Below are 140,879 nucleotides of genomic sequence, written 5' to 3' on the forward strand. Positions count from 1 at the left end.
AGTTCCCTGTTTTATTTCTTTAAGTAAGCTTTTCCATGACAGCCGATAAAGCTACATACTTCGTTATCTGATGATTCAAGATGCCGTAAGAAATTTTCAAAATAATCATAGAAGTGGATTTGAGCAAGCTAAAAGTCCCCTGTCTCTGAACGCGATTTTCATTACAGAAAGCTTTTAATGAGGTGATGACTCTTACGGCTAACGGTTAAATTTCTGGCTAATTTACGGTAACGTTTCATTTTTCTCCGTTATGATTGAATGAAAAAATCTTACAGTTACCTTTTTCACGACCAACGGTTTTAATTTGTCAGTTTTACGTCTAAAGACCAAATTTTCTTCGCCGTTTTAAAGCTAACGGTCTCTCCCACTGAGACTCTCTTGCAGGATTCTAAAAATTGATATTCCGGTTTAGTACGTGCAGTTCGTATGTAAGAATTGTTGGAGAAAATAACTACTGGCTGTTGAAAAAAGGGAAACCGTCATTGGACCTAACGAAAAGAAGATAAATTAGCCGTATAAAGTTTGTCCATGATTAGGTGTCTCAAAATTACGAGCCAGGATAGTTTTATAAGTTATACATTTTGTTAGGACTGGTAGTTAATCTTTAAAAGACTCTTTTCATCTCTCCGACCGAGCTAAACGACCCCCAAGGCAGTTTATGTTTTCTTGTGGTGAACAGGAGAAGCAGGTGATGGTATCATAATAGAGGGATGATCTTCACTCAGAAAGCTTAAGGGCGAAGATAGTCTCTTCGCTGTTCCATCTGCGAGAACTGAGGCAAATATTTTGCAAAAAAAAGTGGGTACAAAAATATTTCTCGCTTTTAAGATGAAAAGAAAAAAAACTGTTTTTGGATGCCATTAAATGTTCGCTGCGTTTTGACAAGTTCCTGTCCCTATTTATGTTAATTGAAAATCGCCGCCAGCTGTGTGCATTGTAATATAGTATTTCATTAGAATGACGGAAACTAACTTCTCTAGAACTTTTCTATCAGGAATTAGCGTTCGTTCTTAACTATGTCAAATTTAATAATTTTAAACCAAAAAAAATGCTTATAGGGAATCAATTAAAGGCACCCTTAAACGGAAAAAATTGAAAAAGGGAGGGGGATTCCAAAACCTAACCACTAAAAGAAAATATTTTCGTCTCTTTCTCCTTAAGAAAATAAATTTCATGAAAGGGTGACCTACTTAACGTAACTTCGCTGGAATTGGCTGGAAAGCGGCCGATACCTGCGAAAACATATTTTAAGCCCCTGTTTCATTTTGCTTTGGTTGTAAAGTTAAGGCCTCTTTTGTAGAAGGAAATATTACAACTGAAATACCAAACCTTACGAGGATGTAGGAAAAAGAAATAAAAAGGTACGCCCTCTCCAGAAAATCAGCGACACCTTTCTGAGGGTTATAGTCGGAAAATATCTCCAAAATTAATTTCATCAGTATTTGAAATGCGCAAACAAACCAGTTTTAAGCGAATAAATGATTCTGGCTTTTTCTTAACATATCACCTCATAAGCTGTTTAGGAAATTGCAAAGGTAATGTCTATGACTATAAAACTTTAACAAATACGATGGGTCAGGCGCGCACATGTGAGTGCGTTTTCTAAATGGCTATTGCTCCATCCAACCACTCCTTTACTTTGTGTGTTCAAGAGGTTTTCAATTTAAAAAAAGATTCTCTTCTCGTAACCGGTCGTAATCTCAAACAAAGTGATAGCTTGCCTTTGTCATTTTAAGGGTAGCGAGTGGAACCTCACAATGACTCCAAAGTTGTCGCTGATAATCATGTTTCTGATGTCCCGGATTGGTATCCTCAACGCCAGTAGCCAATGTCATACAGGGGAACACTCTATTGGTGGGATGTTCCTCAGAGGTCATACATTTAAGACGTATCGGGTTGGTTTGCCTGAAATGTGTTATTTACGGTGTGAGGAAGAAGTCACGTGTCAGAGCTACAATTTCGTGATTGCTCAAAAGATCTGTGAACTGAACAATCGTACAAAGGAAGCAACACCGGAAGATTTTATGCCAGATCAGAGGAGATTTTATATGAAACGCTCCCAAAATAGAGGTACCCCCTTTACTGTTCTGCAGTGGTTTTAGCCTACCCTCTTCTCAGTATGGAAGGATTTTAATCTGTCATATTTCAATCACAATTGCAGAAAACTCAGATTTCAGGCATATACAGAATTTAAGATACATATTTCTATGACTGGCCTTTGGAAGGTGTTAATTCATTGATTGCTTCATCGTTAGAAAAGGTTTTTGCATAACCAACTCCAAGCCATTGTCAAGTTAAGTTGTGAAAAGTATGTAAACTCAGGAACGAAGTCAAAAAACATTTCCCTTAGTAACCTTGACAATGGTGTCGTAATGAAATTGAAAAGGTGGTTAGTTTCTCTCTTTCATTGTTGTTTCCTTTCATCTTATTTCTACTTCATAATCAAATAGAATTACTGAAGCACAGTTTTCATTTCTTCCTGCTTTTACATGGTCAGGAAAGGGGGGAAGCTTTCTTCTTTACCTTGTTATTTCCATGCCTAAAAAAATCAGATGCCCAAGTCATATCAGGAGGTATCGAATTGCATGATGGTGTAAACTACCTATTTGTAATTCGTTTTTACTGACGCAGTTCCCCTCGGATCCATCAAAGAACTTCCAGCGGATACCTGCGGTGAGATCAAAGCGAGTGAAGGCGACGAGATGGTCGACGGGATGTACTGGATTTACTCTGAAGAGAATGGCGAGGTCATCAAGGCTTATTGTAAAGGTAAATTGTTTTACTACATTGGTGGACTCAATCATCCTTCCACTGCCTCCTTAAATTCACCTTTTGGGCTTTATATTTCGCGTGTAGTATCACGTGACTTTTGATGTCAACAAACCCCGAAAGTTCAGACATTGAGTCGAGCTTGCAGCACATGTGTCCAAACTTCGGCTTTGGAAATTTTTCTTGAGGTATCGTGAATCGTTTTTCAGGTGCCATAAGCTCATCTCTTTGTCGTAACCATTATGTTTAGGTATACATTTACTAAACAACTGCAATCGTACACGTTCATAGAGTTGAAATCGGTTTTATTTTTGGGAATGAAGGCTTCCTCACGTCCTACAGCGATTCGTGGGCACTAATTTCCTGTCGGACGGGGATTTATCTGACAATCTACGCACTAAACACCCTGAAAATACCTGATCAGATACATCACTGTACGCAGAACTAGTTCGATTATTCCATGCCGCAACGCTTCCTGTAACATTCTTCGCATCTGCTTCAACGGCAGCGAAATGACAACTTGCTTAATAAACGATCAAATAAATGCCAAAAGAAAGATGTCAATTTTGAGCGAAGAGACGCTTCTTGAAAGTGGGAAGTTATTTAAGAAAAATTTCCAAGGCCGAAGTTTGCACACAGGTGCTGCGAGCTCGACTCAATGTCCGAACTTTCGGGGTTTGTTTACTAATCTAAAGCCCAAAAGGTGAATTGATGTGTTGTTACATTCCGACATAGGTATTTTTTAAAATATTAATCTCGCCGCGGTGTTCTGCAAAAAGAGTTAGGAACAATGATAATAGCTTTGTTTTGGTGATAACGCTGAAAGATAAACAAACCCGGAGAAGGATGAATGAATTAGACATGAATTATTCTCTCCCTCACACGAAATTGTTTTGATCGTTCAATGAGTTGGACAATCACTGAATTAATTATTCAGTTACCCCTTTTATCACTGCAACATATCTTGCAAATGACTTTTAGTTACCATTAACAACATAATAAAACTATCAAGATTCACTAAAAAATTATTAGTGTATTACATTATTTCAGAGGGCTGGCAAAAAATAAATGGTGAAGTGCCTGTCTGCTTTGGAGCCAAAGATAACGAGTATGGCGCCTTCAACATGACAAAAAGTGGACGAGTGAAGACAATGAAGCTTGTTCACAGGTCAGGATCGGTGCACTGCAACCCTACGACTGGTGCATCCTACTGGGGTTGCACTCGTTCACGATACCAAGGAGACTTGATGACAATCATCACGGATGCCGATAAGAAACCTGTCTTGCCGCCTGCTTACGACCTGAAGGATTTCGGAGGACAAGATGAAAAACCCCACTTTTACAGTCTTCCTGGATATCATCATAATTCAACTGAGCTCGTTTTTCGTACCCTCTTCAATCCACTGTCTGTTTCGAACAATCAAGAGATGCAGATTTGGTACGGACCGGATATGGTGGATCGTTACGAAGGGGACAACAGTGGGAAAACTTGTGTTGATGTATATGCATTTTATGTGTGAGTTTGCCCATTGAAGACCTTGCCTTCGTTGATTTCAAAACTGACTTAAAAAGAGAAATTAGATTATGAACCAACGCTTGTCATGTATACTAACACAGTAAACAGTTACATTTTAAGAAAGAAAACTTACGATTTAAACAAGACGGAGAGAAAATCAAGAAATTAGTTTTAAGACCTTTTCATCTTTTGTTTCAATATTTGAGGACTGCTATATCTTTGTTCTAGACCCGACAAAATTAATTCAAATAAGTGCTTATTTATCGTGGGTTTTTGAACTGAACCTCGATTAAAAAATAAAAGAAAAAGAAGAAGAAAGCGAAACAAAACAGGGAAGTCATGAACAATTAAGAGAAAACAAAGAACAAGACAAACAGCCTCCAAAAAACATTCTTCTCACTCCCATGAACCAATAAAACCTCAAAACCCATTGATCAACAACTTCCTAAAAACTGTCCTATCGGTGCTCGAGTTGGACTTTTGAGGAATTCCTCAAATTTGTTACAGTTTTGATTACAGACAGAACGATACAACAAAGAACGGGATGACACAGAACGGTACAACAAAGAACGGGATGACACAGAACGATACAACAAAGAACGGGATGACACAGAACGGTACAACAAAGAACCGGATGACACAGAACGGTACAACAAAGAACGGGATGACACAGAACGGTACAACAAAGAACGGGATGACACAGAACGATACAACAAAGAACGGGATGACACAGAACGATACAACAAAGAACGGGATGACACAGAACGATACAAAAAAGAACGGGATGACACAGAACGGTACAACAAAGAACGGGATGACACAGAACGATACAACAAAGAACGGGATGACACAGAACGATACAACAAAGAACGGGATGACACAGAACGATACAAAAAAAAACGGGATGACACAGAACGGTACAACAAAGAACGGGATGACACAGAACGGGACAATTCCGTAACCTGTTACCGCCAACTCGGCTAAATATGAAACAAAGAATCAACGTCATGAAAAAATCAATGGATTCTAAAATTATTTTACCATTGGCTCGAACCCTAAGAATCTAAACCATTTTTGGACCAAATTGTAGCCGCTTGAAGTGTAACAACCACAGCTAAATAATATTATTTCGGCCTTTACAATACGCTGATTACCACGCGCTTGATGATTGGTCTTACTCCTGATCCATATGCAATTAAGGGCATAGAGTCAAATAAACAAGGTATTTCACGATGAATATTATCACCACTTAATGGCCTTTTAAGGCCACTTAATACTGTTATTCCGCATGGATATTCGTAACTAGGAATTCCTTTTGTTTTCTTTTGGGAAACTAAAATAAAAAAATAAACTACTAGTAAATTAATAAACCACTGAACTTAACCAATTATCTCCCTCGCAAACATCTAATAATAAAGAACTGAAGTCGCGTATTTTTTTTAGGGAGTTATTAGAACGAAAAAATTTTTTTTGAAGCTTTTGTTTTCTTTCCCTGCTCTTCACAAAACCCTAATTTGTGCCTCTCACTCTCAAAATTATTTTACGACTTTCCCCGTCAAGATACCACATGACATAGCCTGATGACGTTCGCTGTAAACAGAGCACCGAGATAAAATCTGATGACATGTCCACAAACCAGCGGTATTTTGCGATGGATTCGCACGCAGTCTCAGACCAGTTGTTTAACCATACTTAAGCCGTCTGAAGCGTCAAAATCATGGTTTAGTTCTATTTCTACTTGCTACCATACAATTAGCTGGATACCACGGAACTCTTTGTGGCTGGAAGTTGGGCAATAAATGTTGGAAAACTACAGACAATTTTCTCGTATTATATCTATGTAAATATTTTGAGTTTTAGTCAGTTTCTCATTAGCATTTTCACAATTGATTATGTAAGAGCATGAAAAAAATTTTATACTTCAACTTGAACATGTCGGTTGATAAGTCGAAACGTCGTTGCTTTTTAACGTTAATTTTTATGGTAAAATCCGTTTTTAAAAATTTGTTGGTATTCGAAAACTACAGAGGTTTTAGTAACTTAGCCCGATGGGATTAACTGAAATAAGGAATGTAGTCGTAACACATCCGTGAAACACAAACTGAATGTAAACGATAACAAACGTCATTTTGTAACAGCGTCAAGCGCTTTTTCCTTGTAGAAATCTGGAAAAAGAACTTCCTTTGTTTCCTTTAAAATCAAGTTCCTTTCTAAACTATCTTTTAAGAAATGAATAAAACCCAGTCTAGAAAACCTTATGATGAAATTACTGATGTTGCAAACTACGGGAATTTATTTCGTAGCCCGCTTGGTCTACTCCTCCTGGACTTCATCATACGTATATGATTTAAAAGCAAATTCAATGGCTGATGATGCCTATTATATTTATTGCTATTTTGCTGAAAGAGCACAAATTTCCGGTAGATAAAAGTCACGCAATGAAGAGAGCGTTGAGGTGTCTTATTTTGTTTTGCTGAAAGGCATAACTAGGATATAATTAAACTCATTGTTATTTGGGGTAAATGGAACATAAATTAGTGATCCCTGAACAAACAGAAGTTTGTCTTCCTCCCTCTAAGAAATTAGAGAGCCAGTTATATATTGCATCGGTGAAGTCCATTTGTTGTTATATAAAACTAACTGCTCATGTGCACAGTCTTGAACAAGAAGAGTGAAGAAGTTACTTCAAAATCTACACTCATATTTTTTCTTAAATTCAGCTTATGTCTACCTGCTCTTCTCCTTGTTATGATTTAAATGTCAGAACAGGGGTTTGCCTCAGTTATTTCAAAGAAAATGTTATAGATATTTAATCGTTTGTGTTGAATTTATGTTGCCTTACTTTCGAGAAACAGAAATTTATGTAAGAGTAATTCTAAAAACAGTTATCTTACTTGGAAGTCCGAGTTTTACGCTGATGAGCAAGTTTTAATGCAAAGGAACAGTGTTGAATTTCCTCTAATCGCTTAAAAAATAATCCTCGAAATTTGAGTCGAATAGATTTTGAAAATGAAACGTACATAAGGCGATCGAAGAGCTGAGAATCACAGTGAAAAATTCCGTCTCTAAAGCTTTTTTGGATCAAGGAGAGCTCTTGCAGACTCTTCTTTTGAATCGTGTTAAGGTAGGTAAATTTATTTTGGCATTTTCTTCCAGAAAAAGTCTTATGTTTCAATAACCGGTTGTAAAGTTTGAAAAATGTTGGAGCGTTAATACCTCCCAAGAAGTAGAAGATAGGATAGCCGTAGACACAGATAAATATAGTTAGAAAAAAAAACAACTTGTAAGTGGTCGAGATGTTTAATCTTTTTGGGTATGATCTCTTTTGCCTTGACATCGTTTTTGATATCATTAATGTTACTCGTGCCCATCGTTAAACGCGAGTCCTCTGGTGAACAAAATGATGTCTCACTGAAACAATCGAAAATCTCAGAGCAGACATCGGATACTCAGAGATATCTCGCTTCTGACTGATTAAGGACTAATGCATAAATGGGTCATAGAACAGGGGATTTCCGTATTATACTCTCTCAAAATTAGGTAACTTATAAAATATTTGAAAGATTTTTAATTTGTTATTTCTAGTCTGTTGCGGTTAATCAGTTGAATAACCAATTGAGAGAAAACACAATCATTTTTAAACTCGTTGGAAAAAAAAAACATCATTCCCGCCAATAAATCACTGGAAAGGAATTCGCGTTCATGAAATTGGCTATACAGCATGAAACTGGCTTCAAGTATAGCTTGCTCAATATGCAGCTTTTTTAAAAGTAATCGTGGGTAAACGCCAAGGAAGCGCAAGGAGCGAAAAACGTGCGAGAGAAGGAACGCGGGAAAAAAAATAAAGCACCGTAGTACGTGCTGTTCCGCATCCAAAAACGACCCCTTGTCTCAACACACCTATTACATCCAATCACAGTGTTTAACACTGTTTACGTTACTTCTGAGAGTATTCATCAAAGAACTGGTGTACCAAAATAGAATAACCTACGTGAGCAACCCAAAATTTTTGTTTTCTTTCGTTTAGATACCGACCACATTCGCCCTTTTCTTACTTTTCATCCAAACGGTAAGGATTACACCATTTCCGCCGTTTTGATGGCCCAGTTCAACAGAAAGAAGATTTCGTCTATCGTGACCGTGACCAGGTCGGTGGCGGCTTTGAAGAAAGTAAAGCGTTACTTCGTGACATCAGCCCAAACGATCATCGTGACGGAAGCGGGAAGAACAGCTTGAATCGATTCCACCACCGTGTCATTCGCGATACCCATTCGTGCGTACATGTTACGGGATGCAGATGTCAATAATGAAGGTTATCGGTGAGAGTTTTGAAAAATGATATTTGTTTACAAAAGAACTCACCCTCATCCTTTTAAACTTCATAAGTAATCAAAGTTGTGTGTATTTCTTAGCAGTGCCGTAAGACATGTAACATGATGATAAAAGCTGACTCACCGTAGTGATACGTTTTGTACAGAGATTCCAGATGAAAGCAGAAATGCTCTTTGGCTTGTACAGATTAACATCGATGTTGATTTTTAATCGTACACATATAAAAATGTTTTTCTTAGTTTGTTTAGTGACGAGATGATTATCATTCTTCTTGTAACTTTTATTCTAAAATCAGCCGTCTATTCTCCTCAATTACCCAAAGGAGAGAGATTGAAGCAAAGAATGAATTCAAACAATCTCTTACCCCATGCGGTGTACAACATTAGAAAACTTCTTCCATAGAATCTTATACACCCCAAAATATCTCCTGTTGGCTTCAAAGATCCCGAAAAAATATAACTCCCTTGTGGCTTGACTAAAGCTCTCTGCCAAAGCTAGCCTTTCCGCTTTAAATGACCCTCGTACGCTGTGAGGGCACTGAGTTCTGCGATGTCTTACTCCTGATAAACTGGATTTCCTTAGTCAAAGCCGGTTTGGAAAACAACGTCCATGGTGATCATGAAGTAATACAAATGTACTATATTCGCGGTTTTGCGGGAAACTCTAATGGTTTTCGGTGAAACGATTCAACAGGAAGTCTACCTACCTATTAAGCCGGATTTTAATCTTAAAGAGGGCAGATATGCTTAAAATTAGGCAACAATAAAGAATTTGCACTTTTGTTGACGTTACGGTTCTGATGACTAAAAATCAGCTGGCTTATCAACAAGGCCTAAGATGGCGATATGTTATCTGTATTCAGCTCATTCATCGATCTCTATTTAATTCGTGGAGGAATTTATTTTTCGAGTTTACATGGTCTCATATGAACACTTGCGGAAAATCTGTGTACCTTTCAAGTTGTGATATGGAGAACATGAACAGTTGGTCTTCGCTATTTCTGACCTTGGCTTAAATTTTGGTCTTTACGCCTCCCTTAATACATTGCAGAGACCAAAAGCCGTTGAAAACCGGTTAATACATAAAAATGATGCACCAGTGCCAGAGGGAACCCAGAGGATAAAAAAGAGGAGTAAACAGAAAGTAAATTGCGAAATTAAAAATGAATCAATCACTGTTCTGATAATATTGAAAGATATCAGGCCATCAACTTAAACGCTCAAAGGATCCTCTTTAAATTTATGAAAACTTAAAATGAATGGTAGTATTTATTTGGGGTAACGTACAACTAACAACTCTAAATGAACTAGAGAGAAACAAAGATGATTAATTATGGCGAGGATCAGAATAGAATCAAAGAAATGTCGATTTTTCCAAGATGCAAAACCCGTAGCCGGTAGACCGGAAATTTCTGGCGGTCATCTCGTAAACAAATAACTGTAACTTAAACCATTGAAAGATAAACAATGGGTGACGTTACTATTCACCCCCATTACTATACCTAATGTTTTTAAGGTGCTAACTCTCCACGAATGCTGCACTTCGAAATAAGCTTGTTATCGTTCATTTGAAATCTCGACAAACTTGGAAGTACATCTGAAAAGATCAAGTTTATTGCGTAGTCTGATCATCAGGGCGAGGGTTGTCCTGGTAGATGGATTGCTGTAGGTGACAAAGTTAGACGTTTTTTAACATCCTTAGCGGAAGTTAGAAGTCATGACTCTGTTTATCACTTCCTCCCAAGTTTTCGAAACAGTCAGCATCACCATTCCTTTTCAGGAGCACACTATGCCGGTCGAGGCGATCACGATCTACAATGGCTGTTGTTTACGATTAAGATATAATTTATTTGATTCGTTCAAAAGGTAAATCAGCATAACTTATGTCTATAACGACTACATATATCACATACTCAATAGTAACGATGGGCGAGCTCAGAAACGGCCCTGTGCAATGGTTTCAAAAATTGCGTCACGCAGCACAAGTGCAATTCGAAGCCATTGTACAAGAACCACTTGCACCAAAAACGATTTTGAAATTTTTCTTGCATTTCGGTGGAATATTGCCTGGTGAGTAACAACTAACACTATGCTTCTTGCAATGAACCTCAATGATATATCTTTCAAGACAATGATTCCACTTTCGGACTCTCTTTTCCTCGCAGGGGTTCAGTGAGCGAGAAACTCGTGAGAGGAGAGGATGGTTTTCTGTACTGCTCCTTTGCCTATCTTCTTCGTGCAGTTCAAGTAAAGAAGACAGTTTATCGGACAGCGCACCTGTAGATTCACTGCCATTCTTTAGATCTGCTAAAGCCTGGTTTTCTGGAAACTCAGGGACTCTAACAGGACTTGAACATACTTTGTAGAGAAGGAAACTTTGTACCAATTGATAGGCTGCGATGGACTGAGGTAAAGAAGGAAAATTTTGATCTACAAGTATGAAAGCAATTTTATCAACATTCCTTTTCTGCAAAATTGTACCGAAAATGAAAAGCTTCATTTAAGTACTAATGTCAGTGCGTTCAGAAAACAAAGGACTCATTCCACAATTTATTCAGTGATTCAACGAAAATGGTCAGAACATACCTGGTTGGATCCACCGTTCAATTCTTAAGGACTCTTTTCGTTTGTCTATTTTCAAATTGCAAGAGATAAAAGAGTGGTACTACTCATAAGAAAAAAAACACTTGCTTGTATATGATGTTAAACATATGAATACCAGGAAAGGAAACATTTCAAGCCGAGAGCTTATCTCTTGTTCAAGCACACCGGCCAAAATCACTCGACCACGTTCCCTAAACAAAATTGTCTAGCTTCAAATGAGCCATAAACCGACATTTCTTGTAACTAAAATGAATTTAGCTATAAGTATAGTTTGAACAATTGGAAAACCCACCATAAAGATAGTTTTAAAATCCATTCTTCTCTCCTCTTCGTCGACGTGAAGGTGTTCTGTTCTTCTATTAGTCCTCTGAAACTTGCTAGTCTCCAGGCTTTTATACTTGGTGTAAATTGTCGGAACCTGTTTGGTTATTGAATTTTTCTCGCCTGCTCTGCCTTCGATGCCGGTTGGTATGGAGATCGTTAACAGTGATCGTAATGTGTTCGCACGAATTCGGTTGAATGATCCGATGGTAATTTCTGAGGTGGGAACTTGAAACTGAACCGTACCGTCGATGTGATTAGGCTGCACGCTCGTTTTGTTTAGCAGTGTTGGCTGCAAAAATACGGCTTATATAGATTCAGAACAGCACAGGAAGACTATTTTAGCAATCATGGAGATGTAAATGATAACTCAAAGAATCTCAGTTTACCATCGGCCTAACAGCCGTGCTAGCACTGGGCGAGGCGGAACCAGATCGGCTCACGCCTAGAGGAGCTTTTAAAAAGTGACCCACAGAAAGAGGGCCAAGAGGACCCGGTGCAATTTGTTTGCATCGCGTACGGGTTTTACATGGTGCATTCTCAGAGATAAATGTCAATAGATGCTGATATTGATGTACAGGCAGTGTTCCCCCACTTGACGTATTTTTCAACAAATGTGTGCAAGTTACTAATGTTTCTTTCAACATGATGTTCACCAACAAGTACAAATGTTACAGCAAAAAAAAATTGTACACACTTGGTTCAATTTCATTTAATTAAAAGAAGAAAGATCTCGAAATTCTCAGTTGGAAGCCACTGAGACAGAAACCTAAGTTTTTGCAGTACAAACAGTTTCCATTGATGGCCTCAAGCGTTAATGTTTCTGAAAATCTCTGTCTAATTCCCATGGACATGTGGTTTATGATCAGGTTTGACGTTTCCGTACGTCTTCTGCCCTCTATATTGCTGAGGCAATCCTAAGTGCACGTCTCCTTGCAAAGGACAACTGACGTGGTTCCGGTTGCTTTATTCAAACTCTCCCAAACTGCGGAAAACTAACTGTGGAAGAAAGCAATCTACTTCTTTCCTGGCTCGTGGCATAGTTTTTGTTAGCCACCTCTGCAACCGCAATTATCGAAAAAAACCAAGGAATATTTATCCCTAAAGCTTCCTCTGTGGCCACACAAGAGCAAATAAGACATTTCACTTTTCATGTTGTACTCGGGTGACTTTCGAATCAAAGACAAAACGACTCGATTCCACCAGAAAAAAATATTACCGAAATTAAAAACTTGAAGTTATAATATCTCACTCTCAATATTCTTTATTATCTTTTTCTGTCTGTAATGTAAAATTGTAGCTGTCTGTTAGCATGAAATGGAAGCGCCTCAAATAGCATCAATGGACCGTGGCTTATTTGTTAAATTTATGTCCCGTTTCTCATCAATCCGGACAACAGCTTTCATGATTCACTTGACCCGAAACCCGAAACCGTAGATATTTCTTCTTTCAGCTCTACTGACACACGAAAGAGTTCGCCGTGAAGGAGGCTCTTTTTTCGATCATTGTATTAATAATTAATACTTTTTGCTTGAAGCAGATCGTCTTTGTTTGACGCTATTTGTGATGCGCATGGGAATGTGTAGGAAAAATTCACCAGAGTTCCGTTTAGCTGTAGTGTTAGCCTATTCACATGATTCTTTGCATAACGGATAGTTTTAGTGAAGTGACTTTCTAGAGGAAACTTACTGACTTGGAAATTGAAAGGGTCATACGAAGTGAAATCCCATTTTTGTTGACATTAAGACTAACACTCAAAAATAATCAGCTGGTGGAAGTGTCCAGAAGATCGTTACAGCCTTCGTCTACGCTTACCAACCTTCAGGTTGGTCTAGGTAATCACTAAATTAATACATGATACTTGGACTTCTCCTGCAAAGTTTGGAAGACAACTCGTTGCCTTCAGCCTTCTAGCCAATGATTGTTGACCCAAGGAATGCAGCCATGTCGAAACTTTATCCTCCATTGACAAAACGACCCCCAAAGCGTGTTCTGATCTATTTAAACATACGACTTTGCGACAACGCTCATCCTAGCGGTATGCAGGAAGTTTGTTACTAAAGAGCCCTTAGGGTTGAAATCTTCGAGGGAGATTCTATTTTTATCTTAGTCTCGCATTAGTGTCAAATGAAAAGCATTTGTTATTCAGAACTACTTTGTTTATTTGTTTCTCTAGTTCTGTTACTGCTGAACAGTTGCACCTACGACACAGTTGTTGGTCCCTGCAGGTTAAATGACAACCTTTATTTCATTGCCTCGGTTCCCAAAAATCGACCACAAAATACTCTCGGCACGATCAAAAACGTGATAAATTTTCCAAGGTATGTCGAGATTCAAGTTGCTTTTGCTTTAAGTTAGGCAGTTGGAGTAACCCAGCCGTTAAAAGCCTCGCACATTGACCAGGTAAGTTCGTTTAATTTAGTTAAAAGTAAATATCGGTCTAAACAAGGTTCCGCCACAGTTCTAATTTGTAGCATCACTCTCAAGCGAGCAAAATAACGAGTAGTTTCTTTTCTCACTTCCACATATTGTTGCACCTCAACAAACACTTCCTTTGTGATACAACATAAGGCGTTAGTTTGTCATGATTATCCGTAGTTCCTTACATTGCGCCCACTCGACGTTTGCGTGTTTTGAACTTTGCGTGGGTGACACGGAACTGCGGGACGTGATATAAATTTGGCTTATGATCAGGCACCATAGCAACCAGATTGTAAACAAAGGGAAGAAGGGAAAGTTTACCACAAAAAGGGAAGTTTACCACGTAGTGGTAAACTTTTTTTTTCTGCTTGCTGCTTGTAGGAATTTTTCCTATGACCAATCATTTCTGCCATATAATGAAACTGGAAATGAAAAAGGCAGAACCCGAAATTGTGGTTATACGGCTTCAATGTGGCGTTGTCAAAACCTTACCGTATGAAGCTACGTTTGGAATTGTCCTGAGTTGACCTTCAATATTTTTGCTTCAGTATGTCAAAGATGATCGATTTTTTCTTTACAGGAAGACCATAAAGACTACTTAGTCAATTTGGAGGCCATACAAGTTGACAACATTCGAGGAAAACTGTACGCAGGCCATACATCCTTCTCAGAGGTGCGTAATCAAGCCTATATGCACAGCAGTAGGCAAGGAAAATGTTTACACTTTTGCCGACAATTGCCTTAATAGGATAAAACATAGATCACACAGTTGGACATGAAAGACATCAGCCAAAAACCTGAGTGGAACTGTTACATAATAGGAGCAAATATAAATCTGTTCATGCCAGTGTCACAATGTTGCTTCACAAGCTGAAATCGAGAGCTTGCATTCAAGTTTCTAAAAATATTGCAAGGATACTACCTACTACCGATTCAGTAATAATGATCACACAGCAAAACATTGTACCATAAAAGATTAATGTTGGGATATTTCTAAGCAGACGAAACATATTTCATCTTGGGTTACAATTTGGATTTTAAACCTAGAATTGACGTAAATGGAATTGCCAGATTGCATGTATATTTTGGCTAACTTAAAAATGGTTTTAATTTCAACGTGTGATTTTATTGTCAGTTTCGAGCCCTTTCCAATCTATTGGAATAGTGCAGTTTATCATGAATTGATAGAAAATGCTTGAAGTATTTAGAATTGTATAATCAACTAATGGGAACACAAGGACAGCATTGAATTGTTGCCTGATAGGAACAGTTTTTATAAAAACGCAATTGCTTTTTAGTTTTGCTTGGGATTTACCCTGATAAGTTTGGGTTCTCAAGCTCCCAATCAGTACAATGTAGATTTGAATACAAAAGTGCGGTTTTTTTCTCAGAGAAATCATGGCTAGAAATCGAGGTCAGTCAGCGGCTGATGTCGCGGACGCAACACGAGCTGCGTTTCACCTTACTGCGTCTGCGCATCCCAGTAAAATCAAACATCAAAAGATGTCGGAAATTACCTTTTACAAAGCGCTCGATAAGCTTAGCACAGCCGATTTTTTTTCCGAGATATTGCTTGGGAAGCTGTTAAAATCTTGTCCAAGTAAGAAGCTTACTATTTTGTTTTTCAAGTCAAATTATTTTCGCGCCAATGCTGCAATCTATGTCAATCTTTGAGCCTTCAGCAGCTGCCCTGTAGCGGTATTGTCCATAACAGGCTAGGTTACTATGTTTTTACAAAATGGCGATCGAAGAGTTCTTTGATATGTTTTCAGATCATATAATTTTAGTTTTTGAGTCAACGTCTCGACTGGGAACAAGACCCATAAGAAAAAAAAATTTTTTGGACTTTTGGAAGTCGTTTGGCAGCGTGGATTCACACTTTTATGACTTCAAATAGCCTTCAAGTAGAAGGTTGGCTTTCGAAGAGATCGAACAGACGTGGGCAATTGATAAAACAACCCTTGTTGTGGCTGCAGGAGAAGCTTTAGCTGACCAACATAAGCCATTTTAAGACACTTAGCGCACCAAAAAGGTTTAAAGTTTCCTCAACTGGGGCAGATCGTAGCGAAATCGTAAGAGTTTGAGAACGGAGGTGAGTGATCTGGACACTCTTCTAATACATTTCAGACGAGGGCATTTTTAGTACACGCTTCCAGAAAATTACTGTATCTGATTTTCAAAATTTTCCCACAGAAAGCCTTATGCAGCCGCCACATTTAAACTCCGTAATTTGTCTTTTCGATTTCTAGCCATGTCTATTCCAGAATTTTTCAATATTATGATGAGGACATCAAGATTAAGTTATCAAATTATTGATTTATTATGAGCTTCTTCTACAGGATATAAAAGCATAATTTCGAGTAGAGCCGGCGAAATCGGGTGGTAGTTCCATTATTAATAAAGACTTTTTAGAATAATATAACACCACTTTAGAACAGCGCTGCTGATCTGTAAGAAAGTTTTCGTTTTTATCATTGCAAAGGATCATGCATGATTTCAAACATTACCACATGTGTATTTTTAGCTCTTTCCAATCGTTGCAGATATAATTAAGATTTCATCTCTTTAGTTAAATACACATTTCGAGTGGTTGAGCACAAAATGAGAACATTAGAATAAAATGTAAATTTAATATCATGAGAAACATTGTCCATTCTTAGGAACAGAGCAAAGAATTTTCGACTTGTAGATTGGATAATTAATTTGTGGTGGTCTTCATCCAATCCATAATAAATAAAGATTTTGAACGTGAAACAGTGAAACAATGAAATTCAGTGCTAGCAAAAATGTTAGAAATATTCTGAATAAAAATTAGACGCCATGAATAATGATATCGTAGGGATGATTCCATTTAAAGATTTTGATTGTAAACCATTCGGTATATTTCTTTGATAAGCGCAACGTTACTACCTCGTTCAAGAGTGAAATTCAAACAAATATCCTGTGTAAGATTATTGTCCGTTGCCTTCCTTATGAATGAGGAATGGTTAAGTCGTTAAACAATATAAGTCCACCCTACACTTAGGATCTTTCGTGTCTTAAACAAGCCTCTAATTATGCTCTTCGCTTTTCAACACAATCTCTTCTGTTCGCTCCAACAGTCAACTGCTTTACGCTTGGAGATCGCGTCTTCGCACATGTTGCTCGTGTCCTATAGAACCCGTAGCAATTATCGATTAGACAACTTAAAACGTTTCTTTTTAAGAAAGCTTTGAGCTCAGAAATTTGAAGTAAAAAGCGCTTTTGAATGTGCACATAGTATAAGTGCTACACGTGCATCTTACGTATACCAATGTGAGTAAGGGATATTCAAACTTTGCGTGGTTGCTCCTGGTGGAAATATGCTGTTTAAGAACATATACGACATTTTTTAAAGACATGTTTCGACAGTTCTTCTGCCATCTTCAGTTCTGAATTATACAAAGCACAAAGTTGAGTTGAAAGTGTATAACCAAATGCTCATGGGACAAAACAGACAATAGAATTATGTTAGCTGTTTAAGGGAAGTTGTTGCAAGCATAACATTTAAACTGTTTTTAGTTCCTTCCTTTAGACCACTGGGCATGTTTTGAAAATGAGTGGACAATTTTTGCTAAACGAAAAAGGGAGTAAAATAATAATGCAACCGGAAACACAGTCGGGTACGGTGTTAAGGAGAAACGTCATGCTAGATAGATATTTTATCACTGCAAGGGAGAAAATTTCTTTTTTTATCTATGGTAAACAAATTAAAGGGAGCGACAAAGGCAAACATCTGGCAGGAAAGAATAAATGAGAAATGTAGTATAATAATAAAACTATCAAAGAACGTGACTAACAGAGTGAATCAACTGGCATTTAAATTATCCGACGGCAAGCTTGAAAGGTCCAGGCGAAATTTTTCTAAACTCTACAAACCGTGCAGCAGCAAGATAGCTCTTTCCTCGCAGTTTTTAAATCATCTACTGAGATGAGTTGGGGTTGCTTTTGTTGGGGAGTTAGTGCCAGTTTTTAAATAGCTGGACGACTCTTCTTATTTTGCCTCGATTAGCCAAAGTTTCATTAATCTCTGCGCGTGTTGACTGGAGCTATGAAGCAAATCGATTTATCTAGTAGCGTCAGCTAGGAAACCAATTCACACAAACCTGACGACTGCAAGTTGATAGATCGATTGCCACGTGAAAATATCTGAAAATAGTAACAGTATGTGTAGATGACGCGGGAATCGTCAAAACTTAAGAAGTATTTCGCGAAAAGGAAGGGCCACCAAAGTGATGGCAAAGATTTAGAGAACCTGGAAGTAGGGTTGATACTGTGTTAACATCTTCGTATATAAATTACATGCGCTCATTTTCGTAACGATTATAACATAAATAAAATGCGCGTAAATCTCAGTTATGCGAATTCGTCAAGTAATCCGAGTGTGCTCGAATCCGTTTAGAACTATCCTCGCGTCAGTGACTCACGATGATGAATGCACCGAAAATTGCACGAAGTTCCGTCGATTTACTTGGCCTAGTGTGATAGTCAGGACAAGCAGTTGTACTCGTCGGGGTTTAAACATGAAAATAACGCAATGGCAAATAACTTCGAAACCTCGTCATAGAACAAAATATTCCAATGCAAAAACGTTTTTAACTAAAAGTTATCTGAAGCAAGATCTTGCGCAAGCATTGAAACTAGAAAATATTCAGCATAAACAATGCATCTCAGAGTCTTAATGGTCTCACCTTGGAGTTTGGCAATTATTGCTATCAATGTAATTGGTAGAGTCAGGTGAATTAATTTATTTCAAAAGTTTTTTTTTCCCACATTTACAACCGACAGTGATTATCTCTCCACATTGTGTAGTCCTCATCTCTGGAACACAAAACCGGGCTTGATTTTCGTGACAAGCTGCCTGACCGGATGAGAAGCAATCGAATACAAGTTTTAACTCGTTGCATACAACCTTCTGTCGCATAGAGCTGACACAAGACCGACGTCTTTTAAACAACTCGCTAAGTTGAATATACTTTGAAATCTCTGGCTCTTTATTTCCCGTTCCCTCGCTGGGAAGATCCTTGTCCACTTGCTCGTCACCTAAGGCGTCAGCAGGCACACCGGTTAACAGTAACTCGTCGTTACTTATATCTCCCATTGCCATGGTAACTTGAAGAACAAAGGAAATCAGAACCACCTGTCGTTGGTGAAGGTAAGTGTGCTTTAGTGAGCATGCGCTTATAAGAATTCAAAATTGTGAAGGAAAATTTATTGCATAAGTTTGATTGTTGTTGTAATTTGTTTTCAACCGAAAATATGTACAGAAGTCAACAATAGTTTCAGGACATTTATGATTAGGCTTTTTGGCAACGTGTAAAACGAATTTCGTCCATAGATTTAGCCTAGCATTTTTAGTGCCTAACAATCTAAAAATTGGCATTAATTAACATAAAATATGTGTAGCGAAAAGACTGGTCCATCTTTATCTTTAAACGTTGTCAGTTTGACTACCTTCAGAAAGCTTAAAAAAAATTTCTTGAATTCATCCAAATTAACAAAGCCATAGAATTTGGCGGTCTACCTCGTAACTAAGGAAATTACTGTAATAAAATCTAAACTTACAACAAGAATAAGAGGGATTCGTTTTTTGTTCACTGAAATTGTTGCGAAGCCCCAAAAAACTGTGTAACGAAAAAGTTTCTTTTTTTTCGCCTTCGTATAAGTGCCCCTGACATTGAACGATTTCCCTATAAAATGACGACCGAAAAACCAACCGAAAGTAAAATTAACAAGTAGAGGGCAAATCGCTGATACTTACGTGAGCTAAGAAGCGAAGCATTTCGATATTACGTTTCCTCACAGTTGTCTTTTCCGTCGGCCGAAAGACACTGGCGTTCAGTTGCGTTCAGCTCCTTTTAATATTTGTTTGGAGTAAAACCAGGTGGTTCTTAAGAGCTTTTGTTCTCACTTTCTGGAGAAGTTTTTCAGAGAGCAACTCTTCAGGGTTACTTAGGATTGCGAAAGCGTGATCTACATATCACAGATGATGATATCTTGGCCTTTCATAGCTTAAATTTAGCTTTTTTAAAAGCTGAAAGTTTTCCTTGTCGATTTAAGGAAGTTAAGGAAGTGCTAAATTAACTAGTGAGGACAGATGGTTAAGGGTGACATACTTGATTCAACTATTGGTAAATATGACAATAACTAAACTATATCAGTAGTAAAAATTTGCCATGTAATTCTAGTAATTTTGTGCCTTACTAAAACATTTTCTCGATTCCAATTCATCGCTACTTCCTTTCCAGGTCGGTCGATTTGCTTTTTTTTCTGTTTCTAAACTTAGTGGAAGCCATAATGCATTAGTTCCCACATTTGTGGGTAATTTACACGCTTAAAGGATCCTATTTAAAATGTCATGGTAGCCACGTCAGCCGCACGAAAGATGTTAAACCTCTTTTTTTTTTTTAATCAAATTTTTTTCAATGAGGTAAAAAGTGCTAGTCTCCTGCCGTGCACATTCAAGAGGTTTCCATATTTATTCTAAATATAACTTCGGAAGTTTCTGTGTGCGTAAACTCATATTTAATCTAAACAGTATGAGTAGAAAGTTTTCCAATGATCGGTACCTTTCTTTCGAAGTGTCTATCTTAGTGAAAGATGATACTGCATTTGTGTATTCTAATGTGGCTGATGGATATTGAATAAACTTATGAAATATTATGAAATAAAATTAGTTCATGACATTCTGACGTGCGCTATCCCTTTCAGGTTTTTGAGGAAGTTGTATTTCCTTTATCAAATTTTCCGCAACAGAGAAATAGTACACAGTTTTTACTCCGCAGTGTTACAATATCGGATTAAAAACTGGATTTAAAATTGTCAAAAGTCATCAGAAAGAACGAGAAAAAAACCAAACTGAATTAAACATGAGGCGGCAATTTAAACTCCGTTTGCGTCGTTGTTAAGTTCAAATAAAATGTCAATACTTGGGAAGTTTAAAATTAGCTTGCTCAAGCATCTTAGTGGTGTTAGCTTTGAAAGGGGCAAATCCCTGATAATTGCTTTGTTCAAAGACTGCTTTTAGCCAAACTCTCCAAGCATCGATTATTGAAAATTCGACCACCTTTCAAAAACTGAGTTACATTCCGTAAAATTACCGATCAAATAAGCATTCGCATGTTTAGAAAATGGTCTGAAAATTTAGTATTTTAGTTCAAAAATTTGCACTGATATAGAAAGTTGTTGCAATCGGATGATATACAATTTGCTCGTGTTGATCAACTTATTTGCTTTTCGAACTAATTTGCTAATTTGGGAATATTTAGGCATTTTAATGAGATACTAATGTACATCTCACTATAAGTTCCATTCATCAGCTTGATGTCAAACATAGTAGATTCATTTGACGATACAGCCTGCATGTGTCCAGAATAAATGAATAGATAATTTAGTTTTTCAAAAGTAAATAAATTGACCTATGAACCTTCCTGTTTTTAGTCTAAGATTCAAGTTAGAAAAATTTTCATATACTTGTGAAATATCAGTTTGGGGTTGGTATGGCACCAAATTCTGAATTTAGAACGGTGTCTGCCGCGACACAAAGCCTAGACGAAACGCCTCTGAATAACATCCGCGGACGTTGCTTTTATTTTTCAAGGGCTCTAAGATGCATGTGAATTAAACACCAGCAAATTGAAGACTAATGTGTTTAGAGCTTGAAAAAAGATCTCTCCACCTGTTTCCCGTGGTTGCAGATGCATTATATATAAGCTTAACATAAATTTAAAATACCCAATACTCATTCATTTATGATGATAAAATTAGGGCTGAATTGCGGTTGATATTGTGGAAAGTGTACGGTTGGGATCGTCCTCACAAGTGAAGAGAAAAAAAAAGGAATAACCGAGTAACCGAGTAACCGAGGAATTCAGAATTGCACATAACATCATTAAAAAGATAAACATGATTAAATTATTCAGAGAACGTTTTTTTGAAAGAAATTTAATTAGAAATTAATTGAAATTCGAAAAAAAAAATTTCTACCAGACATATATCATATTTCCTTTTTATAAGTGATCCATCCATCTTTCCTATCCTGTGAGTGTCACATTCGGGCCAGAAGTTGAAGATGGTTTTTACACAAACGGGTTGCGAAATCGCTCTCATACCATCGCCAGCCTGTCTCAGTGTGTGTTGTCGCCCACACGTTGCTACTTAACCCATATTACATCCTAATTTCTCATGCTTATCTTCAAACTGTTCTCTATGTATTTCCTTTGATACTGGTAAGGTGAACTATTTTAATAACGAGAGTTTCTTTAATCGGTGATCATTTCCTTTACTCTCATTATCTTAATGTTTAATTCAAGGGCGATTCTGAAAGGCGAAAATAGATGCTAGTCACTCTTAGGCCGCGGGCTAGAGGGTTTATCCTCATCGTCCCCTTTACAACCTAACACAAGTGACAAAAGCATGTTTAACTTTAAAGACTGCAAGTATTAATCACTAGTCGTAAACTGAGCACCATGGAGTAGTAAAGGCGACAACGGTATAACAGAATGAAAAACTCAAAGACAAAGAGCAACTGTAGACAGCTGTTTCTACAGGGCTAGATCGCGTAAGCACGACGAAGCAGCAGGAAACACAGTAACCAGCGCGTGGGCTAATCTCAATTCCTGCATATATCGTCAGTTGTATCGTTTGAAAGAAACTACACACAGGGGAAGTTACATTTCAGTCCAAACCAGTCTTAAAGAGATCATATACCGTTCTTCGTCAAAGCCTAGCCTCCCTACCCCTATCCCCCACCCCAGTCAATCTTAGGAAGTCGTAGTTCGTACCACTTTAGCACCTGCTCACCTGAATGCATCATTGCTTCTGAACGTTTTATTAGAGCAAATCAGTATCGAAGCATTTTTAAGTCAGTTCCAAATCATTATAATCATAAAAAATAACGCAGTACACGCTTGTTTGCCTATGCATTCTTATGTTGTTACTTGAGGCAAAATTTGATTGGCTGAAGGGCTGAAGGTGATGTTGCGCTTGGACAGGAAGAGTTTTAAAGACGGGTACTTATACCAATAAACTTAAATCCTTTCCACTTTCTTTTCTAAACTCTCAGTGTTGATGGTTTAGAGATTCCGATAAAATGAAAAATGAAATAAAATTTTTACTCTGTTACCGAGGCGTTTGTACGCACATGGCGGCAGTCAAAATATCAACACATAGCCATTATTGGATTCTGAAGACATTGAAGTTAACTCAAAACCAGACTCTTTTGGTCAGTGAGTAGTAACTCTACCAGTTCCTTGTATGAAGTTGGGCTTCAGATATAACATTCATATCCCATCTTATGGGGAGTTCTTGGTGCCTTTTTTGATCTAGAATTTCTAACTAGTGCGCGTTACATTTTGATGCTTTGAGTTCTTAACGATCCAAATAAAAGAATAAAATTGTTATTGCTTGGCTAAACACGTAGGGTAAGTCGTTACCAGACTATTACCAGTCGCCAATATGTATCATGTATTGATTACTTCCTGTTCCAACACAACAGACTTATAACCTCACGTATATGCACTTAAAACACCAATTACGAAGTGCAAAATCAGGCCAACTTACGTTGTTTTACCAGAATTAGGGTTGTAAAATAAAAATGGAATTTACATCACAACATTTTACGAATTGGAACATTTCTTGCCAATTTCATACCTAGAGGCTTTTTATTGAGAACAGGTAACCAATATAAAACGTCGAGAGAGAAAATGTTTCGGTTGGATACGTTAAAATTCGGCTTAAAAAAAGGTTTAAAAACCTGCAGGCCCAAAATTGGCAGGAGAAACATTGGCTGTGCATATATTTACTCAATCAAATCTCTCCTGCTTTTCACTGTTCTCTATTGGTGGCAATCTAATCGTAAGATTGCTCAACTTAATTTTGTCGAAATCTTCACTTCCTATACCCTTTAAATTTCTATTACTCTTGACATGATCTGAACGCTCTGCCCAATGCCTTTTTGCTTTGTGTCTTTCGAGCTTAGGTAGTCTTACGTCGTTGTTCTTAACAGGCCTACACTGTCTTTCAAATTTCTCCTCTAAATCGGATTTGCGTAATGGAGGAAAATTTTTCCTTTTTTCCTGCTGTCCTTCTGTTTGCCTCAATTCCATCTCCAAAGCTTTAACATCAGAGCTCACCAGGCGAAAATTTCGTTCCATTTCTTGACTCCAAATGTGAACTCGTTTCTCAAAACTTCTAGTAAGACCACGGTTTTTTATTTTGGCGAACTTGGCGGCAAAAACAATATGCCGATTTGGTCTCATCGACAAAATGTATTGATCCCTTTGGAGAGCTTCTTGTCGAAGTCTTTCGTGCTTTTCCTGTTTTGTTTCGTTTCCTTCGTCCAAAATAGTTGGAGAAATATTCAACGTAATTCTATCTACTTGCGCCCTCAATCTCTCCAATATCCTTTCAAAGTCGGCTTGTGTTGGCTTATAGAAAGTCCGAGCAGCTTCATTTTCCAAATTTTGCTCCATTTTGAGTTTAACAGTCGCCATTGAAACTCGCGAATATTTTGCGTGTATGTTTTTTTTCTCACGGTCGTCGTGTTCTAGCGAAGAGTGAGGATCATCGTTACGTTCATCGAACGCCGCGATCTTCTAAAATTCATTTTGGAGAGATAAAAGATCGGACGAAACGAACCTCGCTGACTCTGTTTACGTTAACTTCTCTCACCAGAATATAAGGGTTGACACGGCAACGCTAAAAAATCGGCAGGTGGATGCAAAGTTTTCAAACAATTTCAAAGTTCCTACGTTGAATAATTCAAAAACTGTTTGTTGAATGGTTGTTCTAAATAGTTACTTCATCCTAAATAGGCTACATCTATTGAAAAAAAGGACTTTGGAGCGAAACAATCCAAACTGAAGGGGAAATAATTGAAGTTGAAATGATCTCAGTGTGTATGAAAGTGAGACAATTTTCAAATTTACATACATCAGACTTAGTGAAGAAGCGACTCAAGTAAATTGGTTTTGGTTCTAGAATTGTCATTATCAATAATTGAAAGCAAACAAAAGAACTCTAACAGACAAAAGATAATGAAAAACAAGCGACACACATTGTATGCTATTCTTTTCCCGACAGATTTTCTATGAAATATTATCAAAATATTAAGCTAAATCTATCTGCACGATGTCTAAGTTTTCATGAAGTCATTTGATTCGTCCAGCTCTAATATTGGTTTTCTTAATGGTCATTGTATTTTAATACAAGATGGAAGCGCTGTTAAAACAACACTTCCATCTTCTAGTTAATTATCGAGCTTGAGACAAGAGCTTATTAATAATAGAAAAGGATAAATGGCTTTATTTAAAGGCGATAACCAACTTCGTTTGCATGTTGTGTGATAAATTTCCTCGTCAATAAATGAACGTCACCAACTGATTCGTTGGTTGAAACTTAATTGCCATGAAACAGAATCTGTCGCAAGAGGGGTTTTTAAGCAGTTGGCAAGAATCCATGATTTTGTCATTGAAAGGAGAAGATAGTCTCTCAGCAATTAGCATGGTTAACAAGGATTCATTTTGCCACCGATCAAAGATGTTATCCGGCTTCTCAGGAGGAAGTTTTATATAATGAGTCGTTTATCCAAACTTTGTCATGTTTTGTTAAGTTATTTTATCGCTGAATAAGAATTATATAAAATTAAATCAAATTATAACTCATCTGCAGCACTCTCCTCACGGGTCGCGAATCCCCAATAGGAGTCAGATGGTATCCAAGGTTTGAAAAAAAAAATACGAAAGAAGCGGGACGAGAGAGTGGGGGGGGGGGGGGGGAACCGTCCATCCGAAAGCTGACGGCGGAGGAGCATAGAGAGCTGAAGAGAACGCTAACTCTCGATGATAAGCAGGCTGAAAGATGAGTACGCCATGAATCGAAACGATCAGCCGGCGCGTAAAAGGAGTGATGTATTTCGAAGATTTTGAATGAAACTAAATTTACTACAGGCAGGAGCCCATTACTTGTGATAGGCTCCTGCTGCAGGTCAGTAGGAGCCAATTTTGAACTGAGGAGACACTATAGATAGCACAGATGTAGGTGTTTAATGATGGGCCGAGGGAGCATTCTTAAATAACCTTAATAATTCCTAACTGGTAAGTCTTGCTTTAATAATTTTTTTTTTTCAAAAAAGTGGAGAGGGGGGCTTCCCCCTTCTTCTACGGCCCTGTACTGAATCGTAGCAGGAGTGAATTGCGAGCGACATCAATTCAAAATACCTCACAAATAATCACTAAGTCAGACCTATTCATAATCGCACCTATATAGGCAGAGCAACACGAACTCTCGCTTTGATTGATATCCTAGTAAAATTAATGAATGAAATTTTAAAAATTGTTAAACACACATTCTTACTTGGAGCCATTAGTTTCATATCAACTTTATACAGAGTATTTATTAACCTCCTTTCAGGAACCACGTCGCGTGGTGAATGGTTTTGACATAAACACAAAAATATCTTGTCTCAATTCAAAATAAATTGTAAGCTTTCATACAAAAATATTAAAGAAAATCAGTTTTGTCTCATCAACTGTTAACTTCTTGACCGCAGCTTGCGATCCATAGAGTCAAATTCAAATCATGATAAATCTGCTTCTCACTATAGTTTATCATTTCCAAAACATGACAAAAGCATTGAAACTGACATTTCCTAGAATAGCTAGTACGAAACATTGTATGGCTTCTCTAAGTTTTGTATATCAAATAGACATCTTCAAAAATTGCGGGCCCTATTGCCATTTTTTTCACATTCACATAAACTAGCCTTTCTGGTATCGGCAACATGTTTAAAAACAGTATAATGTATTCTCAAAAGCGAGGCAAAGATAGCTTATTTGCATGTAAATTTAAGAGTAAAATTCATGCCCACCATTATGAAAGACGTATGAAAAATAGAAATTGTTGTTATCAAGTTGGTGTTGTTCTATTTTGGGGGTGGGGGTCAGTCGGGAGGGGGGAGGAGGGTGATTCGGTGATATCTGAGTCAGTGATTCTATTTGTGTTGCTCATGATTGACAGTTCAACCCAGCGGCTCCTAAACAAAAAGCTTCTGAAAATTTCCGTATATTTGCTAGTAAAAAAGGGATGAGAATACACCCTTTGTAGGGTGTTTGCTCGATATAACACCACATTCTCTCGAAAATCTAAACAGGAAATCATAGCGGTCATCAGATCGCAAGAGGTGTTCAATGAGATGATTCGACAACACTTCCCTCCGTCTCTTTGAATCAGAACGACTCATTACGTAAGTTAAGGGTCAGTTAACTCTCAGAATAGCGTAAAACTCTCTGAAAAACTTGCATTTAAAGTTCCGTGAGGCGAACGATTCATGCTCCCTGCTAAACTCTCTGCGTCGATGGACGCTGTGTCATAGTCTGAGGTCTCTAAACTTGTACTCGACAGGAGTCTGCCTGTCCTCGTTCTGGTATGACTCGGCTCAGTCTCCTCTATGATCAGCTCATTACCGTCAGGGTCAGTCACAATCCACCACCCATTTTCTTTTTGTACATGAGGCTGCTCGCCCAGATAAGGTAACACTGTATCAATGTCTTTAATTTTAAACTTTAACCGCACAAATTCCGACGGTTTGGGGCATATCTGCTGCAACTGTTTTAGGGAAAGCTGAACGTCAAAGCCGCTTTGAGAATAAATGGTAAAGAAACAAAATCCAGGCGATCCGCTGATGGCTTTTTTCCCGGTTAAAATCTCATAGAACGATCTCATCTGCATAAAGTTCCGCGTAAATATATGAAAACGCAAGTGTTCGTTCCCATAATGCACCGGGCAAACAGACCAGAGCGGAAGCCCGGGAAATGTCTGGTAAAAGTCTTGAAGCGCAGTAACTCGAGGTTTTGCGTCCGCAGGCAACTCTACCCTGTGGTGGAATTTCCAAGGAGGAAAATTGAGTCTGTTTTGGACATCAATGGCTGATAAGCGACCAAACGTCTCGTAAAGAAATAGAACAATGCTTATTGCCTGGCATTGTAAAATGCTGGAATCATTACTTTCATCTGTCCAGGAGTCCAATGTGGCATTGACATCGTTACTTTCATTGATTGAAATGAATTGAAATGTAGGGTCCATTCCTTCGAGAAACGGCAAATAAAGCCTTTTAAGGGAGTTGGCCTCCCCCCTTTTGACGTGTATTTGTAGAGTGCAATTATAAGGGTCAGGAGCCACTTGGAAATTCTCATCCTCTAAAATGTTTTCGTCGAAGCCCTCGTCGTTCGAGGCAAATCCCTCCTCCATATTGATCCAGTCTTTTCTTTTTATTGATGTTGTCTATTTCCCACGCCAACTTGAAACATGCCTCATTTGATAATTCTCCCGAGTAATCTGAAATTTAAAGAGAGCAATGGCATCAGAACACTTCTTCAAGAGAACTGATGTAGTTATCTGCATGTCCTTGGTAATAAGAAAAACCCAAAGTGCGACTAGAGCCAGCTGAAGTTACCAAAGTGAGCCAAAAATCAGTTGAAATACTTTGAAATTATGATCGTAATAACAGTGAAGTAGTTGTAATACATTACGCTTTGGTTTTCCCTTACTGTGCTTACGTCAAAGGAGAAAACTATTCGTTTTCGATCTCAACGATGTAACTGGCAGATTTCATTGTTAGGACAACTAAATTGGTGAAATAGCTGTAAAAGTTGAAGCAAAGATCCACTCTTAGAGTGTTATGCAATCGGCTTTCACATGATGCGACTAAAAATTATCGTTCTCACGTATCAGTTTACTTTATTAACTTTTATAGACAGGCACAATTGTTACCCACCCGTTTAAGGATCGTCCAAGTACTTTCAAAAGGGTAAGAAACAGCTCTTAATTATAAAATTGAGGGCTTGTGATACATGCGTTGTGAAATTTCAAAGCGAGCATTCTGTCTGGATACATTAATCCATTACAACTTATCCACCATGGTTACCGCTTCATGCACGCGTTCATTCAGTCGTTTTGGATGCGGACAGTAGTCGTGTAAAACTACTCTCTCTGTCTACAATACGTGTATTATGACGTTTCTATCGGAGGGTTAAAGCACTTTGGCTTGCTTTATTTTGGAATCATCACTGAACATGATTTAGTAATAAAAAGTTTTCTACATAACTAAAACAATGCATCGTCTCTTTTGACGTAAAGATTTAAAATAGATTGGAATAGTACATTTAAGGCCGGGTTTCATATACAGTTATTTCGCGACATGAAGAGCTTAAAACTACTTATCTAAGAGTCTCAGAATCTAAAACGGCCTTGGTTAATCAATTGTACTCTTTTCTAATATGTTTAAATGAATACAGGAACTGTTAATTACATTCTCCTTAATTCACACGTACAATTATCGGATTATTTGCGTTTGGCGTAGAATTCTATTGTGATAACGCATGTTCATTGTTTACAATGAACTGGTTCAATGAGTTTCGTCATGTCGTCCTTGAAACTCCAGTCTCTGATAAAAGCATTATTTCAAAATATTGGAATAGAGTTTCTTTTAAGTAGCTCAGTAAAATAATGATCGAGACTTACTTGAGTTCTTTGAGTGGCTACCTAAATCTTCGGAACTACTACGTAGTCATTGCTAAGAACCTCCTACACATCATCAAACGTAAAACAAGCTTTGCAAAACTCCTCAAATTCGGTCATAAGTGAGAGATTTACTTTAAAAAGCTTAAAGGTATTGCAATGCGAATGTCGCCGGTTGTATGATGATAAAGACATGAAGCTCAACAAAGTGACTTTCTTTGCATTTACGGAACGAGGAATTGGGAGCACAATTACCCCCAAAACCACAATTTTCAATTCGCACTCGGAGGATCTTATCAGTTTTCAGACGAATCGCAGCTTTGTTTCAGGAATAACTTGTTCTGATATCCGACGAAAAAATATGAAACTCAAGTCCAATGTGTGGTGAAGACCGAGATATGTCCAGATCGCAAAAAAGATAACTGCATTTGGTAACGACAACCGTCGAAATAAAGACTCGAGCGCTTTACCCCCGAAATGCTAAATGCACTTGATAGATTTTCACACTGTCTTATTGTTTACTACCTTACGACTACAATTTTTTATCAGTACCGATTTATCAGGAAATGGAGTTAAAAAAATATTTCCCTGCGTAGCAAGTTATATCACGCAATTCATAAAGTAACAAAAATCTGATGAAAATAAATGTGCCCTCTTTCGTTTGTTAGATTTCAGATCGATTTACAGCTGTGAGGCTTTCAGATATCTACTAAAAGCAGGTAACATCTTAATTCTTACAAAATTCTTAAATGCCGATTTAGTTGGTAAAGCAAATCTTAAAAGTAATTCCCGAAAAGCTTCTGCATAAAGGGCCGACGCAATAATTTATTCAGTTACATTTTAAACTGCGCTGAAAAAATCTGAAACTAGATGAGATGTTAAGATGAAAAAGCTAGAAAATCATATTCAAAACAGATTCTGCCTAACAGCTGTCACCTCACAGCACGTGGGAACGCCAACGAAATACTGTTTAGACTTGAGTGAAAAAAATAAATATAAAAACTGACAATACTTTGGTGAGTTTATGCCTTAAAAGACGACATAGCCACGACAATAAGGGTTGGCTAAAAATCAAAGCTTCAATGCTCTCAGTAAAGAGAGAAGAAAAACGCGATCTGAAAAAAAAATCGACATAGGGTATGGTTTCCTCTCAACGAAACCGCTATACACATCTTCGAGAATTGTAATCGCTTTGCAAAATTTATCAACATAAAAGGAGTTCAGTACATGGGTAAGTACATTCTAAAACAAATGAAGTACCTTGGTGCTTAAGATAAACTTGTAATTTTGTGTACTAGATCTAAACACGAGCGTACGAATAATTTCAAAGAAAACCATGTCTGTAGACGTTTGCCGCGAGACTAATTTAGTTTCGTGCGATTTATTTTGCCAATTTCCCCTTTCCTTGTGGATCACATCACAATCAACTCTAACACTTACCATGGTGTTGAAATATGGCAAGCAAAATCCTCAGTTCCTCTGAATGCTGATCAAGTTTTCGAACGTGGTTCCTGAATTTGACTTTACGCGAGTAGCGAAACGAAACGTTGCCAACTTTTGTACAATCGGCGTTATGCATTAATTAAAAAGAACGCCATTGCCTTAAATAGCCGATGAGAGATGTATTGTGATTATTATATTGTCTCTTCACTCGAAAACAATGCTCATTAAACTCCCTTTAAGTTTTTCCGTGCTGCATGATAAAAGCTTTTCAAGAACGAACAACCAATGAAATGCATAAATATATTTTAATCCTTATGGTAATGTAAAACATTGCAAACAAAGAATTGTTCAGCAGAAGGCATTCCCGCTGAATTAATAGCTAAGGGATTAAAAAAACATACTTTACATATGGACAACAAAGAAATTTTGAAAAGCTACGCAGGATATAAAATAAGTGTGTTTTTTCTTTTATCTTGAAAGTTCTTGATCGACGTCGGAAACCAATCAAACACCGCAAACGAAATGCAACTAAAAAAATTAATTCAAAATTATAAAGATTGTCAATCTTGAAAATGACATCTATTGGCATTAAACCGCTACAAGGTGCCTCTCCAGATTTACCATTTGAATAAAATTATTTGTTCGTCTATGAGTTCTTTTAATCTTTTCGGCGGAACTGGGCGCTGAAGCGTCAGAAGCCACCGGATTGTATCTTTGTAAGAAAAATTCACTCATACTATCAAACAAAAACATTCTTCAAGTTCATTTTGTTCGCCTTTCTATGACCGGAGGAAAGTTGCTATAAAAGTCTAATTGACACAGGAAGATTCCTAAATTAAGTTTTTTTTCAGTGTCTTCAGTACGAGTCCGCTAATATTCGAAATGAGGTATACGAGCATTTACGAAATGAAAAAGCTACTGAAATCGAAAGGGGTAACTGTTTGATGTAAAACTTTAGTTTTCAGTTTCGATCTTCGGTGACAACAAAGAATTTATTAAAATAAACTCACCGAATGTTTCTTGCGTCTTGTGCCAGAACTGGGTCCAAAACTGCGGTTTAGCTAGTCAACGGGTAATAAAGAAAGAAAAGGAAATTCGTGTTCCCATACAGAAGTATATACACGGGAAAAGTGTGACCACGCAATTGCGTCACCAAAAGATATATTGTACCACCTGTTGACGGCGGCAGTTGATGTTCAAGTGTTTATTTCCTGTAAACACAGACTTAAAACAGGTCGAAAGGCCGAGTGGGGGAAGAATCTAATTTTTTAGAATTAGCAATTTCTCTCAGTAAAGTTTGAGTTAAGGAACGATTGTACATTAGACAGGTTTGAGGTCTCCCGCCCTCGGGAACGGAAAGTTATATTGAAAACAGATAAATTAACGGAAAGTTAACCGAGACGCTGTTTAAGAGGCGTGTCGAGCACTCAAAATATCGAAAAATAAATATCGGAACCGCAAAGTAATCAATTAATATTTAAAATACTCTATGATTCAATTAGACAAATAAATTTGAACAATTTTGCAATTACTTAGTATAAAGGAGTGTTTAATAAACGAATATATTATGATACAATAAACAGGTACATTGGTTTTGTTTGGGCGTAGTTCAAAATCATTGTTCTGAGGAAAGAGGGATTTAATTTCAAAATGCTCGAAAAGGACATTGCAAAATTCTCTGGAATGCGTTCTCACAACAGAAAGTAAAGTTCTTCCGCTTTTAAAGAGAAATAATATCAGAAACAAAGTTCATATCGAAATCAGAAATAAAATTGTGTCATTGACGTGAAGACGACGCAAGAAATCGAGAGTTGTCATCGTGATTAAAACGAAATCACCTAAATTAATGTTCAAACTGTTTTATTATCAAAAAGAATGAAAAAAATTTCCGACAAGTGTTCGATTACGTGATAACTTTGTTAAATGAACAATTAGAAATCTGCCCGCCCGTGGGAATTCGTCAGCAATATTCTTTTGCATTTGTTCTAGATTGTACAGCACACCTCTGCGAAAGTGATACCTATATCAAGCTCTTTCCAAAACAAATGTACTACATACGCCTATACGTATATCTAAATATGACTAAACATTTCTTTCCCTGAGAAGCATTCCTAAAATTTCCGCTTTCTTTGATCATTTCTTTGATCTCCCAACCCCCTTGAGTGACGTAGCAGTTTTCTTCATGTTTGTCACTCTCCCGTGTTCCTCCTCCGCTATTTCCTTCCAAAATAAAAGTACTGGGCCGAGTTGCTTGAAGCACAATTATCTGCGGCTAATCCTGGATTAACCGCCATGGCATTTGGGTTTTTCAAGCAGTTATCCCAAGATCAAAGTTTTATCGCGTTTGGAACAACTCAGTCGGTCTTCTGGTTCGCAGATAACCCTGGTTGTGAGGTATATGAATTTAATGTCCAGAAAAGAAGGCAGAATAAAGAAAATTTGACTATATGAAAATATTTTTTTGACGTTTTTAGTATCAAAAAGGCTGGTATTCTAAATTCAGCTCTAAAAAGTTCTTACATAAGCCGTACGTAGCAGTGACTGCTAATTCTGGCTGGAAAATAAAAATTTTAAGGAGAATGGAGTTAATACCCTGTGTCAGTATCACCAGTTTGTTTTGATCGGAGCTAGAATTTTGTCCAGGTTAAATTTTTTTGAACAGGTGGCGTCGAACTCCCTACAAATAAGTGTGAAAACTCCTGGTAAGGATTCTCAAAAACACGCGCCATTTTAATGTAGTTTTGCAGAGGGCGGCAAGGACGTTGTGTGACAAATTTTTAGATGTTTTAGTTACCTTTCCGTATAGTATTGTCTCTTCCATCTCAATATGTGGTAATTCCGGCGTTTCAATTCATTGATGCATGAATAATCATGAGGAACAGAAATGTTGCCGTTCGAGACTGTTTTGACATACTTTCAAACTCAATTGACTTTCATTTACTGTAAGTTTAGATAAAAATGGTCACTTTTTTCAAAGAGGTGCCATATCGAAAACTAAGGTTTTGGAAGACTTCGAGTTTGATAACAATTTACATTCCCTAACATTGAAAACAAGGTTTACGATGTCAATCGGTCAACCTCAGAGTGTAAGGACCGTATTCCGTTCAGCAAATTCAGTTCTACCAATTAAAAACTTTTTCTGGGGTGAATTACAAACCCGCCTACAAAAAGTGTGTAAACAAGGTTGCGTGAGCAATCAAACTCATTTCAGCTGTTTAAGTGATTTAGATTTAATTGAAATATTTGTGTCTTGTTAAGACAAGGAATCTTTTTTCACCGTCTAACATATGTAAAGTAGTTTTTCACAGATGTCAGTTATCATGAAAAATTTTCAATGAATAGATGAATTTCCACAACGAGTTGTGACTTAGGGAAAGCGCTGCCTTCATCAAGAAAAAAACATGAGTCATGCGTATATTCTTACAATGTCCTGGCAACAGAACCATTTGAGAACGAAGTGCTTGAAAGCTAATTAAGACCGAAGGAAATCGTGCAGTAGATCAGGCATACCTGATTGAACATGTCAGTCGCTTTTTAGTTCGCCAAGTTTTCTCATTCAAGAAAATAAGACCTCTTCTCAGGTAATAGTAACAATAATAATAAAACTTATAATATTAATAATAACAAGTATAGGTAAGAACATGATTACGAGTGCAATCTGGTGTTAATAAGCAACTTTTTCAAAGACTACAAATTGCATGAGCCAGTAGGGCTTGTACAATTTGTAGTCTTTAAAAAAAATTTACAAGTTGCTTATTAACACCAAATTGCACTCGCAGCCATGCTGCTATTTGCTAATAATTTACAGGAAAAACGTATAACAGAGAGTCAAGACGGAAGAAATTTTTGCACTTCTGTTACAACTTTCCACTCATGTTACTACTTTGAATTCATGATACATGAAAAATTCACTTGTTTTCAGCCAATCAGACGCGCGTAATTTTTTCAAGTAAATTATAATTACAATAATAATACTAAATTCATTTCTCTAGCGCTCATATCCTGAGCTCACGGCAATATATGCAAAAGAATAAATATACTTTCTATAAGTATGGAAGTTTGATATATTACAAGTATCAAATCGCTCACAGACCGCATCAGGTTTAAATGATTTTCGCAAGGTAAGTAATAGGCTCAGGTGTTGATATAGCTATATCAGTTTTCTTAGCTTCGAGTTCAAACTTAATCACTCTGTAGCCAGCAAGATCAAATCAAGGTCGTCTATTCAGGAAACTTAAGTATTGACTTTCCGTTAACCTAGATAATAGATTTTTAAGATGGGTCAAAAGGGCTTTACCCTGAAAGATGATGTCCCCCACCATGCAAGTCGCCACTCATGAATCGATGAGAAGGTGTATCCATGCCACTGAACATAAAGAAAATATTCTCTTTTATCGAATAACCGCCATTAAAAACCACTTTCCCTGTTTCCATTCAGGTCGAGATGATTTCATTTGGAAGAAAAATACATCATTCTTAGCACAGAAAAGGAAGAAGGTTTTAAAAGCACTCTGTATTTACAAGCCTAGATGGAATAAGATACGGGAACCGGGCCAACCCATTTCACGGCCATCACAACAGGTTTTCCTTTTTCTGAGTAATATCAATTATTAATAAAAGTGGAATTTGAACTCAACTACATCTTGCAAAATAAATCGAATGATCCGACAGTGAAGAGGGCTTTACCTTATCGGTTAACAGGTCAACATAAAAACATTCGCCAAGATTGTGCATAGGAGATGAAACACTAAATTCTTATAACTGAAATGCAAGAAATAGTATGGTGATCAGTGAAGAGGACTTGCATCCACGTCTTCGGTGAAATTATTATCTATGCAACACGACACCTAAGATACAAAATGACCAGATTACATCTTTTGTTGCTGTGTAAATTGTCTGGAGTTAAGTTAATATGAATTGTTTTCATGACCTTTGAACCACGGTGCTTTCGACATTGTCCAGAAGGTGATAAGGCTTTGAGAACATTTTCTGTGACCAGGCTATCTTCTGAATAGCCCGTCAGTGCCTCATACAACTGGCCATCTTGAAGTCTCTCTTTCGTGACATTCAAAAACTTTCGCTATGCTGATACTTATCCGCTAGGCGCGGATTGAAACAAAACAATCCATCCGCTAGTTGTTGTTCACAAACCAACACTGCGGCCGCTTTTAATAAAATTGGATTTATTGTCCGTCGAGTAGGCTTATAGCCCTTATAAAGATCAAGACGCCCTCACATGCTAATACGTATCCGTTCCGTTAAGCACAGATTAAAAAATATAAAGTGAAGCCACTCAGCCACTCAGCCACTCAATTTATTTGCGAGTTTATGATTACAGGACCATTAAGGAGACCAACGCAGCAGCCACTCCACGAATTGGATTTAAAGTCATTTGAGGGCGCTTACGTAGAAAAAGACGCCCTCGCGTAATATTTGTCACAACTAACCTGTGTTTGGTTTGTATTTGCTCCTTCCTGACAAAAGGTGTCTTTGTTGCAAACCATCTATACATTACATTACTTCAGTGAAGGTTTAAGAAAGCTGCAGACAAAAATGCCTGGAGGGCAACCCTACATCTGTGCAGGTTATCACATTTTAATGAAATTCGCGTTGTAAAATGTCTCCATAGAGGATTATATAAATTTATTTAAGCGTTGTTTCCGTTCTAAGTAGCACACCTATATACGTATATTGGTGCTTCAGTGCCCAGCATCTCATCGAACAAGAAGATTCTTATGCTCAGGGTCAAAATTAAATTTTAACGAGGGCCATATTTGCGCGATGCCTCTTTACTTAGCCGCAATATCTCATTAATTTTGATCATAATCTACTTACCTTAATTCGGTTCAACCACACATGAATTAGTGAGTCCTGTCCAACTTGTAATTTGAAGCATGAGTCCGGTCGTTGAAAGAAACTACTGAGAGGAAAAGGACACCCACCACATGCGCAGTCGTTGCTTAACGACATTTCGTCATTTCCGGCGATTTTCAGCATATTTGCTTCCGAAATCTCTTACAACAGGACATTAGGAATATGTTATTCCGTATCCTCATCCCTCCCCATAGATCTAACATTGCCATAAAATGTAACCTTATTTTATATGAGATCAAGGTTTTTTTACCTGAATATCTTACCCATTGCAAACTCATTGGTGTGCATGATACGCGGGGACTGGCTAGACCATGGTAAAAATTATTTCGGAATGGCCGACGTTCCAGGTGAGGGCTCCACAATGGCAAATATTAGACCTTTAACCTAACGTCTCTGTACCAAATAAAACCACTTGAATTTGAATTGAGTGATTATCATCAACTTAACGTTTGGTGTCAGGCTGAAGCTATGGGCATGATTTCCGATTTTCACGGATAAGCACATGGTCTAACCTTGGTTTTCCAAGAAACGCGCGCAAACTTAGCAAAGGGATGAAAGGAAAGCCAAGATGTGCCAAGCAACTTGACTTGGCTTAGAAATGAGAAGTTTTGTGGAAGTATCCAAAAAGCATTTTTTACCGTGAATTCGTTGTAGACTTGACACATACGATACCCGCAATTACCTAGATTCCCCCTTGGTGCGCTAAAGTTCTTTTCTCGCACGTTTGCGTGGAGCGCCCAAAAAGAGCCATGTGTTCAAAGAAAAAATAACTACAGTTTACCCTTGCATTTGAGAAAATTGACCTGGTATATACCGTTTGGCTTTAGATATAAGCTTTTTTCCGAATAATCTTACTTTTTTGGTTATTTTCTTAATTAAAGAGAGTGTAAGGCTAATACTGTGGTTAAACAACTACCTGTAACTCTTATGCTCAGAGGAAATGAGAATTTAGGCGAGTTAAATGAGCTTTTAAAAGCTAGAAAAGGACATACTTCAAGTAAGTTGTTGAAGAAGACGATCACCCGGACACACAGAGCACTTAATTCGATAGTATTTGAGACATAACAAGAAAGGGTCTGACTAACTCAGTATTACATAAAGACGTTAACCCTTCAACCTTTAGCTATGAGTGACTTGCTTCTAATTTCTTCTCACAGTATCGCCCTTGAATCAAATGTAAAGGCCGTGAGAGTTAAAGAAATGATCACCGATTTAAGAAGCTCCTGATTGTCAAACGAATTCTCGTAGCCATTACAACAGGAAATGTAGAGAGATCAATGAGGAGGGTAATGTTGGGGTGTAAAGAGTGAAACTAAAAGTCAATAGGAGCAGTTTAACTGAATCGTGTTCGATAAAACGTTTAATAATTTATCTTTGACAAACAGGATTAGTTTATTAATTATCTACAACAGAACGTTATCATCAATGTCCACACTCGCAGCCCACAGTAATTTTATAGTCATGCCACTCCCAAAAGTCCTCGAATCTTGGCGTCCCTGTGCTGGAGATCACCCGTAAACACTGGCCTTCCTTCTTCTTCAGTACTTTGATTGTGTAAAGCTTCGGCCGACATCTGAAGTGATCGAACCAACACTTATCAGTTGAACACGTGACTGACCTCACGTGACGAGGGAAATATTTTGGGCCCAAGTTTTTCCAAACTTTACTCGTCTGGCACGTCCAGGGGGCTGGGTCGGTTATCTCCTCCACGGTGAGTGAATTGGATCTTTTGGTAATGTTACGTTTGGTCACGTGATATTGATTTTGTGGTGGTAAGTGGTTTTGAAGATCCGTGGAGTCCATAGCCATGTATCGGTCATTGTAAGCGGTGCCGAGCCGCTGTCTGAGTAAATCACGTTTGACGGGCTGGCAGTCTTTATCGGGAGTTTTTTTGAGAGGGGAAAACACAGTTGCGCCAGCGGCTGATTCAAATGTCACCATAATCAGGCCTATTGTCAAAAACGGCCATAGCTGCAAATAGAGGAAGGAATATGAGTGATGCTAAGAGATCGATCAACTCGATTATGGTGATGTAGGTGGTTTGTTATAGACCGCCACTTTGCATCTACGCAAGGAATTTCTTGCGATATATAGAGTATGACAAAGCAAATAAACAGAACAGCTTTAGATAAACAGTCTTAACAAGCAACGAAAACACGTCTTCTTAATCGATTCTATATATTATTACACCGAACGTGGCGGTAAGTTACATAATCCAAATTTGTGACTAAACCTCAAAATAGAACATCACTAATGCACTGTCATATCGACGTTTACTTTTCACCGCCCAGAAAAAGGCAACATTTTAATAAAAAATTATTAATCTTCGAGTAACGTCCATAGATTGTGGCTGTATCCATAAAAAAAAAATTTGTAAGATGCGAAATAAATTCTCATCGTTGCGGCCAAAGTGACGAACACCGGTGTCCTCGTTATTTTTAGAAAGGTTTTACATTGCTGCGGTATTGGGAAACGCACAGCTTGTTTTATTTACTTTAAGAGGTGCTCTACCTGCCCATAAGCTATTGAAGACAGATCTCCAGTTAATGTCAAAATATTTTTAGTGATAGATTTAAAACCGTAGAGAACTCATACAGGTATGCAATCTTATTAAGGCACGGAGGTGGTTCTCTATTTGACAAGAAAGATCACGTCAATCTTAGGTTCGTAGTTTATTTCCTTGTTGGGCACGAATACTGATGTCCACCGCGGAAATCTCTGACCGATAACACTGAAATTCCGGTGCAAGATTTGCCCAATAATTTCAGTTGCGATAAAATCATCATTAATCGCAGTTTGTAGACAAGAATAACAACTCCTGTGTGAAAAGGTCTAGAAGGCAGATTTAAAGTTTAGTTGTTTTATGGGAATAAAAGCAGAGATAACAAAAATAAAAAACGAGTTTTAGACCACTTCCAAATGCATCTTACTGAGACCATTCTTACGTGGTTTTGGCATCATAATAGAGTACGTAATGGTGAGAAAGTTAAATGTTCATGTTCAGGATCTTCAACAAACTTTCACAATTTTGTCGGTACGATGGGCTATAATTACAGGAAATTCGTGAATCCGCGTGAGAGGTTTCCCTTCATCTTGTTCCCGTTTTCCTAAAGTAGAAATCTACTAGATATTCCATGGTCACCATGCGCAAAATGGCCTACTAATTTGCTCAACTTATAGCTTGTAAATCTACTGCATGAAATCTGTTGTTAATAAATTGTTGATTTGAGGTGACTTTTCAGTGCTCACAGGAAAAAACTTCCTCATTCACTTACACTTCACTAAGTTCTTGTACCTTTTGACCCTGAGATGTGAAGTTGAGCACCAGAACCATTGTAGAAGTCCAAGTTAAGCCTGCCGAAAAGTTTACTTGAAGTAAACTTTCCCTACGCGTGCAAGACTTGACTAAAACGAAAAACGCCTCGAGCTCCTTGTTACTTGAGGATTAGGAAACACTGACGCAGCAAGACGACATATTGTGGGCTTATGTCGGTAAAGGAGCGGTTAGGGAGGTCCCCTAATACGTGAGAAAACGCATAAAAGCGAACAAGCATTGTTCCGAATTAAGGCGATCAAAGCTGTCGTGAGCAGAATGTTGGCATGCCATTTGGAGAAGATACTTCAGTTGATTTTGGCACAGCTTACTAATTGTAAATTAAGAGAGATGAAGAGGCACCTACAGCTTCTTAAGCCTAAAGATAAACAATATGAAAGTAATAGCAACGAAAATAACTTTTTTCCGGAGATTAATACAGCACCAAGACTTAATTAAGGTGTGGATCACTATTACACTGCAGAGGAGATATTTTAGCATGTTCCGATTTTACTTTATTGACTTAAAGCATGGACAAAGAAATTTGCCGTGTCAGGCTACAGTCATTTTGCATTGTCCCGTTGTAGAAAAAGTTTCGAGAAATGCACCCGAGCATCTAGCTCGTCATCAGCGTCTGGAAGCTGGCGAAAATATTATGCAATCATGTACTGTAAAGGGCACATGAACTGCTCCGTTTACAAGACAGTCCCTTACCATTTCATGGGCAATAAATAGTTACAGAATGATCAGATTCTTGGTAAATAATCATAAGTTTAGAGGATCTGCAAATAACCTTTTATTAATAAAGTGTTAAAGAGATGAGATTCCTTCTTGGAATACATAAAAAGACCTCCATGAGAATTGAGTAAACTAATGTGAAATCTAAAAGGTTCCCTTAGAAAGGAAGAAAGTAAAGGAGAAACATTTAATTTTTATTTAAGAATTAATATAGATCTTTGGAAATGTTAGTCAACTTTATGAAATAAGCCATCTGCATGTGATACCATTTTAACAGTAAATCGTTGAGGTCAGACCCTATCCAATAATAAAACAAAAAACAATCGACCTCATCGTTTTACTTCTAATTACATGAACGCTTTATAAGTTCATTCCAACATTTCACCTTTCACAGAGAATTTTCCAGATTGTGACTCTGTGGGATGCAAACCGCGAACTAATCTGCTTATAGCGTTTGTGCTGCAATCCATTTTTCTTTTCACTGGGAACTACAGTCGATGCTTGCTCGAAACAATGATCGGCTCTAAATAAAATCTATCTACACTAAAGAGGAGACCTAATGTAAACATCATCGATCCATATGCTTCACACGAAGATTAGACTGTAGTTAAATAAAAGTGAAAGCACTTCTCATTTCTAAAATCCAATTTGTCCTCTTCTACAATTTCCAACGGAGCAAATGCATGACCTCCATGGTTGTATCGCACGGATTTGAGATCGCACAGGAGTGTAAGAGTAACGTCATAAGAACCAAAAATACAATTAATGTACCTTTTTTTTTTTGTATTGATCATCGTCCAATTTTATGTTATTGCACAAGCTTTGATAATCTTTGGCTGATAAATTGGCCATAGTTCAGTTTGCTCTAATGAAAACAACTTATTAACATCGTTTTCCGGCGTTTATTCTTAGTTCATCTGTTTCCGTAATCGTAGAATAAGAGTGTATTTATGCGATCATTTTGACTTTTGGAAATACAGTAAGAAGTTGATGATAATTCAGAAAGAAAGAAAGGAATGATGTTAACTCCGCTTCATCAAGAAAGGTGGAAAACGATCTGCAAAGGACACGGTACTTATTTGCAAATTTTTGACCAGAGTGCAGTTAGAGTATATGAACTTTTACACAAACATTCCTTGATCGATACATCATAATTCAGTTGGCAGAGACAACAAAGCTCTTACAAGTACTTGTAAACTGAATGACATGTAATGAGCTTACAAGAAAGCGATTAAATCACTCTCACCTGGAAATCGTTCGCCATGATTGTGGACACCACGACGGTCATTTATGTACATGTAAACCTGATTTTATAAACTGCCCCAACCTCGTCCGTAAAATTATTTATATCTTCGTTATCTTTCGCATTTTCCGTGATATTATTTGGTTGTTATTCCGACAATGAGTTAGGGTAAACAAAATTACGGATGTTTGGGATGCTGACCCCTATCTTCACCCAGGTTCAAGATATCAGCCACAGGGTTACTTGAAATAAATGCGGTTCCCTTTTGCGTGAAACAGAACAGCCTGGCGTCTAGTGATTTATCACAGTGGGCAGAAACTTGTCACTCTTTTGATTTAGGGTTCCTGCTGTTAATCGCCTGTGGGTGTGACTTGGGTGCGTTTAAGATTTGCCCTCGCAATTCGCTTATCTTTCCGAGACTTTCTCCTAGTTATTCCAACTACGCATCATGAATTCTAACCCGTCAGTTAAATCGGGCAAAACGGAATGTTCGTAATCATTTCATGATGTAAATTTCATTTTTCTGGCGGTTATGTGATACTTAACAACTTATGGGTCCCGCTATTTTATCAATCTCCTCAGTTAAAAATGTTTCGCAAGTAGTTGACTTTGGAAAATTGACAGATTGAATGAGAAATGAGTACTGACAGTACTGTGGCATGAGAAAATTATCGATGAACTTTCGAGGTACAGTTATCGGTTGAAAATCAGTTGACGTACTTTCTTCGGTGGGAGTATAAGCCACGCATTTAAATATGCAGCCTAGGTGTATGTAACTCCTACATAAAAATGCATCAAACTTCTGTCCTTTCCTCAACTGATAACGGAAGAAATTAAAGTTCCTATAGTTATATTAATTTAGTCAACATTTGGTTGAAAAGACGTGAAAGACGGAAAAGGTGATGCGAACATCATTCGTTCGTTGTCTCGCAGAGCTGGGCCGGAGGAAGTTTCCTCAACAAATATTACCTTCATCGTCTGCTTGGTTTCATAATCCAAAACTACAAATACTTATGTCAATATCATTGATCTCAAGAATTTGCAATTTCTCTCGTTTTTTCATAACATTTCTGATAGTTTCTGATAAGATTACCGAGATGTAACAATCTTGAAATATTTTCACCATATCGAAATGCTGTTGTCATTGCTACAGAGGTAAAAATTTCTCGATTGTAATTTCAGGACAAATCTGAGGCACAGAAATTAGTCTATTCGCTTCTCTTTGTATCCAAAACAAAATCTCAAAAGGTTCTGAACGAACATTCCGTACCTTTGTTCACGTGCAGCCTTCGAACTCTTATCAAATCGAAAGCGAACCAGTTCCCCCAAAAGATCACGTTACCTATCCTTTTCCCTCTAGTACAATCTTAACATCATTTAGATGACATTAACGTGACATTTCTTGTGACTAAATTAAAACAACGTCCACTTCAAGCAAACAGATGGAACGTAATAACGAAAAAATGCACTCGCTTTGTAATATGACTTTCTCTTTCCTGTGTCTCGACTTTTGAGATTTCTCGTACTTCTGCACAAGTAATTTAAGCAATGTAGGCTTATGACACCATTTGTGACTATCATCGCTATCATTATACACGTGGCATTTGTAAAGGTGATTCTAGGTCATATTTAATCTGTTATAAAAAAAAAATAAACAACTGATAACTTAGTAGAGAAAGACGAACAGACATCACTTCGAAAAAGAAACTTAATCCCAATTCCTTTTAGACATGTTACTAAAGAAACAAAGATACTTTGTTCTTTTATGTAGCTTAGGATCGGAAACAGTACTTTGGTGTAACGCTGTGTTGTCAGTAAATATTAAGCGGATTTCCAAAACATTTTTTTAGCTGGAAGAACCTCAGCAAGGAGTTTCCGTAACTTTCGGATAATAAGACATGTATCAGTATTAGTTTTCAATCACTGCATCGATGACATTTTCGAATCTAGTTGAAGGACTGTACTTGTCAACAGGATATGCTAATTGTGATATGAATCATTCCCTTGAGGTGCCTGCTTGAAAGTTTTTTTTCTACCAGCAATTATTAATACTGTAACGCACGACGAGACGAATTATGTTAAATATCTTTCAGTTTTCATCCAAATAGGGTATTATTCAGTGGAAAAAGTTAATTAATACACACATGCGAAATTCGTTCCTCAAGTTGACATGTAATGTAATTAAGAGGGGTTATCCCAGCGGATTACAAGACCATTCAATGATATTTAACTACTAATTTAGCTGTCTCTGTTAAGCGATTCATACTTCCAATGAATTTAGCATGTCTTTCGATGAAACATTCGCGCGTCAATAGCATTTACAGAGAAATGTTTTCATTCAGAGATCTTTCATAGCCCAGACTGGGTCTGCTCAAGGAGTGTAAGGGTTTTTAGACTTCGTTATGGTGTTAAATGTGGTGGTTCTTTTTCTGTATTTTGTTCTGTGAAATTTATACAATGCTAAAGTCCATAAAAGAGAGCAACTGAACAGTACTTATTATTATGTTATGGTTTTTTTCTAATGGTCTGTATAGTAGATAAAGCTACAACAAAGTGAGTCATGTCAGTGGAGAGTTAAAAATCCTCGCGTGCAGGAAATGACTTTGATAAAAGTGTTAATAATAGAACTGTCAGCTATGTTGGAGATTTGGACAGGTCATGAAGAAAGCTCCCCTGTGTTCGAATTGAGTTTTCCTGGCAAATTGTCAATTTCAGTTAGAGCGAGAAAAATCTCAATAAAGCATAAAATCTTTCTCAAAGTGTTCCAAACATTCTTGTCAATGGATCGCCGTCATATGTAGGTTAAAACGAAAAAGAGTAAAATCAGATCATGTAGAACTATTTTTAGATAAGAGATCGCGTGCAGACAAACCCAAACGGTATTGAGACAAACGAGCAATTTGGGAACCGTTTCTGTCAATGATAATTTGACGTGTTAAGACTATGGATGACGGGTTGGTTCTTTCTGATAAGTGTCTCTTTACAGGCCCAGAAAACTAAACCTATTGCACAGCATGTGTCAACAGCGTTGCAAAATGTATAATCTTACTAAACACTCTCCACAAAAATTTCAAAAATCTTAACAAGAAAAAAAAGGAAAATAATGAAGGAAACCCTTGGAAAAACCGATACAAATGAATTAGCGTTCCACTCAATTGAACACTAAGATTTGCCTTCGGAAACTTGAGTGTTTTCAGATGACACTCAAAAAAAAAATTGATCAATAATTTCAAAGGTTTAAGTTACACCAGCTCCAATTTTGTGCGTTTTAGGAGCTACAACTCTTTCTCCAATAGTTGCAATGAACAGGAAAGAAATAATAAAATCACGATGAAAACGTAAGTGTAAAATGTTTTAAGTCGTTTTGAAAAAGGAAACTTGAAAATAAGAAACAACTTTGGTCGAGAATGGAGAAATGAGCATTGATTGTAAATCACGAACCTAGAAAAATTCGCAAATACTTCCACGAAGCTTTATAATTTGATAAGTTTCTCCGTCTCGATGTTACATACATCTTTCATCTGAAATTCAATTCGTTCGACTTGGGCCGAGTGGGCGGAGACTCAAATATGTCAATCAAGATTCCCAAGGTAAAGAAACTTCTACAGTTGGGTAGGCCTTAGCAAGTCAAAACGGACTGAAGTCTAGAGATTCAGTAAAGAATTTGTAACGATTACAGGTGGATCTATCCAGTCGCCAAATCTTTAACCTTGCCCACGCTGTCCGTTATTGGCTCAAATATGATCATCAAAGAAAACACAGAGATCTGCCATGTCTTTTGCCTTATAGCTAAATTTTGATCAACGATTGCAACATCACAAGATGGTTTGAGCTCGATTTGAAGCAGAGTGTACTTTTATTTCTCTTAACAAAGTCCTTAAAAGAATGCCAAATAGAATTTAAAGAACTTGCTCAAATCACATCACAATTTGTTATTGGTATTACCTCTTTTACTATTTTTTCGCAAAAAGGCAATGACGATATGAAGGAAAGATGAGCGTTTTGTTACTGATTGTTTCCTGAATTCTCAAAAATCTCTCCTGTAACAAATTTTGTTACTTTGAAGTAGATAGATATTATCTAGTTAAGTCCCACAAACATTCTACTGTTACGATACAGTGACAGTTAACAGGGGAACATTCCAGTGACCTTGGTAACTCTATGGCATTTACGATGTGAAAACAAACTACTTATAAGTACTTGAGGTAATTACGTAGCTAAAAATCTCATCATTTCAAACTCAGTTACCACAATCTCACCTTGTTTTCCATTGTTGCGGATAGTTCGTCCTTTACATAGGAACTATTTTCTACACTCTCTTGTGATTTGCGCTTTTTTCTCCGCCTTTAATCCCCAAATCCACACAGATAATGCACAATTTCTCAAGTTTGACTTTCTCTCTGTACACAGCTTGATTTGTTTTTGTTTTTGTTTTTGTTTTTTGGCCAATTCTTTATCTCATGAACTTGGGTAGGATCAACAATTAAGAATCGCTTAAGTGGTTGACATAGGTTACCTTTAGATGTTGGACTGTTGTTTGTTTATCGTCAATACAATTGATGTGGGTGCGGCAGAGGAGTTGCTCTCGCAATTCTGTTCTTTGTCTTAGCCTTGGTGGGCTTTTTCTATTCACGAGACATCTCGTGACAGGTGATTGGCAAATTGTTCGAGGCACGTGAATTATTGCGGGATGCGTATTTCATGTTTTTAGCCGGAAGGTTATGCGATATGAAACAACATCCTGGGATGACTTTTAATCATTGTTCTCAGCGGGATTGTTGTTGAATTACAATTTTTTAACTGTTACAGTACAGCTTCCCGTCGACATGGAGAACAGCAACACCACAAGCGTTGCAATCACTTTCGAAAGAATATATTCCTAATCTGCATTCTCTCAACTTCGCCATATAATGGACGCTTCAACAGTCCTTAGGCAAGGACTTCCCTGCTACGTATCTTGTATTTTTGCTAGTTTTTACTTATGTTGTCCAGACTACACCCTGCATGGAGCTCAACAGGCTCAAGGCCAAAACATTTTCATTTCGTAACTTATCATGATACAAAAAGCTATTCTTTTCCTACGATGCAATTTGCATAACTAAAGCTCATGCATACTAACGGCTTCTCGGGTCAATGTTGAACCTGGCCACCTGATGGGAATCTTTCAACTTAGAGGTGGGGAAGGATAGGTAGTTAGGGTGTCTCGCTAAGCCTTTAAAAAGGTATAGCGTGATATCATTCAGCCCCGAGAAAGCACGCTCTAAGGCAAAATGTGTAGATTGACCTCGTAGATCCACATCTAACATCAGACAGAACAATAAGAGTTCGCTGTAGAAAAGAACTGTTAGGAACACACAAGTAAAGCGCACATTGTCACCACTCAAACTTTCTTGGACGCTTTCGATCCTTAAAGATAACCTTTTCAAAACAAAAAAAATGGCTAAATCGTATCTAAAACTCAAGGCGGCAAAACCCATCAACACTTAAGTCCCAGAGAATGAGAAGCATCTAATTTATCACTGAATCAAACATTTAGATCGCGAGAATTAAGGAAATTATCGCCAACTAAGAAAGAAATTACAAAGTAACCTTGTCCGCGCCCTGGGTAACGTATAAGGAATAGTATGGAGGAGTTCAAAGTGTGAAGGCCAATTTAGGGAGTCCCCTCTCCGTTGCCGCCGCTGCTGGAAAACAGCCAGCAAAGTGTGGAGAACAGAGGGAGGGGATATCATCAAGCTTTAGGTACTGAAAGATTGGCTTTAAAACGGGCAAAATGACTTTATCAGATGTTCATGTTATTCCAAGTATGGCTGTTCTTTTGAAGTCATTAAGCTTTCATTAAAAATATACAGTTTTGTCAATAGGTTTAAGCAAGCTGTTGAAGAATGATTTTTCATGATAAAGAAAATTGTTTTCGACGTCGTCGTTGCAGGGAAATCATTCTTATCTGAGTCGCGGAAGATTTAAAAATAAAAGGCTAGTCAAAATATTGTCTAAGATAAGTTCAGAAGAAAGTTACACGATGGAGAAGTAAGTGGTATAGCACTCAGTTATATCATATAAAGGGAAAATTTTGATTTTGTGTGATACAACGACAAAATACCACCACCTACCATGGCTTACTGGTTGATTTCGTTTTGTTCTCCTTCTGTTTTTGTTAGTAAATAGCGTTGTAAGCTTTTTATTAACTTATAGCTGTGCATGACTAAGGAAAGTTATACGACTTCCCGTGATATCTCGTGACCGTTACATAAGTTCTACCCTAAAGCACACGTGAATCTGTTCGTGACCAAGATATCTAGGTTTATGCAGTTATGTGGTAACATAAAGAATAAAAATACGTTCCTATCGTTCCAGGTGGGTTCTTCTAAAGCTCAAACATTCGAAATCTTCAATACTATTTCAGGCCTATAGCCTAACGTTGTATTTAATCGGACGACCAAGACTACCTGTGCGCGCGCATGTTCTATCTTTGTGTCCTTTACGAGCGTAAGAAATGTTACAATATCCAAACCATTTCGTGTTATTCGTTAATTTTGGACGAAGTACTGAAGCATTTCAGAGTCAACAATTCTTAAAAGCGAAGTCTGGCAAGTTCTACCAATGGTTCCAACATATGTTCAGCAGCTTCAAAAAATTCGTCCATGGGTGGTTTTCATTAACTTTGCTTCTTTATTTTATCTTTTGTAATTAAATACCAAGGAAGTTTCTCTCTCCATTGGATACTGTACGTTATCAACAAGTCTGTGAATGTATGGTATTTTTTCTATCAATAAAAATCCCTTCTTTTTTTCAAACGACCATTTCGTCAAGTTCTATTTCAAGTTCAACCTACAAATATGAGAAATTAGATTCACTCTAAGTGTGTTCGGAGATTTTACTTCAGAGAAATAAAACCCACAGAGGAAGTGTGGCAAACGTTGCTGAAAATATAACAAAGGATGTAAGTTGAATAGACTTTGTTTTGACTGGTCCTAGTCCATTTAATTTAACCCTTAAACTTCCAGATCTCAATCGTAATTCTCCATAATGTCTGCCATACAATTTTCGTGCTGTTAGTTTGGAGAATTTGGTCTTGGATCAAACAATAATCCCCTTGCGATATTTTTCTTTATTCTCATCACTTGTCTACTTGATGTTGCAATGATATTGTAAGGAGAAATTCTGTCTTGGTCACTCATTGGAGTTGGAAGGTTAAGATCTTGATCACCTTTCACTTTTTTCAGTATCTACTTTCAGCATTGTCTTTCTCCATTTTCCTTTCTCAAATATTCTAAATATCCTAGAAACTTCTTTACGTTTCCCTTCTTAAGATCACATGCCAGTGGAGTCCTGTTTCAATCAAAATGCATTAAACCAAACTCCCCCTTAAGTCAAAAATGCTGTTCAATTCTCAGGTCGACTCTGTGTGTTCTTTGGTTCGATGCATAAAAGGGATTGAAATGAGGAGAATGAGCCGCAAGCTGACATATCTTTGGCGTGTGCTCACACTTAACCACCCACAGCATCTTGATTTAGCCTTCTACTTTGTTGACATCTTTTATTTTTAGAAATAGATAGTTAGGTTTGTGTTAAGATTCATTTTAGACTCAACACTATCAATATCTACACAGCAAGAATGAAATGAAACGATCAGTTGTCTATAGAACCGCGTAGCGTCAAAGAAAATTCCGTATTTCTTAATTTAGCTCCTAGGGTAGAAAGCAGTTAGCTAGTGTATGCTTTAATCATCCTCGTCCAACCTCCTCCATCGCTGAATCAATCGTGGCAATGACCTTTAACGGCTTCAATTGATAGTTGCAATTTTTCAGTGCTTTAGATACACTTTAAATTAAGAAACGTTCATGAGGAAAAAACAAAACTTGATAAAATGGTAGTAAAACTTGTTCCAACTAAGCGCATTTGAAAAAAAAAGTGGTTAATTTAAACAGAGCCAAACTGCTGTCGTTACTTTTTGACGAACACAGTTGAATTGTACTGTCTGTAGCCCAGTGGCTGTTTCCACAGAATCACAACCACAAACATCCATTACTTATGATACGTTTCATAAACGAAGAGTTTGAGCCGTTGATGTTCTTCATTCGCAGTTAAGGGCAATTTTGAAACGGGCGATCTAAATTTCGCAGGATTACATCGGTTTGCTCACCTCGCTCTTTGATTGATTAAGAAAACTTGCACCTTCGCGTCAATCAATGAGATACAAACTTAGAGCACTTTTCAATTAAGCGTCAAAAGTAATCCGAAATTGCATTGGTTTGCCTTACTTCGCTCTGTGACTGGTCAAAAAAAAAAACTCGCGCCAATATCTCCACCAATCAGGTGCAAAACTAACACCAACCTCGACTTGGTTGCCCATGTTTTCCCGCGCTTTAGGCAGTTTACTTGATTTTACTTTCGATTCTTATTGGCTCTTACAGGTCTTTTCGATTCTTATCGGCTCTTACAGGTATTTCCTTTTCTTATGATTGGTCGCTGTGATTACTTTGTTTTTTTTCTTTTTAACGGTACTCAATCGAAAAGTGCTTTATTTGCGTAGAGCTCCTCAACACCTACGTTTTAAGTTTTCCACATTGATGCTCTACTCATACTTAGTAGTTAAAAATAGCTTCGTCTGTTTGATGAAATCCACTTATCTTTGTTAATTTCGTATGTACTTTGAGTTTAAAAAAAACATGCAAGTAATTTTAAATAAATCTGGCGATTATAACTACCAAAAACAGTCAACTAAACTGTTACCACTGAATATATGTAAAACACTTTGATCCTAAACGAAGCAACAAAATCAGTAAAAATTATAAAAGGTGTATTTTCTTTAAAAAATGAAGGCGGGCGCTAATTTATAAAGGGTGTACTAATAGCCCTGAAGATCAGCGGAGCAGTCTAATTACACCAATCGCCGAGAGCAATTTAGATTCAAAAGCGACCAAATCATTTTTGATTAGACTGAAAAACTAATAACTTTTAAAGTACTCCACGTTTTTGGAAGGCTAATCTACTCAAGATTGCGCAAGGGCATATCGATTACTCAAGTTGCTACAATTCTATATACAAAGAGTATCACTAAACTTCTCTCAGAAGAAAAAAATAAAAAAAAAAAAGGAAAACTGAGATAGCAAATTTGGTATGATTCGACAAATTAGCATAAATGTAATCTGCCTGATTGAAAATATTGTTGGAAGTTTACATCAGTTTGCCAAATATTTAAAACAAAGAAAAAAACACTGGCGACCATTTTACTTTATCAAAGTATGTGGTATTATTTAAAGTGAACAACTAACATGATCTTTTAAGTCCAGAAGATAGACCTTTAACAAAAACTGACATAAATATTTGAGCACAACATTGAAGATTGTTGCCATAAACAAAAGGTCATTACAATATCGGTGTGTCAAAAAAGCATCTTAAAAAAACCTGTAAAAAATTGATTTGCAATTACCTACGGAAAAACCGACTAAATTTGCATGAAATGAAAATGCTTCAGAGTTCCAATATACTCTAAAAGAGTTTCTTAAAAATTAAGTATATTTCATAATCCTGTTGTGGAAACATTGCGCTTTAAAAACCAGAATGAAAATAATTATATGCTTATACATGCGCGGGAGGTTGTGATATGATCTAAGGTTGTTTTTCACCCTTCTTTTCTCGTTAGTTTTTGAAAAGCCATTTTATCTTTCGTGACTGCAGCTAACACTCTTGTTAAAAAAATCAGTGGTCAATACCTATTAAAACTGTTGAAGTCCTGGAAGATAATAAATTCTGTATACAATAGTAGTACCTTTACAGCCATGTCGGCGAGGAGAATTCCTTTTTCGCTCGTTCTTCTCTTTGTTAAAACCTCTCTCTCCTTCCCGAATCTGTGAGTGAAACTTCTTCAGCTGTTATCCACCCTTAACTAAAGAAAACAAAACAAGTTTGCTATTTTCTAAACTATTTGTCGTTTTGGAAAACAAGAGAGTCAGTTCAACGCAAGGTCAGAAAGATCGCATTCTAAACTAGCGTTTCTTTCTCTGAATATGATCAGCTCATTAAAGCGCTGGGTTATCACAAATACAGAGATATTTTTCTTTGCTTTGCGGGGGAGGAAGACAGACGTGTTCTCTGTGTTTATGACAGCTGAATTGGCTATAGCTGCTAACTAAGAATTATCTCGCTTTATTTGCGCTCAATCCCACTGATTAATTCGTGGGAGTGATTGAGTTTCCCTGTTCCTCTTGTCACAATACGACGGAAATTATCAGCTATTAGTTGATTCTCCTTGTCGCGTCGGTTTTCTGTTCTAGGGAGGTAACTAGTGCGTAGTTTTATCGTACATTTCCATTAAAATCAATTTGATAACAATTTACTTGCGCTTTGTCTATTGTTGGTTGGGTCTTGTTCGAGTTTTGCAGCTAAGCTCAGCTTAACAGTGAAGGTTTTAGCTTTTGAGTCTTTGTACTCACTGCGAATCCTCTGATGGGAAGTTAAGAATGAGCTCAAATCTAAATGAACGTGTTGAACAATATAGATCGAGATTATCAACACAGATCTCACGAAAAGCTTTCACAAACGCCAGATGGTGGAGATGTTTGTAGTCAAGGTGATTGTTGAAAACTTCGCTGCATCCGGGAGTTGAAATGATTTGCCATGGCTGAAACTCTGAGTATCTCGTTCAGACAGGCAAGAATCCTCATGATGAATACGAGTGATGCTTCTCCGAAATGATAAATAGTCATCCTCTGCTTTGTTCTTTTCTTTAGGTTTGACATTTCAGATGACACAGGATGACAGCTTATTTATATCGTTACCCTTCCCACTCGAATAGCTTTAAGATGGTAATTAGAACAGGTGGAAAAGACGCTGAATTGCTTTTGCTGACTCAAGAAATAGAAAATACAAACAGAAAAGTGCTTGATTTTCGTAAGAGGTTTAAACGTCTTTTGACACGGAGAATAAATGATTAGTAATTGATATTTATGTCAGTTTTATTGGCGAAATTTCAAAAATCGGCGCTTACACGGTTTGTCAAGTGAAGTGACTCTAGAAAATCGCAGCAAAAAAATTAAAAAAGATTCTCCTAAATTCTGTTTTATTCATAAAACACGAGTCTTAAACTTGAAGAGAAGACTTTTATTGAAATAACCAGATTAAAAAAAATAAATGTTTAGCTGCTCAAACTTCAACTTCCTGGCCGTTTTCTGATTTAGGCGGAAAATGGAAAAGGAAAACGCAAACGGAAATAAAGAGATAAAATCAAAATGTAAAGAGCCTAAATCTTGGAAGGCAAACTTGATTTTTAATCTTTGTAGCTGCGCAGAGAGAGGAAATTTAAGGCAAATTTTGCCCCCAAGAAAAAATTTAGCCAGGAGACCAAACAAATACTTTAAACATGAGATGGAAGGAGCGAGAATCTAAGGGATTAAGATTATGTTTGCCCATAGCGTGTTACAGAGTTAAGTCCGTTCTAATTGGACTCTTTCACGGTTTAGATTCCCAATTTTTTTCCAACAGACAACTCATAATGCGTAAATGTAGAATATTTGTGTATATTGTGATTGTGAACAGAAACAACATTCTTCAAAAAATTTCAATGTTTCTGGCAGGATGTAAACTTCAATCTATAAAATTAAGGAATCAACACTGAATTTTGGAAATCTTGTTTGGCTGTTATGATGACATTGAATTCATTCGAAAGTATTTTTTAATGAAGTTAGATAATTGTTGACATTTGCGGAAGGCCGTAGTTTACATAACTGAAAACAGTAGGTATAAGGATCAGTGAGCACATGGAAACTGTATGCGTTTACCTCTCGGCGGGAACAATCTGTTATAATTTATTTTTCCGATCATTCACGTTTTTTCAACACACCCCTGAAAACTAATATACAGCTGGAAATTTTGGCGTCAGCCAATCACAAGCGAAAACGTCATTTCCAAAATCGGCTATGCCCGCTTTCGTTATTTGTGTGCTTGATACAAAACTACGATGGTTTTTCTTGCGAGAAAAACGAATTCTTATGATGGTATGTGTTACTTTAGCAACTAAAAATCTCGAAGTCTTTTGCGGGTTTTTATTCTCTGCTTTCCTTCTTTCTTCACTTTAAGAGGAAGAGGAAGACAAAGACAAAGCAAAAGTTTGAACAAAAGTTAAATTTATATTAAAAAATTGATCATCCTCAGTAATATAATCGATCTCTTCTGTTGTCGGCTTGTGACTGTAAAAAGATCAAAACAGCATGTTTGTGACATGCATCTTTTATGATTAGGACAAAAGATTGAATAACTGACCATATTTCTTTCTTGAAATATTATGAAAAACTTAACTAGAGAACGTCAGAGAAGCTATCAACACAAGAAAGCGCAAGTTGAGCGTTAAAAAGCATGGCTGTCGCGCGCTGTGGGAATGGTTTCGTGTTCTTGATTTAGTGTTGCGTTGAGGGTAAGAAGACACGAGTGTGAGAGTTTTCGGAAAACTTTTATCGCAAGTCACCTCTATATTTATACCCTCGGTGACGTGATTTCACTAAATCTGTTTATAAAGTAATAAAATATCAGTTAAACATTACTAATACTAAATACTAAAAGACTAGAACTTTGTCATCTGTCTCACTCGCGCTCAAACACGTTTCAAACCGTAAAATCTGAATGACGAAAAGGTCTCGAAATCAACATGGCTATCATAACCACTTGTGACTCGTAAAATCTGAACACATTTACTACCTCTATAGCGATATAACTTAACTAAAAAGACGCAAAGGAGGTGAGTACATCGACTCACTCTCGTAAGTGAAAATGGGTATGATGTACTTTGACCTCAACATGCCAGAACTAAACGATAAAAGGCGGCATTAAGTAATATATTCGGCAAGATCGAGTATATATCCAAATGTTTTTCAATGAATGAATTAACTTACATTGATGCAAGATAGTTTGTTTCAACAAGAAAGCGATAAGACTCCTACCGAGTGTACACCACCTTTCTAAAACAAATAAAAGTTGTCAGCTGATGAAATTTTACTTACCTCGCACTTCTTCTTTAGTGTTTTTGTGAGGATAACTTTTAAACTTTCTGATCCCTCAGCCGCCTTTAAATATACGTGTCCCTAATCCTCGAAAATACAAACTACACGAGTAGAAACGAGATGAATAGGAGCGACTAACCACTAATCGACCGCGGGTACATTACACACAGGCACGATTGGTCTGACTAACATTTCTGTGACGCATACAATTCATAATGTATAGTGATCAACTTAGGAACCCACTGGGGTGCATTGCGCTTCGACGACACCTTCAGCGAATGCAAGGTGTAAGTCAAGTGCGAATTCTATAAATATACTCTTTTTTCCGGTTTATTCGTTGATAAGCACCGCTCAGAGTAGTTTATTTTCTTTTTTGTGGTTCTTTGAGTGCGTCGCTAAAAAAAAAAATAAAATAATAATAATAATAATAAAAAAAAGGAGACGAGCGGAATCAGAATGGAGTGAGAGAGTTAGCAAGTAAATTTTAGATCAACAAACAAACCTGAAGGGAAAACAAGGAGCCCAAGGGGGTAGTGGTGGAGAAAAAAGGGAATGTGGACGTAATTGGATAGAAGTGAATTCCTCTTCATGCTGCAAAAAGGAGAGGAGAGGACATTCTCATTGCCTGAGAAGCGAAAGACAAGACGGGAGATTACCAGTGCGCCCGTAATGCGTCACTGACTGCTTTGCGGTTTGCAGCTTTAATTTGTTTTTCATTAGTCAAAAGCTTTCTGAAACTTCCTTTTGCGATAAAAGTACAAACAAATAAGAAACATTAGCTAAATTCTGTTTTGTAAAAGATAAATACGTTGGAAAACATACTGAAAATCAATTTTCATTTTGTTAGTAAAGAAAGCAAATGTTGGCGGCCGTTCAATATTGCAGTTCAATTACGATTGTAATAAATACCTACATTTTAATGATTTACAACGCAATTTTTCAAAATAAAGTTTATGAATTCGCATTCATATAAATTCGCATTCACATAAATTCATATCATTTGATAAAAAAATGAATTCGAAATAGTAAGTCATTCCAAAATTGATTTATTTTAAAAAGCAAACCGCGGTAATGAGTCAGGTTTTAGGATGTCATCAGAAGTTCTTGTCATTCCCTGGCCCTAATCCATCGTTAGAACTTTCTACAGCTCTGGTGAACAAAAAATATTTGATAACTGGGCTGTCTTAAAGGCATTTTACTGAGTTTCATTAGTGATTGTTGAATCGTTATTTTGTCGTGGTGTAGGTTTAATTGCTTTTCTTTTATTTAAAATAAGTTTTTATGCAATTCAGCGCTAGCAAGACGAAAGAAAAGGATGGAAAGCGCCACCTTTTTTTTGTTTCTGTCATTTGAAAAGCGGAACATTTTTATCTTTCACTGATGCTTCGTGCAACTTAAGAGTACAATAAAAGTTTGAATTCATCAATGCAAAAGAAAAAGGAAATTGAAGATCTAAGGAAAAAAGGTAACAAACTAAGCAAGAGGGTTACAGTAGATACATCAGTTTTTACAACTTTAGCGAACAGCATCGCACGCTCAAGGATGTATTACTTAAACGAATAGTTTCGCTCTTTTCTACGCATTCATCATTCCATAGTTAAGAACCTGCAGTACAAAGGTCAATATTTTGATCGTTGGACACGCTTCAGTAACCGTTGATGGTATTTGTGGAGATGTGCCCAACGCTATTAAAAGCAGAGACGGGTGAACTGAAACAAGTCCGTACTGGCCAATTCTATCCCGAAGTTCCTGATACACATTAAAGAAAAAATTCGCGGAAAAATTCGTCAGTCGAACTCATTAACATCTTTCGCTTCACATGAAGCTCAACTCACACTGAGATTCTCGACGAAAATTTATTTCTTAACCCCAAAACTCAGCTAAATCATGACGAGTTGAGCGTCAGTTTTACACGCCACCTGCTTCTCTCATCACCTGTTTCTGTCAGTCACAAGACAGTAATAATTTTGCTGTGAGATGACGAACACGCAAGCCCAGTTCTGAAAATCCAGTTAGGGTTCAGAACCATTCAGCATTAAATCTATATCAAGTCTTGTGCATATTCGTCTGAATTTCTCAACCTTTTGACCCACAACACGGCTTTATTTTCCGCGCTCTAGAATATTGCTTTCGTGAACTGGTCCTTACGCTTTCACTTTAAAAAATTCAATGTCAGTAAATTTGGGAGTAATCGACATTAAAGTTTGGCTATTTTAGCCCCTTTTACTGTTTACCATACAATTTTAATGATGTTTGAGAATTTGGTATTGGATCAAATAATAATCTCATCACTTGTCAGCTTGATATTGTATTGATATTATAAGGATAATTACTCTCTCAGTCATCGATCACTTAAGGGAGCTATAAAAGGGTTATTATACATGATTTATTTGCCCACGATATCACTAACAAATGCAGCGAATAGATAAAAAAAAAAAACCGAACTAAGGGAACACCTTATAACGCGCGCGACTCAGTAGAGGATAGCAAATATTTTCAAAGAGTGAAGCACACGAAAGAATGTAAGCAGCACCCACTATTAAGACTTACTCAAAGCTAGCTCATTAAAACTAAATTCTGAAAACTCTTAATCGCGCGACACTGGGGACCGGGAAGCGGGGAGGAGATTTCAGATTTGCACCCGATAGCTGTGCACTCTTGTACCAAAAACCACCTTCGTTTTTTTCTGACTTTTCATTGTATGGTTTCAGGGTGTTAGAATCAGTCAGCTTTTCTTTTTGTCTTTTGTTTTTGTTTCAGGAGGAGCCAAGAGAGGTAAAGGGTCTCTTTGTTTTGGCGAACGACAGAAGTGTCAACAAATATCTAAGTTGGACGCATTTTGGTTTGGTCATGGTTTAGGATTTTGTTTGTGTATGTGAGTGGCAAGGGAAAGAAACGTGAACACTGTTACCCACCCACCAATCGATTTCACCTTCAGAAAATCAAAACAATTTCTATTTTTCCGCTTAAAAAATCTGTTTGTTTTTACCGTATCAGTACTGGTGTTTTGATTCGTCCTTCTGTCTCTAAGAAATATCTCAACACTTGCAAATCTTTACCCTAATTTCACATAAAGAGGAGTTGAGTTCAGTCTGCTCATGGATGAGGAAGAAGGAGCAATTTGCTTCTGATCGTAACACAGCATAGCATGAAGCCAAAAATTAGAACGAAGAAAGGAGACGGATTACTTTTAAATGATCTCTTTTAATACCAAAAAATTATTTTTTCACAAGTTTTGCCTTCTCACTAAGAGGTAAAGTAAAAGAACCTGCTTTTACATGAGATTTACCTACAGAACTGGCCATCGAACCTAAGTAAGTACTTCTATATGCATTTTGATCCTTTGTTAGTTCCTTTGACCAACGATTTCGCTTTGTGACCATGCTCTATGACGACGAAAGCCTCTGAGCTGCTCTACACTAAGCTGGACTCGTATAAATCCGAGTTACCAAGAATATCTGACATACGGTTTCCATTAAGCTTCACATTGCTCATCACTAGCTGTTTTTTCTTAGTCTTCTCATGGTCCTCGTTCGCGGATTGCACGGACACTGCTGTTCCACTGTTTCGAGCGTTTTCTGCTTGGCTCGAATCGGAGATTTCAGTGTCATTCTCATGGATTGGATTTAGGATGTCGACTCTAGAGTTACTTGGACATGTCACGCTTTCCACCTCGGCTTCCAACGAATGTGTCATTGAAGTTAAACTACCCACGCTATCAATTCCAGAATCACCCACAAAAATTGCACGAGCTCGTTGACGATTGAATACTGGAACACTAGCAGGCCTGCTTGAACTGTCTCTTTTTTGTAAAGTGTCATGTCCATTGAACATCACTTCTCCGTCCGTACGTTCAAGTGCTGGCGATGATGCGCTCTGAACACGCGCAGCTTCCTCACCAGATGATCGTGAAGTCGATGGCAACCCAGCAGCTATTGATTCATCAACAAAATGTTTGACAGAGACGTTTTGTACACTATTTGGAACCGAATGAACAGAAACTGAACATGTCGATAGCGCTCCACCGCTAGGGTGTGATGGGTAATTGGGATAGTCACTAAAGATCCCATCAAAACCATTAAGTGTTCTTGGAGGTTCATTGGCCGATTGATACCAACTATTAGATAGATTTGAAGAGAGTCTACCTGGCGGTAAAGTTCCTTTCATTGAAAGCAAATCTGGGCTCGATACAGATTCCGTCTTTTTAAAGAAAGGCGAACCAACGTGCTCACAAGCGTTATTTTTCGACTGTGACATTTCATATCGTGATACTTCCGTCATTCTGTCACCATGCTCACCATGATCAGTTGTTGTACGACTCGTGGTTTCACTTTGCGGCACGTGGACATAAAGTACACGCCCTTGGCGTCGCTGAGCCAGAAGGCTTTCCATTTCCTGGTCACGAATCAATTTCTGCTCCTCAAAAGAACCATAAGTGTGCCTTCGTACCGGTTGACCCTTTCGATCACTTTGGCTAACGTTCGCTGCAGGAAATCGCAGAATTCCTGCGGGTTGTCGAAGATTTCCCATTGAACTACCCACTTCCGAAGGGAAGTGGTACGCATCGGTATGATTGAAGTAGACGGAGTCGCTATGTGGACGGTGCATTACAACCGGTCGGACAAGATTCCCGCTCCAGGCGTTGGGGAGAGAGTTTGGTCGTGGCAGCATCCCTGGTGTCTCTAAACAGGCCATGTCTACCCCGCGCTGTTTGGAGTTAAAGCCAGCGAGTTCTTCACTTATAGAAGGTAAGTTTGAATCAGAGTTTGACGAAATTTGTCGATGATCCAGGGCAGAGTAATGCCCGAACGATTTAGCTTCTGTGTAGAATGGTTCACCGTGACTTGAGAGGGTAATAGACGGGTGCGCTTCTGGACCGAGTGCGAAATAAGCCGGGTATGTTTCACTTCGCGACCGATTTAACCCCGGATCAAGGAAGAGTTCTTTAGCGCTCGAAATACCACTGTTCTGAGTTCCAGATGATAACCGCCTCTCGCTTAATCTTCTGTCGTCTTCATCGAAATGGTAAGAACCGTTGACATAACCGTTAGGAATGATCCCTGAAGACTTGCTTTTCTTGCCCTTGTTGGAACTTTTTCTTTCCGTTGTTATTGCTGGAATACACGAGTTTCTTCGGGTTTCCATGAGTTTCCTCGGTTCTGCCAGGTCACTTTCGCTATGCTCAATAAGAGGGGAGAGAGAAAATCCGTTGTCGTCGTGTGCACGTGACGGGGTTGATTTACGTTTCGAAGCCGCGAGGCGGCCTCCAGCACTTGGGTCAACCTGCACTAATTGATCAGGCATATCAAAAGTAAATACGGCCTTTTGTCTGACCAGTGGAGAGGATCCGCGTCGCTGTCGGTGCCGATCGCTAATCGTTAATGAGTCGTCGGACAATCTCGCACTGGAGTCGTTACTTTCTATAGATACAGACACTCCCGTTGATTTTCCATTATGATACTCGTCGCGTAATCTATTTACTGGGAGGGCTTTGAATCGCGAGCTGTCATGGGGTTCACTTCTAGATCGCTTAGACGTATGAACACTCTTACTGTTTCTTTCATCAACGCCGTGGTAACCATGGCCGTCATGTATGTCTCGCAAACCATTTTGGGCCAAGGGTCTACCCTCTTCCGTCTGTGTTGCAGTTCCCGACTCTCTTGAAGCAGTGAGTTGAGAATGTAACTGAGACTCTTTCTCCGGAGAAGACAGCCCAGAGTCATCAGGAGTTTTGCCACTGCTTCTTCGACCACTCGTCGCAATACCAGCCTGGGTTGCAGAGCTTGTGCGATCTGCGGTCGACGTTACCGAAGGCTTACGCGAACCTGTGTCAGTCTGAGCAGATTGGGTCTTCTTGTTTTTCTTCAACGCCTTATTCTGCCAGTGTTTGGCTGTAAAACCAACAACATACAGGCTGCCGCGGCGTCCCATCCGCCCCCGTGGGTTCAGCTTTGGCGAGCCTTGCGTCGAATCTATGGACATGGACTGGTTAGAAGAGGTACTTCTTTGCCGAGAGCTTGGCGGAGTTTTCATCTCAACAACAGATGAACCACTTTCAGTATCACTTCTCTTGGGGCTTAGCGCAGTTGCTGCTGAGGACACTTCAGACACTTTTTCAGAGCTTCTGAAGGTTGAATTGAGAGCTGATGGTGACGACTGCTGGGATACACTCTCCTTGGTGGATACGTTCGTTGGTATATTTTCAACTATCACTGAACACGAAGGGTTACACTCTACCATTTCTATTTCGATTCGTTCTGCCTCCGGAACTGCAAACAAACTCCCCCTCTTTACTTCTTGCCCTAACGTTGGTAGAGAGTTTCTTGGTGATGAAGGAATGACTACAGTGTTTGCGCTTGGGAGCCGTCGCCTTTCCATTGGAGTCGCTCGAGGAGTTGAGCGAATGCTGGGATAAGGTGACGACCAACGGTTTCTACTACCAGGGCGTGAATCATCCTTTTCCGAATCATCTTGATCTTCACTTTCGATATGATCTGCTACCATTTCCTTGGAAATTTTTGGACTGCTTTGCGTAACAAACGATTGAGCAACCTTGAGCGCGTTAGCAGCACCAATGACCAGCGGTCTCTTCCTCTTCGGCAGCTTGAGCCTTGCTTTTGCATGAGAATAGTACAACGAAAAATTGCTCACTATCACTGGAACCGGAAGTGCAATCATAAGAACACCACTGATCGCACAAAAGGAGCCCACGATTTTTCCTTCCCAGGATTCTGGTGCCATGTCTCCATAGCCGAGCGTCGTCATGGTGACAACAGCCCACCAGAAGGAGGCTGGAATGGTTGTGAACTTGGTGTTGCGTATGTCTTTTTCGGCGTAATAGATAATACTTGAAAATATCACCACACCTATACTAAGGAAGAAGGCCAGAAGAAACAGCTCGCTACAGCTCGACCTTAAAGTGTGACCGAGGATCTGAAGACCATATGAATGTCGCGAGAGTTTAAAGATTCGAAACACTCGAATAAGTCTGACCACACGCAAAACTACAATGGTTTTGATATTGGAAGAGCTGATGAACAAATCCAAATAAAACGGCATGATGGCACAAAAATCAATCCAGTTCATAGGTTTCTTGATAAACTGCAGCTTTCTTGGGCAGAAAGTAAGTCGCATAACAAACTCGAGTGTAAACCAAGCCACGCAAATGATATCCGTGATGTAGAGGACCTGATACTGAGTGGATGACTTGTCTTCAAAGAAGGGAACACTTTCTAGGCAGAACGTTATGACGGAGGTCAGAATGAGGATCAGTGTGGTAAATGCAATAGCCTACCAACAAAACAATGAATTTCACTTAGCATTTTTCACTGAAGAAAAGTTGCTACAAACTTCGCTAGGTAAAGGTACAGTGTCACTGGAAGGCGATAGGCCTAATTGTCGTCTACTGTTGTTGTTTAGAGTGTTTTATAATGGGAAAAAATAAACCTTTTACGCGTAGGTGGAAGCTTAAGAATAATTCTGTGGTATTAAATAGGTCGACTGAGCAAAGGGAACTTAATCGAAGCAAGTCCACGAGCATGGGAAATAAAAAACGTCAATGAGAATCTTAAATTAAACAGAAGGCCCAGAAAAGGGGGCCTAAAGTACGGATAAAGTCGCAGTTTTCTATCAAGGATCTTTGTAATAGATTAAGGATCTAAAACATTAGTCTAAATTTTTCATCGTGTCGTTCGTGACGCGTGTTGTCCTTCTCCACTCGTAACCATTCTTGTTCTTTGAACATCTCATTAGGTTTCTATTTAGGATTTCTAAATTTGTTTTTTCCCTTCCCTTTTCCAAATTGGTCCATAGTTTTGGATTAGTTTGCACGGTGCACTGAGGAAAACCAAGCAATGATTCTTGACTTGGCTCCATTTAAGGCAGGTCACTGCTAAGGGTGACGTTGAGAGATTGCGAGACTCGCACCTTTTTTTCGGAGAGTCTGATTCTTTCTGAATGAAAAATGAAGGCGAGCCTGGACGATTTTTATCGCTAAAACATCTTTGAACGAGCCTTCGTGATTCCTGTAATTTTCGCAGTATTTGCTTGTGTTTTTCATGGGTGTTTGATTCCTATCCTAAATAGACTTATAGGAGGCTTTAATAATCCTAGAAGTGTAACCTAAGTTCAGTTCACCGCAGAGCCTCAATGAGAGAGCGTAGAAGCGAAGAAACTGAAGGCCTACATCCTTGTGAGGACTCACGTTAATAACATAACAAAAAAACCGTGAAATGATCTTTCTTCATTTCACCGTATCGAACTAAAAATTCACTATTTTTTAAGAAAGTTCTCGTTTACCTTTCTACACTACAGTCAGGATAGTCATTTTTCCAAGATTTTGTGATTTTTTGGGATAAACATAAAGGATTTCGCTCGAAACAGCTACGCTATAAACCGTCAAGACCCCCGAGACAGTTTCTCTAAAGATTAAGCCTGTGATACGGAAAAAAATGGTTAAAAAAAGAGTCCGCGTGACCTCAAAATTTTGACGAGACTATTTCAAGGTTAAATATAAGTTACACTTGGGTGGATGGGATAAGAGAAGGGCTATCAAGGGATTTCTACGGTTTCTGAAAACCTTCGTCCACTGGAATATTGTTCTCTATTTCAGAAACAAGTCATTTACGATTTGCTTCGCTTGTTGATACAGGTAGCAATATACATATCCATTGGTTTGTACAGCAGTCAATTCAAACTGAATCCAATACAATATTTTTGGGTGGTTTTACAACAGTACGTAGCAACCAAGGCAATGCAGGTTTCTCCTAATCTCGTACACGTATTATTCTATCGAAACACCGCTACATGAAACTTTAAGAAAAACATTCGAAGAGTATCGCCCCTTCTGTAAAAATTCTATAGATCATGACTTGACCGCAGGCGAAAACTTGTTTGTCGGAAGGTTGCAATCTATTTGATCAAACAAAAACAACAACTATCTTCTTGTGACAAAACTGATTAGTTTTCTTTCTCTTAAAGCTCGCAGCTTAAAAATAAACATACTTTTGACAGTGGGTGAACTTTAGTTTTAGCATAAAAGTGCTTTGATAGAACAGATGAAAGCGCTGCTGTATATTTATTTAAGAACGATCTTGCTCCGATTCAGTCAGACTCTATATTATTCGTGTTTCTATGATTCTTACCAAGGTCACGTACGTATTCTCAACAAGTAAACAGCATAGATAAAAATTTCAGAAAATAATTTCTATACCGGGAATATTAGTCTGAAAGGGTAAACCAGAGTCCATTTTGCAATAGAGATTTTAAAAGTTAAACCCGGTTTGCTTTTCTCGCGTTGTGTACAAATTACAAGAATTGTGCACAAGAGCCTTTCAGAGAATGAAAAATAACTAAGAAAATAAGATGAAAAGCAATTTGATAAAAAAATTTTCCACTTAAGCCTTTTTATGTTGGTAACGAAATAAAAAATAAAAAAAGGGGGACGTTTGGCAAATGTTTTTGGCACTTACAAAACGTCAAGCGTTGCTTTCGACGTCTTAAAATCATGACAATTCTTGACAAAATTTCTTTGAAACCAAAAACTAATTGCACACAATTAGCAATGACGACAAAAACTGCAGGATGCGATCATGAAACCATTAAGTGCGTTGACGAGTGTTTTACATAATGAGTATAATAAAAAAAATCAATCATTACGTTGTAAAAGAGATTAAATTTCTACTTTAGAACTACGAGTGACGACAGAATAAGACGGTAACAAAAAGTTTTTCGATGCAAAGGAAAAACGACCAGAAAATTTGTTATGTTATGGCGCACGATTTCGAGAAAAGCTTTGACCCAATTTTATCAGGACAAGAGGCTTAAAGAAGAAAGTTTATGCCCAGCTGTTACTTAACGTTGTCTAGGATGAATGAATATTTTTCCATTTCAGTTAAGTTGCCGCCGAATTTCGATAACATTTAATTTTCGATTCTTAATAAAAAGATCTTTCGCGAAATTGTGTGGTGATTTGCCTTCGTTAGCTTATGCCCAAGCGAGATATAAAAAGATAAAGTGAAATCCGCTCGATACTCAATGGATAGACTGTAAACTGTAGAAAATGTGTACATATTACACTCAATGCGGTACGGAAAGAATTATGGTTGCAATATATTTTTACTTTAGAGAGTTCGGAGGGAGAAAAAATAATCAAGAACTGCATGGTTTACTCGAAAAACATCACAACAAAATGGCAAAAATTATTGAGAAAACATGTGTTATCTTAAGTTCCTGAAAAGCGCTTGAAACATTGCCTTTTCACCATTATTTATGTTGTAGACAGCGAACTGAGGCAGCCTTTTGCTTGCTGATCGAAACCTGATTAATATTATGCAATGACGTTCTGTGAAGTTGGTTTTTAATCGTTGAGTTAATGATCGCCAACTTGGTCATTTTACCTATCACTGGAAGAAAAAGTTCGAGAAAAGCTGTAGCCTCGAAAAGATACGAAAGTCAGAGCCATTAATTTTCAGCGAACAAACGGCCGGATCACGTAAAATTCTATGTCAAGACAGGCACTTACGCATGCGTGGATACGATTGGAAAAAGAAAAATCTATCTCGTTGCTGTCATGTCCCATTGCTACAATGCTCCGTGAAACAGCTTTTCAAATAAGATCGAAATAAATATCTTAAAGGGCATGAAACGTGTTTGTCTGGCTATATTTTTATTATTTTGTAAAATTCACATGTTTGAATTGAAATTATGAATTAAGGTTTTGACAATTGCGACGAAATAACAGACAGCTTTTTGTATTTTGTAAATTCACCATTGTATCAAAGAACAGTCATTAACCATAAATTTTCATTAACTTTTCCATTTAAATATTAAAAAGTGTCAGGAAAAGTTTGAAAGTTCAAGATGAGACTTGAAACAAAAAATCTCAATCCGAAATTAATATCCACCTCCACTGTTCGCCAGGACACCTGCTAAAGGCTGATGAAACAGAAGTATTACTTTCAGATTGTGGCCACTAATATATTTGTTGTTAATGTGATTTTTGTCCATGTCTGGCTGATCCTTAAACCGCCGTAAAAGCGAATGAAAATTTTCACCGAATAATTCGTGAAGGATTCAATCAGGGCCGAACTAAGTGCGCCCGTTTAAGATTGTTTATTTGAGAGCGGTTAACTATAAACACAGCATCAATTCTACTTTCCCCATTCAAAATCGTTTTCTCGTGTCTGCGCACAGAATCACAACAACGTAGCGATGATTCACGATTCGTTTGTAAATTAGCGCCAAGAATTTAGGTTCGCGGTTACCAGAGGGTGATGTCAAATTGAAGATTAATGGAAAAGCAAAATGGAACTAAGGTAATCCGTCAGTTGGCGTGCTGTCGCTTTGAGTTTCCTCGAACAATGTTTGAATAAAATAATCGCACGAGTGATTTGCCTTGTGGAGCGTTCATCGTTCAGGTCTCTTGGAAACCAAACTGACCGTAGTAAAATCATTTCTCAACCACAGTAATGGGCGTTTTGACTTGAATTTATCGACAAGATCTGAATGGATAAAATGGCCAAAGCCTAAAACGCATTTGCACAAAAGCGTCAAGCGGAGCACACAACTTCATGAGCGATTCGTGTGAAATTAAACAATATTGACAATACACATGCAAAATGAAACGCAAATTAGAAGCATGTTTTTTCTATTATATACGTTCGTGTCACTAACCTGGGCCAGCCGAGACGAATATGGCTCCTCAAATGTGGTCCAAACTTTGGGTTGAATCTTTTTCCAGAGAGTGCGGTTCTTGTTTCTAATGCTGTCGGCGACAAGTCCGTACACCGTCATATCCATGTCTGAAAGGCTGTCCCTGTCTGAATCATGCCCGTCCAATGTGTCCAAATTCGCCTGGGCTTCGCGATGTTTCTTATAGTTCAACCAGCAACATGATTCGACCTGTAGCTCATCGATTCCCCAAAATGCAAGCTCCTCTTCAAAAAGCGGACCACACACATCATTGGGGCAGTGAAGTTTTCCCGTGCGGTAGAAATTTAAGATCTGTGTAAAGACCGTCGGATGGCGATCAAAGAAATACTCGTTCGTATTTGGGTCATATTCGGGAAGTTGTGTCTTGTTTTCCGTGATCCAGGACAGTCTTGTGTCTGGGATATTTTTTAGAGTAGTAGTGTAAGTCTCGTGTCTAATACCACCGACGTTTATAACAACTTTTTCATTAGCTCGCGGATCTTCTGGGGAAGAGAGGCGAATTTCCTTCAATGACATTGTTGACGAAGGTTATGCTATAGTCCTGCTCTTTTCATCTAATCTTTCGCGAAACACCAAAAAAGCCCATTTTTCGCCCAGTAATAGCACCACGCAAACCATAAATAAAAACCGAATTACTCAGCACAAAGAGGCATTTACAACGTAAGTATTGGTCCAATGGTACATCATCGCATAGTAACGAAGACAACGGCGCGTCTTTTCGATACCAAATCTGCCCGCGCAAGCTATTTGCCCAGACCTCGAAGATTCCTCCCGCTCAACTTTCTAGTGCAAACTGTCAATAATACACACCATTAATTGCGCTCCGATTTTCCGAAAAAGTAAATGTTGCACTTCTTTCCAAAGTGTGAATGCAAATTCGATTTCGTCGGCACAAAAATCGGAAATAAAGTGGATTTTGACAGATGGTGAAATAAAAAACCTTGATGCTGTGTAACCCAACTGAGAGGATCACTCTATACAATTTCCATCAAGCTCGCTGTTTTCCCCTGCGGTTTCACAAAAAATATTTCCTCTTCATACAGAAACCATAACATATTATAAACAACATTTCGAATTTAGTGCGCACGCGTTATAACTGGACACCTGCTCGCAAACACGAACAGGAAAATATCGGCGAGCTCTTCTTCAATTCTTTGGATCATCTACGAAAATAAGTTCCGTAGCGCATCTCCAGTTAAAGGCCATTTTTATGATAACACTAGGTACGGAACTGGCCAAACAATGCGATCATCACGGGTTAAAAAATGGACAATATCAGCGTAGGAAGAGAGAAAAAAAAAGGGAGCAATTTAATTCTGTTTATCTCAGCCGCTGCCTGAGGGGTGGTGTCCGCAAAGTGACATTAAAAGGCTGTACGAGCAAAGACGGCTTCTTTAAAATAAAGAGCATTTTTACGGATTCTGACAAGTACGAAAGGCAAAATGACAATACTTCCGAACGGCATGACGTAGTGGCGTGCAGTTGAATGTGATCTGCGCATGACCAAGGCGAAGGCCATCTGGTAAATATTGTCGTATTCAAGAGGTGAAGTCTTGAAGATATACGACGCTAGCCTTTGTCTTCGCCTTACATAGTTCTTAATGTGAAAGCGAGTTCAATATCAAGTATTTCAATATTAGTAAACAATGCTAACCACAGCTCAAGAGAGACAAAGCGAGAATTCTCCTCCTTCGTCGGTGATGGCCAGCAAAAAAGGATTCCTCCAACAAATGAAGCAATTACGCAATTTAGTTGACGCTTTCACTAATTAAGCTTCTCCGCAACGGGTGATCAAGCAATGATATTAAATAGGGCGAAAATCATTTCGTTCTTTTTAAAATATTAGAACGAATCTCAGGTAAAAGTTAACAAAGGCGAAGCTAGAACTACACGTTTTTACCAAAAAATTCTGAAAAATGTAACAAAGCAGAAAAATACGTATGATCAAGTAATTGATCACTAAATCCCTCTGACGTCACCTTTCGCCTTCACTTTAAAAATTTGTCTTTTGTGCTTGCTTTCAAATAATTTCTTTACACCGACGATCAAAAATTTGAATATTTGTCAGAGATTTAAATACCTCCTTTTAAATTGAAATAGAATTCGCAAATATTGCTTAAAAACAGTCACGGAGATTTATGCTTCCACAACGTTAAGTTATAGTTTCCGCTTAAAACAAAAAATAACGCGTAGAAGAACTAACTAAACTCCTTGCTGACTGACTAATGTACATGATATTTGACGCAATACCCTTTGATTTTTTTCTTCCGTTAAAAAACGCATTTGAAAGCAACTTGGAAATTCAAGGGCAACAATCAAGGAAATTAAAAATTATAGCAGGGCGCTGCAAAGACTTGTTCTTAGATAACCACCAGATAAAAAAGACTTTCTTCCATTTGCTCCACAAGTTCAACTGTCAGTCTTTGAAATTGACATCTCTAAGGAGCAATCAATTCTCTAATGGAAAAAGCCATTAAGGGAGACGCAAGTTTCTTGCTTATAGTAGGTCTTATCGCTCGAGGCTTATCGTGTAACTAACGTTAAAAATCGCACGTTTATATTACTTCAGGTGACAACTAAGCGACTCAACACCTCGCTGCCAGACCACGCTTGATGCGTTTTAATCTAACGTAATTATCGCATAATAGTTAGCTGAGACGTGTCATGCACTCGAGTTCTGGTCAGCAGGTTCATCATAACTAATTTAGAAGCAAGCGTTTAGAGCCGAGTTGTTCAATAATAATCATTTGCGCTAACTGAGTTCACGCTTTTATGCACCGCAGGACTGAGATACGGTCACATGGGAAGCACTTTCCCAGTCGACAAAATTCTTCAAAGACGCACTCTTTAAGGTTTGCGGGTGGAAGTTGTAAACGTAAGTCAAAGTAATGTGCTTTGCAGCGATCACGTATAAGATCAAGAAAGCAGAAGGGATTTTTCTGATTTTTCCACGCCTGAAAACTCTCCCTCTTTGGAGCTAACTAGTACAAACTCTTTCGCAATCCCTTACAACTTTGCCCGCAAATGCTCTCCCGACTTTTCCTCCGCTTACTCTTTAAACTTTCACTTTTCTCCTGCTAACTAACTCAGCTTTTTCCCACGCCAACTTGAACATCTTTACTAGAACTCGCTTTCATTTCTATGTGTTTCCTATCCATTCTTTCCCGCGTGCTTTACCACTCGTTTACCGGTCTAATTAGCGAGGTTTTAACACGAATTAGACCCGGAGTTTCCCCACTTTGACCTCCACAAATATTTCCGCGTTCCCTATCCCTTGTGTAGTACACGATTTTTAGCCGTCTTTTATTTTGGGTCCTAAGTTCACTTTTCCCATGTTTGTTGTTGTTGTTTTTTTTAAACCCGCTACCTGGTGATAATTCTCTCGTTAATGATCTGCAGTAAATCGCACTATCACTCTTTTGGAGGCTCCATAGGGTTTTTGCTCAATGTTGGCGCGCGCGACAGCATTATGTTTTTCTAGAAAATTTTTATGTTTCGCTTTTCAAGGTCACTAAAATCCATCAAAAGGCAATGAGCAAGGTTCGGACTATCATTTGCTGTAGTAAATATTATCAAAATGATTTCCGTTCTTAAACTAAGGTTCTGCGAAGGGAGGCGCTCGCCAGCGATAATTTGGCTTTGCCTTTGATCTTCAATTTGTGAAAATTGTCTAGCCGATCATTTAAAAACCAAAAAAGTAGGGGTTACTAAGGCAGTTTCCTCGCTATTTGCAATTTTGTGTTTTCTTCCTCTATCTCAAAATTGGTCATATGAATTGTTTTTATCAACAGGCACCAGGAAGGGCTCAAATATGTTTAACGGTCCAGCAAATCTTAGGAAATTCCATCGAAGGAAACCCGATAACTCTTTTCGGTTTTCAGGCAGAGAGGGCCTTTGAATATTACGAGGGCAGTTGCTGGAGACTCTAGATTCCATCACATAAAAACTGTATTGTGTTAAACGGTTTTTAACTCACCTTTTCAGAGAACAATCGTGCGATCGTATCGAGCCGTTTTGTTTGTTTTGCATGTTGAATCTTTCAAAGCTCGTGCTATGTCCGCACCCAGATCACGCGCGGTCAAAAAACCCCATGGAGCCTCCTTAAACGACTTTTTACGCGTGCACTTAATCACTTTTCCTGGGTTCTCGTTCCAGAATGTTCTCGAACTAACCGAGAAGTTTGGCGATTCTACAGATCAGCGATTTTTTTGTGTGATTTAGGGAACAAATTTTTCGTTTCAAGTTCGCTGAAATTTCAACTCAGAACTAATTTTTACAATTAACAGTTCAAGCAACAGAAAATTTCCAAATAATATACAGTTGTATATCAAACAAGTTTACTGGTCGAGTTATACAGAAGGAAAACTACTAATTCACTCATGATTCGCACGCAGAGGTTTGCATTCGACTGGATATAGTAAATTTATGCAGCGATTCATGTTTCAAGATTGTTTTTTTTTTTGGCGGAAACTTACTTTTAACAGATCAAGTCTAATCTTAAAAAATCTCAACCCGCACAACTTTTATGCCTCACGGTACTTGCACACCTTTTTTAATCACTTTTTTCACAGCAGTAAACGCACTAGGTATATAAATGTAAAGATTACATAATCAACCACAAGCCTAATCATATTCAACGAAAAACACTATTTATTGCGCAATAACTCGCCTGAGACTCAAATGACTTTTTCTAAAATGAATAAATCACCTAACAAGCAATAAATGAGACGGAAAATGCACGTTTGAACGCAAAGATCAAGCAGGGCACGAAAGCTTACATAACAAACACCACGCTTACAACGCCACTTTAAAATGTCTCTCCTTTTGTTATCGGGGAAAAATGAAGAGTAGCGAAGCGAAAAGTTGACGGTAAATGGCTGAAAGGGGCGGGAGAAAATGAAACCTTACGATGAATCTTATCTTCAAAATATCATCAGATTTCGTTAATTTGTTTCTGTAACCTACGTTGGTCTCCTCAGAACAACAGACGGGAAGATCCGGTTTTTTCTCCAAAGTATTTTTCAAGATTTAATCTTTTTTATTGAATGACTTATATCCTGTTTGTGTCGCTTGCTCTCGATATTCACTCGCCAAGACACATAAATGAAAAGTAAAGCCTTTAGGAAATTATCAGCGGCTAAGACAGCTCTCCAACACATCACTTGGGGTAATTTTACATGAGCAGGAGGCCCAACCATACCCACACAAAGAACACGAGAGTCATAACAAAACATCATGCAATTCTTTGCGTTCAGGATTTGATAAACCACCTCTTGACAGAGTACAAAATGGAACAAAACAACAGTATACAAAAACATACACAAACAAACACAAATCAAAGGGAAAAAAAAACAAATGAACCAAACACAAAGTCCTCATGAAGAAATTAGATCTACATAACCATGTGAGTTTGTGAGACGAAATTTTCACCTTTTCACTTCAAGGAAATACCGAAGAGCAACTTCTTCTTGCGATATCAATTCACTATCAAGCTTACTGGTTCTAATAATAAAACATGATGATAATGTTACTGTTTTAATTTTTTATTTTTTTGACAGAAGGACCACGTTAATACGCATCTTTGAAATCGCCAAAATATCGACACACGTATGTGCATCAAATTAAACGTGGGAATTTATAAACATCGCTATCTACAGTTGAAATCAAAAATATTTTGAGAACCGAAACCAGTATCTCCGCTCAAAAGGAACTGTCGAAGACAGAAAACATCCACCTTCAGCTGTAATCAGCCAGAGGCTGAAAATGAAGGATAAGAAATGGGGAGAGGTTTTCACCGGTCTTTGAGATAGGTAGAAAAGCCTAAACAAACCGGTTTTCACCGGTCTTTGAGATAGGTAGAAAAGCCTAAACAAAAAATTCGGTTTGTAACGTAAAGACGCAGAAGTCTAATGCTTAGCAAGCTGTTCTCCGCTGGATAAAAGACCCGGATTTGAGACCTGGCTGGGTCATTGTTGTGTTCATGGGCACTAAAATAAATTCTCACAATACCGTTTCGCACATGCGCACAGGAATATAAAAAGATACCATTTATTTATTGGTAACCTGCTTTAGACTTGTGTCAGGACGCGGGGAAACGCGGGTGACCATGGGTTTTAGTTTGCATCTGATTGGTCGAGGAAGTGGCGCGAGTTTCTGAACCAATCATAGAGCGAAGTAAAGCAAACCCAATGTAATACTGGATTACTTTCCACACCAAATTGAAAATTGAAAACTATAATCTCCAACTCCGTCTTCTTCTATCGTCAATAGCTGAAATATTAGCTGAAAAAGTGGAGCATTTCTGGCGTGGAATGCTCCATTAAAAAAAAAACTTTCCCTATTTTTATTTCCCTGCGCTTGTTGTTTCTCCTAAATCTGCTCAATTAGTAGCAAAAATTATTACTGAAGTAGATCTTTGACGGATCGTGGTTTTTTTTTTCCCAAATGTCTTCTTACTAGCTTACACCTTGACCATTAAATCGCGAAAAACATCGATGCTCTTTTAAGGTGAACCTTTAGAAGCTTTACTCTGCTAAGACAAACGAAGGGCTAAGCTAAGGAACCCTGTTCGATGTTAAAAGGCCAACAACAGTTTACATAGCTTTTCAGAAATAACAAAAACATATGTTCTGTAAACACAAATTATAATATTGGAACCTCTGCTGGTGGACAAGCTGGCTGCGTATACTTAATCTTTTTTTTTCTAGGCTGAATGTATGGTTGTTGTTGATGTTTTTCGCTTTCTCCAGATTTTAATTCCATAAAACATAAAGGACCTGTGGTATTCTCTGAAATTTGGTATCGATGGATCCATTAGTTCACTGACATAATCATAAATTAAACCGAATCCCACGCAATATTTGTTAACAAGAAAGTTGCCAGAGAAATAAAAAAGCTGCGAAATTATTCAAAAATTTACATCAGAAAGAATTTTGACAGATTAGAGGAAGACACACCGAGATTAATATAATGAACATCTGCACGCAACTCAAAAAGATCTGACTGTTTTGCGACAAAGACATGAATTATCTGCCTTGTGGTTCAAATTTATATTCATCGAGCTACACCCTTCTGGAAACTCCAACAGCTAGATAACGATCTCAGCTTATTTCATAATCTTTACAAAATTTCATTTAGCATAGTCTTTTCTTTTTTTCCAACCTAGAAATCTAATTTTAAAACTGGAAAAGTTTCGTGAGAATACCCTTTTTCCCATACAAGTCTGAGAATATGAACCGGTATCCTTGGTCACATTGACACTGTTCCAATATAATACAAGTTGCCTTGTCTTGCCGGCAACACGCTGCGTCGTATGCAAGCTAAGTGGGATTTTCCACTACAAACGCTGTAGTTTTTTCCCTCTACCCTCCAAATTATAAATGAAACTTTTCCTTTCCAGTTGCTGTATACTGATTTATTGTAAATCAGAGAAGATAATTTGGTCCTGCATCACAACAACATTCGCCGGCTGCCAAGTATTTGTATTATTCCTCATTTACTTTCCCCTCGTTGAGCTCTAAGAACTCGCCGTATAACGGTTATTGAAAGCAGATGCACGGACAGAGACGGGACAATGTTATTTACTTCTGGAAGCGAAAGGGGTGGTTGGCAAAGCTTACCGCGTTTTCGCTCTATCAGCGTGAAATTACGGGCGTAACGCTACAGCTGCTACAAAAACATTACGCAACAAGTTTACAGTTTTATGGCGTTTCATAAAGTAGGAAAAGAAGAAGACAATGCTAGATAAGTCACAACGAAAATCAACGCCTGTTTTAGGAAGCAGAAGCGACAAAGAGAGACAAAAGGAATGCCTTTCAATGCGTTCCTGTTTCTCTCATTCATTGTTCGCTGGTTCTTGTCGGGGACGTGGGCTTAGGTCTAATAATACACTATACAGCGGCTATTGAAAAAAGTTGCACTGACAGAGACGAAAAAAAAGTAAATTACTTCTGGATGCGACAGGGGCCGTTACCGTAGCCTACCGCGATTTCGCTCTATCAGCGAGAAATTAAGGGTGCAACGCTACAGTGGCAACAAAAACATAACGCTACAATCTGACAGTTTCATGGCGTTTCACAAAAAAGGAAAACAAAAAAAAAATCACCGCCAGACAAGTTAAAACGAAAATCAACGCCTGTTTCAGGAAGTAGAAGCGATGATTGAAAAGAGACACAAAAGGAATGCCTTTCACTGCTTTCCTGTTTATCATAACATACCTTGACCTCTTTTATAATGGTGTACGTCAATGACACCTAAAAGCTTAGAAATTACACTGAAAGTTCCGATAATAACACCCGCAATGGCTGACAAAACGAAACACAATGAGCAATTCCTCACGTTTTTTCAGTCTTTAATTTGCAGATATTTTCGTTAAATTGCCATTCAGACGGACTTTTTAGTCAAAGGTAGGCCTTTTCACAGCTCATAAAAATTAAGTATTCGACCAAAAAACGAACACATCCTATCAAGAATTATTCAGAATTTCGCAAATTAACGAAATAGCAGCACTTAACGGCTGAGAGCTTTTTCAACACAATTCAAACATGCTAAAAAAGGATGTGGTTTGTCATCGGGTTGGAATACAATAGTAATAAAAGTCATAATGGTTTTACAAAATTGAAAGCACTTACAACCCAGCGGTTGGCGAATTTGACCCAGATTACGGTGGGTCAAGGTCACTTTTTGATTACTTGCCCTTCAAATGAGAAAGTTTAGACTGCAACTGGTCTGTTAACGATTCTATTTCGGCGTGCCATTTGCCACACATTAACCAAACAAATGCGAATGAAAGATCAAATGTACACACATTGCAGGCTTTTAGAGCCTTTCGACAGCTTTCACTTTTTTTTATTACTTTTATATTTCGTCCGAAAATCAAATATAATTTCTCCATAAGTTAAACTGATTACTTCAATCAGAATCAATCGGGTCTTTTGAACGACCTAATACAAGTAAACCATCCTTAATAAATTTGTCGCCATAAACATTTTCTAATATATGAACTGTCACAGAGATTAGGATTCTTCTAGGATTTTCAAAATCGATTCTCAACATTTAATAGTCTTTACAGAGGAACATAATAGCGAGTGAAATGAGTCTCAGTGAGATAATGGCAGCAGCTTTCAATTTCAGTATTCCTTGGCAAGTGAGATGCGGTGTCCAACATCTCGCTAAAATAAAGTTTAACTTTGAAGATAACTTAAGGAACGCATGATTCTTCTGCGTACGAGTCGTAAAATTGTGTTTATGTAAAATTATGAAATTTCACCAAGACATACATTTGTGCCACTCAGTTCCTCTCAACAGTCACCATCATGTTCAGGCGTTATACACTGAATCAAAGACAGTAAAATCCTAAAACATTCCGTGCTGTGGAAAAGGTGAGGCACCAAGTCCTATCTTTGACGCTGACTCGAAACACACACGCCGCTGGCTCAGAAAGTTGGCTTATGGTGACGTCATGTTTGATGACTTCAACGTCGTTGTAGACCACACCAGGCTAGGTCGACGGATTTGGGTGAATTCTCGATACAACAAAGAGCTCACCACTTGTGTTTTGCATTCAATAACAAGTTATATATGGACGAAGTTTCGAAAACTTGAAGTGTCTTTATCTTCTGGCCGAGATCGCAAGGAGGGAATTTTCATGATCTTTTAAATCAGGTATAGTGCGATATGTAGAGCGCATTCAAGACGTCAAGACGTGTTCGACGCGAATTTTTAACCCACCATCAGAGACTTCAGTTTCCAGCCTAAGTCAATCATTGCTTTCAATGAGAATCTTTCGCGACTCAGGCTAAAACGTGGCAAAAAAGGTATCAATGTTTCGACTTCATCCGAAAGTGAGTCGAGTTCTTAACGAATTATCATAGAGTTCTAAGTGCATTCAGTTAGCGGTGCAGCTCCTTCATCGCATTCCATGCGAGTCGTTCACGATCCATCACAAACAAAAGATCAAAGAATGTTTGGACGCACAGGTATCAGTCACCGGTCGTAGATTTTAACTGACCATGACCTGTTCTTGACTCTCACAGCCAATACCAACCAACACAGAAAAACTGACCAATCACTTTTATTAATCCACTCTTGACTCCCGATGGTCAACTCCTCACTATACATTGAAGTTAAAAACACACAACTCAGGTTGTATGACGCTATTCACAGTCACACAGCTCGACGAGAGCCTTTTTTGAAGCCTTGAAGAGGAGGCAAAGAGCAACATCACAAAGACTCCCAAATATTTCCTGCGCGCCATAAATCCCTTCTTTTTTTATACTGCAATAAATAGTGCAGGAGTCGAATGTCTCACCAAGTCATCTTGTAATCAAGACGTTGAATATTTGGGCCATTTCTTGTTCTTTTTCAGTATCTTGATCGTAAAACTTAGCTTTAAGAGTCGGAAATTTTTAAGTGGCAACCTGAAAGTCATTGACTATTTCCGTTTTTCTTCAAAGTACAGTACATGTATTGTACAACAGAGATGACACTCGCTGGATTAACTTTAAACGTCAGCAATCCACGGCATACATACTCCAAAACAAGCATTGACTGTTACCTTGTATCATTCTCCGCCAACAGAGGCACATGGCCCCAGCTAATGCATGAGAGTCAAAAGTCCAGACAGCTGTTAGTGACCATGGACTGGCACGAGAGGGACCCAGGCTTCCCTCGATGTGAATCTTCCTGTGTCCTATTCGCTGTTTCTGAAAGTTCTGGAGGAAGGTGAAGTTTCTAAGGAAACATAAAAAGAAAAATGTTTAATCGTGCTCAGTTCACATTATTTAATCATCACAGAACGAAATATAGCTCAATCCTTTAGTTTCCAAGATCTGATTGTGAATTCTCCCCTCTGGCTGCTAGACATTTCCTTGTAAATTTGTTGCGAGAATTTGGTTTTAAATCAAGAAAACAACTTCTTCCTGATAAGTTAGAGTATTTTCATTGCCTGTTTTCTGGATAATGTATGCACAGCATAAAGAGAAGTTACACGTCAATCACTTCTTGGGGTTAAAGGATTAACTTATCGATAAGGCACGGTGAACCACAAACTAAAATACGCAAAATGCAACTTCTTTGAAAGAGAAGAGGCTCAAAACAATTGAATAAGAAGCTAATGATGTACATCATCGGGCTAGGAAACCAAAAAGTAAAGCCCTGGCATTAACAGGAGTCCCGAGCGTGTCTACGAGAGGTAATTTTCACATTAGTGTATCAATGAAGAAAACTACCTTTCTGTTCTTCTCTCAACATGGAGCAGAAGCTTTAGGCAAGAAGAGATGTTTGCTCTTCCTCCGTGCTTGTAGGAGCGCACCATAAAGAAACTCACTCAAAAACAACCAAACACTTGAAGAACCGCACGAAAAAAGAAAACATAAACAAACTTCAAGAAGTCTATTAAAGACCTACCTCGATAGTCATCTTCTTTCGCCTCAATTTAAAAGCGAGGTCGAAGGAATCAGGCACGTGACAAACGAGGGAGTTTAAGCGAGGTAGGCGAACAATGTGAAAGAGACCTGTAATTTAAAAGATGTCAATTAATCAAACTAATTAAACTCCACTTTACTCAAAAGTTGCATTGATTTAAATCAGAAGCTTATGAAGGTTTTAAGCTTCTGTTCATATTCACAGCCGCGTGTAGTTGACTTCAATACAAATATTTTCCCATGATTTGCCTCAAAAGGGCATTCGTTGCAGTTTCGTGTACAAACAAGTTTCCCTCCAATAGACGCTGGTTACACCTTTCCTCGTTCATGTTTACTTGCCCTCACAAGGCCAAACAACTGTTCGCTATCAGGCTCTAATCTTTACATCTGTACACCCTTTGAGTACTAAAGGTGACGAGCATCTAATTTCTCCTTACAATATCACCCCTGATTCATACATTAAGGTCAAAAGAATAAAGGAAACGATCATCAACTAAAGAAGCTCTGGACTGTTAAACAAATTCTCCTTGTCAGCACCTTTGGAAATGTATAGATCACAGTATGGAGAATATACATACTGATGATAGAGTGTAGAGCGCTAAGGTAACGTATTTCAAGGAATACTTGGTGACCTCGCTAATTCCATCGCGCTGTCGAAAATTAATAAAAGTAAAAGAGCTCACCATGGTAATCTTTGTAAACTGGGTTCGTTTCATTATCAGACCCAGCAAATGACTCCAGTTTGACCACCGTGTCACAAAGTCTCTCTACTCGCCGAGTGAGGGCTGGGTCCTACGGGGTAGTTATCAAAATGCACTGATATCGTTATTTGGAAATAATGTTCGGAAGATATCGTTTTCTCTAGGATTCCACACTTCATTTTCCCCTGTAGATTAATTTAATGTTCGTACTGGTTAAAATGGTCCAAATTGCCGGAGTTCACCTGGTCTGTTTCTGCGGCACGAAAGAATAAGAATGGAACTCTAGCGTAATAGTAAGGAGGGTTTCCTTTAAAGTCCCTCGGAGGTAACTTTCCGAGTCAGCGCCTGGGAACACAAATTCAGTCATTTACGCATCTGGCCTGGATATGATGTATGACGTTGTTTTCGGGACTCCTCTCTCATAGGAGTTTTAAGGCGCACTGCGTCCTTTTATGATACATATCTTACATGAACAATCTGTACTTATTATTCTGCAGACATCATTTTACACAAAGTTTAGATGTTGTTGTTGTTGTTGTTTTTTTTTTTTTTTGTTCACTGTTACCTGAAACAGTTGGGTAGGAACAGTAACAAAGCAGACTGCCAAAGCAGAGCGGAGTGTGGCTCGTAACTGGAACAAAAATCTGGTCAGGGTGGGGCTTATTTCATTGCCGAAGTGTTGCTCTTCTCCCCACAGTGGCGAGCCAAAACCATGAAGAACTATTCTGAGAATTGTTCTGTTCTCAAGCTGAGAAAATAATAAGAAACCGTCTTATTGTCACTTTAACGTTCTCAGGACGCATGTCAACACAATAACATCCAATTATCTCCAGCCCCATGAGTGTCTGCCCTCCCGCATTGAGGCCACGTCCCTGGGAAGTGTATTTAATTGTAAATGCACTGTATCGAAAAGCAAAAAACAAGACTGCTATCATTAATACAGAAAACTACCGGAAATTTCCAGTTTGTCCTTGCAAAAGGCAAGTAAGGTATACCTCGGGATTTTCTTGGAATCTGGGAGAACCCACTTGGAATTTACGGCAGACAGTCCTGTTTGTCCAAGCCGTTGCATTTCTATCTTAAGAAAAACTTTAGGTTTTGATTTTCAGACAAAACTGTAAGATAATTTCCTTGTCTACACAAGCCTGCATCTCTGGCAGTTACCTCCTCTAAGTCTGTCTCAAGAGGTTCTCTCTGCCTTTTCACAAAGTGTTCTTTCAACCAGCCTATCTCATAATCAAAACTGTTTCACTCCCTAGAAAGTAAACCTTGAAATAGGGAAGAGTGTAAAAATTTAGTGATACAAACGTAACATAGTTTAACAAAACATCAATTGATTGCCATTGATACCCCTTTCTCAGCAGTTGTAAATCCTCCTTCCTTGATTGCAGAATTTATTCTTGAGATAAGCATTCTGTAAACATTATTCTCACTCGATCTAATAAAGTGAATGAGAACACTTACATTTAGTTCAATACAACAAAGCTCAGTGGTAGGTTCTTAAAGCTGGTTGGTATTTTAAAAATGTTATCAGAACTTGTTCATTTGACTTTAATTAAAAATATCTTTAAAAAACAATGTGCTAAAAATTTGTTTAAGAAATTCTGAAGCCTATACTATCAATAGTTAACCCAAAATTCTGGTATATGAACTTATTATGTTTGCTTTAAAAAAACCCAGGTTCTCAAGTATGATGTAACCCATTGGGTCAGATAAATTAAGCTTAAAAATTTGAGCATTATGCCTTTAGGGCATCACCCCTGAAAACATGCATTAGGCCAAATCATATGCTCAAACTTTTTCATTATACTTGATTTAATAATTCAAAATAATACCTTTTAAGAGCCTCTCAATCTCCCCCTCCCTCTTCCCTCTGCCCCCACCCCCCTCCCCCAACGGAATTCCTACTGCAAACTATTAAAACTTGCCAAAGTTCAGAACCCAACACTTTACTGGATCAAATTTCTACAGTGCAAGCAAGAAAAGCAAGCGCACTATTGACAGTGCTCAGGATACTGAATTTATCTCTTGTTGAAATGTAAAGGAAATTTATACCAAATTTAGCCTTTATGCCAGCATTATGCCTGATTTTCTAACTTTAATTCTGGCAAAATTTATCTGAACCCAGTCACCAGGTTCAAAGTTATGATATCTTCTCATTTCAGAAGCATTTTTGAGCAGCTAAGAAGTCAACTGAAGAAGGTTTTATCCCACTTACTTACTTTCCTTTCTCTGCGCAACTGAGACACTTTGCCATTTCATTGGTGACACTGAAGGTTTGAATAGGAACAGAGCTTAGCTTAGTTTCATCCATAACTCTGGTCAAATCAAAGTAGTGACCAAATGTACCAGATGATGGCGATGACTGTGGATGAATAAAGGAAAAAAAATGGAAACCATGTGAAAAATAAACTTGAAGTTTGTGATACTATCAGGTCACTGGTTCATATGACAGCAAATATCAGAAAATTATCTGGCTTCTATGCAGAATTCTCTGGCTAAATGATTGATCTTTCAATACAGATAGGAGAGGTGTAAAACAGTCTACAATAAATCTACTGAAGTTCACCCACTCCTTCTCCCCTTTTCACCCTCAATATACAGTTTAATTTTCTTCATTTCACCTTGCAGCAGGAGTGCAACATTTTTCCAGACAAAAAGGTTTTATGAATTGATTGAGAACTTCCAAATTTTTAAGGACTTTGTCAAGGATCATTATTATTTTCATGGTGTTTACTATTTTTCCACTCATTTCAGGAATTTTTTATTGGACCAAATCCCAGCCAAGTTGATCAAATTGCAGGAAGTATATAAAGACATAACCATCCAGATTAGGAACTGACCTCAAACTTGGGTTGATTCTGATATCTCCAAGCAATCTTCATAGACTGAATTGGTGAAGAACTATCCCCTGGTTCATCTACACTATAAGTTTTATTATCAACTTGTTGTGGAAGATCCTGAAGCAAAGAAGGAAAAAATCAACAGTCACACATGTTTTCATTTTCTTTTTATTACCTCACATTGCACTGGGATGACTCTTTAGTTGATTTGATGAGATCAGCCAGTTCCTGAATTCAAAAATATAACAAAACCCTATCTCCAAAGAAGCCCCCCTTAAAAATCCATCAAGAAGGATCAATTCCTGGAATCAGTTATGATATATGAGGTGTAAATGATACTTTCAAGTTCTATAATATAAACAGTACAGAAACCTTTCTTTAGTCCCATGAGTCTCAATTAGTTACTTCTCATTTCCTCAAGAGGACTATCCAAAAGATTTACTAGGAGTAAAATGCTTCCAAGTTTTTGTCCTATTGATATATAATTATAATCAAAAGTTTCTTCTTATTATGTTACTTTTGGGATAATCATTACAAATAGAGTGCATGTTATTTTGAGGTTGGAATTTGAAAAATGGAGCAGACAACCCCACAAAAGCACCCCTTTGAACTAGTGTCCCACTAACCCTTTAGAAAATCAAATATTAAGCATCATGAGAGCTTATTTGATTATTTAAATTATGGTATAAAAACTAGGCTAAGCTGCCATGTCATCTGCTTCTCTCTTAGGTAGAAATCTTTAATAAACATTAACCTAAGTTATGGAAAACAGAGATGTTAATTACCTTCAAAATATCATTAGGTTCTGGTTCAGCAGATGCCAGGAAAATTGAATGACCAGATATCACTCCTTCAGCCAGAAAATACTTTGAAAGTTGTCGGGCATAAGAACTATAAGTGTCTTCCTCTAAAGAGAAGAAAAAAAATTGCCAAATATTTAAGAAACAGAGAAAGTAAACAGATAATTTTAATCTCAAAAAGTTTAATAAAAGCAGTGAGGCACCCAAATGACTTTGAACCTCATAAAACAGTCAGTTTCATACAACTACAGATTCCCAAAATATAATGTCATTTGTTAATGGGTGATTTAACATTTGTGGTTGGGCTCTGACCATATTCCAGAGTACTATTCATCTTGTCCGAAAATCCAAGATAGACATTAAAAGTGTCCAAAGAAAGAATTTATATTTCAAATGAAAATTCCCCTTATTCTGATTTTTCTTCTTTTTGTTGTATTAAATGCAAGATATCTTTTTGTGTAAAATGCAACAGTTGTTATTTGGCATAACAATTACTACAGAGTGATCTGAGAACTGGAAGGGTAAAATATTTAGTTAAATAATGTTCTGTAATCAATAAGACTCTTAAGTCTGTGTACTAATTGTGTTCTTAGCTATGATTAAAAAAGACCACCACACATCAAGGCAACTGCTCCTTAGGGAAGCCTGTGAAATGGGATGCATGTCAGCACACATTCGAATTCAAGGGTGACAAATGAGACAGAGGCAAAAAGGTGCTGCTTTGGGGCTCACGAATTCATAAATAAAGTTAGCTTACTTGCTTAAACTAACAATCTGTTCTTATCGAATACCTGGTCAAGAACTACCAGGAATTAAAGTTGAAATCAGCTGAGTGATTGATTATTTTAAAGCTGTTATGTTATTTTCCGAATAATTTACCCAGAAAATTAGTCAAGCGGACAAGATGGCGTATAAGAAATAATATAGGAGGAAACAGACCTAAAATACCTACCAACCATAAAAATGGTGCCGACGGCGATTCCACCCCCTGGAAAAATGATTTTAATTAATCACGATTAGCCAGGATTGCCAAGACTGTGTGAAAAACTTAACACAAAAACGTTTACCAGTCCACAATAGACTGAGTCAGTGAGTCTCACCTATAACGCTATCCATAGATGGAACTCCAGAAGATACTAGAAGTTGATTATTATGAAGAGAAGGCCTTGTTCCTGGGGGATAAATAGCACGACCTCGCGTACTCTTTTTCTTGAAACTGGTCGCCATTTTGAATTTTTGGGGCTCTGTATGTGAAGAGTTTTTTGTCGCTTATAGAGGCCACTGACCAAAAAGCACGCAAGCGATGGCCAAATTATACCCAGCCACCCCATCCATCCATGGTCATGAAATCAAATAAGTCATTTTCATTTGGTTAAAGATAGAGCACTTCTATTGTTCGAACCACACAAACTAGTAGCCATTTTCTTTACAAAACAAGTATATTTTCTTTCTTTGACGCAGGACCAGTAGGAAAAACCTCTTTTCAGGCGGCGAACAAATATCATTTTGCCTCTCCCCTCCCTCCCCAACTACAATATTTTAATGACGTCATGGACGTTTCGCGCCAACGTTGAGAATCTTATGTCCAATTAGAAGAAGCCTTTTAAGAAAATTATACAAAAACGACAGCTTGTACAGTAACCAATCAATTTTTACGTTAGTTTGATTGTCTGGCTTTCGTTACCGGAGAACTGGTGACTAAGTGTAACACTTGTTCGTCACGTCAGGCAGTTGTGTTGGGAACGTCGTTGTTTTAAAAGGCTAAGAAGCTTTTTCCGGCCAGGAATTTTGTTGCTGGCTAACACAGCCATGAGTACAAATGGAGCTACCGATAGATACTCCAATCATACTCTTGAAAAGGTGGCGAGAACCAAAGCAACGATTGAAAGTTTCTACGCAAACTTGATCACTCAACACCAAGAGAGACAGAACAGGTCTGATCGCAAAACATCTCCTTGGTGTAAATTAGTGTTTTTTGGTGTCCCAACTTCGTCGAGTTTAGTACATTCATGGCAGAAGTACATCCCATGGCCAGAAGTTTGCTGTGTAAAAACAGATTCACGAAATTTGTGGCCTTGAAGTAATTATTGGTTTTCTTGTTTTAGATGGAAAGTCTTGGAAATGAATATGGAACAACAAGGGTTGACAGAAGAAGAGGTGAGTTGGTAGGGTATTTCCTGTAATATGTTTTAAGTTTTGACACATTCGGAGCATTTAGTACCTTTCGTTGCAGTGCTTCAAGTTTTGTCTACTTTACGAATTAATGAATGGCGATGACTTGCTATCGAAACTTCACAACGTACAGGAAACCCGAGTTGAATTAGATTAGTAGTTGTTGCTGACATGAAATCAAATTGTTACTTTTAATAGAGAAGCCGAGTATTACTATTCTGTAAATTAAAATTGCAACGAATGGCGAGTATTTTCGTTTGGAAAATAATCGAAGATATCCGAACGTTTACGAGGGTTCGTTTAAAATGTTGCATTGTATCTAAGTAGACTAGGGTTTTTTGCCCCGAATATTTACTTAAGGCTGACATGTGTTTTGACTTTATCCAATTTTGAGCTGTTTAATTTTCGACCTTGATAGTACAACAGCAGTTTAAAAGACATTTAGGATATTAGAGGATTTTAACCGCAAACAAACTTGAGAAAGCTCGTGTCGTAATATCGCCAGCTTAGCGGAAAATTAATTCGCAAAGTTTTTGCATACATATCAGACCGAGTCATGTAAATTTTCCCTAACGATTGAAAGACACAGCATGAAGGCCAAGCTGCGAAATAAAACAGATTTTCTCTGGTTTGAAAAACAAGGTTTGGACGTCATTATATTTCGTCAAAAAAATCACCATCAACATCACGAATACTATAATTAATTTCGCCATCAATAATTATTGAAGTGTCATCGACTTGAACGTGACGACATAAACTTTTACATCGTCGATTGATGAACTGTATGTTGCCTTTGGTTTTGCTTTTGACGTATATCATTTTTTTATGTTGTACATTTAGTATCTCTGTATATAAGTTTTCTCAAGGGAGAAAGGATTTGGACTAGTTATGAGAAGGTTAGGAAATGATTTTTCTGTGGAATAGCCTCTAGTCTAAAACACCTGTGTAGATTTTGCCCCTCAAGTGACAAGTAGCCTTATTTGTTTCCCGAAACAAAAAGAAACAAAAATAAGAGAAACAAATGAGCATTTTAGTTATCTCCCACTGTTATGGTTTCAGACCATCAATATAACCTATGTTTCATTGTTTTGCACCAGCAATATAGCCGAGGTGATGTCATATTTGAAGCATTACTTGTCTTTGCAAGGGTTCACACACCTATACTCTTAACCCTTTACACCCCAACATTAATATTCATATTCTCTGCACTGTTCTCTTTCTATTTCCTATGGTAATGGCAAGGAGAATTTGTTTGATGATCAGGAGCTTCTCAAATTGGTGATCATTTCCTTAATTCTTGTGACCTTTATATTTGATTCAAGGGTGAAACTGTTAGGAGAAACTACATGCCAGTCACTCTCAGGAAATAAAGTGTTAAAGGAATCACTGTCTGTTGGTGTAACCCTATTTATTTACTACAGGGTTAGATAAGTAGCAGAAAGTAAAAAAGTCAGTTTCCTGTGGCACAGCTCTATTTTTTTTCAATAGGCCTTGAGAATGTTTACATTAGAATAGCTAATTTTATCCCTAAGGTATGATTTCATGGTGTGGACTGATGAATTTTAATAGGAAAACACTGAAATCAAAGATCACCCACATTTAAATTAGAAAGTGGCAAAGATTAATGAAAAACTTTGTGCATAGAGGCCTGGGGTGAATTTTTGACAAGTGAGGTCACTGTGCATAAGAGCTACCAACATTTCACAGCAAATAAACAAGAGACCTTTTAAATAATAAAGTTTTTCAGGGGATAAGAGTCTTTAAGCAGTTGTGGATAAGCAGCTTGTTAAGAGGGAGTTGTAGCTCTCAGATGTCTGTACTTAAAGGAAGTAAGGCTCGATGATGAGCCACTGATCGAGAAAAGAGCCTGATTATATACACCTCCCCAGAAGAGTTACATGTACAGGTAGGGTGGGAGAGTAACTCCGGTCCCAGGGTTGTTTCTATGTTTTGTTAATGAATTTCACATTTCCCCTTACATGTCCAGGGTTGTTATGAGGAAGTATTGTAGCCACTCTGTTTGTTGCGGCAAACGAACATCAAGGCTCGATGAAATGCCAAGAAAATCGTGACCGGAGAAAAATGCCAACCAAATCCAGGGGATATATTACAGGGACATAACTTTAATCAATCTCCTGGATTTGGTTGGCATTTTTCTCCGGTCACGATTTTCTTGGCATTTCATCGAGCCTTGATGTTCGTTTGCCGCAACAGTAAAATATCACCAATTGACGCCTTTGGCTGGAATTAAAATTCGTTGAGGATGAGCGATAGTGGTAGTCGATCGCCTCGAGCTACAGTTCGAAAGATCCTCTCATTGGAGAAGGAACAAGCAGAAGTTGAAATTCCGAATGAACTATGTGATTTAAGAGATCTTAGTTTAGACGAAGCCAATAGTCCTCGTGGCAGGAAACACGATCCTCCAAATTTGAGAGAACCGCACGAGCGGACTTTGACTGACAAAGGCAGAGCCTATCAATTGGAAATTCGCGCTTTAAAGAAACAAGAAGTGGAAAACAAATTGCGTAAACATGTTGGAAGAATTTACTCATTGCTCGACTCCCACCCGGGTACCGAAGAATTAGAAAAGGAAAGACAAATCCTGGATGTAATTAAAGAGGAACTTAACCAGGCATACCGATCTTATGACGAGTTACTTGATGATGAAAGCGCTAAAGGTGCCGCTTACCGATATTTCGATTTGTGCGATCGGGAGTTTATCGAATGTCGAGTGCGGCTATCCGAAATCCTTCGTTCAGTCGAACAACGAGAGCATGAAAAATTCGAATCTAATAGGCAAGAAACTGAATCAAACCGTTCTGGAAAGTCAAGGGTTTCAGGTTCTTCAAGATCTTCTAGGTCGTCGGTCATGTCAAAGAGAGTAGAGGCGGCGACCAGAGCAGCGAAGCTAAAGGTCGAAATGAAGTACCTGGATCAGGAAACCAATTTAAGAAGAATTCAGCTGGAAAGGGAGATCGCCTTGGCAGATGCTGAAGAGGAAGCTATAAAATTGGTCATGAACGAAGAAGTGAAAAATGGTATAGTTCGCAAAGATATGAAATCCGATGAGAGATTCGAACAAAGTTTCCGCGAAGCTAAATTCGATGTCGGAAAAACTGTCATAAAACATGAACAGGCGATTAATGAAAGCAGGCGAGAAAAACTATTTAAAGGAATCAAATGGCACAAAGGCCAACTGTAACGCAAATGTCACGCAAGTTCGAAAGTCACGCATTTACACTGTTATAAAGAAATATGGCAGCATGAGAACAGGGAAAACTAACTGGAGCAAAATCAATATGCCTTTAAAAATGAATAATAGCCTAGGCCATCAAAATTTAACTTTAGGATTCTGTTTAGTGGTGAGAGAATTTTCTGCCCACTGATGCTAAATTAACACCCTGGTTGCAAGATAGCAGTAAAGTTTTCCTTGGAAGGAGAAAAAGATCAAGAAGTGAATGGTCTGTTGGTCTGTTCCTAAGCTGCATTAATAAACAGATCAAGATGAGATAGAACTTACTGAACAAGTCGGCCCTGTTATGAATATGTGCTACATCACAGAAAAAAATCAGCTGTATTAAGTACAGGTGCTACAGAAGCAAAGAGAGGAGATATACTCTAACCCTTTTAATACCAAAATCTCATAAGTATTTGTCCTTGCTGTCTGCCATACAATTCTAATGATGTTATTTTGGAGAATTTGGTATTGGATCAACTAATAATCCCATAGTTGTTATTTGTTTTTATTCTCATCACTGACCTGCGTGATATTGTATAATTTAACATTGTATTAAAAGGAGAAATTCTATTTTGGTCACTCATGGGAGTTATAAAAGGTTAACCAAGCTATCTTTAAGCTATAGGAGATAGGGTAACCCTTCTAGGCATTGTAAGGGTTACTATTCATTCTTGTAAGAAGAATCTACAAAAAGGTAAATGGAAAGGGTATTTTTCTTAGTTATCATTGAAGCTTTCAAACTTAATGAAACAGAGGTATTGGTATTTTGACTTAGAGGAATCATTGGTGAATTATTCCTTGGATTTTATTCATTTTCCTTTTAGAAAAAAGAATCAAGAAGCCATCTTGCAAAGAAGGAAACAGAGTTTTTGAGACTGAAAAGATCAAGAATTGGGAAAGAAGATTTTGATTCCTTAAAGGTGGTTGGACGTGGTGCTTTTGGCGAGGTGAGAATACGCATTAGTCTACTATTGCCTTAAATTTTTGAAGCCATCACCTCCGCAATCTTGTAACATGGATATGAACTTGTAACCACAGTATAAATTTTTTATTTTTTTTTTGTGTCTGGTCTCAAACTGTTGCTTAAATGTTACTCAGTAAAACCTAGTTTTCACTTGTGTGGTAACTTGGAGATGTAGTTAGTAAAACCAAAAAAATGATTTTTATTGACAAGATTAAAAAATTTGATGTTTCAACCTCTCCAAGGTCATTTTCAAGTTCTAGTAAAATCTTAAAAAATTGAAAAAAACAGCCAAAAAATTAATATGATAGTTTTTAAAAAACTGATTAGAATGTAAAAAGTATTAAGATGTGTAAAATTGTATAATTACAAACAACATTTGAATTTAAAAGAATAGTCTAGAAATAATAGTCTAAAAATAATAACTTTTTTGTAAACATGCTATTCCTATGTTGTATCTAATTTTTATGATTTTTTATACTGTTAAACCAGTACTAGAACTTGAATATGACCTGGTTCCTTTTTATCACTAATTTTTATTACAAAATCTATATCAAATAAACTTCAATTTAAGATCTACCAGATAGTACTAAATTTGAATGGTTCACTGAGGTGTCTTTTTCCTTTTGTTATTCACAATGTAAAAGTATTCAAACTAGCTCAATTTTGTTCCCCTTTGTTTCATGGTGATTCATATGCTAACAAACAAAAAACACAGAGAGATAAGAATTATTCAAAACTTCAATCAAAAACATAGTTTTTCACTTATTTTAAAAAAATGGATGGTAGCTTAGAAATCAAATCTCACTTGGGGTTTTTTTCATCTGGCAACAATTATCACCATGTAATCTACACAAAGTGGTTTTAAAATTTACTCTGAAAAACATCATGATTGTGATGTAAAAATATGTTCATTCATGCAGATATGTGGTAATGTGTGCATATGTCTGAGAAAAATGATGATCATGTATTTTGTATTTGACTGTTTAAAACTGCTGGAATCGTGTATTCTTGGTAGGTACGTTTAGTACAAAAGCATGACACAGGCCATGTATATGCAATGAAGATCTTGAGAAAAGAAGACATGCTTGAAAAGGAACAGGTAAATTACAAATTAAAACCTAATCTTATTATCTTCAATGTCTGGAAAAAAGTTGAGTAGTATAAATAACCTCACTGTTTTTTTTGTTTGTCTGTTTGTTTTTTTTTGTTTTGTTATTGTCAGAAGAGCTCTGGTAAATCTGTGATATAAACAAAATCCTCATGTTAATAGATACCTTTTCCAAGCCTGATAAGGTTTGTATTGTGTATTTTAATGTAGGTTGCTCATAGAAAAAGATATGTGAAGTCTGCACTTGTGTTTTTTGTTAGTCAAGAAAGAGCACTCGTCTGGTAATTCTGTGATATCACCCGAACTCTTCTAAAATACCTTTCCAAACTTGATCTGTTTTACACCATGTGTTGTAATGTAGGTTGCTCATGCCCGTGCAGAGAGAGACATTCTTGCTGAGGCAGAAAATCCTTGGGTTGTGAAGATGTTCTACTCATTCCAGGATGGGCATTATCTGTATTTAGTGATGGAGTTTCTTCCAGGTGGTAAGCACATGACCTTTGTCTACAGGAGAGTTGGTCTCTCACTGCTCAGACCTCATAGATTATTTTGATAAAGTTTATTTTCCTTGGCTTTGGTGAGGTTTGAAAATCATATACATGTACTGGCAAACAGCTGCCTTCTAGAAGCCATACTTGGGCTGTAGAACATGATTGTGCTTGAACTAGATACTTTTCTCACCTTTAAGATGACTTTTCTTGTAGGTGATCTTATGACAATGCTCATGAAAAAAGACACTTTTACTGAAGATGAGACACGATTCTACATAGCAGAATCAGTTCTTGCTATAAATTCCATTCACCAAGTTGGATTTATTCATAGGTTAGGAGCACTAGACTTGTTATTAAAACTTTGTTAATTGTGTTTTTTATTGTTGCTTGGTTTTTATACTTGTACCTATAAGGGTAGAATTATTGTGAATTCATTGAATTAGATGTTATTTAAATCTGCAGATGTCTGACTAATGCACTGATTATTATGATAGTTAACTGATTTAATATTTTTTTCACAAACACCATTTTGTTCTTTACAGGGATATTAAACCTGACAATTTGCTGTTAGATAGCAAAGTATGTACATCTTTCAGTTACTTTTTCAAACTAAGACTTAAATTTTTTTGTTCCTTCAAATGAACATTCAAATGACCTCTTCTAAAGAATCCAAACATCAGATTGTAGACAAAAAGAACTATACTGCATTTTCTTTAAAAGCTTTCAGATCTGAAACCAGCTTTAAACAACCCTGTTCTGGTAGACTGTCAACTTGTCAAAGGAGAGAAGAAATGTGGGCAGCTAATTTTCTAAGTGTGAGGCAACAAATTAAATTGAATTATACTTTTATTTTCATAGGGACACATCAAATTAGCAGATTTTGGTCTTTGTACTGGTCTCAAGAAAGCACACAGAACAGAATTTTACAGAGAAATTTTACCAAGTGATATGAAAGATTTCTGTAAGTAAAAAGTGCCATTTAAGGTATTTAAGAGTGTGGCAATATGAATGGATTTATTTGAAAGAAAAGTAAAAAGTTCACAGTTTATGAATCATCCAGAAAAGGGTAAGGAAGTTGTTATCCCCAAAGAAATTGCATAATGAATGGTTCTGGTCAACCAGGGAGATTTCAGAAATTTTCAACAGTTACTGTTAGTAGTAATTACATAATGTTATGTTACTTGTTGCCTGAAAGTCAATGTAGTAAAAACATGTGACTGAGGGGCTGAAAATGCTGAATTTGTTAATCTAATTTTCCTTCTACAACTTTTCTTCTTTCTTCTCCCTGTGTTTCTCTGAAATCATTTCAAATTTACAGTTATGAGTTTTCCCACACACATAACACTTAGTGAATGTGGTAAACCCAAACTGAAAATGAAGTTACATGCTGTACATCCTTCCTTTAGCATCAGCTGAACCATTAGATACAAAAGGCAGAGCAGCAACATGGAAGAAAAACAGGAGGCAACTGGTAAGTTCTTAACTTGAAATAAATTTTTCTCAGAACAAGAAGGTTGACAAGTTGATGATATTGATAAATAAATGAGCTTTAAAATTCAAGCTGAGGTGTCCATCAAAATCTTTTATACGATGAAGTTTAATGGCTTTTACCAAGAAGTTGAACATCTGACTGTGAAGTTTGATCATCTGAGTGAGGGTAGCCATGAAAAGGGCTGTCATTGGTGATTGGGACAAGTTTATTGACAACCAGAGAGGGAAGCATAACCAGAATTTGTCCGTTGACTGCTTATTAATCCTGCTCAGGTTGTCAAAATGTCTGTCATGGTATCATCTGTCACTGACATTGTCAAATGTAATATTGTTCACTCAAGGTGGGGTAAAAATGACTTTTTCCTTCTCGAAGAATCCTGTGATTCACTTGTGGATCACACAGATGTTAAAGTGGTTCCAGAGCCAAATTCTGTTGGGAAATATCATCAGTGAAATGCTTCTGTTTAGGTTTCAAATTGTTGGTAAATTTCAGTCACAATCCCTTTTGGAACTAACCTCTCTCAGACAATCATACCACATAATCAAATGCCATTAGACATAAAGAAGGTACCTCAAAGTTTTACTAGTAGCAATAATAAATTAGTTTCGTCTTGATTTATAATGAATATTTACTATCAATGATATCTTTTGAAAATTGTCAGATTTTTAATAGTAATGCAGCTATTTTAAACATCATTATTTTATTAAACACATTGTTATTTTTATCTAACTTTGAACAATTCAATTTGCAAGTTAAACTTGGATAAGTGATCAGTTTTACTTGCTGCAAGTGCATTCATGGATTGATCATAAGTTTAGAAAGCTCATAAAATGTTAAAAAATTCAATTAACAGGCATATTCTACAGTGGGAACTCCAGATTACATTGCCCCAGAAGTGTTTCATCAGACAGGTTATAATAAAAGCTGTGACTGGTGGTCATTAGGAGTGATCATGTATGAAATGCTAATAGGTATGTTAAGAGAAATATAGAAAATTTTTAATAATTTTTAGTTTTTGTATGACTCAGCTTGTTAATATGTAAATAGAGTTGGGATGCATCAAAAAAACTAAGAAGTGAGCAAAGCAAACAAGTTAGTTTTTTGATGCATTGCAATAAGTAAATAAATTTATCATTCAAGCACTTTCCAAGGTATGCTGTTTTTATTTCATTCATACTAAGGGTTTTTTTTCTTACTGACCAACACATCTTAAAGACTGGACGCCATTTTTTGCCCTCCACTGTGAAGCACTATCGTTCATGTCTCTATGTATAAAATAAGTATGAATGTGTTAAATAAATTATGATATTTCATATTTCCAACCCAGCATGTCAACACTCTCCCTCCAACCTTATCTTTCATTCCTCACTCCTTATCTTCCAACCTTTGTCTTTTCCCCCACTCCTCTGACATCATAATTGTTATTTTGATCTTGTGGCTGGTAAATTATGTTTGCATTGAGTTCTTTCGTACCGTTACAACTGGAAGCCAGACCACCACACCTCATAACCAAAACAAATATTGATTTATTTTGTTGTTGTTATGTTTAATTTTTTTTGTATTTGTTTCATGATGTTATTTCAGGCTATCCACCATTTTGCTCAGAAAGTCCACAAGGTGAGCATTAAATTTTTTTCTTGTTGTTGTGACCTCACCTAACTCTGTGCTTGGGTATTTATTGAATGTCTTAAGACTGACAGTATTGTACCACCCTGCTTTAATGAACCTGATTTATTTGCAGCCTTTATTTACAAGGGTATAACCCATAAGGTGTGTAAAATAGAATACCATGAAATTTGTTTGGAGTGGGTCCTGTTTTGGTGAAAACACTGTGTTAAGCTGACATCAGCCTAAATGCCACATTTATTACAATAAGAAACTTGCAATCAGTAGATACATGGATTAGTGGACATAGCTGCATGGTTGTCACTCTAGCTGTGATTTTCTGTGATTTTAGAAACATACAAAAAGGTTATGAACTGGAAAGAAACGCTGATCTTTCCACCTGAGATGCCCATTTCAGATAATGCAAGAGGTTTAATTGAAAGGTATGTATTTTGATGTTTTTACAACACTTTAAAGTCAGTGTTGAAGGTAATCCAGAGCTGAATTCATTTGTTTTTGCTTTACAATGCTCTGTGATTGGTTTATAAAACTTGCAGCTCTTTAATAATAATAATAATAATAATAATAATAATAATAATAATAATAATAATAATAATAATAATAATAATAACTTTATTTAAGTGTCAGTGCATTTTAGCACTGCTGTGCTAATTGGGGACACTGTAAATAAGGAAACAAATATCGTTAATGAACAGAAACTCGTTAAAAACCCCAACTGGTAGGAGGCAGACCAGTTGGCTATTTACAAAGAGTTTAATTCGGGGCCACCGAAGACAAATCCGTCCAGTGGCAGGGAGGAGGACTTGAACCCGGGACCTCCGGCTTACAAGTGCAGCGCCCTAACCACTAGGCCACGCTCACCTCCTCAAAAATTTCTCAGCCAATTGGAAAAAGACCTTTTCATTCTCTAGGTCAAAGTATCAATTCTCTGTACTGTCTACTGAACATTGCTCATCATTTTCACTGTAATAATTTTTGTATTGAAATTTGAACAATATTCCCCCAGTCAATATTTTCTCTTTCCTCACCACCTTTCTTGTACTGTAAGGAGAAATCACTATTTTGTCACTCTTGGGAGTGAAAGGGATAAATTCAATTATTACTCAGCCACTTGCATTTTCTTGAGCTTAAGTCAGTTAAATTGTAGTTATGTGGAGTTTTAAGTGCTCCTTGGGATACTTTTGTTCTTACCATTTGGCCACTCCAATTAGTATCCATTTCTTTTGAGTCTAAATTCAATTCAAGTGAGGAGGCTCCAAGATATTGTTTGATATCAACCTATTGTAAGTTTGTAACTGTAGAAAAGCCTGTTGGCTTTACTGAATAATTGTCAGCCAGAGATCCAGCCAGCTTTTTTATCAGGTAAATTTGTGCTTTGTAACAACTCTGTGAGAGTTATTTATTTGATATGACAGATATCATTTGCTTTTTTTGGTAAATTGGAAAAGAATAGTTGTGCCAATGATAATTGTCTGAGGCCAATGAGTTGTTATTTTTTATTGAATGAGAATATCACTTAAATTTAGATTATGATTTCGGTTGTGTTGCTGTCCATAATTTTTTGTATTTAAACTATTCTAAACCATTCTACAAATTCTCTTTGAATGCTTGCCTTTTCAGATGGTGCTGTGATCCAGATAAAAGGCTCAGTAACATAGATGAAATAAAAGCTCACCCATTTTTTTGTGATGTAGATTGGCAAAATATCAGGTAACTTATTTCATTTTTGTACAATGATGTATTTCATTTCAATTTCTCTGAGATTTTAACAATCACATGGATTGCTGAAAAGACCAAAAATACTCATCCTTCATTTTAAAATATTGAAATTTTTATCACTAGTATGTGTAAATTGATGTTTAAATTTTCTTGGTTTAAAATGTTCAAATTTCGTTCAATTTTCATTTTATAGTGATTCAGGTCAAAAATAGGAAATGTGTTATAAATCTTAAAACATGAAGAAAATTTGAACCCCAACATCATGTAATTTATAATGAACCTGTGGTAGTAGAGGAACAGAACAAAGCTCAGGATCTTCAACTGCAACATAAAAATACATTAATTCAAATACAAATCAATTAGAGGAAGAGGTAATGGATTGACCACACCTTGAGGGAACATACTGACTATGTTACAAGGAAAGCCTTGAAATGGATTCCCCTCGGCAAACAGAAAAGGGAATGCCCAAAAAACACTTGTGGGTGATGTTTAGGCTGAGACAAAGAATTGGGGCTGCACCTGGACCACACTCAAAAGACTACCCAAGGACAGGAGGAGGTGAAGGAGGGAGATCATTGTTGGCTTATGCTCCAGGAGGAGATAAGGGCGTAACTACTAATTACTGCTATGTTAGAAGATTGCAAGATACTGGCTGTTTATGTCTACAGCACCTAAGTGCTAGCTCTATTATACCATTTTATCTATACTGACTACCCATTAAAATTGATTATGAGTTGATTGATAATAGAATGAATTTTCCTATCTACAGGGATAGACCTGCGGCCATTCCAATACATGTGAAATCCATTGATGACACATCTAATTTTGATGAATTCCCGGAATCAGAACTGGATTCAAGTACTGAAATGTTTTGATTTTTGAATCTACAGTAGTTACATTAATTTAAAAAAATAATAATACTAAATTCTTTGAACTAACATCATAAGAATTTTATGATTGACATTAAGGAGAATTACAAATTTGATCTGGGAGTTGAAGGGTTAAGGTGTTCCTCAGGGAAAAAAAGTTATCAAACGGTTTTTTTTAAACAAACTTTCCTTAAATGTTCCCTACCATTTACCAATGTTGGTTTCAAAAAATACAACAAAAAGGATAGGTCACCATGCTTGTTTAATACATATGATGGGCTGAACTTACCCCATTTATGCCTGTACTTGCATTGCGTACTGGTCATTTCATTGGTTTCCAGTTGGTGGAGGTAAGGTACTTGAAAAAGAGTTAATAAGCAGAAAGTCCTAAGGGAATGGAACAGTTTGATTAATAATTTGTGGGAAAATCAGGCAATTTTAGATATGGAGATTTACATCCATTCAGTAATAAGCAAGGAATTTAGACTAAACTGGTCTTTGTAGTGTTAATTGTGCATTTGGCAGCCTACTTTGGGTTCACACAATTTACATGTAGGACTATGTACTCTGTATGCAACTAAAACCTCTATCAGTTTGACACAGGAAATGAAATGCAAAATGCTTTATTCCTTTTCAGACTGGTTCAGAGACACAAAGTCAGATGCGGCAGGTAGTAAAGACTGGGTTTTCCTAAACTACACATTCAAGAGATTCGAAGGACTCACTCAACGAGGTGTTAAGGTTCCACTGCTATGAACAGCATCTTGTAAAACATATTTTCCTGCATACATGATCTTTTTTATCAATCTAGGTGTAAATCTGAAGATGATACTTTTGAAGAACATTTGTCAGCAGATTTTTTACTTCGTAAGTTTGCACAAGACATGAGGGCGTAATGAGAATCACAAGAGTTCATTTAGATGCCAGGAAAGAAAATGTAATTCTTCATTCTTGCAGATTACATCTGTAATTGTCATTAATTTACATATTTCTTACACATTCATGTGACAGTCAACTAACACAAATGCTGGTTGCAGTTCATAAGTGCATTGTTGACTGCAGTTTGGCCTCATTAACGTTAATGTTGTGAAAATTGCAGCTTGAAAATTTTAAAATTCCTCAAGTGCTATCTCTGATAGTAATGTTCTTTCTCTTTTAAATCTGGAAAATTTGGTGGATAATGTATGACTTATATTGCTTGTGGTTTACTACTGGTGAAGTCTACAGTTTTTTGCTGGTTTTTTCAGTTGAACATCTTTAAATATGTAGTACCATGCTCTCTCTCCCTTTGTGGTATGACTTTGTACACTGATTACTCAGAACATATCAGAAAATCCTGGTTAAATCTCTCCCCCTTCACTCCTCAGGTCTGCTGGAGTGTAGACAGTAGTACAATTATTCTTCTGTTAGTCATTAAATAGATGCTAATATGCCTCATTTGTGAATGCTGTTATATTTATTTTTTTAGACCCTGCCCTCTCCTTAAGAGATATGCAATAAGTCTTTCCCCCCCCCCCCCCCCCCAACCTCAATCCCTCAAAATGTTGTGTCAGCAGAGGGCTCTTAACCAAAATGTTGTGGTAGATGATTTGCCTTTGGGCTGCTTTTCATTACAATTCTTATCTGTGGTTATAAATATTGTAACCTTCATAAAAGGCTGGAGAGGTTGTAATCTTTTATGAATATCAATAGCTATCTTTTGATATTGTCTAGTGGTTAACTGACACAAGATTTCATAAATATTTGATGCCGTGCTTAAGAGCTAATAAAAGAAAACATACTAGAAGCTATTTTTGTTAGTTCGAATTTGACCATTTCCAAAGTACTGTTTTCATGGTTTAAATTACAGTATGTTTCATATTCAATTGGGGTAAAATAATTAAATGAAAAATAGTCATTAATTAAAACTAGATTGGCAGTAAGTATAGTTATATAATAATTCAAGGTAATAAAAACATCAGCCACTTCCATGTACATTAGGGTAAACCAAGTTTAAAACCCAAATCTTTACATATGTCGTGGTCTTTTAGATTTGATGGCACAAAATTTTTGTACAGGCATGAATCATTGTTCCAACTATGGAATATGGTTTTTCAATGTTAAATCAGCTGGACAGTTAAGTGATAGACTAAGTGGAAACTTTGTTAGAAAATAATTATGCATTTCAACTGCAATATTTGTACAGAAGGTCAATAAGCAATTCACGTGCATCTTTAACAATGCAACTGTAGTGTAAATATAAATAATAGAAAAACAGGCTCACAAAGAACATTTCAGTGGAACACATGACTTCAGAATGAAGCTGATTGGGTTCCTAGGTGTCATTTAGTAATCATTCCATTTTGATACTCAAGTACATGTATTCAACTTAGCAGTGTTGTAGCCAAACTTTGTAATTCCTGGGTCCAGTTGTGTAAAGGCTGGATAACACTATCCAATGGATAAGTGTTAACAAAATATACTGTGCTATACACCAGATGGAGATTTATCCAGTGGATAACATTGTCCATGTTTTGCACAATTGGGGCCAGGTGTATGGTTAGAATTTCCAAGAAAAGCCAGTTACCAGCAGTCTACCACTGCCTCAAGACCTCTAACTGGCGTTTGTTCATCCTGTGAGCAAACTTTAGTGTTTGAGTTTTGCTTTACATCACAGCTGTCTATTGCACCATCAACAGCAGCTTATTAGTAAAGATATTGAAATCCCATGTAAAGTTACAACTAAGTTCTTTCAATATCATGGGGTGAGTGGAGTCGTGATGTATGACAAGTTATGACAAGTTTAACAATGCTCTTAGTATGAAAACCATACATGTACGCAAGAAATAATTTAATTTGTGGATTAAAACTATCAGTTGTAACAGTATTAAAAGATGTAATGCAATAATGTCTGTCAATTTTGTTAATAATTAACATATCTTAAATCTAGCCAGAGTACTGTTTGAACTATCAATGTGTTTAGGTGAGAGTGAGTTTGACAAATAAAATAACAACAGTTTGCAATCTTGAGTGTTACCAATAATATCTACTTATTGAATGAGTGGGAGGGCTGAATGGGAAATTATTTGGCTCAAAGGTTTGACATACAGATCAAGTTCAGTGAGGTCTCTGTGTCATGACTGAGAGCCAAATATTTTCCCATCCAGCCTACCCATACTCATTTGTCAAAAAGCATTTTATCATATGGCCACTAATTTTTGAAACAGACACCAATGAAAATATTCTAGAGTAAAAACTTTTCCTTTTTTTCTTCAAATCAGAACAAGAAACTCAATTCTTTGAGAAGCACAACTCTTTATCTCATTTTCTTTATTCTGAGTTGAAGTCCATAATTTCAATTCATGTTCTTGGCAAATGAAAAAGAGCTGCCTTAGCTTCCACAACCCTTTTAAGCCCTACACACACCACCTTTCACTCTGGTATTCTATAGGTTTGTAAATTCTAGGTTATTTGGGTCATTTGATACTGAGAAGTAATACCCTGTTCACATCAAAGCTTAAACATGATTAATCTTGTTTTAATCAACTAGTTTTAGTAAACTACCTGCCCACACTGCAGGCGCATGTAGCCAAACATGTTTAAAACCATGTTTAAAAAAACCATGTTTAATGAAACTTGTTTAAATTGGTGTGAACAGGGCATAAGTTGTACTGGTGTTTGGCCTGGTAACCTACAACTCCTCCTGTCTTCTTCAAAGTTATGATACCACCAAAGAAACATGACCAAAGAAATATTAAGAAGGTAATTAACCCTTTAACCCCTAAGAGTGATTAACATCTAATTTCTCCCAACAGTATCACACCTGAATCAAAGATGAAGATCACAAGAATAAAGGAAATGATCACTAACTAAAGAAGCTCTTGATCACTAAACAAATTCTCCTTTCTTGCACTTAAGGAAATGTGTAGAGAACAGTAAGGAGAATAAACATGCTGGTGTTAGGGTGCAAAACTCTGGATTTTCACTGACAGTTGAATGTACAAAACTATTTATATTGCATATTGCATAGCACAAACATTTTGTCCTTTCAATTTTAGCAGATAGTCAGGTCAATTTGAAAATAAATTTCAACAGAAAAAAAAAAACAATTTGAAGAACACCACAAAACAGTATCTCTTACTGTAAAACTTAAAAACCCATTGTAAATTAAAAGTCAATTCATTTTCTCCATAATCCGACTGTCTTGAGACATCCATCTACAAGTCATATCATTTGATCAATTAGAAAATTTGAAAATATAAGGTTTTTTCTTTCTTAATGTTCTTTGACTTCTATCTCCACTTTAACTCTTAAGATCTGAGTTTTAATCCTCCCCTCAAGCTGCTAAACATTTCTTTGTAAAGTAGTTGCAAAAATTTTTGTTAGATCAAGATAACAACTATTACCTGATAAGTTCAAGTATTCTCATCACCAGCTCGGCGGATAATGTATGGATATTATAGGGAGAAGTTACTTGTTAATCACTTCTGAGAGTTACTGGGGTTATGAAGAAATACATATTTCCAAGAAATGAAGAACATTCTCTGAAAAACAATATTGTATTGAGCTACCAACCAGACACCCATTTATTAACTTCTGTAACTAGAAAGTTTCCTAGAAACAGTGATGTCAACCATATCAACTTTCATTCAATTTTTGAGCAGACTAAGTTATTGTATATTTTTTTAAGCTGTCCATCACAGTCAGCCTCAACTCTTGGCCTTGCCTTGTCTGAAAAAAATAATGAGAAAAAAAAAACCTTCAATTAGTAAGAACCTGGACATTTAAAATCAGCTAAGATTAAAGAAGGGTTCCACTTTTGTCAAACATTTCATTTTTAAATTAAATTCAAAATTAACCATTTTTTTACATTAACTTACTGTCCTTGAGCAATAATGGAAAACCCTTTGGAAAGCAAATCCACATTTAATCGGCCAACACAACCTCAACACAGTAACATGGCTAATAATAAAAATTTATAAAAAGTCCTCAAAAATATGGCTCTCAAAAACTAATAATGGTACGAGTCACCTTGCTTACGAGCTTAAAAATTGAAAATATCCTTGAGCCTGCGCGCATGCACACTGATCACATGCCATACTAGTTCAGGTACTGCCTTCTTAACACTTTTATTTCAAAGTTGAGTTATTTTTTGTGTTACTTCAAAGCTTGAGTTAATAATGAAACATACTGTCGGGGAAGAATCCTTGCTTACCTTGCATTGCACAGAAGAATTAGATTCTGAACAGCTGAAAGTGTTGAAGTGTCATTTTGTCCAGTTATAAGGTGTCTGTCAATGATGACATGCATCCCATCTGGTTCACTGGCTGAAAAAGAAATCATGCCTGAGATGGAAATATTTACCATCTTTCCCATTCTAGCTGTAAATATATGAAAATCATACATGTGAACTACGAAAAAAAAATCAACATGAAAGTGATCTTTGAGGTAATGATACTACTTATTAAATAAGCAGTAGTGAAAATAAGGTGTCACTTTGCAGGTTTATTTGGAACCAGCATAATGGCTAGCCCCCACTTGGCTTGTTAACTCAGTTGGTAGAGCAGTGCACCTGTATCATAGAGGTCATGGGTTTAAATCCTGTATGGGCCTGAATTTTTTTCAGGTCTTATTTTCACTACTGCTTATTACTGCAAATATCACTCCCATATTTCTCTCTCATTCCCTTCCTAGTACTCACTCATGTATGAATCTAGTAAAAACCTTAGAGCTCCTGTTAGCTCTGTTGTAGAACATTAGAACATGGAATCCAGATCACTTCCTCAAAAGGACTAGTAAGTAAGTAAGTAAGTAAGTAAAGACTTTATTTAAAGAGGGTAGCACTAAAATAGTATAAAAATTCTAACAAACCAGTGGCCCTCTAAAATTATGTACAATTCAGATGTTAAAAACTATGGCCTAACTATGAGATTATAACAAATAAAAATACAAGAGATAAAAGATAAAATTAATTAAAAGTACAAAAGTATAACTAAATCACAGAATAAATGATTTAAAAGCTGCTGTTCTTCAAAAATTTTTTTCCAAAGAGAGTTCCTAAAAGAATTAAGTGACGCTATTTTCCACATAGATAGCGGTAAGCTGTTCCAGGCTTGACAGGCAGTCACAGTAAATGTTCTTCCTCCTTCAGTTTTACGTTTGATAACAGGGCAAGCACTCAGATTTTATATTAGTCCCACACCAGTGATGAGATGAAAAACATCTGTTATTATTTTCTACCTGCATTCAAAATTTACCTTCTTATTCTATTAACTCAAAGATATGTTAAGGATTAATGATTTTAATTAACCTTGTTTGAGTTGCTATTTCCTTTGTTCCTGAGCTGTACTGAATAAGTATAATGAATGTAAACAGTGATGGCATTTGCAGAACAGAAGTGCACTTCCAGAGGTAGGTAAAGAGAGAATGTTCTTCGTGGTTAAATCTCATAATAATACATAACCCACCACTGAATGTTCCTCCATGATCTTTGATCCAGTCTTCCAGAATGATAGGTAGACTCGAAAAATCAGCTGAACGAGCTGATTCAAAAACTGATGGCTAAATAACATAAATTTCTTTTGTCACAGATGGTTCTGTCTTGTATCTAATAGTATATGGTATATTTTTACTCGATAGCTCCTGACAAATATATATGTTTGGATACAAGACAAAAATTGTATTTTGTACATCAATTTAGCCTTTTCTAATTATGATAACCTTTCAGCATAAAATGACTAAAAATTTAACTTCCCCTCTTTGGCTTTTCTTTTTTTTTCCTTTTCTTTTAACAGTTTTTCAGTACTGTCCTGAAAAAAGATTCAACAATGTTCAAAGTTTCATGAGTTGATCCACAAGTCTATGTCAAGTTCTGCTTGTATGGAATCACCCTAAATGTAAACTTAGAGGGGTGATAATTATATACTGGAAGTACTATACACTTCCTGTACTTACCCCTGTCATACTAAAGCTCTTGAAACTCCAAGATTTTCCATCCTCTCTCTTTGCTGAGCAGAGTCCAGCAACACCATGACCAATGGCACAGATGGGCTCTGATTGTAACAAAGACAGAGTAAATATTATTTAATACTTATTAAAAAAATATAACAAAAAACTGAAATTAATATACTTGAAATTTACACTAATACATCAAAGAGCCAAATGACTTTTTCAGACTCTTAAAGTTTTCTTACTAGCATTCATAACGTAAGCAGCATAAGTATCAATTAATAGTCAAGTCTACCCACTTTTTTCATGGACAAATGTATTGAGAAGTTTTGCAAGCTCACTGTCCTGAGCAAGATCATGAAGGGCTCCTGGAGCACTTGGGATAAGCACTGCACCATATCTTGATGCTAAGGATTCAAGAACAAAAGTAAAAAATTTCCATTTATAGCACACAGTTAAAAGGTGAACCTGTACTATGTATGATCTCAAGAACGGTCCAGACTCAGAACCTATTCTTAGAAAATGAATTTAGTTGGTACTGGTGTAGAATGAATCTCCCGAGTGAGCTGTCTTAAATCTTCAATACACACAAAACAGTGGAAAATGAAAATGGTATGAAAAAAGACCACTCCAGGCTAGTTACTATGGTTTGTAGAAATTTAATTTGGCTTCTAAAAATTAGTCACCAATTTGACAAAAAAGTGTCACTTTTGTCTTTTTGATAACATGTTTTGGTTTAAGCAGTGTAATAAATGGATGGAGCTGGCTTGTTTCCACCCTTTTTGCCACCAAATGCAAGTCAAGCAATGACTCCTTTAAAACAATGAAGAGGATGCTCAGCATTCACACTCATAGGTTACCATCAACAAAATTTGATCAAAATTTTTACAATTTCAGTTTTTTGCTGTTTAGTAAGAGAAACTAGTTAAGAACTTGATATAGGGCTGAAAAAAATGTTTTGGGGGAACATGAATAGAAGGGCAAAAGGTGTCATAATCTGAAACACCTCCAGCAGAGTGTTGACCTCTGCTTGAGATAGCTTGCATAGGAAAATTCTTGCAGATGGACCTTGACAGTTGACAGTTACCTTTATTTAAATCTATTGTTTAAAATTCATGCTCACCATCAACATTTTCAAGTTTTCCAGGGACTGAAAATGGTTTGGTTCGAAACTCATTCAACCACTTCCTGCTGTTATCATCTGATTTCACAAAATCTATTTGCTGACCCTAAAAGAGGAAATCTGAACATCTGACTCCTGCTTACAATTTGCATGGTTTTTTTTTAAGTCCATACATAAATAACATGTCAGAATTGCTGGCCTAGATCAATTTTCCAAACCCTTTTCGATATACTAAAGAGTCAAACCTAGCAATGCTCTCTCTTATTTTAAGCATAACAGGGAAAATAAATTTTCAAACTGGTAGATCAATCCTTTCACCAACTGAATTTTAGGTGGTAAAATGATGTACTATAAGGGGTAGAATTTACCAGTTTAACTGCCTAAAATGGAAAACACTGAGATAGTATACTAGTCTAGTTTTACGTAAAATGTGTTGTTCCATTTTCTGCATATGAACACACATACAACCCACAATTCCTTTATTGGCTCTGACAAAGGGCTAACACTCGAAACATCAGCTTTAAAAACTCATAACAGTGGCCAATTTGCATTATCAAATCAGTTGATAAAACAAAATTATATAGAAAGAGCTGCAGACAAATCGACAGACAAATATTACACGTGAGTTGATCAGCCACTCAATTAGCCAATCAGCAGTGAATCTGGTGGATGTTTAGTCTGTTAGTTAGCTTGCTTTGTATACGTAACACGCATTGGAAAGAAAATTTTCAAATTCCAAACAACAGCAACAACAAAAACATTAAAATAGAGAGAATTTGTAAAAATAAATTACAACTGACAAGTGGCACATGCACCACACATATTACTTACTTGTGGTGTTGCGATCTGGACATTGAATACTGAGTGCGTCAAAGTAAATGCATGAATAAAGGATTGAGCTGACACGCCTGTTGAACGTGAAATGAAAATTTTCAGTTCACTTTTAAGCCGAGAAGAAAAGCAATGGTATTTGGTAGTACTTTGTTGTGAAAAACCTGCGCATGTTTTATAATTCCGTATAACCATGCTGCAAAAACACCCTCAGCATCTCGGGTAATTTATCTATCTACTTTTTATGTATTTAAGTTGAATAACGCAAAATTTCTTTCGAACCTTGAGTTGCAGAACTGCAAACTATTAAACAGTTCGGCTTGGCGGCCATCTTGATTTCCTTTCAGTTCCCAGACTTCCTCCGTTGTAGCGCATTCCAGCCTAATTGACTTGAGCTCGGTAAACAAACATGATTGCGATCAGACAAAGAAAATCTGTAAGCGGTTATTTCGAGTAACATTTGATGCTTAAGGAGGTAGGGAAAATGCAAATTTGACCTTAAAGCCTTATGGAGACATCAATAAAGTTGTCAACTTCTCAAAGTAACTGGGGGTCCACAGTATAATCCTTTCCCTCTTTTTATTGGTCAAATGAGACAAAATATATCAGTTTGCCCCCTGTTGTCAGTGTCAGATAGAATACATTCTCCTAGTCAGAAGGTGTGAGGACACAACTGCTATAGCCTGCAGAGCAGATGTAATCTTGGGAATTAAGCAAGTGCTCAGTATTTTCCTGGTAATTATTATATCTGCCACCTTTGGTTTTCACAGCAGCTGAAGGCTAGGGAGACATAAAAAACGTTTTGATGGCTGAGCATTGGTCAAAAGGAAGGAGGGGGGGAGGGGGTCTAAATCACACAGGCTGGCCAGATAAACAGTGGTAAGTTTGTAATTAATGCTCATTCTTTCTATTATTAGATGCCTTCACTGCACACTAAAACTGCAATTATAGAAGACATACAAATGCAGTGCTACAAAAGTAAACAGCAAGTTACTCTTCGTGGTTTTATCTAATAACCAGTCATGTTCTCTACTTGCTCATACGGCAACATGGTTTTTAAAGTACGTATTTTACAGTGATGAGAACATTGCTCTGTGTCAAAATTTTTTTTAATAATTAGCTTATCCACTGGGCAGATGACAATAGTATAGCCATCACTTTCTTCTGTTACTTTCTCCATCAAGCAATCAATGCTGTTTGAGATTTTTATCTTCAATTTAGACTGACAGCATTTTATAGGGGATTTTATCATATCTAAAATAATCAAGAAATTTCCAAAGATGTTCCTGATATTTTTGAAGATGTTCAGGCGATGAGATGGGAGTTTTCAACCTGCAGGTGTAAGAATCCTGCCCAGTGTGTGAGAGTTGACAGGAATTCCATTTACACAATCACCATCACCATCCTCAATATCATATTTCCATTCTCATTTCTAATCTCTAATCAAATGTGAATGTTATTTCTAGGCTCTTTTCAGCCACAACAAAGAGACCACAACTATGTACCACTTTCTTTCAAAATACTCTGGTGAAGAACAAAGGTTTTCACAAATCAACCTCACATTCTGTATTCAGTAGAACATTTCCAAGCAGTGGCATTGTCTTCACAAAGAGCATTAACTGCTCTTCTGTAGGCTTCATCTGGGGTAAATCCCACAAGCTTTGTCCCATATAACTTGACATTTTTCTTTGCAGCTATTTCTTTCACTCTATTTTCAATCTCTTCAGGATGTGTGTATTGAAAATTTCCTTCACTTGAAAGTTCCTGCAAGTAAATGGTGGACTTGATCATATATGTAACCTGTTAAGCTTGTGGTGTGTGTAGTGTTTTCAGAAAGGAAGGTAGAGCTTCAAGCCCTGGTCTGGTTGTTGTTCTGTGTTCTAAAACAGGATGCTTGATTCTCACAGTGTCTCTCTCCACCCAGGAGTTTAAGTGAGTGCTAGCAAACTGTCAGTGAAGCTGATGAAATGCTGGAGGATAACCTTCAGTGAATGAGAAGTAGCAATGAATATTCCCCTCCCCTCCCCCTCCCATTACAGTATTGATACACATTCAAAGTGCTACACCCATAGAAAAGCATAACAGGAGAGGGGGGGGGATACATGAAGTTATTTTTTCAGGGGGTCCCAAACTTAAATCAGAGTATAGGTTCAACACCAGGTGCCAGCCAAAGGCAAAGAAATGAGGGAGAAGAAGGTTAAATTTATATAATTTTTATAGACCTTGGTTTAATTTGATTTCTGTCACACTTAGCTAGAGCTTTCTTGATCTTACCTGCGCCCCCCCCCCCTTTAAATGCATACCTTTGAAGCTTCAACATTACAGGCAATTTCAACTCTTCCTTCATGTTCAAATGCCATTGATTGCACACCAGCCAAACCTCCAGGAGTTGTTGCACGGATAGCCTTGGCAATCTCTTTTCCTAGCTGCAAGTCCTGACAGTCTATAGTGACATTGCAATTGGTGATGTACGGAATAGCACCAACTCCAGTACAACCATACCTCTGCGAGGGAGGGGAGCCAAGATCCCACCCTACCCTACTGAAATCCATATCGTATGCACCTTGATACCAGTTAACAGCTTTCCGCCTCTCAACCAGTCCTCTGACTAAAGGCTGATCCGCATGACCGAATAAAAAAACAGAAGTCTCCTTTATATTGCCAACGATCCGTTTCCCAAGGTTTAGGGCTATCTCTCCGCATTCTGCAAGAGACACACTTGTGGTTATGGTATGGATAGGGATAAGGTCTACAGATCCAAGCCGGGGATGACCTCCTTTGTGTTTTCCCAGGTTTATCTCTTTGTAGGCCACCTGGCAAGCACGGAACACGCTCTCTTCTATGTTTTCCACCGGAGCAGCGATGGTTATAACTGATCTGTTGTAATCGTAGTCTGAGAAGATGTTCAGAACTGTTGAAGAACACTTAAAGCTTTTTGATTTGGAGGGAAAGTTAAGTGCTGCATTAGCAACTGATTCTACTATTCCTTTATTTCGCGCTTCAGAGATGTTCAGTAAACAAGCCACAACTCGAAAAGCTGGAGAGTTGCTGCCCATAACTGTAAGCTCCTCTCAACCAAAGGACGATGTGAGAATGGAAACGATTTTTAAGGACAGTTCCTATTGGTTTTTTTCATTTTCGCGGATTTTCGCGGGGAAGATAAAACCAATCACAAGGCTCGTTGTAAATGCCGTTGGATTGTGTCAGCGGTTTGAGCATATAGTAATGGCGGTGTGCGAGCTCGTGCGCTTGCTAATATTTAGTTGAAAATGTCCTTCGTTCGAATCCGTCTCACTTTTCAACACTCTCTGCCCCGTACTGAGCTCAAGAACTGCTGGTTTCTCGTTGACACTTCCTCGTGTAACACGGTCGCTGACTTAGAGTATTTGATAAGGAAAAGATTCAAGGCACCTTCTAAGAGTTGTTACGCAGTGAAATTGTTCCTCGACGATTTCCTTCTTCCTTCACAAGAGAAGATAGAGATCATTCAAAATAATGACCACATAAGGTGTCTATATCCCTAAGTTTAATTTATTTAACTTGTGGGTTAGGTATTAATTTAGTTTACTAGGCTTGTGCGTCGGTCCACAACGGCAGATTGTCAACTTTTAATTGATTTTGCTTCTCTAACATACTTTTGGTCTCCTCTCCTCGAAAGCTTAAACTCATTAATGTTTTTTCCTTTTCCTTTCCTTGTAAATCCCTTGCTTTTCACCTCTCACATACAACTCATCACATAGCTAGCGCCATTTTGAGTATACGGGAATAAGATAATGCTTCATTTACCCACTTACAAAGTCTTCTGGTCTGCACATTTGACAGGGTTGAGATCCAACAAACAACAGAAAAACAGATAGATAAAAAGGAAAGAGATGAGCAAGGTGAGTGGAATGGCTGTTTCACATTTAGTCTCTATAAAAAGACTAAATGCATAATTTTCTTTACAGACAACCACAGTCAAACCTGTATTTAGCAGTCACTCATGGGAAATGGCAGTGTAAAACTTAAAACAGACTTCTTGATACAGGTTCCACAGAAAAGGGGTATTATAAAAAAATGATATAGAATGCTATTATATGCTATAAATGACCACTTCATGGGCAAAAACATGCTCAAAAATACTACTGATTTCTGAGTGACAAACATGGATAAGATTTACTTGAAAGATTATTCTTAGTTTTGTTTGAGTGGTTCTACTTAAAAGATTGTTCAACGCCAATAGAGGACAATAGGAGTAAGTACAGGGTGATCACTACCACTTAATCGAGGTGACTGCTTCTTAGAGGTAAAAAATTACTGTAATTTAAGTGGTAAAAATTTAGGGACTTTGAAAATTGACTGCTTAATTCAGGTTTGACTGTATAGTGCAGAATCTAGTAAATCAAAAACAGGCATAGAACCATTTTATTAGAGATTGTTTTCTTAGCATCAATAATACTCATGCAGACACTTGTTTATAGCAGTAGAAAACAAAGGGGAAAGGAACAGAAAGAAGAGCAACTTACCAAATGCAAGGTATCATCAGTGCTGTTAAACCTCTCTTCTTTTTATTAAAATTAACAAAAACATTCCTTCAGCAAAATGTACCAAAATATGTCGTTTTTAGTGCTTCTTTACATAAGCCCTTGGCTAAGGAGACTGAACAACTACTCTGTGTGTTATCAACTGACCAGCCAGCTGACTTATTTTACAGAATTCAATGAAAAGTAAATTTGAAAAGTTTCAAATGGCTGAGCTCTTAATTAGGTTCCCATTATTTCTTTTTCCTTTGTGTCAGCTCTGAAAGGAAGAATATCAGTTCTTGCAACAATATACCTTACCTAACTAGAGGTCATGACTTGTGTAAGGAGATGAACTGAACATACAGTGGTTTGCTCCATGTTCTACTTTAAAACTGGTTTTAATGCAATGTTAAACCCCCAAAGATCAAGGATTTCATTGTTTCCTTCTCTCCTAGACTTTTGTGATGTTTGATGATATTTAGGTGTCATTGTTACACATTTAAATTCTCAATATTATATTTCCTTGGACTGAAGCCAAGCAATTGAGGACTGGTAAGAGCTAAAAACTATTGCCAACTCAAAACAACCATGTATCATTTAGATGGCTGACCATTGGAAAAACGTCATTGGGAAACATCAAGAAAATAGATGTAATATGAATTTATTCCCCTTCCATCCCTGATGATCAGGATGTTTACAGTTCATGTCTTTATAAAGTGACAAAATCTGGGATTGTCAGGAAATGGTGAAATCCCCATCTGTGTGAGATTGTATGACTCATAAAAATCAGCCTTAGCCGATACTTTATGTAATCTTTCAGGGATAAACCGAAAAAGAAACAAGTGGACAGGAACAAACAGGTTGTCAGTGATAGAAAGATAAAAGGGAATAACTTGCCAAAGAAAAGAGTACAAAATGACAATGAGATGCCTATGGAGAGTAAGAAGGCCAAGAGAGACAAGGTATCCTCACAAGATACTAAAGAAGTGGCAAGAAAAGATCCAAAGCCAAAAAAGGAAGCTAAAAGAAGACACAAATCAAAATTGTCTTCAGTTGTGGGGAGTGATGTTGGTGCTTTGTTATCACAGGAGAAGCTGAGTTCTACTAAAGCTTTTTCATCTACAACAAGCTCCCAAATGAAAAAATTGAATAAACCTTTGAAAGGAAAATCTGCAATCCAGCAGAAGCAAACTAATGGAATAAAGGTATCTCTGCAAGGCAATATTCATAAAAGGAAAGCTGCTTCATTGCTTTTGAAAACAGATTCAAAAAAAGGCAAGCATAGTGGAGAAGTAACACTTGGGGGTGATAGAAATGCCATTGATAGTGACAGTACTACCTCTAATAGCTCCAGCTCAGCAGACGAATCCAGACCCACAAGATTACCATCTCAGGTAAAAGTGAGTACATCTCTGTCAAGCATCACCCAAAGGAAGGTTGATTCTGATGAGTCAAAAAAAGATGCTCATAGAATGATGTCAAAAGAAACAAATGAAAAACAAGGAAAGAATACATGTAACTCTATTCCTAAATCATCTTTGACTTTGTGGGATGTCAGTGAGGGAACAAGAAATGACAGATCTTTTTCATCACCATCAGAATCTTCCAGGGGTGTGGAAAAGTCAGAGAACTCTTCTGTTTTTTCTCATGGAAGTGCGAAGGTGAATTCAAGAACTGAGAGCACCAGCAAGAACACTTTTTCATCCTTAGAAAACCCTGCATTGTCATCCAGAACATCATTCCAGTCACCTAATTCTGCATATAGTCAGACACTAACAAGACAAAAAATTGAGACATCTGACAAGCAATCTGCCACTTGTTGTAATACCAAGCAAATGAACACTACTGGACAAGTATGGCCTCTATCAAGTCCAAATGAAAGACATAGCAAAAAGCCAGGTATAGTCATTGTTATTACAGTCAAAGCTCTTGTAATGGATACACTTGACAGATTTCATTTTAAAAAACTCCTATTAATACAAATTCCTATAAGAAGCAAGCTCTGATAATAGAAATTCACTGTTTGTGTACCATTACAAGCAAGCTGTATATATAAATTGTATACATGTACCTAAACCTAAAAGTCTACATGTACCTAGACTTTTCTTGAAAAAGTAACGTGAGATCTTAACCCCTTAACTCTGTAGATCTGATTTTCAGTTCTACCCTCTAGCTACTACACATTTCCTTGTAAATGAGAATTTTGGTGTTCAATCAAGGTAATAAATTGTTCCTGATGAGTTTGAGTATTCTTACAACCTGTTTGCTGTATAATGTATGCATACTATAGGGAGAAGTTACATGTTAATCACTCCTGGGAGTTAAAGAGTTAAAGAAGACTTTCTGATGCAATGATTGTTAAAATTTTATGTCTAGAGAAGGGCTGGATGCATTATCACTGAGTAAGGAATGATCTTGATTTCACTCAGCCAAGTAAAATGTCATTTTGAGGGCAAAAGGGAACACCTCTTGGGCTTTATAAAATTTCCAATTCCCTGTGATATTGCTAATTGACATGTGATATTTGACAAGTGCAACAGAGTTTATCCCTGTAAGGCTAATGTAATATCAAGCAGGCAATTGGTATAGGTAATAACATGATTTCAAGTGAAATTTGGCATAAATAAGCATGAGCAAAAGCAACTTGTGGTCTTGAAAAATTTACAAGTGCTTATTTGCATCAAATTACATGAGAAATCATCTCATTATTTACAAGATAAAAGTATCACAGAAAGTCAAGACAGGCAAAATTTTTATAGCACACTATTTATAATCTGCACTCATCTTACAACTTTGTACTCTTGTTACATGAAAAACACACTAATTTCAGCCAATCATGAATGCTTAATTTTTTAAGTATGTTATTGATGAGAATAGGGAAAACATCAATTGGGGCACTATTAGTGGATCCATTGCCAAATTTTTTAAACTAACATCATAATTGTATCGCAGACAGAAAGGAGAGTTACTAAAGAGATCTTGGGAGTGAAAGGGATGAAGAGTAAAGAAATTGGAACATTGCTGAAATTTTTCTTGTTCATGTACTCTGTAACACTTGCAGACACCCTGTGAATATAGTTATTAACTGGGGTTCTCTCAGTGTCCATGTTATTTTTGTGGAACTCACAAAGACTTTTCACCTTCCTCACTCTCTAATAGAATCCAGTCAAGAAACCAGCCACATCAGATTTGATTCAGAGGAGTCTGAAGAAGAAAGTATTGACAAACAACAGGAAAACACTGGTTTGACTAATGGCAACTCAGAGCACTTATTAACCAATGCAGGTTTAACCCCATATTTTCCACCATGTACACAAAATCAGCCACCAGAGACCCCAGAAGCAGCTGTCAGTGAGCTTAAGGTAATTCCCATAAACAGGATACACTCTGCAGTCGTTTTTAAAACAATGGGCTAATATTATTTGTTTTTGCCTTCTGTACCAGTTGAAAAGCATCCCAAACTCACATCTCGAGAAAAAGCAAAAGATTCATAATTTCATGAAAGTGTCACATTATGACACCATGTTAAGTTACACAAGGAATGGTTGAGAAGTTGAAAACTTTAATTGAAAAGGAATAGTATGGGGAAAGAAATATAATGGTAGATTTACAAATGCACTTTCCAAAATATGAAGATTTTACACTTAACAATAAAACTTCTCTCTCCTTTTCTTTTCGTTGCGGTTTGTGGCATTCTCTGTTCATTGTGGTTTGTGGCACTCTCTGCTGTTTCAAGCTTGCTTTGTAATCACTGTTATTCCTGTTATAAGACCAGAGTCAAGGCTGCACACTACGATACAGGGGCCTGATGAAATGTTTGGGGCAAGGGTAACATGTGATGTAAAATAATCCTTTCCTGAGGGAATAAATGTACACTTTTTTTTTACATCATGACTCCCAGCTCCTTAGAGAAGAACCTTTTGTACTTTTTCCAAATTTCTCTTACTAAATACATAATATTATAAAGAAGTTGATGGTTCAATTATGCAGTGTGACAGTTCACTTAACCCATTGAGCCCCACACCTTAGAGCTCAGACCACCCCCTGAAATTCCAGAGAAAATGGCTGCTACAGTGAACACACAGACCACTGCCAAAATAATTTAAGATTTTAATGTCTTCATTTCACTCTACTGAAGGGAAACTGCACAAAGTTGCATATTAAATAATATACTTTCCCCCTGTCAAATTTTATTTTCAACTTGAGCATCAGGCTCTCTCAAAAAAAATTCTAAAGCTAGAGAACGGATTCAACTTCATGATGTACAGCGAGTCATTAGCAAGGTTGCCTTCAGCTTTGAAAGTATTTATCAGTATGATGACTCTCTTTTGCACTCTTATTCCATCAGAATCATGTAAAAAGCTTTCCCTCAAATACAACACCAAAAGACGGATCGCAAATTTCTCCTTAACAAAAGGAATCCTAAACTTTCTAACGCGGGTCAATTTTGAATTTGCCCGCCATAGCGACATCGCGACACGTCACAAGGCGCAGCTATAAAATTACTTTTTGCGAGTCATGAGCAAGAACAAACCAATTTTTACGCCTAAATGAAAAGTTTCACTTTGAACAATGCATATATGTTCTTCGCTTAGGCAAACTTTTGCTCCAAGCGAGTTACAAGGGGGCAAACTTTGCAGAGGAGATCGTTTTGGTCTTCTGCGGTCGGGTCAGCAAGATGTAAATATTTCCCCAGAGTCATGAAGCGGTGCTCTGGGATCGTTTTTTTTTAAGCAATCAACTCCAACAAACTCGTCAGAATCCCAGTACATTGCCAGCTGAGGAAGTTCATGGATTCCAATGAGAATGTTTAGCCCGAGATACGCTGAAATTTCCGCTTGAGTAGATGTGAACGATCGATCCCTTTCGAACGAGCGTACGCAACGGTGTATCGGACGATTTCGTCAATGTAAGCATCGTCGATAAATACATTGAAGAAATCTTTGGCAGTTGCATTTTCTCCGAGATCTCTGATCGGGCCACGACGAATGGAGAATTCCTCAACATTAATTTGTCGCAATTAGCTAGACCATTGAAGAGCATTTGGTCGGCTTTCTTCTGCGGCAGATTCTTCATCACTACTTTCGTCGCTTCCTTCTTCCTCCTCACTAGCGTATAGCTCAACATCGGAATCGCTTCCCCTTTCTTGCGACCGTAGGTCGAAAAAGTCTTCCATCTCGTCATCCACATTGCGAAGTAAGTTTTGTTCATGCGGTGCTTGACGAGCTTGTCGCTTTTTTCAATTTCTTCGATGATAAAACCAGCGAAGACTTCTTGCTCTTCATCGGATGAAAATTAACTTTCATCAATTCTTCCAGAAGCCATGTCTTAGACCACGACATATTTTTGAAAAATTTGTCAAAAATCGCACGGTTAACGTGGAATAGTGAGTTTGGTCTCAAACGAAAGCTTATTATTTGCATGTCACGTTTCACTGCTTTTCAATACCCAGGGGAGTTTTGTTTCTAAGCTACAGCCAATCAAAACAAGCCATTTCTGACAGGGCGCATGAGGGCGCATTGGAATTTCAGAGGGGTTTTATTTCTGGGCGCATGAGGGCGCATCGGAAGTCAATGGGTTTAAGCACTGCACAAAGCAGAATAGCCCACACATTAAAACATCCTTCAATTTAAGATTTTTCTGAAGGAAAGCCTCTTATAACAATTTACAGTCCTTTTTATTTTGTTTAGGAGACAACAATGCAAGATTACAGTCTCTGCACTCCACTTCATGGCCCTCCCAGAAGTAGAGATAAAATAGCTTACAAGGTTGGTTATGTACATGAAAACATTTATATACAATATTTATATTTTATTTGTTTGTTTATTTGTACATAGGTAGAAAGCTATTAGAGATGAGTGCTGTATGTCACTGTGTGTCACTTTATCAGTTATCATAGAAAATTATAAAATAATTCAAATAGTAAACACGGTTTTCATACTGAATCTTCTTGTGGAGTTCTCCTTGCCATTTATTTAGCAGTAACTCAGTTTCTTTAAGTTTATTTTGGGTACAGTAATAGAATAAGAAGGCTAGGCTATGGCTATGTAAACACGGAAACCATTTTACATTTTTTCATGAACAAATGAGAAAATCCAAAAGAGTTTATACATCACATTTATGCTGATGGGAGCCTTATTAATGTTAGCATAATAGTTTTTTGCTTGTTTTATAGGCCGAAAACTATTATGGTTTACATTGGTTGGTAAATTCCTTAAAATCTGAACACAACTTTTTTATCTTGTTAAAGAAAATCACAATATTGATAATAATAGTGATGACAGTAATAATGGTAACAATACTTTTTTAAATGTACATTTTCGTGGTAAAGTGCAAATCATGTTGTTTTTATTTTTATTTTTTTAATAACAAAGTGAAAGGAAAGATTAAGATTCTGAAGAAATCTTAAAGAAAGTAGTGGATAATGCATCCTACACTGCCAAGTCCTGAGTGATGTTTGTGAAAATTCCTTGTCCTTTGTGAGTTAACCCTTTAACTCCAAGTAGTGATTAACATGTAACTTCTTCCTATTTTATCCATACATTATCCAGCAAACAGGGGACACCTTCTAAGAGTCAATAAGAACTGAAATTGAAAAAAAAAATTGGCGGGAAAACGCGGGTGACCAAGTCGTGATTGGCTTTAGTTTTGCATCTGATTGGTTGAGAGAATCGTGCGACTTTTCTGGTCCAATCGCAGAGCGCAGTAAAGCAAAACCAATACAATCTTGGATTACTTTTTAAAGGAGATGGTTAGTTAACAACATTAGCCTTTGATAAAAAGTAACGATTAATTAAGGTTGGTAAATTTGCAAGATTTAAAGGGATCGTGCTAAGAATGATACGCACGCGGCTCGTGTTTATGAGGACTGTCGTAACAACGGGAAACTTGGAAAGTCTTCATATCAGTGGCCAATTTCTCTCATGAGACTATGTGCTTTTTTAATATTTTAGCCATTGTACAATCCCTTTTATGCACACTTTTCTTTCCAGATTTTTCAAATCTGTTTGACTTTAGAGGGGGAATGGCGCAACGTTTGACATTCTGAAATCCGTTTTCAATTTTGAGCACACTGACATACAATTGAAAAGTTACCTTCCATTTTAGCACCATGTAGAGCATTTGACAGGACAAATGCGAGTGAAAGCACCATTAACGTAGTCACCCACTTTATCTCCGATCTGTAACAAAAAATATCCTCTCTCACGAAAATTACAAACTTGCTCTTTCCGCGAAAACTAGTGGGGAAAATGATTGACGTCATAATAGCTCCTAATGACGTAGACGCTCGTGGAAATCGCGAAAATTCGATCCCATGCCTCTTGATTTTAGATACTCCGAGAAGCCAGTGTTGAAAAGACTAAGTGTAGCTCCTTAGGAGAACAAACACAATGATTAATGATATGTGAACAAGATTATCCGTTTCGTTTGGAGTTATCGACAAAGAGTGACACCAGGGCGCATACGTCATGCGACAACAATAACAACAAATTTTGTAGGCGCTGGAATGACATGTTATTACGTTATTGTCTTTGTTCGTGGTTTTCGTTTTTTGCTTAGCTTAGTTTTCACGTCTTCGTGGCTTTTGTCGCCTTCGTAAAAGAGTCTTGTAGTGTGAGCCAGGCTTCTTCCCGATACTTCCTGATCCGATCCGATGCTAGCAGAGTGTTAGAGTGCCTTCCGAAGGATCTCGATATTAATTTATGTCTTGGTATTTCATCCAACCAGCCAGTTAAAAGTCGTAGTTTGTAGAGTGGACTGGTCAGGAAACCCGTTAGGTTTTTTGTACTACAGAATATTGTTAGTTTTTTGGACCCTGCTATGCACAAGTTTTAGTTGTGGCCTTGTCATACTAAACGCACTGACCCTCTATTCATTTATTGACCCTTTACAACTTAACATTAGTATTCACATTCTCCACACTGACCCTTTTTCATTTCTTATGGCAATGATAAGGAGAATTTGTTTGACAATCAGGAGCGTCTTAAATCAGTGATCATTTCCTTTATTCTCATGACCTTTATTTTTGATGTAAGGGTGATCCGTAGGGAGAAACTGGAAGCCAGTCGCTTTTAGGAGTTAAAGGGTTAGGCTACAATGTGTGACCATATCCTTCGTCCGTGACATGATTTTAAGCAGTCATGTTTAGAGCAGTGTTGTCCATTTATTTTTGCGCGGTAATTTTCTTTCCTTTCTTGTTCAACAGATACTTGAACTGTCCGCCTCCTATACCCCTGAAATCTCAGATTACAAGGTGCTTGTTTCGACTCAATTTTATTTTTTTGTTTTGTCGTCTTCGAAAACTGCCTGGTGATGGAAACTCTTGGGGAAACAAAGACCGTTTTCCCGCGCTTGTCAAACACAGGTTATCTGTTTCCCTACGCTTGGCGCGCTTAGTGTATTAACTTACTTTGGGCACCTATCATATGTGAGAGCTTTGACCCCCTACAACTGTTCGTTGAGATTTGCCGGATGGTTTTCGTTTTGTCTCAAAGAGGAACATTTCTGTGTTTGCGTATCCAATTCACGTAAAGCAGTTGTCTCCTAACATATGCGTGTTTTTGTAATGCTTTGCAGGAAGGTACTGTTCTTGCTTTTGATCCAAGCAGTGGAACTGTTAAGATAGAACTCTCAAAGGAGTCGCTAAAGAAGTCGTTAGGTATGCTCCGGGTTAATCGTTTTATTAGATTAACTTTGGATTCAATATCACGAGTTATCCCATGTTACTTCCGTTTTGCTTCTCATGGTCAGTGATTGGTTAAGAGAACTAGTGTTATCCTTTTGACCAAACAGATGCAAAGCTAAAAAGTCTTGTGACTTGAGGCTGTTTCTTGTGAGCTCTTGTGTAATGTCGACCTTTGTCCTGATGGGACATCAACTGTATTGATAACGTAAATTGGCTACCGAAAAGAGTTTAAAAGCTGACTTTTCGAGCGTTAGCCCTTCGTCCTTCGCTCTGACGCAGGGCTAACGCTCGAAAGTTAAGCTTTGAAACTCTTTACGGTGGCTAATTTACGTTATTAATTAATTCAGCTGATAATGCTGAATAACAGTGTTATACTCTCCCATCGACGTAGCACCACATTTTCTTTATAAATTTTTCCCCTTTATTCCTTTGCCCTGATTGGCTGAGATGATCAGTTTGGTGTTGGATAGCGTTAATCACACTAAAATTAATGTTAAAGGGCTCATTTTGAATTTTGACGACTTGGCTGTGCAGCTTTCAGCTCGAAATTACTATTTTAATTCATCACCAATCTTAATTCAGTATTTTTGAAACATTCAAATCAATCAAACATTCGCTGACCTGATACAGCATAGGTCGATTTGGCGACAAGCGCGGGAAAACATGCAGCCGGGACTAGGCGCGGAACGCACGCTTAATAATAACGTTCAACAAACAAAGGAGAAGAAAGGCATCACCTCCTTAACAGCGAACGGCTTCTCGGGGCGACTGCGTCGTTTACTTTGTATTTCATATGGTTGCCTGGAAGCTCGTCCTTTATAAATAAGGCGCATTTTAGCTAGATACAGGGAAATAATTGAATGAACAGATTACCCGATTAAAAGCTATTCTTGTTTCAAATTTTTGTAGGCGACGGAAACGTGACCGGAAAATTTGATTTGGTTTACGATGAAAATGAAGAAAACGGAAACGATGAAGAGGAAGAAACTGAGGTGAGAGTCCTGTTTGTATATCTATTATTCTGTTTTTGAACTCTCTGCACCCTAGCATCAGTATCGGGCCATATTCTCCATATTCTCTCAAAACCAAACACCATATTCTCCATACATTACCTAAGGCGATGACAAGGAGACTTTATCTAACAGTCAAGAGCTTCTTTAGTTGGTTTTTATTTATTTTATTCTCGTGAACTTATCGTTTGATGTAGGGGTGATATTGTTTGAAGAAATTCATGAAAAATGAGAAAAGTGAATTACTGATCATGTAACTGTACGAACATTTCCCATACAGCCGTTGGGTCACACCGTTTTGCAATCGAGTGTATGCAGAGTTAACGAAAGTACAATTGAACTTTCGAGAGAAACTGAAAAAAAATCGAGGTAATCTGCGATGGACTCTCTTCTTGTCTAAGAGAAGTTGCCATACTTGATGATGTAATTACTCTCTATGTTCTTATTTTGAACGTTGCATTTCAGACTGTTGTGCCGTGGAATTCCATGATTGATCCTGTTCTTGTCGAGTAACTCAGTGAGACTGGTACACCATTGGTTCACCTATTTCTTTCTCTTCAATCGATATTGCCCTGTAAATGATAGACAACTTGGCAGGACAGTGCTACACTGGGAAAGACGAGGAGCAAACGAGGGGACTGGGACAGGGGCCTCTGGTCAGAGCCTTGGGATGTATCAGTGCCAGTTAATTGATGTTATAAATGAAAGCAGTTAAATGACAGACTGTGGGAAGATTAGTCTCATCAATGGAAACGATTTTGAGAAAATTGAATTTCAATACAGAGAATTTACACAGGGGGTGTGGTTAAACAGTCTTCAGTTTTTATCTATAGGTTACAATGACTGTGGCGGAATGGAAGTATTTCAGCCCCTGCTCTCATCGTCGCTCTCTGTTCCACTTTTATCACTTGGAAAGACAGAAACCCATCACAAAAGAGTGGAAAACATTCTTTTAGAAATAAATTTACTTTCTACTTTCTTGCGATTTTCACACATGAACTAAAGTAATTGGTAAGTTAAAGTTTTTGTTGCTGCTATTTGTTTCTTTATGGCAAAATTAATGTGTGTGACAACAGGCGTGGTTTGCCCTCCTTTCTAGATACAGATGCTAGTATACGAAGCAGACTTTACACATCCTATGGCTGTTCAAATAGTCATTCATTGTGCTCTTTTCATTTGTGTTGTAAACTGAAACGAAAACTCAATTACATTGGTCCAACTAATAAAAATAAATTAATGAATCAAGAAAAAAGTAACAACGAATTACATGACACTGGCGCAGTTGCTATGCAACTGACTACAATTGGATTGGTTTGAGTTGAATCTGATCGCCTAGGAAGGTGATGCAAGTTCAAGCAATTAGAGTGCTTTTCGATTGTGTGTCCATAAACAAAAACGAAAACAATCACAACAGCCAACCGTAGCGAGGAAAAAATTACCAGGAGCTAGTCAGAACTTGAGGTATAAACAAACAAACTGCCTGAAGCACGGGAAGACGCGAGTGATCGAATCGCGGTAGGTAGGTTTTAGTATTGAATCTGATTGGGTTATATGATGGCGCCGGTTTTCTGGACTAATCACCGAGCGAAGTCAAACAAAACCAAAGAAATTCCGGATTACTTTGGACACTCAATTGAAAATTGTTCTTTGGAGCTTATTATGTAACGCAATTTTCGGTTGAAGTAGTCAGTAGCTTGCGTGGCTGGCTGTTTTTAAGGCGCTCAATGAACATCTTTGTTGGTTTCCGTTGCCCAAGAATACGAAAAGGGTTTACGCTGTGTTGTAGGGAAGAATATTCGACGAAAGGACAAGAAGAAACGAAGTTGGCGTTTGGTTATCTCGCGTTTATGAAGCGAGTAAAACAGGAAAGAAGTCAATAACACTGTTGCAGTACCTAATTATAAGTGCACTATGTGAATGATTAATTATTAAAGAAAATGGTGAGATTGCAGACAGTATAACGGAGGAAGCGATTCCAAAACTTTAAAGATAATCATATGTTTCTAAGCAGGTTGTCGCAGATTGGATAGCAATTCTAAAATTACGTGTTGAGAGTGTCGTATTCGCAGCCCCTAGTGCACTGCTCATTGTCCCTAAGGTTTACCTTGGTAAGAAAGGTGGTGGCTAGTCTTCTGTGCAGTAGCTTAAATTGAAAAACAATAAATTTTGTGATTTTTGTGCATAGAAAAGGAGTTCTGTAAACAGCCTTCCAGTCGACATTATCTGGTGTTTCGAGCATGCATTCTGTTGCCCATTTTCGTTGGGCCTCAAATGGGTTTTTTTGTTTTTTGCTCGTCAGAATTTTATATGTTAGTATGAGACTGATCATGCAGGCCACAAACCTTTCTAAGAAAATGGACTAATTGCGAAGCTCATTTATTCAAGACGATATTTGTACTTAAAGGAAATCATGCAAAAAAGGAGGGTTGTAATTGTATTGAAGATAGATAGCATGCGTGATTTCGCTTGCACCTGCAACAATGTCCGGTAGAAACAGTCAAAATATAGACAAGGGTTTTCACTTCCGAAATATAAAAAAACAACGACAAAAAAAAAAATAAAAAAATAGAGAAAAAGCATTTTTTGGTGAAAAGCCCACGGGGTGAGGGGAGGGGGACGGGGTTGAAGAAGATTGCAAAATGGAATATCAAATCTGGACCGGTAAGAATTGCCAGAAAATATTCGCGTTTACCGAGAAACTGAGCAAAAGAAATGCAAGAATTGATTGTACAATTCTTTTGTACGAGGAAATAGTTTCCTGTATTGGTGCGCTTTAACTTTAACTCACTCAGCTCTCAACATTTTTTTCCTTTTTCACGTTTTGTTATAATCGATACCTAACAAAGAAGAAAATTCTCAAAACCATTCGGTTGACGTCCCTTTTATCGCAATGCGAACAAGTGGATTTTGTCACGAGCCCGTGACCCCAAATACCGACAACCCGTACCCGCCCCCTGCCCCTCCCCTTCTAGGTCACTTCCACTTTCTCTGATAAACCTAAAAGACTGTATGAATGGCCAAAAGTGGCCTAGAGTTATTCCGTTATGAGCACAAAACGCAAAGAACACGTTATCTAATAATACACAGAATATGTAAATATAGATATCGGCAGCAGAAACAGCATGAGGGTTATTTCATAGCCTCCTAGCGCCAGGCCCCGCAAAAAAAGTTATCGTTCATCTCAGCACGGGATAACATGACTCGCGATGCATGGATGGTGAGTATTTGAAGGTCGAAGTTAAATGTCAAATATATTATGCCGATTTTTTTGTTGAAATTTTTGGCAGCCTTATCGACACTACGCCCTTTGCAGCTTACTTTATGGCCATTTCGTTACATTTACTCACCAGATGATTTAGATTTTGGTGACTTTTGATCACATCAGGTAGGTAAATTCCGCTCGGGTAGCACATGTGCAAAGCTCTAGTCGTTGTTAAATCCAGAAGCGTTTTAACAGCGGTTTCTTAGAGCGCGATCTGTTCTTTGCAGATGCATTGGCCGAAAAATTGCCCCTCGATTTCCGGTCAATTTTTGTGTTCTAACCGGCGTATTAATCGACGTGGAATATTACCTTCGCCATTCCTGTAATTTTAGACGACATTCAATCGGGGGTTAAGCGAGGGTTATTTGGCCTATATGGTCACGTAAATTCATACAGCATTTTGTCTCCGTTATGTCACAATGTAACTATTTACGTTGATTAGCCGAGTCTAGTAACTGAATTCGAAGGAATCTCGTGTACTCATAGACTGATTTTCTAAGCTTTTTACCATATCGCAAGGAAATACAAATGACAAATAAATTTCGTATTTTTAAAAAATTCGAATAATTCTAACTTTCCTCGGGCGATCAATTTTCTCGAGAAGTTTTCCAAGGTCATAAATATTCCTGAACATATTTGCATATTTCGAAACATTTGCCGGTTTTTTCTTGAGTCGATCGAAATAAATCACATGATATATTTTGACCAATCAGACGAGTAGTTCCCATGATGCACTGGTTTGTCTATGTTGTGATGCGCGCGCGTTTGGTTTTCTCACGTCCCCAAAACAACATGTCGTCCTCTGATCCTGTAATGACTTCTTCCAGTACCATCATTTCTTCCGAAAATAAATTAGCTGCCCTTTCTCAAACACAGCCGGAGAAGCCTTTCCATTACACGTAGGTGTATTTGTGATTTTCTTTGTTTTGCGAACGTTTTTACGTGTTGTCATAATTTTTTTCCTTTCGAATCGTCCAGGTACCTGAAGGAGTTTCGGGTCGAGCAATGTCCACTATTTCTACAGCACAAGTGTACAGCTCACAGACCCTTCACCTGTTTTCACTGGCACTTCATGAATCAAAGAAGGAGGAGACCGAAAAAGAAAAGGGATGGCACTTTCAATTATAGTCCTGATGTTTACTGCACTCAGTACGATGAAACGTCAGGGATTTGCCCGTCCGGAGATGAGTACGTACCAGGGATTTTTGCTTGCATCTGCCTCGTTTATTTACGGACTGGAGGCCTTATACTGTTTATTTTTGGTACGGGTGATGAATTGCTGACTCAAAGTCCTTTTCTCTTTCAGCTGTCCCTATTTACACCGCGTAGCTGGCGATGTGGAACGTCGATACCATCTTCGTTACTATAAAACTGCAACCTGTGTTCATGAGACCGATACTCGAGGATATTGTGTAAAAAATGGCCCACACTGCGCGTTCGCTCATGGACCACTCGATCTGAGACAACCAGTGTATGATATACGAGAATTACAAGCCATCGAGAAGGAGGAAACTGAAGTAGGTCAGGCAGGGATAGAGAATAACAAAGCAGTTCTAGAAGATCCCCGCTGGCAAGGTTTGTGTAGTACTGTACGTTGCTCTAAATGTACATAGTGCTATCTTCATTTAAACTTTCATGGTGATTTGGTCGCAACCGTAAAGTATACAGTCTTTATCATTTCGCGTTGTTATGCATTTAAAGGTAACAAATGACCGTAACCTTCGAGGCCCTATGATACGACCTCGAAACAGAGATAAGAATTCAATTGCGTTGGAGTTTACTATATTTTCGCCTTATATTCGCATTGAAAACAAAATCTTCGAACGTCTCACCGTTAGAACCTCATTTTCGTTGAAAAATATGGCGATTAATTCGTTTCCTTGATGTTAATAAACGCTAATGTGATGAGAGATTTCTCTTCCGTTTAACAAAGTTGTGGTTCTTACAGAGTTATTCATTATTTATGGATTCTTCTATTGTCTTTACGGTTAAAATCTGATCGCAGTTAATCTTTAATCTTTTCCACTTTGTTCGTGGATGAGGAATTTCCAGTGTAACATCGTTTACTGTCAAGTATTTGTGCTTTCCCCGGTTAATTGTATACCATTATTTGTGTCCTGTCGGAAGCTGGTGTTTTCCTTCTCTAAATAGTAGCTGTCCTTTGTGATGAAAATTGAGCTGTGTGCAAGGTAATTATTTATCAGTGTCTCAGTGAAATAGTGGTAAACAGTAAATTTATCTCAGCCTTTTGAACATATACAAAAGGCAACAAGCTGTTGATAGAATATTATCTGATATTTCTTAGATACCAACTATGTTTTATCAAGTTACAAGACTGAACCATGCAAAAAGCCACCAAGACTTTGCAGACAAGGCTATGCTTGCCCTCACTATCACAATAGCAGGGATAGGCGACGCAGTCCAAGGAAATTTAGATACAGGTATTGTACTAGTGTCCTCAAGGCCAGCTTATGCATGCATGCAATGCCAATGCAAAAACAAATGCTGGTTGTTGAAATTAAAAAATGCAAGCAAAGGAAAGTGAAAAATGTTTCAATTTTTCTCCTTTGCTGTGGAAAACACACATGCAAGGACAGATCTATGTTGTTCTATTAAATATCCATGCTCCCACCTTGAAGGGGTTTTAAGTTTTAATCTCTCTCTTCCTTCTAGACATACTTCTTGTGCTTCATATTTTCCTTAGAAAAATTTGCTGTAAATGAAATTTAAATACATGCAAATAGCCAAAATTGAAATTTTATAGGAAGAAATTTTTGCATTGTCATTAACCTGGAACACATTCGAAATAAATGCATGCAACTTGAGCGGTACATTGTTTGTTTTATTTTTCCTGATACTTGACCAAGTTTCTTTAAGTGTGATTTTCAGATTTAAAATTGGTCTTTTTTTTCATCACCAGTGCCAAATGTAACTTTTTTTCTGTTATTGAGAGGTAGTCATAAAAGCAAAAATTATAAATTTTTTAATTGCTCATTGGTTTGGTTTCCCCATTTCTCAAAGTTGTCTTAATCAACCATTAATGCCATGAATGTACTCTGTTCTGTCATTAAATCATACTAAATTGTTAGAAAACAAAAGTTCTGGCAAAACATGAAATTTAGTCAGTTTTTTCTCTCGACTCTTGAGTAAGTTTTAACAAAGAATTTGATACGAGATAGAATGGTGTGGATTGTGTCTGAGCAACACAACTTTCAAGAATTTGAACCCAGTCTTTTGAAGGCATGTAGGTGCTTGTTTTAAGCCACTTAAAGCATGCCTTTGAGAGAGACACATCTTGTCTTGTTTCCTGTTTCCTCTTAATGAGCACTTGTCATAATATTTTCCAAGAAAAATTGAGATACTTATAAATTATCTCAAAATGTGAGAGAAAGTACTATTCTTGTAATTCTGATTAAAGACGAGTGAAGCTTTGTAGTTTTTCAATTACAAAACATGCTGTATTTCAAGTTAATTTTCAGTTTGGATCATCACTTTGAATATTGCAACAACATTTATTATAAGTGCAAGCAAATTTACAACACAGAGCAGCCTTGCTGCTAAGCTTTAACCGATAAGGACATAAACATCTGTTTGCCAACCAATATAAAGTGATATAAAGTATGTATTTGACTTTCTAAGACTCAACTAATATTTTGCTGTCTTTGACTTGGTGTAATTATTTGTTCACTTGAAGACTGCTGACATAGAACTAGTCCACAGGTAGAAAACAAACTTTCAAAATGCTTCTGAAGTGGTTTGTTTTGTGCTAGGAGAGTGATATCATTAGGTTGAAAAGTGGGATAATTTTGCTCTTGATATTGCATGTAGTCTCTTTTTCAAATATTATGAATACAATGGTCTCTGTCTCTCAGTATTCATGTATTTTGAAGCAGCTATTATTTAGACCAGTATAATCATTAACAGACCAGTTTATTTCTTTCATTTGATTTGATTTCAAGATCAACTCCTTGTCCTCATGTGAAGCATGGTGATGAATGGGGAGAGCCAACAAATTGTGAGAGTGGAGATGGTTGCCCTTATTGTCACACAAGAACAGAACAACAATTTCACCCAGAGGTGTGTTGTAATATTATTGTTAATAAATCTTTGAAAGTTTCCTGGATTGACTCTAGTGAAGAGTGTTGAATGATGTAGTTAAGGTCTGCATTGATAGTCATTAAAGATGCAACTGATTTCAAGAATGAATGAAAGTTACTTTCAGTTGTTTGTGCTATTGTGGCTTGTAAATTGAAAAGATTGTCAGATGTTATGCCTGACAAGAATTTTTCTTGCTCAGGTAAGATGACGGTGTCTTTGAAGATTAGTGAGACTTGATGAAATTAGATATAATAAAAAAAATCAACAAGCGCTCTTGTCTCACTGAACTGATGACAGATTTTTTCACAAAATGAACATTACACTTTCCTGGCATGCATTATGTTCCCCTTGTCAGCGCAGAGGTGGCTAATTACATAATATATAAGAAAGTCATTTATTTTATGATATTTGTGACAGATTTACAAGTCAACAAAATGTAATGATATGCAACAGACAGGCTATTGTCCCAGAGGACCTTTCTGTGCATTTGCACATGTAGACCGTAAGTATTTGGACCTGACTTAGGCTTGACATGCGCTTTCTTTTCTTTTTTAATTCTCACAAAAATGACCAATGAGTCACTTTTAAATGTCGTCTACTTTAGTTTTCAACACCAGACATTTACTTTTATTTTAAATCATCATGAGATAATCATCTGATTTAAATAAACAGGTCACATGTTGAAACAGTTTGTAACAGCTTATTGGTTTGGCTCAATTGTCTATTGGCAGGCAATATTTAAGTTGAAATGTTCTCTCACAATGTACTTGAATTGTTTTCTCACAAGGTTATCTAGAAGTCTTTTTTTAAAATCACTATGTAATAATTTTGTCTTTTTTTTTTTGGTCTTGCATTTACAGCAAACAAGATTAAACAAACTTAATAAAAAAGGTTAAGTTTAAATGATTTGTTTGTCCACAGAGGATACTGTTACCACTAAAGAAGCAAATGGGGAGCAAAGTTTTAGTCAGGTACTAAATACTGATCATAAAATGCAAAAAAAGTTTTACAGTGTAGGGTCATCTTGTTTCCTCTTTATGGAATACAATTACTTGTAAACCATTGTTACCCCAATGGTTTACTCATAGTTGGAGAATACACATCAAGAGATATAGGATTAAGCCTTTGCACTTGATGGTTGTCAAAGTTTTATGTTCTTTATGGTAATGTTGTTACATACATTAGTTAAATTTATCAGTAAGTATCTGCAAATTGTCAAGGGAAATTTAAAAAGTGATTGAGTAACCTGTGATAGACTAGAGCCAAGGAAGCAGTGAGACTCCCATTTGCTTTGTGCTATGGAAATGTAGAAAAACTATGTTTTTTGCGGGCTATTTAGCACATCTGCAAACTTAGTGTACCTGATTTGCATAAGTTTGATGGCTACTGGTTAGAAAATAATGCTTTGGTAAGTAACAGTATCCTGTTCATGATTACTTCACAGTTTTATTCAATGCCTCCATCACCATTAAGTCCTGTTGATAATGGAGTTGGTTTTATAGCAAGTTTATCACAGACTATCAGCAAACCTACACGATCCATGTCAACATCATCAGGAGGGTCGTACTCTAGTGAACCATCCACTCCTTGTAGTTTATATCCTAAAGCTCCTGGTTCAGAACGTTCTGAGCGAAGTGGAAGTAGAGAAGATGAACATCAGGCTAGTAGAAAAACTGTAAATAATAATGTTTAGTGCCTTTTGCTAATTTCCGTTATAGGTGATGATTAAAATCCTCATGTAACCTTTTTTCTTTTTTATGTAACAATGTAATACTCTCTCCCTAGGCATTCATAAGAAAACAACTGTTATCAATCGAAAATGACCCTACTTTAGATGACATAGAGAAAGCCCGAAGGAAGCAGGTATGCACTTAAAGTTCTTTCTAGGTCAGTTTTGCTTTCAAATAGAATCAAAGCAAACTTTATGAACTTTGCCTTTTGTTTGTGAAATGTTGTGAACTGGGTGTATATTAATGATATAAACACATGCTAATATGAAATTTTTTTATGGTATGACCACTAATCATCATGTAGATAAGGGCATCCTTGTGTTATTGGAATAAACATGTGCACTGCAGATTACAACTTTTCTCTCTTTCAGAATGTAGTTAGCACAAGACAGTCCTTCTCTATGGCCAGTTCTGCCTCATCCAATTTGTCATCAGTATCAGCCAGTGCACCACCCTTCTACCCTGCTGCTGACACTGTGGAGTCTGTGGTGGAGAGTGCCCTTGATGACCTTAATCTAGATGACTTTGATGTTACTGAATTAGAGAAAGAGCTCAACAATGCTTCACCAGTGTCATCAACAATAGGAGATTCTCTGTCAGCACTTAACATAAATCCAATGTGCTCAGCACCTGTTACCATACCTGGGGCTGATACAGGCCCAGGCTCACCCCAACCATTCACTCAATCACCCACTTCACCATTAGGACAGTTTTCCTCATCTTATGGTTCCACCTCACAGTTAATATCAGGACAAAAGGTACTTACATTTAACAGTCTATAGCGAAAAAATTTAGCTAAGAAAAGCTGAAAAGAAAGTAAAGCCTCAAAATAGTTTAGAAAAAGGGCTATACTCCAGGTAACTTTTGCAGATGCTTTGGACCTGGTTTTAAGAGTTGTTTCCACTCTTTAAGAGGAGAAGGGTGCTTTTTTTCTGTTTAGCACAAAATGTTGTTTGTATCTGATACAATTTGAATTAATTATGTTTCTTTAACAAGGCTGTTTAGTCTCTCTGATAGTGTTTATGGGAATTCATTATGTAAGAGTGACAAAGTGATCATGGGAAAGTTAAAAAGTATTCCAACAGGACTCCAGTCATTCATATTACACTGTGACTGGGTAAAACTAGGATAGAAAATAATATTGAAATTTGCCTAGAAAACACATTCAGGTCACCATTGCTGTTGACATAAAGTCTTGTAAACTTATTTACTGTTACAATGGAATTTGAGTGACTTGGATTTATATGAGGCATGTTGTGGTAATATTTCATTTAACTTGGTACTCGTTGGGATGAAGTCTTCAAATATGCACAGCAGGTCCTAGATAAATGCAATTCTGTTGACGCTGTAATTTGATGTGTTATTTTTCTTTTGCACAGGGCTGTAATCCTTACCGTGCCAGTCCATTAGTAAGGGGTAGTAGTCTACATTCCTCTGTTTTGGATCCACTTACAGCTCAGCTCCACTCACCCAAATCAATAGGCTCTCCCCAGCTATCATCACCACTGGGTCTCAGTAACAGTTCAAGTGAAATTCAGCGACTTAGTGAAGATCTCATGGCTGCCAAAACCAAGCTGGCTTCATGGGAAGAGTCCTGGGCTCAAGCAAAGCAGGCTTGTGATGCCTGGAAGAAGGAGGCAGAAGAATCAGCAAAAAAGGCAAAGGAAGCCGAGCAAGGAAAAGTAGAAGCCATTATGAAAAAGGAAGAGGTAAATTAATTTGAACAGAAGTGTTATTTAGAATATCCATCAAGAATTTGTTGTTAGTATTAAGGAAAAAAGTCCATGATTTCCTAATTTGAAACTTAACTTTTAAATGTTAGTTAAACTTGCCCATCCCTCTTGGAATGTCTATGATGGGTAACTGGACATTTCGCACAAAAGACTTTTCACACAAGTCTTTTAGCACAAGTTTTGGACTGTTCACACAGTTCTTAGTGGTCATTTTGCACAATAATCATAAGTGAGAAACATCAATATAAAAGGTATACTGATTGATACTGATAAGACATTTTACCTTCACATGATCCAACGGCGAGAACATAGACATTTATTTACATAATAACTTCAACTAGATCAAAATGCTTGTGAACACAATCACTATTCTTTCTTGAAGAAAGGAAAGGTACAAATCTCTCTCCATGAAAATGTAAAGAACTCACTATTCAAACGACTACTTCTATAATGTTTTCTTTGTTGAATGAAAAACCTTTTAGTTTTGACAGTATCATCCACTGCAAAGTTAACATGCAAACATGACAACCCACGCTAAGGACACCATGTTGATTTCAAAAGTAATTGTCACCAGTCTTCCCTCCTTGTTTGATCGCCTTCAAATAGCATGTTTTATCAATCTGTAAGAGTTTCAAATAAAGCTATTGAAAACTTGCTCCTTATATCTCTGTTATATAATGAAAATTAGGCATACTGGTAATATGTACAGCAAAAACAGTTCAACATTAATAACTCGATATTCAGAGAGTGATTCAGATCAAATGTCGGCACATGCAAGTGTTGTGATTTGACAACTTGAATGTGTCAGTGTAGGTAGTAACTAGTGATCTTGTAGAAAGACAAGTTCGATCTGTAATGATTTCAAAGATCATAAAGTTTAATACATCTATCAAGTAGTAACCTTTCAAATTATTCTAATAACAATTACCTGAGCGATGGAGAGTTCAGTATTGATCGATAAGCGTCATAGCAACCATGATGTAAACAAATGATTTCACGAAAGTTTCAAGAATTCAAAATAATTCAAAGATTATATGCTAGCCGTTCAATAAGTAATCATACAAGCTTAAGATCAAAGCAAATAAAGAAATTTAGATGTACTATAGCTTAAATGAATGTAGGAAAGGGCTAAATTTCTACGAGTCTTGACCAAGTAGCGAGTTAAAATATGCATGATTCCTTGGCTAACATGGCCATGAACTTGAATTTTATATATTTACACAAATTTTGTAGATAGGTCTTTTCTCCTTTTAAATAAAAAGTGAAACAGTTTGCAGGTTTTTACTTTGACTTCAGAGGAGGGTGGATTGGTGACAATTACTTTTGAAATCAACATGGCGTCCTTAGTGTTGGGTCGTCATATTCGTTTGTTTGTAGTGGATGATGTACTGTCAAAACTGAAAGGTTTTTTGTTTAACAAAGGAAAAGTAAAGGAAGTAATCGTTTTGAATAGGGAGTTCTTTACATTTTCATAGAGAGAAAGATTTGTTCCTTTCTTCAAGTAAGAATAGTGATCATGTTCACAAGCATTTCAATCTAGTTGAAGTTATTACATAAATGTCTACGTTCTTGCCATTGGATCTTATTGAAAGTGATATGTGAAGGTGAAATGTCTTATCAGTATCAATTAGTATACCTTTTATATTGATGTTTCTCACTTAAAATTATTGTGCAAAATGACCACTAAGAATTGTGCAAACAGTCCAAAACTTGTGCTAAAAGACTTGTGCAAAAAGTCTTTTTTGCAAAATGTCCTGTATTCCTATGATGTCATCTGGGGTGCTACTTAGTATATACTGCAACCACTCAATAATCCGCCCTAGTGTGCTTGATATATCAATTTTTGGCCTGAACTCCAAATAATTTCATAATTTAGAGTGTGAGATCAAATTTTTGAAAAAAGTTTTGACAATTTTTTTTTTTGGGGGGGGGAGGGGGGCCCAATAATTTTTACACCACGATAATATGATTTTAAAAATCTGATAAAAGAAACTATTATTTTTTTACTTTAATAAGAATAGTAACAAGCTGATAGTTACATTTTAATTGTATGTTGATTTTCCTTTTTCTTAGATTGAATCTCAAGTGGTAAGCTTGAGAAAAGAAATGGAAGAAATTAAAGGTGGCCCCCATCTTCACACTCTCAACACAGTGGATGATGTAGGGGAGTTACCTCTGTTAGAAATGAGACAGATTCATCGACAGCTCAGTTCAGATTTAGAAAAATTAAATCAGGTGGGTAGTGATATCAATAATGTTTATGTTGTGACCATATTACATTTAGTCAGTATGATTTGTAGTTTAATTCCTAATCATTGTTTAAGACAACAGGAAAAAATGGGTGAAATTCAAGTGTGAGTTATTTAATGTCAAATGAACATTCCCATTGTCTGCATATTAACTGAAAGAGAAAATTTAAAGGAGTACTTGAGTTGATCTGTCAGCATGTGTTTACACTTTTAGAAGTCAAACTCAAATCTCAATGCCTTTACCTGTGATAACTCCATGAAATTGCTTTAAATGAACTACGGGCATGTACTCTCAGTGGAAAGTTGGAGCAGAATTTTTAACAGAGCTTGTTTATTTCCCTTTGCAGGTGATGTATAGAAAAGTAGCTTTAATTTGTAGTCTTTGTGAGGAACAACAGAGATGCATAATGACAGCACCGTGTTCGCATTGTACAATGTGTGAGGCATGTGCTTCACAAAGATTGGAATGCCCAGTGTGTCTTGTTCGAATCACACAAAAAACTTTGATAAATATACCCATTTGAGGACGTAATATATTGCAGTTAGGCAGTGTTTAGCCTGTTTTCAATTATTCCCTTTTAGGACTTGATATGATGTTTAGAAATCTATGAATTTAGCTTTTAAGGTATAATTATTAATGCATATATTATTCAAAGAATATTTCTTAGGGATTATGAATGCTTGTTTCATTTCAAATTATTATTATTATTATTATTAATAATATTATTTCCTTTTCGGTAATGAATTTATTTTGAACTTGGAGGTCCAAACATTTCGTGCTGGGTGTACATTTAGTGTATTTATCAGCACTTCTTATTCTAAGAATTGCAGAGTAAATGTCAAAAGATATGTTGTCCATTACAAGACAGTCTGAGAGAGAGGAATTAAAAACAGCTGTCATTTCAAAACTTGATAGTAGTTTTGGGAATCAAGCCTTCTGAAAAATTTCTTCTTACTCCACCTTCTCCCTCAGTTTCTTTGTTGAATTACCAAAGCAATTTTGAGTTGAGTATGGAAAACTATCCAGGATTTAACCCTTTACATCAGTATAAATTTTCTCCATACTGTTCTCTAGGTATTTCCTATGGTGCTGACAAAGAGGATTTGTTTAACAATCAAGGGCCTCTATAGTTGGCAATCATTTTCTTATATTCTCGTGATCTCGATGTTTAATTTGGCAGTGATACTGACAGGAGAAAATAGTTACTAATCACTCTTAGGGGTTAAAGGGTTAAACGTTGGTATTGCTTCACTTTTGCATCAGGATGGCCTTTAAAAAAGTTTGCCATCCTCTCAATCGAGATGTAGAAAGGAAAGTAAACAGCACGTGTCCATTTACGTTTTTCTTTACTGAAACACTGCCTGTTTTTTTTTTTTTTGCTTTTTGTTCAAATGGGCTCCTAATATTTTTCTTTGCACTGATTGGTGGTTCAGGTAACTTAGGTTTTGGTTTCACAAAACTTAAGCAAATTAAACGCTTTGGGCCATCTAACTGTTCTGGAAAAATTAAATCAAAACGTTTTGTTCCTTATACCTGCACATGGGAGGTATGCTTCTTATCAGTCTTAGATTCAGGGGAATCCCTTTTCTCAGACCAACCTAAAGCCATAAGAATGTAATTGTTATAGCAGTGTGATTTATATAATAATTTTGAAACACTAGCAATGACGTAACTAAACAAAAAATTAACTCGAGGTGCCCTAAGCAAGTGATGAAAAAAATGTTACTTTACAAGAGTAGCTCCACACATCCCCGTCCCCAGCCCCTCTCAGAAAGTCTTCATGTTACCTTTTCCTTAAAAAAATTGAATTTTGTCCTTGTTTTTCAAAAGTAATTTTCTTCCCTTCCCACTGTTTCCTGACATTTTGCCTCGTATTCCCTTATAGGGAAAAGTGTGCTAGGTTTCTTTTGATGGTTGGTTGGTTCTTCTCAGATGTATACGACTATAGTGTTAAGCCATGATCTTTTAACTAAATATTCAGGAAAAACTGCGTACGTGAAAAAGACATTTCAATATGAACTAGGAATTACTGATGGGATGTCACATAATTCTTGCTGGCGTCACTCAAATCTTCAAGCGGCGACAACTGCAGACAACAATAAGACTTTACATAACTGATCTACTTGAACCCAAACTATCGATAGATGGCTACAGGAAGAGTTAATCAGTTCTTCGTTCGCCGCTTACTGGCGTAAATTGTTGAGTTTGTAACTTGGTTTCCTTTTTTTTTCTGCCCGTCATTGTTAATGTCTTCTTTTTCTGCGCTGAAAAATACACAAACATGTAAAGCGCCCTTAACATAGCCTGCCAGCAAGCCCTCCAAGGGGTGGGCTCGCTCGCAGGGCTCCTTATTATCAATGTTTGTCGGAGTTGGGGAAGGGATCAGGTCTCTCTTTCGTTTCTAACTTGTAAACATGGAACACGACGAGATGTGTTGCTTTCTTCCTGACCTCAGTTCTGTCCTGTTTGAAAATTATCCATTTATTAGTCAAACACGCAAGATGACGTTGTGGATTTGACCAGAGATTTTGTAGCTAAGATATTTTAGTCCTACATGCCGACGTAGACTGAAACCAAGTTTACATATTCAAGATGGCGGATCCCCTCGTCTCCTTGACAGCTGAAAAATTGGTTGATCTCTCAAACGACAGGGAATATCTTAGCGAATGGCCTCCAGCAAATGATATTAGAGAAGAATCTGAACAATTAATTCAGGTAAAAAGACAGAGATTGGATCGTGCAGAGGACAGAAGACAACCCAGTGTGCAAGATAATTATGAGGGAGAAAGAGTTTTATGGGCTCGGCCCGCTCTGGCAAAGTGGTGGAGAGAAAGACAAAAGGAGCCTGGATTAAAAGATTTTACAAGCATTCCAAAATCGGTTAACCCTAATACAGTTCTGAAATATGTTGCTGGGTAGGTTTTGTTAAAACGATAATGAGGCCAGTTATGGGAGTCTGAGGTGAGAACGAGGTGATTTGGATGGGGGGGGGGGGGGGGAGGTTTCCTCTGATGGAGTGTGGGTATGGACTTTGTCCAAAAAGGGTAACATTTCCAATGTTCAATTTTACCAATGGGTATGGAGAGTGGCATTTAAAATACAATAACATTAGACATACTGGTTTTAGTTTACTTGCTTTAATTAAAGATTGACATAAAAATACAAACACTTACCACATGAGGATCTACCAATCAAAACTGAGAAGTCAAATGGAAATTTTCATGCTGCTTATTTCCTGAGTAGAATTGTGGTTACTATTTGGTATTTGAAAGGATTCTACTACTGTTTTACAAAAAGAGAGATTTGAAATCAAAGAGCTGTAACATTTCTTATAAGCTTTCTTTTACAAAACTTGCCCTACTCCAAGATTTCCACATCGTTCATTTATATTTTTTGTTCTACAGACCTCTTTCAAAATTGGGCAGCGGTAATTTTATTCCTTTTTTTAACCATGAAAGTAGCCCTCCAAATCTACAATTTCTCCTTGTCAGCTCCTTGCTAAATGTAGAGAACAGTTCAGTTTATCAAAATTGACAATGTCAACCTGGATAAACTGAAAATTTTCCTTTAACCCTTTACACCCTAACATCAGAATGCTTATTCTCCATACTGTTCTCTACATTTTGCAAGGAGCTGACAAGGAGAAATTGTTTAACAATCAAGAGCTTCTTTAGATGGCAATCATTTCTCCTTTTCTCCTAATGGTAATGTGCAATTCAAGGGTGATCCTGTGAGGAGAAATTAGAAGCCAGTCACTCTCAGGAGTCAAAGGATTAAAGTGAGGCCAGCAAGGCTAAAATATATGCATACAAAATACATCTGCCATCATGTAGTGGACTTTGTTTTTTCTTTTCAAACAGCCTCCCCACAGGAAAAGCATACTTAAAGGAGCAAATCAACCAGCTGAAAAAGGAGATAATATTACATCCTGCAAGTGCTACACATCATGCTGCACTAGCATCCTACTATGACTTGCTTAAAGACACTTGTTCAGCTCTGAGTAGTCTTGAAGTTGCCACAAAGCTTGATCCACTGGATAAGAATATAGCATGGCTGTATTTGAAAGTACAACGAAGTAAAGAGCTGGAGGATAAAAAAAGAAGTCTTCAGGAACATTTTTTACCACATCCTTCTCCTGATCATAAGATGCCTGAGTCAGTAGAGGTGAGTTGAGATGCCTTGACAGGGAAAAAAATGAAGAGCCTTGTGACCTGAATTTGGTCGGCAAAGTTGTTCAGATCACAACCATACCAAAATTGTAGTCACTGACTGTTTCTTAGGGTCTGGAGACTACACCACATTAAAACCCTATTTTGTGGCCCCCAATTAGTAGGCTGCCTTCCAGGCAGATATTGAGGAAGATGATGGAAATGAAAATGACTGAGTGACATTATCTTGCTGGTATACTTACATTGAGAATTTTATGATCACTGAATACATGATGCTTAAATGGTAAGCTGAAATGTAAAGTTATTTTGAGTCGTTCTAGCATAATTATATTGTCTAGGGAGGACAGATGCTAAGGAGATGTCAATACTAACAACATTTTGCTTTTTTATCACATCAGACACATATATTCTATGTTGTCTTGGGTCTGCACAGTAAAAGATCACAGAAGATGTCAATTTGTAATAAGTACATCAGTGACACACTTGAGCCACATTTTTTGTTCTTACCACATTTTGACATCATCTATGATCTATTGCTGTACAGACAAATGCACAGGTAGCAACATGGAATCTATTTTATGATACTACAATGAAATATCTTTCTGCCAGAGAGTTAAAAAGCCATGTCATTTAGCAGTTAACCCTTCAACTCCGAGATCAAATTTGTAATTCTCCTTATTGTCAACCATACAATTCTTATGTTTGTTCAAAGAATTTAGTATTGGATCAACTAATTATCCCCAAATTGATATTTTTCTTTATTTTCATCACTTGTCTGGTTGATATTTTATTGATATTGTAAAGAGAAATTCTGTCTTGTTCACTCATAGGAGTTAAAGGGTAAAGGTCCTTAATTAGGTTATGTAAGCAGATCTTCCTCAAGGATAAAAAACAGATATGTGATATCCAGCAGGGTGTGGTTTTGGGGGTGTTCAGTGGTATACAGAGTGTGATATATTACTGTCAAGGGTATCTTTCAGAACCATAAGCCTTGCACAGAGTGTAAATTTGGTGATTTGCTTGTCTAGTGCTGGCAGTTCTTATTGTATCCACCTCTAAAATCATGTCCAAATAAGCTAGTCATGGTTCCTTCAAAAATATATTTTTAACTGTAAATTGGGCCTTAGTGACCTTGATTGAGAGCTAGATTCTGCTTCCATGCAGTTCTTTATTCCCTTATACCAGAGGGAGGAATAGATTTTCGTCAAATATAGCATAGGGCATAATTCCAGGTACCCCTTCTTCCCTTGAACTCATTTATTTTTTATCTTTTCAGGTAGAGAGGCGTCACTGCAATACTCTGGGAGCAAAACAGTTTTTGTTTGAGTATTGTATGACTGGTACCCCTGTTATTATCACAGGACTGGTGGTTACCATGACTACTGCCCCTTGGGACTTTAAGCATATAAAAGAGGTGAATGTTATTTTCAACACTGTTTTTCATGTGATGCAATTAGAGGGACTAAAACAATTCCCCATCATTTTACTATTAGCAATAAGAAATTCATACTTGAAATTTACATCTATCCAAAGGCAATTTTCAAAGTGTTATGTTTATCTTTGAAATCTCAGAATGCAGTAAGCTCTAAGTTTTTATTAATACTTTTTGTTGACAGAGATGAAAATGTGTTTAAAATTGTTCCAGGAATAAATGCATCTCTTTTAAAATCAGTTTCCCTTTAGTATTTGTAAAAAATTCAGTTGGAGGGCAGAAAGACAACTACCTCTGGTGAAAGCTTCTGAGGGTAACTGGGGGCATATTTTTCTAGAAATTGTGGACACTCCACAGCCACTGAGATTTAAATGCCTTCCTGCCTCTCATAATTGTTTAGCAGGGGCATATTGAAAGAGAACTTCAACTGTAAGTGCTGTTTTATTTAAGATGCTACAATGATTCCTGTATTAGTAAAATCTATGACTTTCTATGGCTTGGTCTCTATGCTATGTATTTATTTTTGTAACATTTCTTTGGCAAAATTACTTCTCTTAAATTGTAGTGACAATTAAATGCAATAACTACTTACAGGAACTTTACCTAGTGTTAGCATTTCTTTTCATTTTCGAGCGGAGAAGGTATCCGTCAGAGGTTGCTGTTATGATCCAAAACCGCTCCCTCTTCTCGTTTCCAAGAAATATCAATTAATTTGGGTACAGTGTGTCACGCCATGTCTTTTTTATAACGCACTTAAAAATTCATCCCTACAATTTTTTTAATTACAGCTTACTTAGAGTTTTTTCTTTTCCACTGAAACACCTCGTCCCCATCTCCATTGAGCCACCCACTCTCCAATGTGGTAAATGAATATGAAGACTCCAACAGAAAACGCGAAAAATGCAGCAATAGAGAGCGCATCTAACTTCTCTAAAAATGGATACACCCAAATATCTGCTGCAAATGCTATCCACAGAACCCAGAGAATGTAACAAGCTGCAAATCCTACGACAGAAACCATAGCTTTCTTCTTAGTCGGGTATTCGTGGCGAATAAAACATAGTTCCAAGATTGTCACTAAAGGGAATGTATGCATGTAATGATTATGCAACGCGGGAATTTGTTTCGCTTCTTCTGGTGTTTGACAAGAGTTTGGATCGGCAGCGTAAAGACCCCAAAATAACAAGCTCACTGTCGTTCCGACCGGGAACACAAAGCAAGCAAACATGTGGTCGCAAACGGACGCGAAGATGTGGCTCTTTCGCTTCTTAATGATCTCGTGAAATTCTGTGACAGCGGCAATGTTGAAGTACCCAAAGTGTAACAGCATGTTGATAAAAGTTAAGAATTTGAATCTTCCTCCGTAGGTTTGGTGAACTGGAAGGTGAATTTCTGTCATATAGTACGTTACTCCAATCAAATGCACCATAAAACACAAATAGTGAAACAGGAAAGGGCCCCAAACACCTGCCATTTTGAATCAACTCCACGATGCGTTTGTTTTCCCGGAAGATGAAACTTTGGACTGATATTATTACACGCGTTGTATAAATGTCACGAACATGTCGGGGTCATGTGACAGACTTTTCAAACGTGTTTGAACAAAACAAAGGAAAACAATTATGGTCGAATTTTCTTAGCACATCAAGCGTTCTTCAGAGATCAAAAATTATTTCTTGACGCATCAGGATGGAAATGATAATTTTTTCTTCTTCACCGTTTCACTCCTTAATATTTCCGATAACTCAACCTCTCCGATATATTTCTCTGCAGACACCACGAAACTGTGATATGTCTTAAGTTCTCGCCACCTAACGGCTGGAAACATGATAAATAAAACATTTATTGTTAGAAAGTAGTGTCAACTTTTAAAGAACGCGTTCCGTGATGTTTTTGTTTGTTTGTTTGTTCACTCTTTGTAGAAAACAGTTCATGCTCTTGAAAGAATTTTGATTAAAAAATAAAATAAAATAAATATTGGCATGAGTGCTACTTGTCAGATTTGAAAGTTTTGATTGTAAGTGGAGAGAGGAACTAAGCTTTCTTAGAACACGAAAAGAAAAGAAATAAAAGTGTTAGACAAACAGCGACTTTTGAGCGTCTCTTACGCAGCACGTGCTTGTCACACGGCGAAAAAGAAACCTAAAAAATATTCAGTTGCTATGTGGGCTTGTCGGTGATAGCCCCCATCATTGTCTCATGCCCACAGAAGGGATGTTTTTTACCTTTTGTCATCTATTTATTTAGAGAAAGCTCTCTAGACTCATCTTTCATGCTCGCTATTGCAGGCAATTGGTAACAAGACAGCAACATTCAAAAGAATGGTGAAAGAATCCACAGAATGGGCAAAGCTTGAACCAGCTGGTAACATGAAAGTATCTGAGTTTATCGACTCCCTGCAAACATTAAAGGAACCACTTTACTTGTTTGATTGGAGCATACCAACACACGCTCCTGACTTAGCAGAAGAACTAAAGATTCCCAAGTATTTTGCAGGAGATTTCTTGCAGAGAACTACCCCAGGATCATTATACCGGGATAGTTGGCCAAGTCTTTTTATTGCACCTAAAGGATTGCACAGTGACCTTCATGTTGACGCATTTGGTTCAAATTTCTGGATGGCACTATTCCAGGGCAGAAAAAGGTAAAGGTATACTTACTCAAAATTGCTTATAATTGAGATAGTTGCAAGTGATATCATGTGATAGGCTGGGAGGAGGCCTTCATTATCATTATGCTGCCACATAAGTGTTTCTTTGCCGAGGGTTTAAGTTTGGGTCAAGTCTGCAAGAGATCTGCAAGAAGGCTGTTTTTATTTTTTTCAGCAATTGGTTTTATAATGACCAATAATCTCTTTTCACTA

At 37.3% G+C, this 140,879-nt stretch overlaps 14 protein-coding genes and 1 long non-coding RNA gene across 28 annotated transcripts in view; 6 read left to right on the forward strand and 9 right to left on the reverse strand.

Moving 5' to 3' along the window:
* Positions 1–1,062: 1,062 nt before the first annotated feature.
* Positions 1,063–4,603, forward strand: LOC149039000 (uncharacterized). Of its 2 annotated transcripts, XM_089184175.1 has the most exons (3): positions 1,068–2,070; positions 2,632–2,769; positions 3,820–4,603. In XM_089184175.1, the coding sequence occupies exons 1-3, from the start codon at positions 1,758–1,760 to the stop codon at positions 4,287–4,289; spliced, it is 921 nt and encodes a 306-aa protein (XP_089040301.1). In that variant the 5' UTR covers positions 1,068–1,757; the 3' UTR covers positions 4,290–4,603. The 2 variants fall into 2 exon arrangements, with proteins under 2 accessions (XP_089040302.1, XP_089040301.1); XM_089184176.1 differs by lacking the exon at positions 2,632–2,769 and having other exon boundaries at positions 1,063–2,070.
* A 5,544-nt stretch (positions 4,604–10,147) lies between these two features.
* On the forward strand, positions 10,148–11,354 carry LOC149039001 (uncharacterized). Its single transcript, XR_016180119.1, has 2 exons — positions 10,148–10,482; positions 10,782–11,354. It is a non-coding gene; the product is annotated as an uncharacterized LOC149039001 (long non-coding RNA).
* A 7,350-nt stretch (positions 11,355–18,704) lies between these two features.
* Positions 18,705–20,009, reverse strand: LOC149039002 (uncharacterized). The gene is made up of 2 exons (XM_089183776.1): positions 19,742–20,009; positions 18,705–19,120 (listed from the first exon to the last, which is right to left on the reverse strand). Exons 1-2 carry the CDS (start codon positions 19,760–19,762, stop codon positions 18,728–18,730), a joined length of 414 nt encoding a protein of 137 aa, XP_089039902.1. The 5' UTR covers positions 19,763–20,009; the 3' UTR covers positions 18,705–18,727.
* A 3,311-nt stretch (positions 20,010–23,320) lies between these two features.
* Positions 23,321–24,882, reverse strand: LOC149039003 (uncharacterized). The gene has a single exon (XM_089183607.1). It carries the CDS (start codon positions 24,471–24,473, stop codon positions 23,784–23,786), a length of 690 nt encoding a protein of 229 aa, XP_089039733.1. The 5' UTR covers positions 24,474–24,882; the 3' UTR covers positions 23,321–23,783.
* Positions 24,883–26,347: 1,465 nt separating this feature from the next.
* On the reverse strand, positions 26,348–36,836 carry LOC113671779 (protein FAM124A). Of its 4 annotated transcripts, none has more exons than XM_089183634.1 (2): positions 36,775–36,836; positions 26,348–28,314 (listed from the first exon to the last, which is right to left on the reverse strand). In XM_089183634.1, exon 2 carries the CDS (start codon positions 28,225–28,227, stop codon positions 27,247–27,249), a length of 981 nt encoding a protein of 326 aa, XP_089039760.1. In that variant the 5' UTR covers positions 28,228–28,314; positions 36,775–36,836; the 3' UTR covers positions 26,348–27,246. The 4 variants fall into 4 exon arrangements, with proteins under 4 accessions (XP_089039760.1, XP_089039759.1, XP_027043832.2 ...); XM_089183633.1 differs by lacking the exon at positions 36,775–36,836 and adding an exon at positions 31,950–32,069; XM_027188031.2 differs by lacking the exon at positions 36,775–36,836 and adding an exon at positions 30,937–31,209.
* A 1,305-nt stretch (positions 36,837–38,141) lies between these two features.
* Positions 38,142–70,907, reverse strand: LOC113671740 (protein trunk). 6 transcript variants are annotated; one of them, XM_089184185.1, is made up of 3 exons: positions 70,794–70,907; positions 51,883–51,999; positions 38,142–38,784 (listed from the first exon to the last, which is right to left on the reverse strand). In XM_089184185.1, exons 2-3 carry the CDS (start codon positions 51,892–51,894, stop codon positions 38,236–38,238), a joined length of 561 nt encoding a protein of 186 aa, XP_089040311.1. In that variant the 5' UTR covers positions 51,895–51,999; positions 70,794–70,907; the 3' UTR covers positions 38,142–38,235. The 6 variants fall into 6 exon arrangements, with proteins under 6 accessions (XP_089040311.1, XP_027043793.2, XP_027043794.2 ...); XM_027187992.2 differs by lacking the exon at positions 70,794–70,907 and adding an exon at positions 55,106–55,390; XM_027187993.2 differs by lacking the exon at positions 70,794–70,907 and adding an exon at positions 52,547–52,780.
* On the reverse strand, positions 58,290–68,050 carry LOC113671753 (uncharacterized). Its single transcript, XM_027188006.2, has 2 exons — positions 66,779–68,050; positions 58,290–62,395 (listed from the first exon to the last, which is right to left on the reverse strand). Exons 1-2 carry the CDS (start codon positions 67,331–67,333, stop codon positions 58,520–58,522), a joined length of 4,431 nt encoding a protein of 1,476 aa, XP_027043807.2. The 5' UTR covers positions 67,334–68,050; the 3' UTR covers positions 58,290–58,519.
* Positions 70,908–75,647: 4,740 nt separating the features above from the next.
* Positions 75,648–83,828, reverse strand: LOC113671769 (elongator complex protein 4). 2 transcript variants are annotated; one of them, XM_027188022.2, is made up of 10 exons: positions 83,685–83,828; positions 83,537–83,572; positions 82,570–82,691; positions 81,785–81,901; positions 81,164–81,306; positions 80,292–80,379; positions 79,507–79,689; positions 78,924–79,032; positions 78,224–78,330; positions 75,648–77,548 (listed from the first exon to the last, which is right to left on the reverse strand). In XM_027188022.2, exons 1-10 carry the CDS (start codon positions 83,809–83,811, stop codon positions 77,426–77,428), a joined length of 1,155 nt encoding a protein of 384 aa, XP_027043823.2. In that variant the 5' UTR covers positions 83,812–83,828; the 3' UTR covers positions 75,648–77,425. The 2 variants fall into 2 exon arrangements, with proteins under 2 accessions (XP_027043823.2, XP_089040307.1); XM_089184181.1 differs by lacking the exon at positions 83,537–83,572.
* Positions 83,829–84,272: 444 nt separating this feature from the next.
* LOC113671748 (serine/threonine-protein kinase 38-like) lies at positions 84,273–99,266 on the forward strand. Its single transcript, XM_027188002.2, has 15 exons — positions 84,273–84,518; positions 84,690–84,741; positions 88,819–88,941; positions 89,974–90,057; positions 90,428–90,551; positions 90,771–90,888; positions 91,100–91,136; positions 91,416–91,518; positions 91,964–92,028; positions 92,903–93,020; positions 93,634–93,666; positions 94,007–94,097; positions 95,296–95,385; positions 96,164–96,252; positions 96,901–99,266. Exons 1-15 carry the CDS (start codon positions 84,394–84,396, stop codon positions 97,017–97,019), a joined length of 1,371 nt encoding a protein of 456 aa, XP_027043803.2. The 5' UTR covers positions 84,273–84,393; the 3' UTR covers positions 97,020–99,266.
* LOC113671749 (glutamine amidotransferase-like class 1 domain-containing protein 1) lies at positions 99,079–105,683 on the reverse strand. The gene is made up of 8 exons (XM_027188003.2): positions 105,427–105,683; positions 105,145–105,221; positions 104,314–104,419; positions 103,490–103,597; positions 103,197–103,294; positions 102,710–102,803; positions 101,458–101,569; positions 99,079–100,973 (listed from the first exon to the last, which is right to left on the reverse strand). Exons 1-8 carry the CDS (start codon positions 105,473–105,475, stop codon positions 100,952–100,954), a joined length of 666 nt encoding a protein of 221 aa, XP_027043804.2. The 5' UTR covers positions 105,476–105,683; the 3' UTR covers positions 99,079–100,951.
* Positions 105,684–106,235: 552 nt separating this feature from the next.
* LOC113671739 (uncharacterized) lies at positions 106,236–108,252 on the reverse strand. Its single transcript, XM_027187991.2, has 2 exons — positions 107,448–108,252; positions 106,236–106,908 (listed from the first exon to the last, which is right to left on the reverse strand). The coding sequence occupies exons 1-2, from the start codon at positions 108,198–108,200 to the stop codon at positions 106,702–106,704; spliced, it is 960 nt and encodes a 319-aa protein (XP_027043792.2). The 5' UTR covers positions 108,201–108,252; the 3' UTR covers positions 106,236–106,701.
* Positions 108,253–108,328: 76 nt separating this feature from the next.
* Positions 108,329–120,594, forward strand: LOC113671754 (uncharacterized). 4 transcript variants are annotated; one of them, XM_089184186.1, is made up of 10 exons: positions 108,335–108,652; positions 108,967–109,025; positions 109,608–109,659; positions 110,467–111,545; positions 112,806–113,008; positions 115,337–115,414; positions 117,853–117,900; positions 118,224–118,305; positions 119,242–119,324; positions 119,808–120,594. In XM_089184186.1, exons 1-10 carry the CDS (start codon positions 108,414–108,416, stop codon positions 119,853–119,855), a joined length of 1,971 nt encoding a protein of 656 aa, XP_089040312.1. In that variant the 5' UTR covers positions 108,335–108,413; the 3' UTR covers positions 119,856–120,594. The 4 variants fall into 4 exon arrangements, 2 of the variants coding, with proteins under 2 accessions (XP_089040312.1, XP_027043808.2); XM_027188007.2 differs by having other exon boundaries at positions 108,336–108,652; positions 109,605–109,659; XR_016180261.1 differs by lacking the exon at positions 118,224–118,305 and having other exon boundaries at positions 108,329–108,652.
* Positions 120,595–123,376: 2,782 nt separating this feature from the next.
* Positions 123,377–133,322, forward strand: LOC113671741 (putative E3 ubiquitin-protein ligase UNKL). The gene is made up of 13 exons (XM_027187994.2): positions 123,377–123,503; positions 123,583–123,792; positions 123,911–124,179; positions 124,910–125,045; positions 126,564–126,681; positions 127,120–127,204; positions 127,624–127,673; positions 128,147–128,362; positions 128,488–128,565; positions 128,804–129,190; positions 129,812–130,141; positions 132,239–132,400; positions 132,762–133,322. Exons 1-13 carry the CDS (start codon positions 123,397–123,399, stop codon positions 132,936–132,938), a joined length of 2,325 nt encoding a protein of 774 aa, XP_027043795.2. The 5' UTR covers positions 123,377–123,396; the 3' UTR covers positions 132,939–133,322.
* Positions 133,097–140,879, forward strand: part of LOC113671745 (uncharacterized) — an 8,462-nt gene continuing 679 nt past the window's right edge. The window contains exons 1-4 of the mRNA XM_027187997.2: positions 133,097–135,330; positions 136,276–136,579; positions 137,861–137,998; positions 140,305–140,660. Coding sequence (XP_027043798.2) covers positions 135,008–135,330; positions 136,276–136,579; positions 137,861–137,998; positions 140,305–140,660 — 1,121 coding nt within the window. The 5' untranslated portion in view covers positions 133,097–135,007. The remainder of the gene's footprint in view (positions 135,331–136,275; positions 136,580–137,860; positions 137,999–140,304; positions 140,661–140,879) is intronic.
* On the reverse strand, positions 138,803–139,607 carry LOC113671742 (androgen-induced gene 1 protein). Its single transcript, XM_027187995.2, has one exon. It carries the CDS (start codon positions 139,488–139,490, stop codon positions 138,810–138,812), a length of 681 nt encoding a protein of 226 aa, XP_027043796.2. The 5' UTR covers positions 139,491–139,607; the 3' UTR covers positions 138,803–138,809.

The sequence above is a fragment of the Pocillopora damicornis genome, chromosome 10 (genome assembly GCF_964200805.1).
Source record: "Pocillopora damicornis chromosome 10, jaPocDami1.2, whole genome shotgun sequence".
NCBI lineage: Eukaryota > Metazoa > Cnidaria > Anthozoa > Scleractinia > Pocilloporidae > Pocillopora > Pocillopora damicornis.

Excerpts from the sequence above, each read along its gene's own strand:
- LOC149039000 (XM_089184175.1), top strand. The coding sequence starts at position 1,758 with ATGACTCCAAAGTTGTCGCTGATAATCATGTTTCTGATGTCCCGGATT. Across the intron at positions 2,071-2,631 it reads GAAACGCTCCCAAAATAGAG|TTCCCCTCGGATCCATCAAA; the intron begins GTACCCCCTTTA and ends TTACTGACGCAG. Across the intron at positions 2,770-3,819 it reads CATCAAGGCTTATTGTAAAG|AGGGCTGGCAAAAAATAAAT; the intron begins GTAAATTGTTTT and ends ACATTATTTCAG.
- LOC149039002 (XM_089183776.1), bottom strand. The coding sequence starts at position 19,762 with ATGCTTCGCTTCTTAGCTCAC. Across the intron at positions 19,121-19,741 it reads TGCTTCGCTTCTTAGCTCAC|GTGGTTCTGATTTCCTTTGT; the intron begins GTAAGTATCAGC and ends CACCAACGACAG.
- LOC149039003 (XM_089183607.1), bottom strand. The coding sequence starts at position 24,473 with ATGGCGACTGTTAAACTCAAAATGGAGCAAAATTTGGAAAATGAAGCT.
- LOC113671779 (XM_089183634.1), bottom strand. The coding sequence starts at position 28,227 with ATGGAGGAGGGATTTGCCTCGAACGACGAGGGCTTCGACGAAAACATT.
- LOC113671740 (XM_089184183.1), bottom strand. The coding sequence starts at position 42,152 with ATGACCGTCGTGGTGTCCACAATCATGGCGAACGATTTCCAG. Across the intron at positions 38,785-42,110 it reads TCATGGCGAACGATTTCCAG|CTATGGCCGTTTTTGACAAT; the intron begins GTGAGAGTGATT and ends CTCTATTTGCAG.
- LOC113671753 (XM_027188006.2), bottom strand. The coding sequence starts at position 67,333 with ATGTCATTGAAGGAAATTCGCCTCTCTTCCCCAGAAGATCCGCGAGCT. Across the intron at positions 62,396-66,778 it reads ATTCGTCTCGGCTGGCCCAG|GCTATTGCATTTACCACACT; the intron begins GTTAGTGACACG and ends TTTTGTTGGTAG.
- LOC113671769 (XM_027188022.2), bottom strand. The coding sequence starts at position 83,811 with ATGGCGACCAGTTTCAAGAAAAAGAGTACGCGAGGTCGTGCTATTTAT. Across the intron at positions 80,380-81,163 it reads AGTTGCGCAGAGAAAGGAAA|ATCGAGTGAGAATAATGTTT; the intron begins GTAAGTAAGTGG and ends TCACTTTATTAG. Across the intron at positions 79,690-80,291 it reads TTACAACTGCTGAGAAAGGG|CTTGAGAACAGAACAATTCT; the intron begins GTATCAATGGCA and ends TTATTTTCTCAG.
- LOC113671748 (XM_027188002.2), top strand. The coding sequence starts at position 84,394 with ATGAGTACAAATGGAGCTACCGATAGATACTCCAATCATACTCTTGAA. Across the intron at positions 91,137-91,415 it reads ATTTGCTGTTAGATAGCAAA|GGACACATCAAATTAGCAGA; the intron begins GTATGTACATCT and ends TTATTTTCATAG. Across the intron at positions 92,029-92,902 it reads AGAAAAACAGGAGGCAACTG|GCATATTCTACAGTGGGAAC; the intron begins GTAAGTTCTTAA and ends TTCAATTAACAG.
- LOC113671749 (XM_027188003.2), bottom strand. The coding sequence starts at position 105,475 with ATGGCCGCCAAGCCGAACTGTTTAATAGTTTGCAGTTCTGCAACTCAA. Across the intron at positions 103,295-103,489 it reads TACATTTGTCCATGAAAAAA|AGCCCATCTGTGCCATTGGT; the intron begins GTGGGTAGACTT and ends TGTTACAATCAG. Across the intron at positions 100,974-101,457 it reads ATTCTTCTGTGCAATGCAAG|ACAAGGCAAGGCCAAGAGTT; the intron begins GTAAGCAAGGAT and ends TATTTTTTTCAG.
- LOC113671739 (XM_027187991.2), bottom strand. The coding sequence starts at position 108,200 with ATGGGCAGCAACTCTCCAGCTTTTCGAGTTGTGGCTTGTTTACTGAAC. Across the intron at positions 106,909-107,447 it reads GTAATGTTGAAGCTTCAAAG|GAACTTTCAAGTGAAGGAAA; the intron begins GTATGCATTTAA and ends ATTTACTTGCAG.
- LOC113671754 (XM_027188007.2), top strand. The coding sequence starts at position 108,414 with ATGTCCTTCGTTCGAATCCGTCTCACTTTTCAACACTCTCTGCCCCGT. Across the intron at positions 117,901-118,223 it reads CTGAAATCTCAGATTACAAG|GAAGGTACTGTTCTTGCTTT; the intron begins GTGCTTGTTTCG and ends AATGCTTTGCAG. Across the intron at positions 118,306-119,241 it reads GTCGCTAAAGAAGTCGTTAG|GCGACGGAAACGTGACCGGA; the intron begins GTATGCTCCGGG and ends AAATTTTTGTAG.
- LOC113671741 (XM_027187994.2), top strand. The coding sequence starts at position 123,397 with ATGTCGTCCTCTGATCCTGTAATGACTTCTTCCAGTACCATCATTTCT. Across the intron at positions 123,504-123,582 it reads GAGAAGCCTTTCCATTACAC|GTACCTGAAGGAGTTTCGGG; the intron begins GTAGGTGTATTT and ends CGAATCGTCCAG. Across the intron at positions 129,191-129,811 it reads AGTTAATATCAGGACAAAAG|GGCTGTAATCCTTACCGTGC; the intron begins GTACTTACATTT and ends TCTTTTGCACAG.
- LOC113671742 (XM_027187995.2), bottom strand. The coding sequence starts at position 139,490 with ATGGCAGGTGTTTGGGGCCCTTTCCTGTTTCACTATTTGTGTTTTATG.